Source organism: Aedes aegypti, chromosome 2 (genome assembly GCF_002204515.2).
Source record: "Aedes aegypti strain LVP_AGWG chromosome 2, AaegL5.0 Primary Assembly, whole genome shotgun sequence".
Lineage (NCBI taxonomy): Eukaryota > Metazoa > Arthropoda > Insecta > Diptera > Culicidae > Aedes > Aedes aegypti.
In genome coordinates this window covers 59403746-59508408 of record NC_035108.1, presented here as the reverse complement: position 1 = coordinate 59508408, position 104663 = coordinate 59403746, and the positions used below count along the sequence as shown (strand labels likewise).

The 104663-nt window shown below is 38.6% G+C and overlaps 3 protein-coding genes and 1 long non-coding RNA gene across 7 annotated transcripts; 2 read left to right on the top strand and 2 right to left on the bottom strand.

The window, feature by feature from the left end:
* Window positions 1-1904: 1904 nt before the first annotated feature.
* Window positions 1905-94370, bottom strand: LOC5568118. 4 transcript variants are annotated; one of them, XM_021840959.1, is made up of 5 exons: window positions 93411-94370; window positions 51886-52249; window positions 51727-51816; window positions 3973-4386; window positions 1905-3470 (listed from the first exon to the last, which is right to left on the bottom strand). In XM_021840959.1, the coding sequence occupies exons 2-5, from the start codon at window positions 52004-52006 to the stop codon at window positions 3214-3216; spliced, it is 882 nt and encodes a 293-aa protein (XP_021696651.1). In that variant the 5' UTR covers window positions 52007-52249; window positions 93411-94370; the 3' UTR covers window positions 1905-3213. The 4 variants fall into 4 exon arrangements, with proteins under 4 accessions (XP_021696651.1, XP_021696652.1, XP_021696653.1 ...); XM_021840960.1 differs by having other exon boundaries at window positions 51886-52235; XM_021840961.1 differs by having other exon boundaries at window positions 93954-94370.
* Window positions 17098-18624, top strand: LOC5568117 (vitellogenic carboxypeptidase). Its single transcript, XM_001652006.2, has one exon. It carries the CDS (start codon window positions 17157-17159, stop codon window positions 18570-18572), a length of 1416 nt encoding a protein of 471 aa, XP_001652056.2. The 5' UTR covers window positions 17098-17156; the 3' UTR covers window positions 18573-18624.
* Window positions 27590-29289, bottom strand: LOC5568116 (vitellogenic carboxypeptidase-like). The gene has a single exon (XM_001652005.2). It carries the CDS (start codon window positions 29064-29066, stop codon window positions 27612-27614), a length of 1455 nt encoding a protein of 484 aa, XP_001652055.1. The 5' UTR covers window positions 29067-29289; the 3' UTR covers window positions 27590-27611.
* LOC110675584 lies at window positions 31975-33029 on the top strand. The gene is made up of 2 exons (XR_002499628.1): window positions 31975-32667; window positions 32731-33029. It is a non-coding gene; the product is annotated as an uncharacterized LOC110675584 (long non-coding RNA).
* Window positions 94371-104663: the final 10293 nt, after the last annotated feature.

The following is a 104663-nucleotide window of genomic DNA, read 5'->3' as shown; positions in this document are numbered from 1 at the left end:
TTCCAGGAATATTTTTTGGAAGGTTATCTGAAGACACTGGTGAAAAAAATCATGAAGGAATACCAAGATTAATCACTGATACCAAGATGAAAGGAGTCCGAAAACATATGTAAAAGTCCCGGAAAATCCCAGAAAATCGGATGTAACCCGAAATCCTTCAAACCCCTTAAGAAAAACATTGAATAATTGAAGAAACGCTCTAAAAATATTTTACGGGCAATCATGAAGAAATTACTGGTGGATCCGATAAAAAATATATTAGAGAAATTTTTGAAGAAAATTTCTTGGAAAAAGTTCCTGGATATAATTTATTATTATTATTATTATTATTATTATTATTATTGTTATTATTATTATTATTATTATTATTATTATTATTTTCTTTATTAAGAAGACTTATATTCAGTGACTTTTTCCGAGAAATTTTCTTCAAGAATTTCTCCAATATATTTTCTATAGGAGGTATTCTTTCAGGAATCCCTGCTGTATCTTCTGTGGAAAGTTTTAGAAAAATACTTGAACAATTTCTAGGACTAAAGCTGTGAAAAAAATAATACGGATGGAGTACCCTGAATCATTCATGAATAAATTTACAGTCATAGAAGAATTTCGAAAAAAAAACTGCAGGAGTTATCATCAGAAGTATCTCTGAAATAATTCTCGATGGAATCCGTAGTAAAATTCCGGGTTGAATCACTGGAAAAGTTCCCGGGGGAACTTTTTGGATACATCCCAACTAACATTTTTACTGAATAAGAGTTGAACAAAACACTCTAAAGCTTATTTCAGTTTAATAAACTATTTTTCAGTTAGTAATGTTACTTGGGATTCCTTGACGCATTTATGCATGGTTTTCTGTAAGAATTCCTAAAGCCTTAAGGCCGCACGGGACGTGATTACAATCACCCGGCTTTACCCCATTTGACATAATGCCATTTGGCATAATGCCGTTTGGCATAACGCCATTTAGCATATTGACCATTTGGCATAACGGTCATTTGGCATAATTTGAAAAATACATTTCCACAAAAAAATCTCAAATTTGGACTCGATTTAAAATCTCGCCTATTTTTTAACAGTACATGTATTCGTAATGACGTGTTCCACAATTAGCGAGCCTTTAGGCATTCAACAATTGGCGACTGTTCTTTTTAGTCTGCAGCGTAACGAATCATAGGATAGGCACGCCAAGATCGAAGTTTATTGTATCGGATTGCCTTGGTATCGTGTAGATTCGAATTGCCCGGACGCTTCGAATCTTGGACACCGGCCTTAATTCACACGAAAAAACATTATGGAGTTTAGGTGAAAAAACACTTCTTCTGGACTCTACATATCGAACCCATCAGCAAATGGGCTTTTGGAACCAAGGACTTTTCTTCCCTTCCGAAAGAAGACGCAATCAGGGAGTTCATGTCTCAGAAAATCCCCACGGCTTCGATGAGAATTGATACCTCACGGACTGTGGCGAGCAGCAATCACGCTTACCACTACACCATCGACACCGCTACGAAAAAGTCAGAACTAGGTTCAAAAAACACCGAGAAACAATGTGACTTTACATTGCTGATTTTTTTGTCATCAGCCTCAAATGCACATTTTGTGACAACGAGTATTTTTTAATGTGTTTCCTTGTACTTCACATTACTACTTCAAACTAAAAATCATGGTCAATATTTTCTCCTTCTTCCAGAAAACTTTACTTGTCTTAGACAAATATTTCAAGCACCAAAATAAACGTTTTAAAATGAAAGAGAAAAATAATAGTTCGTTCAATTATGCCAAATGGGGCTTAGCTTGATCATCTGAGCATGAATCTATACCGAGTAAATTGGCGACCATACTATAAAAATTACTAACAAAACAGGTACTTTCGGATATCTAGAAGAATGAAAAAAAGAATATACTGTTAGTAACAACCGTTTATTGTTCCATTCATTTGTCTCATTCCGATACACAATTCATTTAAAATGAATCACAGTACACATTATAACTCTAGCCAATAAATTTTCCTGTAAAATCAATAAACTCAAATTATAAACACAATTTGATTCGTAACGCTCGCTTCTTATATGGACGGATTGTTTCACATTATTTGTGACACCTTGCTCAATGGTTTCAAGCAATTCGATGCCATATTTAAAAGTACTGCTGATGTTCTGTATAACTTATCATGTACCTGATGACGCTACTTTAAAATAGAAAAAATACTTGGACTTAGGGGTCTATTTTGTAATTCGAGCGAAACCATGTGACTCGTCTGAAGTCATTATCGATCAAAGTAAGCATGCATATTTCAGATGTCACCCGTCGACTCCCATAGTAATCCAGTCACATAGAGTGACAACTGTCGATAAACTCGAGTGACAGAGCCAAGTCGAGCGAAATTGTTGGTCGACAGTGACTCCAGTCGAGTCGTTTTTGATCGACTCGACTTATAAAATAGGGCCCTTAATCTGACTTAAGTGGAAGACTATTGGAGCTTAAACAATTAAAATCTAACAGGTAATGGTTAAGAATGCTGATGGTGGTTGTGTGTGATATGCATGCAAATCCTGCCAACTTGCAACAAGTTCATGCGCGTAGAAGTTAATTCCTTATTGAATTTGAAATAAGACTGCTAAGGGAAATCACTTTTCAGTTCAACCACAAACGTAACATATCGTTGAAGCAAACTTCTGTTTTCCTGTGATTAAACGATTTAATCTGGTACTGCACTCATTGATTGGTCCTGCTCACATACTTACATATGATATAATTCATATAATAGAGATTTCTTTATTGCTGGTACGCGCTAAGGCAACGTTGAAGTGCACTTAAGTTTTCCTTTTGATCTGGCCTGCAATTTTGCTGCATCTTCTTTTTGACACTCATAAATAATAAATTGGCAAATTTTTCTTTCACTAGATTGGCTAATTTATATATTTTTTGCGCGTTGCTTATTCTTTTAGGTGATTCGATACGATTTGTTGATTCTAGTACGTCTTTTTTGTTTTCAATAGTTGTGCTATTTACAATCAGTACTTTTTAAGTGACAGCTTCAACAAAAAATATTCATATATAGTCTAAGACTAAATAACACTTAATTCAGATCTAATGATTTGCTTGCATATAGCTTAAGTAAATAAAGATCGTCTTGTCGAGATTTGTTTCTACTCATTCTTATTGTTTTTATGATGGACGGACACGTGCGCAGGTACTGAACGACCCTTTTTAAACATCAGTACTGCCAGTTTGGATTCGCACCTTCTTGACGGTACCATTCTCGGAATATCCTGGATTTCGGATACCCAACCCGTCGGCATTCTGTGGTCGGGGTTTCTTCAGGCTGGACCGTAATGGCGTTCGTGTGACCGAACCGGAACCAATCGTTGACCCATTGGACATCGTTGTCATGGTGGTGGTAACGGACTGGACGCTTCCGTTGATGCTGGAGTATGGCCGTCCACTTGCGTTGGTTACGGCGATGCCTGTGGACGAAAGATGAAAAAATCAATCAAATCTGGCGCTAAGAGCAAGTACGTGGTAGCAGATGGAGACAGAGGTAGGGCAGTGTTCAATGAAACGATCTACGTCTCACGTAACAAATGAGTAGTAAAATTTATTCTATTCTTAGCATCTAAAACACTCATACAAACAGTTGAAAACTGTACAAAACTCTTATTTAATTTTTTTTTTTTTTTTAAATCTTTATTAGAGTGTATTTTAACGCACGAGGGCTAGTTAACTCTTATTTAAGGCACCTATATTTTATTTGACCTACTCAATAAATGGGACACCTGCGATTGGACTATTTCTTTAACAAACTTTAAGCTCGTAGAGCATTGTGATCGTTTTTTTTTTCGATTGGCAAAGTATAGAAATTTGAAAATTATATTGAACAATATGTTTGGAATATCGTTTTCCTAGGTCCCACTTGCCCCGGGTACCTTAGATCACATTATGGTCAATAACGGTTTTAGTTCTACTCACCATTCGTCTCCCGGAAGCCCGGATTGTTGTACGTCGTCGCATTGCCGTTGGCGTTGCCCATCATCGTGGGATCACCGTCCGGTCGCTTCGTCAGTATTTTGTCGTATACCGACAGGACCATCAGGGCCAACGACAGGGCCACCGTTACGATCTGCAGGTAGAACGAGATCCCCCGTGTGATGTGATACCCCGTTCGGTCGTCATCGGTCTGCAGGGCAAACAGGCCAGCCGCAGCCAGCGATAGGAATGTGGCCAGCACCACCAGCACCAGCTTCAGTGTGATGAGAACGCTGTACTTCATGCAGATTCGATCCCGCGACGAGATCATCGCTATCTGCATGATGCTGAGTATGCAGTACAGACCGAACAAAGCACATCCCGCCACCGCCATCAGGCCACTGGTGAAAACGACTCCTGAAATGAGGACATTGAAAAGCAACGTTAATATCATCAAAGGCGTAGGAACAGAGGAGCGGAAGGGGGGCAACTCCCCTGAATGTTTTCATGATGTTTAACATGAAACGAACAAAAACCCTTTAATGCTGTTCAGTATTCACTATCAAAGAGATCTATCAACATTTATTGTACAAAAAAAATGTTTCAAATTTTTGAACTTTGTATGAAAACCTATTTTAAAAAATGTTATTCCGCTTAATAAAATCTTTTGAAACTTTGCAGAAATCAACTAAAAATTCTTCCGGAAATTTCTTTTTTTTATAAAGTTTTAGCATTTTTCCAAAAATGGTTCCCAAATTCAACCAACAAACTTAACGGGGACACTGGTTTGGCTTGATCCCCAGGGAGACGTGATTCCATTTTATTTCCCTAAAATCGAAAACAGTTTTGTTCCAAGTAATTTTGTGCAATGAAGACAATGTTAGCGCTGAAAATTATTCAGATAGTATAAAGAATAAATTTGGTCACTCCTTTCTAATCACGATGGCGCCTCTAGTTGTCATAGTGAGACAATTTATTACAGCCTTTCGGTTTGGAAGTACTGTTTGTTTAATTTCATTGAGATTCATAAATATTTGCAAAAGTTAGCAAATATGGAACACGAAAACATGTGAGAATTCTGCACTATTACGTTGGAAGTTCAACATAGTCAGAAGAGGGGATCGCAAAAATTCTTAAATTTTCAAATTTCAAACCAATAATTTTACCACGTAAAACATACGGTGGATGCACCGGGTATGTTCAAAAAGGTTTATGCAGATAATAACATTTAGGGTAACCAATATATTTTGGACCCCTATATATTTTGGACCCCCTTGGCCATTTTCCTGCAAATTTCCCAGTTCAAATCGAAAGACCAACTCAATTTGCATGTCATTTGGAAAGATAGGACTATTCCGCACTTGCATCAATCGTTTGTACAAAGAAAATGTGTTTATTTTATATGAAATTTGTGGGCAGATTGGTGGTCGCTGATTTCTCCTACACTCCTCCTCAGCGAGCACAGAATCCGCTCACACCGAAAGTCCACTCATCTCGACAAGCTGTCGGAACTTAGTTGCACCCAAGGGTTTTGTGAGTGCGTCCGCTACCATCCGCTCCGTTGGACAGTAGACCAGAATCACTTCGCCACGCTCCGTCATGTCTTGTCATGTCTTTCACGAAATGTCGTCTGGTGTCTATGTGTTTAGACCTTTTGCTTGTACGCTCCGCTTTGATGAACGACAGGCAACTCTGGTTGTCTTCGAATATCGTTGTCGCCTTCGAAACATCCTCGCCCAAGTCTGCCATCAACCGTCGAAGCCAGAGTAGTTCTTGACACGTTTCGCTTAATGCGATGTACTCTGCTTCCATCGAAGATAAACTGACACACGTTTGTCGACGGCTCGCCCAAGCGATGGGGCCGACTTCAAAAAAGAAAATGAAGCCCGTGGTAGACCTCCTGCTTGCTTGATCCCCGGCCCAGTCGGCGTCGGAGAGGCCGATCAACGCCCAATCCTGTCCTGGTTCGAATCTCAGTCGCAGCTCCATCGTCCTCTTCAAATACTTGACAATACGTTTTGCCGCTTTCCAGTCCATCTCGCTCGGCGCACTGACCTTACGGCCAAGGATTGATACACTTGAGGCGATATCCGGCCTTGCATTCACCGCCACGTACAAAAGTGCTCCGATAAGGCTACGGTACAGGAACGTATCAGAAAACGGTTGACTTGAATCGTTGATTCCCACGTATCCAGGATCCATTGGGGTACCCGACGGTTTGCACTCCTCAAGGCCAAAACGTTTGATCAGCGTCCGAATGTAGCTTGACAATTGCAGGTTGTAGAAACCGTTCGAACGCTGGACTTCGAATCCTAAAAACTGCTTCACAGCACCGAGGTTCGTGATATCAAACTCCTTCCGCAACGACTCAAACACATCCGCTATCAGTTGCTCCTCCGTACTGCCGACCAAAATATCGTCCACATAAATCAGCAAGAATACGACACCACGCTTGTCAGCCCGAACGTACAAACAGGAGTCTGAAGAACATTGCTTGAATCCGAGGTTGATCAACGCACCGTGTAGCGCCCGGTTCCAGCAGCGCGCTGATTGCTTAAGACCGTATATGCTTTTTCTGAGCTTGCAGACGAGTTTCTCTTTCCCGGTAGCCGCAAATCCCGGTGGCTGGCGCATGTATATCTCCTCCTCAATCGTGCCATGCAAATACGCGGTCTTGACGTCGAAATGGTTGAGCGTCATTCCACGTCTACCAGCTACGGCTAGCAGCGCACGAAAAGTTTCCAGCCTCGTTACCGGTGCGAAAACGTCCAAGTAATCCTCACCATAGCGCTGGCGGTAGCCCTGTGCCACAAGCCTCGCTTTGTGCTTCACGACAGAGCCCGATTCATCCCGCTTCAGCTTGAATACCCAGCGCGAACCGACGGCCTTTTTCCCCGGCGGCAGCTCCACAAGGTCCCAAGTCTCATTTGCTGCGTGGGAATGTAACTCCTGTTTCTTCGCTTCTTTCCATTCAGGATACAACAACGCTTCCTTATGATCAACCGGCTCTTCGGCTTCACCTCTGGCTATTCCAACAACAAAATCGTTGAAACGCGCCGGCAGGACGCCCCTATTTCGCCGATTGCGTCGCAATACTTCCTCCTCCTGAACTTCTTCAGCCTCAGAACTATCGGACATGGTTTCTGCCCGACCGTCCAAATCCGACAACAAAGAACCGTCGTTATCGTCGAACTCACCAACTTCTTCAACGGGAACAGCTTCTCCAGACAACGGAATGTCTATCTCCGGAGGCGCTGAAATATCGGCCGATTCCGTTTCAATCGGCTGCCTGGCTTGGTTGGACCCATTCCCGAGTTCTATGAACTTGGCATCCCGGCTGACAGTAATCTTATTGGTCAAACGATCTACGAAACGATAGCCCTTACGATCTTCCGCATAGCCTACGAAAGTAAGCTTCACCGATTTGAAATCCAGTTTCGAACGCTTCTGCTCCGGTACCTGAACGTACGCGTCACAGCCAAACACACGAAGATCAGCTAAATCCGGTTTCTCGCCCGTCCATAATTCATAAGGAGTCTTGCTTACCACCCTTGACGGCAATCGATTTTGAAGAAATGCCGCCGTCATCACGGCCTCGCCCCAGTACAATTTTGACATTCCCGCATCTGCTAACATGGATAGAGCCATCTCCTGCAATGACCGATTTTTGCGCTCGGCCATGCCGTTTTGCTGGGGGGAATAGGGTATCGTATATTGCGCTTTGATCCCTTCCGATTCGTAGAATTCCCGGAGATTGTTACCAGTATATTCACCCCCACCATCCGAGCGAAACACGAGGGGCTTCCTCACAAACACATTCTGTACCCAACGGACGTACTGCTTGATCTTACCTGCAGCTTCGTCCTTGCTTTTTAGCAGATGGACCACAGCATAACGGCTGTAGTCGTCAATTAAAGTCATAATATATCGATTACCTGAGGGTGTGGTGGTCTCCATGGGGCCACACAAATCCGTGTGGATCAGCTCCAGGGGCCTCGAAGTCTTCCTTTCGGCCAAAGCTGAGAACGGCGCCCTGGCCAGCTTACCTTGCAAGCAGCTTTCGCAAGTGATACGAACACCGCAGTCTACCATTTCAAAACCGCTCACCAGATCCTCCGATTTCAATCGTCGCAGAACATCGGGGTCCCGGTGGCCGACTCGACGATGCCACGTATGTTGGCACTGCTCGTGATGATCACCTGCCACTTTGCGGGAGCACTCCTGGATTCGCAGCTTATACAAACTGCCCTTCTTGTCTCCGATCACTACCACTTCATCGTTCGCATTTCGAATTTCACAGCCCGACGCGCCAAATTTCTCGGAAAATCCGTTCGCGGCCAACGCACCGACGGAAATCAAACCGCCGTCTAATTCCGGAACGAACAGTAAATTCTTCAGAGTAACTTCGACTCTTTCACCGCGCGCGTTCTCACTGTACACAATTCCTTTACCGATTCCCGACGCATTCGTTTTCTTTCCGTCGGCCAGAGTCACTGTTGCACCGACGGTATCGTGCAACTCCGCGAAGAACGATCTGTCACACGTCATGTGGCACGTAGCACCGCTGTCAATCACCCAACAGTCGCGAATCATTGCACCGGCCACAAAGCAAACCGCACCACCGTCAGCTTGTTTAGCCTTCGGGTATTTATCTTTGTCATCACTTTTCGGCTTCTTCTCGAAATCAGCCTTCTTCTGCGCACGCCACTTTTTACAGTGCTTCCGGACGTGACCCGGCTGCTGACAAAAATAACACAAACGCTCCTTTTTGCCACTTACTGCGTCTAACTTCATCGCTTTCACATCCTGCGCCAGTGATTCACCGCGATTCTGACGTTGCCGGTACTCTTCCAACAATCGATTCTTCACCATCAACACAGTCCTATCCGCGTTAATCTGACTTTGCAGCCCTTGTACCAGATTTAGGTAGGAAGACGGCACACTACGAAACACCATCGCGATACGCAACGACTCTTCGAGATTCTGGCCGGCCGCGGCAAGCTTGTCGAACAATTCATCCATGTTCTCAAGGTGGGCCGCCATGCAGCCACCCTCCGACAAACTAGCACTGCACAAAAGATTCAAGTAGTGAACAATCGTCGACATAGACACTTTTTCGTGGTGCGTTTTTAACGCCTCCCACATTCCTTTCGCACTGTCACAATCTTTCACCACTTTAAACTGGCTTTCGTCCAGGAAAAGCCCGATGTTGGCCCGCGCTTTGCGATCTTGCGCTCTCCACTCATCCGTCACGGGTTCTGGTTTCGCACCAACAATTACTTCCCAAAGATCTTCTCTCTCCAGCAGCCACTCCATACGCTGCTTCCAGGAGCCCCAGTTTGACTGGGTAAGCTTTGGGAAGGACACTTTTGCACTATCGGCCATTGTTCACAACACAATTCCGCCGCGTGGAATTTGCTCGAAAAGCAAAATGGAGTCCCACTCGCGCACACGACCGATCCGATTTTTCTTCTAATGTTCGGCACTTTTCCGCACTTTTCGCGATCTGGAGCCCATAACCTGTGGGCAGAACCACGCAGGAATGAAGCGAACCGAATAGACCACGGAAAAAGGAACTCTTTCGACGAGAAAACTCCGAGAAACTTAATTTGATTTCACACGGTCGTTTATTACACTATTCTCGACGGAATACACGTTTGGAATGAGTAAAAAGAAAAGTTAACGGTACACTTGCCGCTGCTCGTGCTGCCGGTATATTTGAGCTGTCAATGTTGGCAGCAGTAGCAGTCATGGTTCATCCATAGATTGGTGGTCGCTGATTTCTCCTACAAAATTAATTTAATTTAATCGGTTCATCAATGCAACCGTTACAACACGTTACACACAGAAATTGAAGCCGTCAGATTTTTTTCAAATGTAAACAAAAACTTTTTTCAAATTTCTGGACAAAAAGCGTAGAATTTGTTCGGTTTTCCATTGTTGATCGATTAGACTATGGGCAAGCATATTATACATACAGTTTCATGGACTTTGTCGCCAAACGATAAAAAAATGTCGGGGGTCCAAAATATATACTTTGAGGGTCCAAAATGTATTGGTGTGTCCAAAATAATGAAAAACAGTGCTTCACAATTCAATTATTTTCGACGTTTTTTGGATCCTACATCCCGCATAGAAAAATACAATTTGCCGCACATTCCGAACAGTAAGTATCTTATAACTGATAAGGTAAATGTTTCACAAACAGTTGCTATTGTGTTGAACAATATAAAGCACAAAGTGAGTAACTATAAAATGTTGTTTAAGTAATTCATACCAAACAGTAAAAATATAACTTAGTGTGCTGATATTGTTCAACTATATTGGAACGAAATTTCTTTCGATATTGTTGAAATGTTTTATTCCCTTTTGTCGAATGGTTTTACTGCATTTACTATATATAACTTATTTCCAACAGTTTGGCAAACAGTTGCCCGCTTTGGTATTTGTGAGTGATTTTCATTATGCACGCTTGAAAAATTATTAGTAGCGGTATGCTAATAAAAATAAATGTTAATATTTTTATTGAAAAAATAAGCACATGTTTTTACAAAATTGTTGTAACATATTCCTCAAAAAAACTCAAACTGTATTTGATTTATAGACAAAATTTAAAAAAATAGAAAAGTAAAATTTTATTTTGATCTAAGTATGAAGGATATATAAGATATGACCGTTTGGGCATTTTTATCTCGTAGAGGAAGTTTTTCTCTACATTTTGACATGTTCTTTGACTTGGTTACGCTGTGCAATTCATTAATTGGGACACAACACAAAAATCACTTCCTTAGGGGGTCCAAAATACGACCGTTACCCTACTTGCAAGTTTATCATTTGGCAAACCATCTCCGGTTACGGAAGAAGCATAGCATTGGTGTTTATCACAGGAGACAAAAAAACAAAACAAAACAAAGGAGACAACAAAACAAAACAAACGGAACGTAATAGGAGCCTGCAGATAAGAGTTTGATTTTTCATAGGGTTTTAGGACCCTATTCTTGAAGAGCCTGTTAAACCCATTATAGTCTCTGAAGATTTCTTTGAAGTCTGTACAATAGGGTCCTAAAACCCTGTCTCAATTTTATTACCAAACGCTTAAGTTTAGAGCAGAAACACTTGTTTACTCAATTTTTAAATGATTTTCATTGGTTTAAGTACAAAAAACATTTTTTTTATGATTTTTGAGATTTTGTCACACCCCTTGGTTTAAACTCGAATTTTGGGTATATTTTGTTTTCCGTGTCCCTTTCGAAATGTCAGATAGGAACAACCCCAGTGTTAAAACTATATGCCCTGTGGCATTTTTGTCGAAAAAGTGAATGTCAAACAAGATCACAAGTGTCAAGTTTGATATTTGGAACCATTTTTAAAATTGAAGTTAAAAAATGATATAGCCGTTATTTGAGCGAGAAAACTTGCTAAAGTAGTTGCAAGAACATGCTCTTTCGTATTATTGAATAAAAACGAGAATTCATTGAACATTTTAGGACCCAATTTTGCCGTTTTGGATTCAATGCAAGCAGAATGGACCGATGCACGAGTTTACTATCTGACGTTTGAGCGGTGCCGTGTTATTTACGTGACCATGGCAACAAGTGAATTCGGCACCGCTTAAACGTCAAATTCGTGAACTCGTGCACAGGTCCATAAGAAAAAAACGACTGTTCGGACTTATATCAGCGTCATCGAAGTAGGCAACACGCGCAGTTGACCATTCAACAAAGCCAGCCGCGCTTCCCATTGTGTACGTTTCCCGCTCGACGATCGCATCACTACAACAGCCTACTGTGACGATGGAAACGCGCCAAAGCGCAATAAGGCAATCTGACGTTTAATCGCCTTTCTCTTTCCAGCATACGCACGCTTATGGATTGTTTTCATACGGAAACCGTTGCTTTATTCAAACACCATCATCTGCGTACTGCTTGCGCCTATTAAAGGCGATCTGTATCGTATGTATTTTTAGTGTACATTTCGTATCCCTCACCGAGCAGGAGCACTGCCTCTCGGTGGGGAGCAATAAATTAGTTAACAGTGGTTCGTTTCCTTCTTGTCGCCCTGAGTCCAGTCGGTTTAAATATAAAAGTCACAACGAAGGGCCGTCGCATCCTGGCCGACACAACGACTTAGGACCGTTTTAGTTAAAATGATATTTTTTTACCTTCCATTAAAAATAGAGACTTTTCAGAGACTTGCATTAAAATAGAGACCAAGACTCTAAAAAGAAACCTACTACAAGTCCTGTCTTAAAGATCATTCATTGGATTATTTTTTGTATCAATGAATATCTTTCATATTTATACATTTATACCAATTTTATTAAACAAATTTTACAAAAACCGACTAAACTGCTTGACTTTACAACCAATGTGGTAGTTCTAATTTTCTCATCTATTTCTAGTTAACAAATGGATAAACAGTGAAAATTATGTGAATTTGTGTAGTTTTTATTCTTGGCACCGAATCGCAAAAACTTTCTGGAGAAACTGAGCTTGCTTGAAAACTGTTTCATCGTTCAGAAACTGAGAGTTTTTTAACAAATCGTCATAACCTGCTCTAAATATTTTTATGACCATGGCCACAATATGTCAGTAGTAATTTGATTAAATAATGTTTCAGGAATCAACTAAGAACTACTTCCAGAAATTACTTCACCCAAAGGTAATTCAATAATCTTCTGATGATTTTCTTTCGATGTTAAAAAAAGAATCATTGAGTAATTGCTAAAGAGATCAACAAAGTTTTGAAGTTATCCGTGTATTGCTCGATAAATTTATGGATGGCTTAAGGGAAAAATGAATTCCTTATGGATTTCCAGAAGAAATTTAAGGAATTTCACGAATCAATTATGATTTTCTTGGAATGCTTACTTTCAGGTGAAATCCTTGTTTCAGATAGCTATTCTAAAAAAAACATTAGAATATAATTTTGATTTGATCGTTGAGCAAAAACCCAAAGCAAAATTTTATTGGAGGAAGATACGAAGGAATGTTTAGATGAATGGTTTGAAATATTTCTCAATGAGTTGTTTTCAAAATTCGTGGGAAAAGCAATGGAGAAATCGTTGAAGAAATGTATGGATATTTTTTTCAATATAATTTTGGAATGGTATTTTATGGAATTTTCAAAAAAAAACTTTCTGGAAAAGAATTTTGGAAAAATATCTTTGAATTGTGAAATATGTCATAGTACCAGTATTCAACACCTCCGATTAAGTACCGTTTCAAGACACAAATACACATAAATCGTTTGCTTTTTTTAAATCGCTTCGAAAAACCTTCAAATTTTCTAAAAAAAATAATATAAAAACAGTTCTTACATCTTATTTTAACATGATGTTTCTGAATTCGCCACCTCCCAATCCTGGTGCAGGTGATCCAGTATTTGCCACCCCAATTTTTAATACAAAAACAAAGTTTGTGACCAGTTCTCTTATTTTTCCTTCTAAAAAGGATTGAAAGCTTTCGTTTAACGTCTTGACAGTATTCAGAAGTCTATTAATAAAAATTCATAATTATAAAACATATTTCTCCTTAGGGTGGCAAATACTAATACGTCTGGCCTATGTTCAAGATAACAAAATGCCAGATTCCATAGTTAAAACCCGAAATCAAGAAGAATCTTTTGTATAATTCATGAAGAAGTCTATTGAAGAGTTCTTGTTGAAATCCATGAAAAGTTTTTTCGATGATTGTCTGTAAATAATATTTAAGAAATACCTGAAACATTTGTTGAAGGAAGTCATTAATACTCAATTCTGGAGACATCGTAGGAAAACATTCTGGAGGAACCTCCGAGGAAAAACTGAAAAATTTGCTGTTTTATATGATTATGATTTTATTTTTTTATCTCGTTTCTGGCGTTAAGTTCCAACTGATGCAGAGCCTACTTTTCAGTTTTTTGCATCTTTTTTGCATGTGTATATCGTATGGCAGGTACGATGATACTATATGCCTTGGGTAGATTGCAAATTCCTCCACGAAAGGATCGTAGACCTGCGGGAATCGAATTCACGATTCTCAGCTAGGTCTAACTGGATAACTGTGCGTTAACTGCTACGGCTATCTAGGCCCCCATATAACTATATTATTTAGACTATAATCAAAGATGGTTCGAATGAAAAAGATAACCGACTCTCGTGTTTTCTAGGCGACATGAATAGTGCCGCTCTGGTGAGTCAAAAGCCAACTAATATGCAATGTTCTCCTAGTGACCACCAGATGTTGAGGTGTTCGTTAATGACATTCACGCTTGAAAAAAGGTACACAGCTCAAATGAGGATGTGCGACATTGCCAATCATCTCTAAATGGCATAAAATGTGAGAAAAAGAAGAAAAAAACAGCACATGAACAGTTTTTAGTATATATAAAAATTACTCAAATTATGTGTTGTTCCAGAAAGGGATGGTACACAAATTATGTCACGCTAAATTTCGGCTTTTTCGACCCCCTCCCCCCCCCCCTTTGTCACGTTTTTTGTATGAGTCCACTGAAAATTTTGTAAGGCTTGTCACGCTTGGCTTGACCCCCTCCCCCCCTTGGAGCGTGACGTAATTTGTGCATGACCCCAAACGCCTGATGTTATGTGAGTCGAACTCACTTCTGTGTAACAATTTTTAAGCGTGGTTGTTTTGATTTCTTCCACTTTTCGTTTTTTGATTGCACAATGATTTTAATTTAGCTGAATATAATGCTTACGCGCTTTTGACTCAACAGATGGCAGTAGTGTTACTTGAATAACGTGTCGTCGACAATATATATGGCAAAATAAAGAGTCGATCATCTTTTTCCTTTTAACCATCTTTGCTATAATCTTTGGATAAATACTGAGAAGAGTCCCTGTAAAATGGCTGCTGTATTTCGGAAGAAATCTGCTTAGCAATTCCCCAATTCTGAAAGAATGACTTATTGAACGTCTGAAAATGTTATTACTATTTCTGGGCTTGTATTGTGTTCCTAGAAGAATCCCAGATGTTTATGATCTTATTCTTGAAGAAATGCACTTAGGACTTTAACCCCTCACCGACAGCTATAGGGGCCGTCCATAAATGACGTAGCATTTTTCCACTGCTTTTTTACACCCCCCTCCCCCCTCGTAGCATTTCGTCACAAATGCTGGTACTCCCCCTGGAAAATACGTAGCATATCAAGCACCCCCCCCCCCCCCCTAATTTTTTTAATTTGTTTTCCTGGGTGACTGGGTTGAAACAAAAAATTGGAATTGAGAAGTTCAATACAAAGTTTGATATTAATTACTGACTGAAATGTAAGGATAATCTAATATAACAGTTTGATATACAGCAGCGCTCAAAAGTAATTTGGAAAAGTTTAAAATAAACATTTTCCTTGGTTTTGGTTTCCAGTTTCATATAGGCTGAATTATATTACTTTTGTTGTTCTTACCATAAAAAAACAAGTTTACTGTAAAAATGTGAAAAAACATTTTTGATTGGATTGATGAAGCTCTTTACTGTCGAGTTAGGGTCCAATATATTTTATAATATATTGAACAAAAATTTCCTTATATTAGAGGATTGTTTTTTTTTAATTATTCGTTAATAGGAAATGGATTTCAATGAAGATGATCAAGAAAATTTATTAATTTGAAATAAATTATCGTTAATATTATCCAAATTCAAATCCTTTTAGCAAACAGTGGTCAGATACATAAAAGATTACACTTGAAATATTTGGAATGTTTAGAAAATTTTAGCGAATTATACAAATACAATAATCTCTATTAATATTTCAGTTGAACTTCATTATCGCTACCATACTGAAATAAGAATTCTTCAAATTACCGAGTTATTTAAATTGAATGATAGGGCAATTTTGATAACACTCGAATCTATTATCCTCATTAATATTCAGGCTATTCCATCAAGAGCAAGAGATCTCCTGCAACATTGAAGGCATAATTCACGGAATAAATATCTTGTTTTAAATGTAATATTTGCCAAGAAGAGCATATTTTATTTTCTTGAAGAAATAAAGCCCCAACAGAAAATATGGATAAAACTAAAACGGCTGACTTTATGTCATGTTAACAAATGGCAAAAAAATGTACTCTAAGTAGTTAGAGCATTGATTTTTAATCAATTTATGAAACTTTTATTTTGTTTATTTATAAATTTAATAATTTAGACACGAATATATTATAATATTCACATAATTATTTAAAGCTTCGAAACATCTGTTTGATTGCATTTATCAAGAAAATCTAAAGTTTCATAGATATTTTTTCATTTTATTGTCATATGAATGTTTTGAAGCTTAATCATAATTCAATAACCCAAGTTTATAAGCAAAAAAATAAGAAGTAAAATAAAAAAAAATGTATGCAGTTTTTTTCAGCACCTTTCTTTTTACGGACTTGATTCAAAATGCTACGTCCACTAGCTAGGACCCCTCCCTCCCCCTCGTCACACTTCGTCACAAATTCGTGAAGACCCCCCTCCCCCCTAAAAAGCTACGTCATTTGTGGACGACCCCATACATAAATATACATAAAACACGATAAATTATTTGATTTTCAACAATTTTTTTATCATTGTTCCGCAAGTTCCCAAATACTTTTCTGTTTCCAGAACGGTTCTATTCCATTAGGCCGAATGCCGTTAGGCTGAATGTCGTTAGGCCGAAAGCCATTAGGCCGAAAGAGTCGTTAGACCGAAAAAAGCAGAAAGAACAGCCTTAATATGCCATTTGACCTAACGACCCTTTCTGCCTAACGACGTTCTGCCTAACGACCTGCACCCAATAGAAGAGTTTTTTGAGAACGTTTAAAAATGTTGCAAAAATATTGTCAAACAAAAATGTTATAGCGACCACATTATATTTTGTGGTAAATACAAATAAGCTGCCGGTAGCAAATTTATTGTGCGATGTAAGACAAAACGTTAGATCTGAGATGATCACAAAAAAGTACAGTAACTAAAAATTACATATCCCCTACACCAAAACACGCTCCATCTCCTATAAAAAATCCTAGCTACACCAATGATTGTCATTTGCATCATGTTTTTCTACACTGTTCATTGACTTCGATCGTTGTGAGGAGCGATCATTATCGCATCAAGATCAGCAAGATTTCTTCAATCGGCTTATCTATTTAAACGGAACCTTATGAGTATTACGATGCCAGTTGTCTTTTGTGGCCCTTCGTTGTTAAGTGTAATCGAACAAGCATGGTGAAATTCCATTTACTAGTGCTGATTGCGTTCACCTGCTATACATGCAGCGACGCAACCTTATGGAATCCGTACAAGAAGCTAATGCGAGGATCGGCGTCTCCTCGTCGTCCAGGTGAAAGTGGTGAACCTTTGTTCCTGACTCCACTGTTGCAGGATGGCAAAATTGAAGAGGCTCGCAACAAAGCCCGCGTCAACCATCCCATGTTGAGCTCAGTGGAAAGCTACTCCGGTTTTATGACCGTTGATGCCAAGCACAACTCCAATTTGTTCTTCTGGTATGTTCCAGCGAAGAACAACCGCGAACAAGCGCCCATTCTTGTTTGGCTGCAAGGAGGTCCAGGTGCGTCATCGCTGTTTGGAATGTTCGAAGAGAATGGACCGTTCCATATTCACAGGAACAACTCAGTGAAGCAACGTGAATATTCCTGGCATCAGAACCATCACATGATCTACATCGATAATCCAGTTGGAACGGGATTCAGTTTCACCGATAGCGATGAAGGTTACTCCACCAACGAAGAACACGTGGGTGAAAATCTGATGAAATTCATTCAACAATTCTTCGTGCTGTTCCCCAATCTGTTGAAGCATCCATTCTACATCTCCGGTGAATCTTATGGTGGAAAGTTTGTTCCTGCCTTCGGTTATGCCATCCACAACTCCCAAAGCCAACCTAAAATCAATCTGCAAGGATTGGCCATTGGTGATGGCTACACTGATCCGCTGAACCAACTTAACTACGGAGAATACCTGTATGAGCTGGGCCTGATCGATTTGAACGGAAGAAAGAAGTTCGACGAGGATACGGCTGCTGCCATCGCCTGTGCCGAACGTAAGGACATGAAGTGCGCCAACCGCCTTATCCAAGGTCTGTTCGATGGACTCGATGGACAGGAATCGTACTTCAAGAAGGTCACCGGATTCTCGTCCTACTACAACTTCATCAAGGGAGACGAGGAGAGCAAACAGGATAGTGTCCTGATGGAATTCCTCAGCAACCCGGAGGTACGTAAGGGCATCCACGTTGGTGAGCTGCCATTCCACGATTCCGACGGTCACAACAAGGTCGCGGAAATGCTGTCTGAAGACACTCTGGACACCGTGGCTCCATGGGTCAGCAAGCTGCTTTCGCACTACCGCGTGCTGTTCTACAACGGTCAGTTGGACATCATCTGCGCCTACCCGATGACGGTCAACTTCCTGATGAAGATGCCTTTCGATGGCGATAGCGAGTACAAGCGGGCCAATCGTGAGATCTACCGCGTGGATGGCGAAATCGCCGGGTACAAGAAGCGGGCTGGTCGTCTGCAGGAGGTGCTGATCAGAAACGCCGGACACATGGTTCCGCGGGACCAGCCGAAGTGGGCTTTCGACATGATCACCTCGTTCACTCACAAAAACTACTTGTGAGGGAAATGGTAATGATTTGGATGAATAAAGCTTTAAGCTGTAATTAAAGAAAGCGTGCCTATTCTTTATTAGTAGAATATCAGTTTTACCGACTCCTTTCATTCTTCTGACATTGTATCCCAATTGAGGCAAAGACTACAATCCACACTGGTCCAGGAAGCTAATTTAGGAGGACATGAGGTTTTCGTCTAGATTTATTGATTTTAGAGCCATAGTTTCTTCTGAGAATATGTTTAGAATTTTCAGTACTACAAAATGTACGGATCAACTTTTTTTTATGATGATCGCAAGAGTGACGTATACGCCAACTTTTTTATTTTAACGAATCGTAAGTTGGTATGTTCAGCAAAGTTGTAGCAAATGATCATAGAAACAACTTTGCCGAACAAACTTTTTCTCGGTTTTGCTTAGGAGCCGAGATAATTAAGTATTTTTAATAAAAAAATGTTTTTTGCTCTTAAGTGCTTTACTTATTAGTTTTATTGGCCTACTATGTTCTACAAAGTTTTTATACTTACCATTTGCTACAACTTGTAAAAGTTGTATTTCTTATGGTTTTCATGTTATTTGAGATTTTCATCATAATAAAAGCTATTTTGTATTCCTTGTATCTCAACTATGAGCACCTCAAAAAAATATATCTTGCCACCAAATGATTTTGCAGCCTTTCAAGTACCTGTGAGCAAAATTTGGAGAAGATGATATTTTTCTAACTCGTTTAAAATCAATTTTACTAATAGACGATATGAGATAAATCCATATTTATTGAATATTCATACATGTTCAACTCACAAAAGTCATGGCTACCTAAGCACATCAAACCAAAGGTAACACGTGTATTTATGTAGAAAGATAAAGTACATCGATTTTCAGTTGTTTTCGACTAACTTGGAAGCTTCTGAAAGAAATTCATCGTCTTCTCTTCTTCCAGTATTTAATCTATTCCTAAAAAAGACCACCCGGTTGGAAGTCAACATAAGCCATATAAAATACATGTACAAAATTTACAGTGCGATTGAATTCTGTGGCATGATATTCCCAGAATCTTCTGATGGATTTATTCAGCATATCTTATGCTTCTTCGGCTGCATGCCGGACAACATCACTCCATGCGAAAGTAGTTTTTGTACCGTTGGAGAGAGTACCTACCAATCGTAGAACTGGGTATAAATATTCAATAAATATGGATTTATCTTTGAAAAGCTGCAAAATCATTTGGTGGAAAGATATATTTTTTTGAGGTGGTCATAGTTGAGATACAAGGCATACAAAATAGCTAATTTTATGATGAAAATCTCAAATAACATGAAAACCAGAAGAAAAACAATTTTGGTATGTTCAGCAAAGTTGTAGCAAATGGTAAGTATAAAAACTTTGTAGAACATAGTAGGCCAATAAAACTAATAAGTAAAGCACTTAAGAGCAAAAAACGATTTTTTATTAAAAATACTTAATTATTTCGGGTCCTAACCAAACCGAAAAAAAGTTTGTTCGGCAAAGTTGTTTCTATGATCATTTGCTACAACTTTGCTGAACATACCATCTTATGATTCGTTAAAATAAAAATGGTTGGCGTATACGTCACTCTTGCGATCATCGTAAAAAAAAAATTTTGATCCGTACATTTTGTAGTACTGAAAATTCTGAACATATTCTCAGAAGAAACTATGGCTCTAAAATCAATAAATCTTGACGAAAACCTCATGTACGCCTAAATCAGCTTCCTGGACCAGTGTGCAATCTATCAAAATATTATGCCTTTCGTGAGCACTTCCACTGTTAATACGTCAGATTTTTCTTTTTTGTTGGAGGCATCGTGATATCGCTGGATGGTTTTTGCTTCTGCTTTGTAAGCAGAAGGTCGTAGGTTCAACACAAGACCTCGTCCGCAGATAGATTATTGTGGTAGGTCACTATAACAAGAAGACTGGGAACTCTGCCGAAGATCCGATTACCACCTTAGAAAACTAGTGGCATTGTTATAAGTGGCGATTGACGGATGTATGGGAAATAGACAAAGCTCCGAGTCTCTTTTGATAGTGGCCTTCACTACTGTGTGGGTGTATTTGGAGAAACTTCAAGTCGTTGAACACCAACTATATTTTTCAGCTTTAAAAACGTTTTACAAACATTTAGTTCAGCTGGTGTAAAAATAATTAAAAAAAAATAAAAACAAAAAATGATATTTTTCTAGGCATTTTAAATGTAGTGTACAAAATTATTATGATAAAACCACATTTAAAAATCGGCTGGGTCTGGGTACTGGATTCGAACTCGAAACCTTTCAATCGTCAGCGGTATACCTTGCCATCTGCGTCACCCTAGAATTAATGAACATACCGTCCAGTGCAAAATAAAATCCTCTCATAGCTGAATAATGATAATGTTTTAACTTCTATTCAACAATCTAATCAACACATACCTAACACGCTTATCAACAACTGAAGAAGCATAATATTCAGCTGCTATTTAATGTTGATACTAAGTAGCTGAGTTCAATTGGCTATTTTTAGCGCATCGTGAGAATATTTATGACAATGATGGTCAAAATAAAGTTTATTCACACAAAGTAAAATCAGTCTGAAATGATTAATCTAATTTCCTGATAACTTTTAGTTGATCAAAACTTGTATTTGAATGATTCATTGAATGAAATTTTAATTTTGAATGATTCATTAATGAATTTTGATTCATTTATTTTAGAAATTATATTTTTTATAGGTTCATTTGTTTATTTTTCAATAAACCTTCAATAGTCCACTGTATGGAAATATTTAAATCATTTTAAGGGTTCTGAGGATTATACACTTGAAAACATAAGTAATCAAATATCTTGTTCCTGGGATTTCAGATTTCGGCGGAGAATGAACCACGAGCTCGCTAGGCTCTACAGCGAACCCAGTATCCAAAAGGTAGCGAAAGCCGGAAGGGTGCGTTGGGCAGGGCATGTTGCAAGACTATCGGACAACAACCCTGCAAAGATGGTGTTCGCGTCGTATCCGGTTGGCACAAGAAGGCGGGGAGCACAGCGAGCGAGGTGGCTTGATCAGGTACAACAAGATCTGGAGAGCGTGGGCCAATATCGAAGTTGAAGGGATACAGCCATGGAACGAGAAAATTGGCGTAACCAAGGTATCTAGAAGGGAGGTACTCCAATGTGTCAGAGTGTTAAATTCGCCATTTTGAAATACCAGGTGACAGCTGGCAAGTTTGTTTTGGTTTGAAGGTGCTAACTCAAGACGTACCTCTAAACATTTTTCACAGTTACACTCCATCTCGTTTCGTTCGGCTTTTAATTTCACTAGTCATAGAAGAATAATGTAGCATCTTAGTAGCTTTTCCTCGCTTTAAACAATAAAACACTTGCATTTTACATCCTCTAAAACACACGAAGAAGGTAAACGTTACTCAGAAATGCGGGAGAAAATTTTCACTTACCGGTAGGATTTGTTTTCTGTGATAAACAATCCCTAACATTCCCATAGAAACGATACACGAAAACATACTCGCCAGCTAGCCAGCTCGCCGGCTGTCACTTTCACCTCCCCTGTAGCTGACCTCACTTCGCACCCACTGACTGCTTAGATCACTGAACCTCCCTTCAATCAATCTTGGGCGTAACATCGTTAACGAGGTTTCCATTGGCGTAGCTAGGATTTTTTTCTGGAGGGGGCCATGGGCCTATCTGTTCTGATGTCACAAATGTAATATACGTCGCAATAATCATAGTTTTCACAAATGTCGTATTTTTAGTAATTGTACTTTTTTATGATCCGAATGGATGTAAAAGTATTCCAATTCACTGAGCACATTTAGCGGTTTGATAGATTTCAATTATGATTATGGACAACGTTACTTTTTAATTAGTTTAATGTTCTTGGTTTTTTCAAATAACATTTTTCGGAGAATTCTTCCAACAGTTCCTTTATCTCTGATTATTTGTCTTTTGACAATTCCGCTAGGTACTCCTTTAATGTATCTTTCCCATTTTGTTTTGTTTGATTCATAACGTCTTCTAAGATATTCTTTAGGAATTCTCTCATGTATTTCTGGAATACCTTTAAGCATTTAGCAAACTAGAAATGTTCAGAAATTTAATCAGTCGTTCTTCAAAAATTATCTTCTAAAAAACCTCTTCAGGTCTGATTTCGGTTATTTCAAAAGTTAACGAGTTGCACGGTTTTCCAGAACCAGCTCGTAGAAATCTGTCCTTCAATAAGTGTTGCTGATATTTATTAAGAAATTTCTATAGGTAATCTTGCAGAATTTTGTTCTAGGAATCCTCCAAGAGAATTTAATTATTTGCTTCAAATGTTTCTACAGATTCTCCTGATAATTTAACATATATTACTCCTTTATTTCCTTGAGTTAATTGAGTGAATTATACAGAAGTAGATTTCAAGATTGCTTCTACCATGAACATTTGATAAAAATTCTGCATTTTTCAAGTTGTTCTTCCGAACTATGGAAATTTGCACAAAGTAATAATTTATTCTTGAGATCCTCTATCAATGTCTTCTAGGAATTCATCAGGAATACTACCCTTTTCAAATTCATAAATTAATTCGGCTGTTACTTCAAACACTACAGAAGTTCTATGATTTTTTTTCTGGAATTTATCTAGGAGTTATTCTATAAATATTTCCCGATATTTCTACAGAGCTCTTTTCTGGATTTTTTTCATGGAATAATTTCAGATATTATAATCAGAAATAATACAATATTTTTGTGATTTCTACAGGAATAATGATTAAAAGTGGAGTCAGATGTGAAAACATGTTGTGAGAAGATTAGTAATTTGCCACAGAATTTTTGGGGTTTTTTTATATTTTACATGAAGGACTTAAAGGCGCGATCAAGATTTATTGAAGGCAAGCAGTCAGTGGGTGCGAAGTGATCAGCTGAAGGGGATATGGTAGTGACAGCTGGTGAGCTGGATAGGTGGCTGGTTTGTGTACTTTGTTCTTCAATCTATCGCTTCTATGGAATTGTTAAAAGTTGTTTCCTGCTAGTAATAGCAGTTGAGTGAAAATCTCCTCGCGCGTTGCAATTTCAACCAAAACAAAGTCGCCAGCTGTCACTTGTTGTTTCAAAATGTCGGATTGAAGAATCTGGCAGAATGGATTACCTCCCTTCTAGATACCTTTGCCCGATGTTATTCCTGGCATAACCCAACTAACCAGTAAGCACGATAACGCGGCACGGTAAAAGCATTATATGCGCATATAGGGTAACCATTTGATGCATGTCAGATTTATATACGCATATAATGCTATTATAATGCCAGAAAAGGCGAAATAGCGTGCCATTATAGTGCAAAGATATAATCGTGCTTCTCTGCATCACTAATGCTGATATAAGACCACGTGAGAAACGTTGTTTTCGCCAGGTTTTTAAGGCGAATATTTTGTGCTTTCGCGTACGCAGCCAGAGAGCTTTCGCGTATGCGACCAAGCAACTGGTAGACGAGGTAAATAATAGAATGAATATGAAAACGGAAACCTCTAATAGTATGCAAAAAGTGTAATAAAATGATACAGATAGTACTTCTCCGTATCAGAATTATTCATTTTGGTGGTTTTCATCCTTTTGAGGACTTGCAATTGTCACATGTTGATCCTCGTTTTATGATGATGAAATTCCTCATTTTGCGTCTCGAACCTGCGCACCCCTATTGTTGAGTTGTTGAAGTCCTGCTCCTTTGCTCCTACGGTCACATAAGATGAATAGTATTGGAAAGAAAAATGACCAATTTAAACCATCACTTTTCCCCGTCATAAAACCTGCAATTGTAGTAGTGAGAAGATTTATGTTTGACTCCCTCTTACCACTGCAAACACAAAGCACGTGGTATATCTGTCAAAACACTCGATGGCAGTTAAACATGCCCTGTATGCTTATTTAATGCCTGTATACATCAGGCTTAGAAGCATAAATGATGCTGTAATAGGGTTTCTATGCAGCGAAAGTGCTGTTATAAGGTGTGTAAGCATTTGTAGTGCTATCATAATGCATGTACGCATCTATGATGCTGATTAAGGGCTTATTAGTAGTGCTTACGGTTACTTGGGAATGCCTGAAGAAATGTTTTGCATGATTCCCAGATTATTATCAATGTAAATTTTAAATGAAACTCATTAAATAAATGCTTGGATTAATATTATTTTTGTCTTTGAGCAATAGCTGGTCGATTAATCAATTCGAGATTTTTTTTTCACATTTTACCGATACATCTGGGAGAATTCTCGATGAAAGGCCAGCTGATTTGTCTTGCTGACATTATTTTCGACACAATTACTGGCGGTATGGAATGGGAATTTAAGAAGTTTGTTTTGGTCAATTTTTTTTTATCATAACTGTATTCTGATTCTTATTATATTTGTATTCCGAATCTTGGTAGAGTTTGTAATTAAGCCTAAAGGAAAAAAAATCACGATTTTTTGTGAACTCATTTCTAATATTTTGATATTATATGGGTATTTTTCGGCAAGAGCATATAAATTAATCTAGTGAAATTGAACAAATTTATTGGGGAATGGTCTCAGAAGCTTCTTAATTGTTTATCAGGCGATCTTTTTCTCAGTATTTTGACGGAATTTCCATAGGATATTTGTATTTATTCATTGTGGGAAAATCTATATGAGAACAAAATTCTGCCAATTTTTATACAGAAATCTCGTATAAATTTCTTGTTGAAATTTTTAAAATTCTAGATGGAATAACTAAATAGTAATTCCTAAAAACTTCATATAAAATGAAATTATATGAGAAATCTAATTTTATTTTCTTGTTTTAGCTTAAAGTATTCCATTTAGGATTATTCTAGAGTTTTCATAAGAAGTGGCTTCCTCCGAAGATTTCTTCAATAATTGCATTTTGAATTACTGCACACTCAAGATAATGTATCCATTTGATTCATGTGCAAACCTACATGGATTTTTGCAATGGGGATTTGCATATGCAAAATATGTGCGAAATCAATGAGTTATCGCCAATCTTTATCCTCATTGAAAGAATGATGTCTGCACATATAATCCATAGACCAGGCACATACTTTTCAGGGGATGCATCAATGGAATATATTGATCTACCTTATTAAGATGTTTACAATGTTACTTAATGCATAAAACCGTGGTACACACTTTTGTTTTGTGAATCAGATATATTTCGAACATTGCTGCGCAGAAACTATAAGCACAGAGTGATGCACAGACAATAAGCATGTTTGTTTTACAGTTGTACGTCGCCTCGTTTAATTTGCTCTCTCCAAAGCCTCGTCCTTTTCTGCTAGCTGTTTCCAAAACTCGCCAGAGCATCTTCCAGTTTCCACACCTGTATAGACGTTATGTGTTGATAAATTATCATTTCGAACGATTTTTTTAAATAATTTATATTCAAAAATACCTTCAAGTTATCAATAGAAAACGATGTAATTCTTCTTCGGCGGCCATCCTCGTTTATACCATGTGGTATGAGATACACATGAGTAAATCCTGCACATACCTTTAATGTGACCCAGATAGAAAGTATTCAATGAGAATATGGTGAGTATGTAGGGCAGAATTTCTTCATTGAACTTTTGGGTTCTACACAAATTTCACTTTTGGGTTCTTCACAAAGTTCACAAATTTCTCTCCGAATGCCTTCATAAGTATATCTGTGAATTCTAGAAGAAACTCAATTTTCTTTAATTATTTTGCCAAACGTTCCTATAAGAAGATTCCATTTTCGTCATTTAAGTAATTTAATCAAATTTTCAATAAGGATTCTTAGATACATTGTTTTTTAAATGTTACTTTATTCTTTCGATGTAAAAGAAAATATTGTTGTAGAGTAAATTTTTACATATTTGATAAATTTTGTTTTTCATGAACATATTATAAATTATTTTTCATGGTTTTTGTCATAATTCATTAAGAAATTTTTTACATTCCGGAAAAAAATCTGGAATAATAATGTTTGGATTATAAATTTTAATTTCCAGCATGTATTATTCTTACAAAAGTTTTCGAAAGTTATAACGTTGTGCCTGGGAAAATCATAAAGTTATATCTAGCGGATTTTTTGCTGATATAAAAAGAGAAAAAAACTCTTAAGTTTGTAGTAAAGTTTCTGGAACAATTTTCAGAAGAAAATCTTTAGAGCTTTTGATGAAAATCTCCAAAATCAAATATTGGTGGGATTTAGGAACTTCCGGTGGATTTCCTTGAATGATTATAGTAGAAACTTAGGAATACACTACACTTATTCACTTTCTGGTGGACGTTCTGATAATATTTGTGAAAGAATTCTTAGTGGAATTTGGAGAAATATTCAAAGGAATACAAAGAAAAGTTTTTTTTTCGTGAAATATATCCGGTAGAATAATTTAAGCAGTACATTATGGAATTTCTAGAGGTAAGATGTGATATAATTCATGATAGAATATCCATCAGAAATTTCTTAGCATACTATTGGAGGGATTCAAGAGAACAATTTTCGAAAAATTCCGGTACAAAATTATGAAAAATTAAAGTAAAAAGGATTATTGTTCTCCTGCAGGCACTCCAAATAATATGATCTCCTTAAAAATTTCTGGGGGGGGCCTGGAGGATTCTGGAGGGGGCCAGGCCCCCCTGCCCCCCTGTTCCTACGCCAATGGAGGTTTCATCAAACCAATTGATGTAATACCAAGTAAATAAAAATTAATAATAACTCGTTGCAGAATGATGACTTTTACCGCACGGGTCGTACATTTATCCAACAAGGCTTGCCAAGTTGTTCCGTAAACTGTCAATGTGTATGTTTTGAGCGAGTATCCGATGTTGCCAAAGTGCCAAAGTGCCAAAGTGATCCATAACTGAACATGTTCAAGCCAATTGAATCGTCTTACTTTTTCCTATCCATACAGAACATAAGTTTCATTTTTTAAATACAATAATGTTCCTCTTTGATACATACGTTTCGAGGACAGCCAAGAGGTCAAGATCTATTTTATAAGCAAAACAATGTATCGGACCAGACGAAAAGAAATAAGCTCTCTTTTATACAACTTTTATTTTAATCATCTGGTACAAAGCTTGATCTTGTCGTAAACGTGTTGATCATAACGTACGCCCACTTGGGTTGATCCCGTGGAACCATATGGCCTGCATCCCGAATCAACACCTCTAACAAGTTGTTCACCAATTTGTAGTACCCGGCGATTTCGTCGTCCACGTAAAATATGTTACGTTGAGCATTCCGATACTGATCCGCACCATCAAAAGGCAAGTTTTTCAAATAGTTCACCATCATCGGGTAGGCGCAGATGATATCCAGCTGACCGTTGTAGATCATCATTCGGTAGTTCGACAGAAGCTCTACGATCCACGGAGCAACCGAGTCCAGAATGTCATGCTTCAAGTATTTGAAAACCTTATTTTCACCGTCCAGATCGTGGAACGGAAGGTCGCCCACATGAATTGCTTTTCTAGTTTCCGATAGCTTTAAAAATCCTATGAGATAGAACTCGTCCTTTGGATCCTCCGCTGTGTGCAGATAATTATAGTAGGTGTTGAACCCGGAGATGTTCTTAAAGAAGGATGCTCCTTCATCGTCGCCATTCAACAACTCATCCATGAAATGGAAAGCACACTGATAATCGTTTTTCTTGACACATTCTGCCGCAGCAGCTTCATCGTGATCAAATCTTTGCTTAGCATTGACATCAATCAGGCCCAGCTGATACAGGTAATTTCCGTAGTCGAGTTGATTCACGGGGTCACTGTACCCGTTACCAATTGCCATGCCCTGCAAATTGATCTTGATCTTTGCTGTTGGATTCTTCTTATGGATAGTATAACCAATGGCTGGTACATATTTTCCAGCATAAGACTCCCCACTCGCATAAAATGGATTCTTCTGCAGCTCGGGGAACAGCTGGAAGAATTGAATCAATGCCTCGTACAAATTCTCTCCTACTTGGGTTTGATTCCGTGCATATCCGTCTTCGTTATCAGTGAAGCTGAACCCAGTACCAACGGGGTTATCAATGTAGATCAGGTTGTGATCGATGTGCCAGGAGTATTGTCGTGGAACGGCTTTCAGATTTTTGGAGATGAAGAACGGTCCGTTTTCTTCAAATAGCCCAAAGAGAGAAGAGGCCCCTGGTCCACCTTGAAGCCAGAGTAATACCGGTGCATTGGCGGAATTGTTCTTCGCAGGGAAGTACCAGAAGAACAGATTTGAGTTGTATCGTTTGTCAACGGTGAAGAATCCAGTGTAGCTTTCAAAGCCTACGATACGACTATGGCTAACTCGAGCTGCGGTTTGGGCTTCCTTAATCTTTCCAGCTTCCAAGTACGGTGTGATGAACAAAGGTTCCCCGTTGTTCCCCTTGATGCGAGGCTCTGAAGAATACACTCCACGTTTCATGAACTGTGCATAGGGGTTGATGAACGAGGCACTGACTACGGAGAACAAAGCAAAGGTCAAGAGCAGTGCATAGCACCGGTTGGACGACATCTTTTCCATTATGGATTTCTTCTGCGTTGCTTCTATAGACACATCACCACCGGTGGACGTACGGCAAATTCAATTATCAATTAGTGGAAATACAGTGACAATAAGCGAGAAACGTTGCAGTTGATGGCTGAACACGAACTGACGATTCAGTCCAACAGTCATATGATAAAGTGTACTGGAAACTTATGGTAACCCATAGCAGAGACGCTGTTTTGGCAGCTACTCTCAATTGACTGTGTCTATAGAGAGATAACAAATTGTTTATAAATAAATGGAAGTTGAATAGCTGCAAAACGGAAACATAAACGATTGAATGAAAACTTTTTGTGTTTGTTTGATTATTATGAGGAATGGAACCAGTAGACAGTTTACTGCTACATGCTATGCCGGGTGCAAGTAATACTAGGTAGGTACTATGCAAAGGTATGGAAAAACATACGTATAGTTTTAGTTTCCTATGGCCACAACTACATTTCGTAATCTTACAAGGTTTTATTCACAAGTTTTAAGAGTACAGTAATCCTACAGCATTTATCAGTTTTATTGTATATTTCCTTAGAGAGTGCAAATGTTGCAGGTTATATTTTTTAAAACTAGTTCCGACACCCAACGTTCCTGACTATATGCTGTATTTTGTTCGTTTCAAGTATGTTTAAAAAATGTTCCATGCGGTTTTTTAAGTTAGCTGATATTTGGTAACATTGAACACCCATATAAACAATGATCGGTAATATTCAAAATGTTTTTTTTTGTTTAAAATTATGGCTCTTGATGCCAAATATGACGGTTAAATATTAACAAGTAATTTACTGTTTGAGTTTTTGAACCCTCTCTCTTCCAGATCTAAGTCTTTACGAAAAAAATGTTTTTATAAAATGTGCTGGAACAAACAATGTTACAAATGGTCTAAAGTTTTCGTTCATCAGTTCACGTTGACGTTTTGATTAATCTAATGAGTGTGTAATCATCTTCTTCTTCTTTTTCTTGGCATTAACGTCCCCACTGGGCAGAGAATGGCATGAAACTCGGAGCGGTGCAAAATATGTATGTGCTGCACCCGACTTTTGCGTGCGTCTCCTGTTTTTGTTGAGTGACACAAAAGAAGGTGCGAGTATTGCCGCAACTGTGTGAGAGACAAAAGATAGCTCCAGCTCTACTCTTTAAAACTCATGGAGTAAAGCACAATGTGCTTCGTTTGGTGCTTTTCTTTGAAAACAGAATCGAGAACGAAAGTGACTGACGACGCTGTCGAATCATTTTTTTTCTTGTTCTACACTTCAAAATTATTTTCGGGTTTATTCACAAATTTCATAACGACGAAAACGGTTCTTTTTTGACATCCACCCACCCCTCGTATGACTATTCTTCTAATTTTGTATGAGTTGTAACATCTTAAGTACACCCATTACCTTCAGCGTTATGAAATTTGTGAATGGGTCCTTACGTAGAAAGCACGTGAATTTGAAACTAGGACGTAGGACATTTCTTACAATGTAATATTATTTTGTATTTAGAGGCCGTTCAATAATTAGGTCAGGATTTATGTGTAGGGTGAGTCATGTGGAGGGAGAGGAAGTTGTTTGTTACATGCAAGACAAATTATGTTTAATTTCATACAAAAAAACTTCCCTCGGGAGAGGGGGGTGTAAAAAAACCGACAAAACTCACACTGCCGTGGAAAAGCTTACCGCGTTTGATCTTCCCGCATTTGATATTTGCGTTTCAAACGCACACATCAATAACATACGTCGAATTCGTTTTTGAACCTAGGTTGAAACTGGTGCAACCCGTTCTGAATCACAGTTTCAACCCCAACCCGATTCAGGTTCAACCGAACTACAATTTGCTTGAAGTTGGTTTATTTATGTGTTGATCATCGACCCAGTTCCTAAAAACAAAAACGACAATAAACACAATGATCACGCGAAAATTTTGTCAGATATATTGAATCTAATCAAAGCAATCGTTTGTCAAAACTCCTGCTCAACACGATAAGGGATCGTTCAAATATTACGTAACGCAACAGAGGGGGGGAGGGTGTCTTCCGTAGTGTCACGGTCCATACACAAAATATAAATTTTTCATAGAAGATCTGTTACGTGGGGGAGGGAAGGGGTCTAAAATTGGCAAGTTTTGTGTTACGTAATATTTAAATCATCCCTAAGTATACCGAAGTCGTCGAGATTATCGAAGTATGTGTGAGGCGAAATCATGTATGATTTATGAAGTAAACAAACGTTTGTGTGATTCGTTTGAGAGTGGCGTCCATCCGTACTCCGTCATCAAAACAAAGTGATGTTATTCGAGAGAGCCTAGCCTACTGCTCAGAGAAATTCTCAGCCACAGCACATGGGAGTTTTAGCACACAAAAAAGAACGAGTGCAACACAATTCATATTGCACTAGCACGTCTCTTCCAAATTGAACGTGCTGTCTCCCGGCAGCGCGTGCTGCACTGAAAGAGTTTTGAGTCGCTCCCTATCCCTGGTCCCCACTGGGACAGAGCCGGCTACTCAGCGTAGTGTTCAAAGAGCACTTATCTAAATTGCCATTTTCTCATTCGTATATCGTGTGGCAGGTACGATTATATTTTATGCCCAGGGAAGACAAGGAAATTTCCATTACGAAAAGATCCTGGACCGATCGGGAATCGAACCCAGACACCTTAAGTATGGCTTTGCTTTGTAGCCGCGGACTCTAACCACTCGGCTAAGGAAGGCCCCAGTGGTGTAAGAGTGTGTAATCATATTCTAGTAATTATTACATAGTATTAAACTGAATAAGCTTGTCTTAAGTTCGTCGAAAATCAGTTGAGCCCTGGAGCTACCATGGGAAAGAGAGACTTAACATTAAAAAAAAACTTTAACCGCGGAATACCTACGCCGAAAGGTATGCAATTTCCTAAGAAAACCCTGCATCCTACTTATTTTTCCTGCATTTTTGACTAATTAAAAATACTTATGAAAAGTTCGTCAACGGAATCGTTTTTGGTGATGTCATTTTTAGTCAAAACAGCAATTACCTAGATTGTATCATTTGTAGAGCACATGTGAGACATGAATGTTTGATAGTGTTATCCATGATCATGGAAATCGTTTCGTTAAGTTGAAAAATTTAGCGTTAGCGTTAGCGTAGTTACGGCATACTTCGTAGATTGGATACTAGCAATATTCATGTATCATTTTATAATCTCATCCAGACTGCTTTCAGGAATAAAGCTGGGGAGTAAACCTTGGCCCAATCTTGAAATAACCAAAAGCATGAGTACTGCTATTCATGCCCACGCCCATCTTTACCGTAACTTGAGATAGTGGAAGGAAATGTTGATGCAGCACTTACTCAATGAGAGCCCACCGACTCAGCGACGCCCTCATAAGCAGGCATTACATTTGATCTCATCTTTCGATCTTCTGAGCGAGATATGGATCGAATAACAAGATATTATCTTAGAGCTCTTTGATCGATTTTTAACCTGGATCTTTGGCTCATTTGATCATAGATCAAATCTTTGTACCTCAGCAAACTGTGCGGAAAAAATGCTCAATCAGTGACACTGTTTGTCATGGGAATCATAACCACGACTTCCAAGGAACATCATTCGTAAATTACCGGTAGAGTGTGAATAAATGATACGTATTTAAAAATATACAGACATAACTTTCGTTCATTTGTAGGTAAAGCAGCCTTCTACTTCATTGAAGGCTCCTACCCAAGAAGTCCTTCTCCCATCCGCAAGGAATATAGAAAAACCTCAAATGGCATGTTTTTGGATTAAATTGATTCAGAAAAGATTCCTTGGCAGTATAATCTGACAGTAGACAACAGTCTTGCCGCCCAGTGGAGTAAAAGAAGAAGGAGGTTCATCAAAGGACACTACTAGGAACCTTTCGTCTCAAAATCTGAATTTCATGCACTATGTACTCTTGTAATATATATGTCATCAGTAGGGTCAACATGACATTAAATTAAATAAGTTTACCGTGCTTAAATTCCGTAATAAATGGGGTTTTGAGTATTTTTTTTAAATTTCAACTGCTTCATGTTTTGTCTATAATTGGGTTTTATTTTAAAAGTAACTAATTTAGTTAAAAAGTAAAACTAATGTGGCCTTATCACATTTCCAGTAAAGGTAAAAATATGACTAGCTCATAACATATTTATTACACGCATCCATTACGTGGATTTCTTCCGATAATATTGTTTTCAAAATATTTAGAATGTTGATCATGCTTAGAATGCCTCTAAATAAGAATGACATCATGTCCAAAAAGGGGAGATTATTAGCCGTTCAACAATAGTAAAATTACTCTACGTACAGCGACACCACTATGCTAGTTCAATTTTGAGGCCACGGATCCACCGCCAGTCCCTAAAAACAACAACATTTTCATCTAATCTAAACAAAACTTGACTGCAGACGAACATCTATACTTGATATGCTTCGAATATGAAGAAGTTACTGACGGATTTTCAAGAACAATCCAGCTCATCATTTAGTGGACGAAATTTTTTTTCCAAAAGTATTCAATTACCTAATATGATGTTCCGCTTACAGTCTTGCAAAGGTAGGTACGTTTATCAACTGTCAAGATGATCATTTTATGCTCAAGATGAAAAGATTAACTCATTCCAATGTGCTCTTGGATTAAAGATATTATCTTCCGAACATGCAAAGATGATCATTGCGATCAGATGAGATTGCAATGCCTGCTCATAAGTGCTAAGGAGTTGGGGGTTGGAAGGGGTATAAGGTCACGTAAGGATTCGCCTGAAAAGCTGGCGATGGACCCAGAGCATTTGTGTTTAGGTGGTAATTCTTTAGTCTTTTGAATGCCGGCATTCAAAAGAGGGAACAAATGTTTTATTTACAGTTTTGTTGATTCCATTTAGAACGGTTGTGGTTTTCTAATCAGAAAATAATAAAAGCAGAATTGATCCCTCTTGGCACGAACAAAAAAAAAAGAAGTTCCGATATTGAATGCAAGACACTGCCACGTGAGTAACAATGGCAAAAGACCCGCATAATGAAAAAAAAAAATGCATAAATTGAACAATACACCGTATTTCGAATAAACGAGAAAAAAAATCGAACTGCAACGCAAATCCAGCTTCGTACCGACGGTTATTCAAGCATACACGAGATACGATAACACTTAACATTTGAGTGAAATGAAAACTCTTCGTCTTAGAATCCGTTCTTAACAACGTATGTAATCCCGTTCATAAAAGAACAAACTCAACGAATACACCTGCAAGCCTGGAACCTACGCCATGTCGGTCGAAAAGTCTTGACTTGAGCGTCGGCCAAAAACTCTCCAGAAATGATGGAAGAAACATTAACTGTAACTGCACAATCCGCTTTACAATAACAGTCCCTCCAAAGTGCAACGCGAACCGGACACAAATTGATCCGGATTCCGTCACTCGCCCACAAAGGGGCTGTTCATTAATTATGTAAGGGTTTATGGGGGGAGGGGGGGTTTGCGATTTCCTAATTTTAATTTTCATACAAAAAATCTTACCATGGGGGGAGGGGGGTTGAAAAACCCCGAAAATTGTCTTACATAATTAATGGATCGCCCCAAAGGAGTAAGCAACAGAGTCAACGGATCAAACACTTCTCCCTCACCTAACACTTGTTTTATTGAACAAAAACGCGTCAAACGAATATTGCCACTTCACTAAATGTTTTCTTCAAATCATTAGCCGGGTGGCATAGCGCCATCAGCCGTTTCAATGTCTCTCCGGCCGAATCGAGAAAAAAAAAGAATCACGGAACCGAGGTAAAAGCGACAGAAATTTTGAAACACAGCTTCTCGCGCGCACGGATTGCTGCGATCTCCTCGTTTCGAAAAGTTGAAAAATTTCAGCATGAATAAAACTTAATTTTCACCACAACTATTTGCTCATTAGTATAAGAAAGAGAAGTGCCATTTATGTATTGAAAATGTTCCAACGATAAATGTAGAATCGAACATCTTAATAGAGGGGACATTGCGATCAATGTTACCTCGCTGATCAATGTTACCCCGTTTTACGATAAACTTAATTTTTGGTTGTGGTTCCATGAAGGGTTTATAACAAAAGTTTCGAAAACATGGACAAATTTATTCCGCTGGATAACCGCGTCAGCTGATGTTAAATCTCATTAACCATCTACGTTCAAATAAAAACCATCACCCAATTAACTTTTCATACCATTCTAACCAATAACCTTACTAGATCATTGTTATATTTCGATTTTGATTTGTTGTTGTTTTTTTTGTAATCAAATAACTGTTGATAAAAATATATCTTATTTACGTCTTTTTTTTCAAAAAATATTTTATGTCTTATGTTAAAAATAAAGGATTTTTCGAGGGATCTTTTCCATTAATTGAGTAGACTTCTAATGTTTTCATGGATTTAACGGTCACAATTTTCAACATAAAACTCTAGTGCTTGAAAGGATTAATGCAATGTTGGTCAATATTATTTGAGCTTCATACGATTTGTTAAGCATAAACTCCACATGGACTTTTGATTATTGCTATAAACTGTCTTGTTTTAAAGCCTAGCGTTTAAAACGAAGCCAACATTTTTTTTTTTTTTTGAGAAGAATGAATAAATTACTCACAAAAAAGAGGAATAATCATACGAATTTAGGTTATAAAACATATATACATAAAATACGACTAATTGAAAAATCCTTCAAATTTGTTTTATTGTCACGTTTTTAGAATTTCCCGGGATTTCCCGGGAAATGACAACTTTATTTCCCGTTTCCTGGGAACTCAAATCCCGGGAAAAATGGAAACGCTACGAATAAGACAGCCTAAAATCAGTAGACATACAATTCAGATATCCTAAATTTCTCCCATTAATTTTAAAATTGAGGGTTCAAAGCTTTCATGATTCTAAGGTGCAATATTATCCGTCTGAATCGAGAGGATGGATACGGAGAGTTTAATGGACAATTTCTTTAACCTTCCTTTTGCATTAAGAAAAAATTACACCTTATGCATTAAGGGTCGAAAATGACCCACGACTGTGAAACGCTCTCAAAAATCTATTTTTGAACCAATATTCATTCTTTTAGCTTTCTATCAAAGATATGAAGCCGGAGAATAGAATATTTTTTTATAAGTATAGTCACTCTGGACACAATGGCACAGGAACCTGTTTCACAAGGAACTGATACATATCATATCCAGAAGTTCATACGCATATGCATACGGAAACGGTTATGGGTTTTCGGATATAATAATTATTATATACGAAAACCCATAACCCATATATTAATTATTATATCCCAAAACCCGTAACCGTTTCCATTAGGCCAAATTAGAAAAATAAAAGATAATATAACAAATCGGCATCATTTCACAAGTCAATATTCATGTATGGAAGTAAAATGACGTTTTATCGATGAATTAGAACTTTTGGCCGCAAAGGCAATTTTGAGACCAGTTCAAATATAGCTTCAGAAAATCCCCCAGAAGTTCCTTCAGAAAAATCTCCAATGATTCTTTCAAATATCTCTCCCGACATATCTCCAGAAATTTCTCTGGAGACTCCTCCTGAGATTGCTCCAGGAAGATTTCTCATGGTATTCTACTAGAAATTCCTCCAAGATAATCTACAGTAATCTCTACAGCGATTTCTCTGGGGATTCTACTAGGGATATCACCAGGGATTCCTTCGGGAAGAACTTTTGATCACTATGATTTTTGAGACCAACTCTAATAGCAGGATTTTTCAGGATTTTTCTAGAAATTTCGCAAGGAGTTCCCCCTGGAATGCCTCCTTCATCGATTCCTCAAGTAAAATTATTACTGGGATTCATTCGAGAATTCTTCGAGCGATCTATGTTGATATTTTTACAGAGATTCCTCCAGAGACACCTTCAAGGATTCATCCAGAAAAACTCTATAGGGATTCTTACAGAGATGTCTCCAAGTACTTCTCCAGGGGTCACACTAGAACAATCTCTTCAAGGATTACTCTATATACTTCATCAGCATACTCTCACGGATATCTTCAAGAATACATGCAAGGATATCCCAGAGGTTGTCCTCTTCAGGGCCAGAAATTCCTCCTACAAGAAAATAATTCACGAGTTTTTAAGGGATTCCTCCAGGCATTCCTTCAGAAATATCTCCTAGAAAATCGCTAGTTGAATCAATCCAACTGATCTTCCAGGAATTTCTTCAGAGATTCTTTCTGGTCTTCTAAAAATTCCCCAACGGATTCCTTTAAGAATGGAATCATAATCCAGGAATTTTATCAGAAAATACTCTAAGAAATTCTCCAGGGATTACATTAGGAAAATCTCTACCTAAATTTCTCTATGAAAATTTCTTCATGATATTCTCCGAATATTTCTCTAGAAATTTATCTATGGATGTCTCCCACAGAATTTTCACAGTGATTTCTCCAGTGATTCCTCATGAGATGCCTCCAGGAATTCCTTCATCAATTTACTCAGATGCTTCAAAGATCTCAATCAACCCAGGGAATCTTTCTTTTATTCATTTCTACAGGAATTTCTTCAGAGATTCCTCCTGGAATATCTTTACAGGGATTCCTCCCGAAATTTTCCCAGCAATGTCTTCAATTTCAACAATTACTCCAGAAAAATTTCTACATGGGTTCCTCTAAAAATTGTTCCACAGATTTCTTTAGGAATTGCTCTAGAGATTTCTTCGGCGATTCATCCAGAGACTCCTGCAAGAACGTTGTCAAAGGGTTTTCCCAGGAATCTTCCAGGTGTTAGGCAAGGATTCCTCAAAGGATTCTCCCAGAGATTCTTCTAGAGATTACTCTAAGGATTCTTCCATGTAATACTACAAAGAGTTCTCCATACTTTTTCCTAGAAGGGATCATCCAGGGATCTTTAGGGACTACTCTAATCCAAACATGGTTTTCGCGACCTCCCATCGTCTCGTCAGCTCGCTTTATGAAAACGAGGCTCTAAGGATTTCTTCATTCCTTGTTGAGCTACCGTGCGAGACAGTCGACAGTTCTCGTGTGTCTGGGTTCACCCCCGTTTTTTCCAAATCTTTGGTTTAACGAAGCTTAGTGCAAAGTGTTTTTTATTGCAGTGAGAAGCCTTAGTTCGGCTTGGAAGCGAAACACTTTCGGAAAAGCTATTGTGTTGCCGTTTAATCGAGTTTTGCGCAAAAGTATTGAACATTTTCGCCATTGCGTGGTTCTTTTCCGATCACATCGTCCCGTGTGGTACCTGAGTGATCATCGTTTGTGGTGTGCGTATAGCGTGCACAGCGGTGCGCTCTCCACGCCGACAGTGGTCACCATCGTTATCGACGCCTGTGTTGGTTGGTGGCAGGCAGGTGAGAGACCAACCACACATACACCGTACCAGCGAACCAGGAACCAGTTCGTCCTTTTTGATCACGTGTATCATCGAAGGCAGCTCGCACCCCGTCCCGTGTGCTACCTGTGTGCAGTGTCGAGTTCATCAGTGTGATCATCGTTTGTGGTGTGCATATAGCATGGACAGCGGAGATCAACCACACATCCACACGTCCCAGCGAATGGTCGTTCGCTACTTGCTACCTCTCCCCAAGCGTAGACGCCCATGGGTTACAGCATCATCGACGGCGCCAGCGTGGATAGAGTAAAAGATAAGTACCTCTCGTTGTTCTTCTCCTCTTCACGTCTTTTTTGATCAGTTTTTACTGCGTGTGAAAGTTTTCCCTCTTCCATTTCCCCTTTGTATGTGTGTTTTTTTTCAGTTTGATTCAATTGCCATTTCTGTGAATAGAGGTCCCCAAGCAAACTGCCACGAACACCAACGCACAATCAATCTTACACAAGTCGATTTCCTCAGAATGAAAACGTTTCGATGTTTGTTTGACGTCATTGAGCTTTCGGTCAACGGCAGGCCAACAAGGAAGTGATTGTTTTGCAGCAATTCTGTTTATATTTGGATTCTCACAGCAAACAAGAGCAATGTTGTGACAGTTCTCACAGCAAACAAAGAAAATTTTGTCAACATTGCACTACTACGCAGGCAACTGGATTGGTCTATAGTGTTAGTTTAAGTTATTCTTGCGCCCTTTGCGGTGTTAAGGGGACACGGGAGACCGTGTTATTTTCCCTATCTTTTGTCTCACTCTAACAATTATCATCAAAACTTTGCCGAAGCAAATCTCGAGTTTTAGTGAACCGATGAAGCTGAAAATTTAATCGGTTGTGCACCACATATATAGAATATAGTGATAAATTTTTCACATCCATATATGGAGTGGTACTTGAGATCTGCTTCTTCAAATGGATAGGATGATTATGATGACGTCCCGTGCGGCCTTAAGCTACCGCAATGGGTGTAGATGATGATGGCGGGGGAACGTCGTATCCCCTCACTGAGTCTATGCGGTTGGCTTCGAATGTGTTGAACCAACAAAACACAGACACCTCTATGCCCAATCCATGTGTGTCCCCTCAGTCTGATGTGTCTCAAATGGACACCAATAATCTATCATCTCCAACGTCCCCCCGCCTCAAGGCCTACCCGCCCGACTCTGCTGGGCCTTTTGTTGTTTTCTTTCGATCCAAAGGCAAACGGTTGAACACTATGCAGATCAGTAAGGATCTGACTAAGCGATTCTCTTCCGTTGTCGCCATTGACACGGTGGGTTCTAGTAAGCTGCGCGTCACCGTCTGTGACCGTAAACAGGCCAATGAGATTGTGGCCTGTGAGCTCTTTACTCGTGAGTATCAAACTTATCTGCCAAGCCATCGGGTTGAGATTGCGGGAGTGGTCACCGAATGCAGTATGACCTGCGAAGAATTGATGCAGGGTTGTGGTCGCTTCAAAAACCCTTCTCTCCCATCTGTCCCCATACTGGAATGCAAGCAATTGCATTCCGTATCCCTGGTGGGAGAAAAGAAGATCTATTCACATTCAGACTCCTTCTGTGTGACCTTTTCCGGATCTGCTTTGCCGAACTTTCTAGTAATCGGCAAACTTCGTTTACCTGTGCGGCTGTACGTACCGAAGGTAATGAATTGCACCAATTGCAAGCAGCTGGGCCATACTGCCCAGTATTGCTGCAATAAACCTCGCTGTGCTTCTTGCGGGGAGAGACATGTGGATGGTGCATGTAGTATACCGCCAAAATGCGTTTATTGCAACGAAAGTCCACCACATGCTCTCGAAAACTGCCCGACGTACGTACGCCGACAGCAACATCAGCGACGCTCTTTAGTGCAGCGCTCTCGGCAGAGTTTTGCCGAGATGTTGAAAAAGGTTGCTCCGTCCGCTGAATCACAAAATATCTACTCTTCTCTGTCTCTTGATGATCAGGGCTCCGACTCTGAGGTTGGTGGAGGAATTTCCTTCGTTTTCAAGGGTTCAACGAGGAAGCGTGTGAGACTCCAGAGACCCACAAAAAAGCCTCGGAATCTGCCTAGCAGTGATGACCCACCAACCATGAAAAATACTAAGCCTATCGCGAAAGTCTCAAAGCTTTCACCTCCTGGATTCAAACTCCAAGAGGAAAGAGACTTTCCGCCGCTATCGGGAAAATCTAAAATCCCAAATATCCCAAAATTTCAGACTGCTCAGCCAAAAGAAAGCTCACATTCGGAGCCCCTAGGACAACCTCAGGGCGTTCCTATGTTTACGCTTTCTGGCATCATGGATATCATCCTTAACTTCTTCAATGCTTCCGACCCACTGAAGAACATTGTCAAAGGATTGCTTCCATGTGTGACTCCACTTTTGAAACAGCTGGCTTCTAGAATGCCCCTCCTTGCAACGATCATATCTTTTGATGGATAAATTATCCACAGAGGTCGGTGATATAATTCTGTTCTACACTGGAACTGTCGTAGTATTATGCCTAAATTAGATAGTTTTAAATTTTTAATTAGTCATTTACAGTGCGATGTTTTTGCGTTATCAGAAACATGTCTAACACCTGATGTGACCCTTCCTTTCCATGATTTTAATATTATTCGCTTGGATCGATCCGACTCATATGGAGGAGTGCTTTTGGGGATCAGAAAGCATCACTCGTTCTACAGAGTCGATCTGCCGCCGATGTAAGGCATTGAAGTCGTTGCATGTCAGGTGACTATCCGAGGCAAAAGCCTCAGTGTCGCCTCCATATATCTTCCTCCGAGATCGGCGATATCTCGCAGAGATCTCAATCACATCTGCTCAGTTATGCCTGAACCACGGTTATTCATTGGGGATTTCAACTCCCACGGAACAGGCTGGGGGGAACTGTATGACGACCACCGATCAACGTTGATATATGACCTCTGCGACGACTTCAATATGACAATCCTCAACACTGGGGAAGTTACACGAGTGGCACCTCCAGCTCAAGATGGAAGTCCTAGGGATAGCCGTTTAGACCTCTCAATATGTTCAAGCTTGTTATCGCTGGATTGTTCATGGAGGGTAATCCAGGATCCCCATGGTAGCGATCACTTGCCGATCGTAGTTTCAATTTCCAATGGAACACAACAGTCTCCATCCATCGATCTCGCCTACGACCTCACGAAACACATTGACTGGGGAAAATACGCAGAAACGATCATTGATGGAGAACAAGCGGTAGAAGTACTTCCTCCGTTGGAAGAGTATCGATTTTTATCCGAGTTGATTCTTAACAGCGCGATTCAAGCACAACGCCGTCCGGTGCCAGGTCCGTCGGTTCGTAAAAAGCCTCCCAATCCGTGGTGGGATGACGAGTGTAAGGAACTCTATCGCGAGAAATCCGCCGCGTTTAAAGTCTTTCGGAAACGTGGTTCAATTGACAACTATGAGCGCTATTCTTCCCTTGAACGCAAGTTTAAAAACTTGGTTAAAGCGAAGAAAAGCGGTTATTGGCGTCATTTTGTGGAAGGATTATCGCGTGAGACCTCGTTAAGAACGCTTTGGACCATCGGAAGAAGAATGCGTAATACATCGTCAGTTAATGAGGATCGAGAGAGCTCTCCTCGGTGGATTATCGATTTCGCTAAGAAAGTTTGTCCGGATTCCGTTCCTGTTGATCGCGTGCGTCGAAATATTCCGGTGGATAGGGACGCCATGGATAGACCGTTTTCGATGGTTGAATTCTCACTTGCTCTCCTTTCATGTAACAATTCCGCTCCAGGAATGGATCGAATCAAGTTCAATTTGCTTAAGGGCCTCCCTGACGTCGCAAAGAGGCGCCTATTGAACTTGTTTAATCACTTTCTGGAGTGTAACATTGTTCCGAATGACTGGAGGCAGGTGAGAGTAATAGCCGTCCAAAAACCCGGGAAACCCGCGTCGAACTATAATTCGTACCGTCCAATTGCGATGTTGTCGTGTATTCGCAAGTTGTTAGAGAAGATGATTCTCTTTCGACTGGATAAATGGGTTGAATCGAATGACATGCTGTCAGATACGCAGTTTGGTTTTCGCAGAGCCAAAGGAACGAACGAGTGTCTTGCGCTGCTTTCTTCTGAAATTCAAATTGCCTTTGCCAAAAAGGAGCAGATGGGTACAGTGTTTTTGGATATTAAGGGTGCTTTTGACTCAGTTTGTGTTGATGTCCTTTCCGACAAACTCCGCGTAAGTGGCCTTTCATCAATTTTGAACAATTTTTTGTACAATTTGTTGTCCGAGAAGCATATGAGTTTTACTCATAGCAACTTGTCAGTTTCACGAATTAGCTACATGGGTCTTCCCCAGGGATCATGTCTGAGTCCCCTTCTTTATAATGTTTATGTGAGAGACATTGATGACTGTCTCATGGAAAATTGCTCGTTAATACAGCTTGCAGACGATTGTGTTGTTTCTGTCACAGGATCAACAGCAGCTGAACTACAAGGACCCTTACAAGATACTCTGGACAATTTGTCTACTTGGGCCTTAAAGCTGGGTATCGAATTCTCTGCAGAGAAAACTGAGATGGTTGTCTTTTCAAAGAAACACAAACCTGCCAAGTTTCCGCTTACACTCATGAGTAAGACAATCACTCATAGCATGTCTTCTAAATACCTCGGGGTCTGGTTCGACGCCAAATGTACCGGGGGGAAACACATTGCGTATCTGACACAGAAATGCCAAAAACGAATCAACTTCATGCGAACTATAACCGGAACATGGTGGGGAGCCCATCCGGAAGATCTGATCAAGCTGTACCAAACAACCATCTTGTCGGTCTTAGAGTATGGTAGCTTTTGTTTTCAATCCGCGGCGAAAACACACATGCTGAAGATACAGCGGATTCAGTACCGTTGTCTTCGCATCGCGCTAGGCTGCATGAACTCGACTCACACAATGAGTTTAGAGGTACTTGCAGGAGTACAGCCCCCGACAGATCGTTTCGTGGAGTTAACACTCAGGTTCCTTATCCGTTGTGAGATTCTCAATCCATTGGTTATTGAAAACTTCGAAAAGCTGCTTGAACATAACCCTCAAACTCGTTTCATGAGTGTGTACTACCGGTACATGACGCTGGAGGTCAGCCCATCTTCGGTTAACACCAATCGTGACAACTTCCTAGACTTCGACTGTTCCACTGTAGTATTTGATTTGTCCATGAAGCAAGATATCCATGGTACACCAGATCACTTTCGTTCAAAGTTTATCCCTCCCATGTTTGCAAGTAAATTCGGGCATGTCAGCGAGAACCGACAGTTCTTCACTGATGGATCAAAAATGGATGATATCACTGGTTTCGGTGTTTACAACGTTTTTCATAGCGCCTCCTTTATGCTGCAAAAGCCATGTTCTGTATATGTTGCTGAGCTAGCAGCTATACATTACACCTTAGAGTACATCAGTTCTCTCCCACCCGAGCACTTCTTCATTTTTTCCGACAGTCTAAGCTCTCTGGAGGCTGTTCGATCAATGAAGCCGGTGAAGCACTCAGCGTACTTCCTGAATAGAATACGCCAAGCATTGAGTGCTTTGTCAAATCGCTCTTACACTATTACCCTAGCTTGGGTCCCTTCCCATTGCTCCATTCCGGGCAATGAGAAAGCGGACTCTTTGGCTAAGGTAGGCGCTAAAGAAGGCGATGTTTACGAGCGTCAAATCACCTACGATGATTTTTTTGCATTGGCCCGTCGGGAGATCTTGATCATCTGGCAACAGAAATGGAGAGACGGAGAAATGGGTAGATGGCTGCATTCCATATTTCCACAGGTGTCGAAAAAACCATGGTTTAAGGGGTTGGGCATGAGCCGTGATTTCATTCGTGTCATGTGTCGGCTTATGTCCAATCACTATTCGTTAAGCGCGCATACCCACCGTATTGGGCTCTCAGAAAGCAATCTCTGTGTTTGCGGCGTGGCTTACCAGGATATCGAACATGTCGTATGGGGATGCGGTGAGCATCGTAGCATCAGATTTGATCTGACTGAAACTCTCCGGATCCGTGGAAGACAGCAGATACCTGTTAGGGAAGTGTTGGCGGGCCTTGATTTGGAATATATGAATTTTATTTACCTGTTTTTGAAGCGTATCAATATCCGAGTTTGATTGTCGTTCGTTCCCTGTCTTTCGTTTTCCCCTTCAGTTTGTCCTCTTCTCGTTGTGTCTCCCACAAACCGTTTCTGTTTAGTTTCGTTACAGATCTGGATATTCTGTCCCATCAACATAGAAATCTAAATAGCTTAAGAAATCCTGAAAAATCCTTTCCTTTCCTGTTGTATAAATGTATTCACTGATTCTACCCCATTACCCCGAATGCCATTTCCCCGAATCCCATCACCCCGAATTCCATTACCCCGAATGCACCATAACCCCGAATTCCATAACTCCGAATGCTATTTCCGCGATTCACATGATGATATTGATGATATTTCCCAATGATTTTGAAATTCGGGGTAATGTCATTCGGGGTGATGGGTCGTTCGGGGTTTTGGAATTCGGGGTAATGGCGTTCGGGTTAATGGCATTCGGGGTAATGGGATTCGGGGTAATGGGGTAGAATCGTATTCACTAGCCTTAAAACTTCCCCATACTAACATAGTTATTGAAATACAGTCAAACCTCCATGAGTCGATATTGAAGGGACCATCGACTCATGGAAATATCGAGTCATGGAACAGCTATTCTTTGGAAAGCTGTATGAAGGGACCATCATAGTAACCATGATTTTATGTTTTTAGTATGGTTCCATGAGTCGATATCGAGTAATGGAACATCGACTCATGGAGGGATGACTGTAAATAAAATGTAAACAATGTAAAAAAAAAGAAAAGATTTCGGCTCTGTTATGCCCTACGGCACCTGAGCCTTTCAAATAAACGAATTAAGTAAAAAAAAGGATTTCTTGATGAAATATTTCTAGAGGTTCCTTCAGGGATGGCTCAAAGAATTTCTTCAGCTATTTCTCCAGGAATTTAACCGTTTTTTTTTTCCATAAACTCCTTCAGTAAAGGAATTCCTCGTGCAATTGCAGGAAAAATTCTTGGAGGAATCCTTGAAGGCACTTCTAGAGTAATTTCTGATTAAATCCTTGGAGGAATTCATGAGGAAACCCCTAGAAGAATTTGTGCAGATATTTTCTAAGGCCATTAACAAATTCCTGGAAAAAAATCGGGATATTTTGGAGGACTATTTAGAAAATTCGTTGGATTGATTCATGTAGGGGAAGGGGTGGTAAAATGAACACTTTAAGGAAATCATCTTGTTTCTGATAGAAAAACGAGAAATTTGTATAGTTCTATCGCACAACATCAAAAATAAGGATGTAATCTATAGCAGCGACATGGATTCAGACTAAAGCAGCTTAATTTTCACATATTTTCATCGCAATCGAAAAGCGATGCAAATGTTCATTTTACTTGCACTATGTTGGTAAAATGAACATCGGTTGGTGGTAAAATGAACACCACGCAAAAAACGTGAGCAAAATAAATATTTCTGAAAATTTTCATTGCCCCACCGCAAAAACATCCATTAATGATTGTAACCCATTCAAAAAGAATTCTAAAGGTATCAGATTTAACATCATATCATAACGATATTCACCTCACTGAAAAACCTCAAGTCTTCCGAGCTTAAAATTACGTCAGTTCTAATTTTCAAACGTGGTTTTCTAAAATCTTAGTTTTCTTTGATATTTTCACTTCAATTGACCTCCGTATCAACTCGAACACTCAGATTTATGCTCTAAATCGTCCGTGTGTGATAAAAAATCATCGAAATTTGTTTTTTCTCGGTGAAAGGAACGGTGTTCATTTTACCACCCCTGTTCATTTTACCACCACTTCCCCTAACAATTTCCTTGGAGATATCCCTGGAAGAATTCTTGAAGGCAACTCTTGAAGTATACATTTTTAGAATTCCTGGAGAAATTCCTTGTGGAATCTCTGATGAAATTCCTTGTGGAATTCATGGAGAAATCCCTGAAGAAATCACCGGATTGTTTCCTGAAGGAATATCGAGAGGTTTAGCTAGGGAAATTTCTGCAGAAATTACAGGAGTAATTCTTTAAGATTCCTGGAGGAATTCTTGTTTAAAACCAATATTTTTTTATAGATTTTCCGGGTGGAATCCTTGGAGTAGTCTCTCGAAAGATTTCTGGAGGATGCTCTATAACAATATCAGGAGAAAAAGTTTAAAGAATCTTTGAAGAAATCTCTGGGGCAATCCCTGGAATAATTGCTTGAAAAGTTCTCGAAAAAGTCCTTGGAGAAATTCCTGGGGGAATCCTAATAAAGATCATACTGAAGGAACCTATGGAGGTATTACTCTTAGCAAAATCTCTAGAAGAATCCTTGTAGAGATTTTTCTGCAGAAATCCCTGAAATAATCTGTGGAGGATCCCTAGTGTGACACCTCATAGAATTCGTGGAGAAATTTCTGAAGGTATTCCTGGAGCCCTATCGGAACCGGTAAAAAAAAATTAGTAACGATCAAAAGTTCTTCCTGTAGGAATCTCTGTAGGGTACAATCCCTGGAAAGCTTCGAATGAATTACAGGAGAAATCTCTGGACAAGTGTCTGGAGAAGGGGCAGGTGGAAACATTGGAGATATTTCGGGAGGAACTCTTAATGGAATCTCTGGAGGTTTTTTGAAGGAATTTCTGAAGCTTATTCGTTAGCGATAAAACGTCAGTTTACTTAGAACAGTGATTCCCAAACTTGTTTGACTTTCGCCCCTTTGAAGCCAACATATTTAAGAATCGCTCCCCTAAATGAATATATGTATAAAAAGTTTGTCAAACTATCAGGTTTACTAGTGTAGTAATTTGGCCATGAATCGCAAATCAGTCCGATGCATTTTCGTCAAAATTGAGTTGATATTATTTTTCAAAATATTGTTAATTGATCTCTCAGCTGCACTAACAATTTCACAATATTTCTTCAGTAAGATTAGGAAATCCACTAAATTAAATTATCCCGTAACGAAACGTATCCGCATATCAATCACATTACAGATTTCTGCAACATGTTAAAATAAGGAATAAGGTAATTCAACGAGCTTTTATTTTTGATTCTATGAAAGAAAGTCATGGAAGAATAGTGTTTTTATTTGCACCATTCTCAATCGTCGATTTACCGAGCTTGGTAACTTGAAAACATCAAAAATCTTATGGGAGTCAAAAATATAATGACTTTTTACTTCTCCCTTTCATAAATTTCGTCTTCTTGAAAGAGTTGGATAGTGCTTGACTTTATAGAAAATGAATATTTGTATCAGCCATATTTGAAACTTTCCGTATTTAGCAAATAGTGATTTTATCCATTGTACCCGATTTTTGACCGTCAGATTTCACAAAAGTTTCAAAATAGGTGGTACAGTCGCCTCTCCACATCTCGATATCGAAGGGACCATCGAGATAGGGAGAGATCGAGACAAAGAAACAATTTTTGATGAATACTAGATTGAAAGTAATACACAAACAAACGTCATGTGGCGCTCCTAATTTGTTTTGAATTTAAAAACTTTGGTCTAGTAACCTCAGATAATGGTCATATCGACATACGGAGAGAAAATTGAGAACGAAAAATCAACAGAAACACGTCGAGATATGGAGATATCGAGATAAGGAGGATATCGAGATATGGAGGGTAAAAATGTATGCAGACTGAAGGGACTTATGAAACCATCGACATAGGGAGAGATATCGAGATGTAGAACATCGAGATGTGGAGAGTCGACTGTATTATGAAACCAAAATTCCAAAATAAATGCCGATTTTTGTTTTTCACATTAGCTGCCTAATCTTAAGTACCCCAACAAAAAGTACTGAATATATGCTCTGATTTTGAAATAAGTTCCAAGAAAATCCAACAGCTCCAACAAATGTCTCGGTTCAGAAATACTTCCAATGCATCTGTGATTAAAAACTATTAAAATCTACGTTAAATTTTGATAAAATCTTAGTATCTGATCCATGTTTGAAAAATATAACCATGTTGTTTTTGACATTCATAAAGAATTTTATTTTAGGATTCAAACATAAGTATGCTTAAACGTACAACCAAATAGAGGTAACATAGTTAAATCTCCTATACTGTAATTGTAATTGTAATTGCTCAATCCACACCCTGGCAGACAATTATCCGCCCATCTAGACACGGGCTGGGTGAGGACCTACCAAGCCTCCCCCGTTAACATGTCCTATACCGTTTAGCACACCGGGATCTTCCACAAGCAGGCGCCGGAATTAAAGCGGTCCCACAAGCTTCAGATACATTAAATAGATATAGTCCCTCTGGCACTAAACCGAATAGCGGCCTTCATATCATCACTAGCATTGCCTATCCCGCACGCCAAACAGAATGCCGGAAGTAGCGTGCCGTGTAGAACATCCGATGTTCTACACAGCACATCACCTCCGACACCATGCTCAACGTACAGCAAAGACATCGCTAATAAAAAGCGGAATGCGTCATTCGATTCAGTGCCAGAGGGACTATAAATGTAACGAAGAGGAAATGAAAAGATAGTAGAGATGGTTTGATTGTTGGATTGCTGAAACGAGAAGAAATAAAGTCATTACGTTAAAACGTGGTTTTTATAGTTGAATAAATGTATCGATAGTTTCTCATCTGTTTCTTTTCCGTGTCGTAGTTGCGTCGATTCTATCCACCTCGAGTTTTGTCGTCTCCGCTCGAGCAATGAGGACCGCGATGAAATGAAAATAATAAAATATGATCATTAGTGTTTATCTATTATTTAATGTGGTTCTCATTTGCTTTTAAATACCTAAGTAACATGTGAACTCTGCCTCTATCAGAAAATTCTAATGAATTATATTTTATTCTCCTGCACTTTCCCTAACACAAAGTATTCCTATTTAGTAAGACATTTACAAGTGCAAAAGCGCAAATAAAAGTGTGGGACCTCATCGAATCATGTTGATGCCCTCAGAGCACTCATTCTTCGATTTGCGAAAAATGAGTCCGCTGAAAACACCGACCCGACTCGACGCAATCGCGCACCTCTACCAACGCCTCCGCACATGTAAAAACTTCTGCGATAAACCTGTGGTGTGAAAGAAATGCGCAATATTATTTTGATTTCAATCCTAACTGCATGACCCGTAGGCTCTATGCGTATGATTGTTCATTATTTTAGCTAAATATACCAGTTATTCCTGTACATCAGAAGAAAAGAAAAACGATTAAGAATATCTTGCAGCGTAAAGTTTAAGTGATCAAATATTAATCCTTTCTTCGAACCTAATTTCATTATACATTGGGTTATGCTATGCTTCGCGTGTGATACGAACAATTAGATTTATCAATATAATGCATTAGCATCCAAACAAATACCCTAGAAAATTTTCTTATTGTCCGACAAACATTTCAAAACAATTACGAACTGCAAAAATTCAACGGTAACTTTACTCAACAAAGCTTTCATTCGATCACCCTTAAAATACACAGTCATCAGTAGACCATGCACTATAATATCATCCTAATATAACGCAGAGCTAAAAATCCTCTCTTGCGTTACCCAATCTGAACAAGAAAACATTTTCAAATACTTCCCATAATTTGTGCACGGCAAAACAGATTCCACTTTCTACGTAATGTAACCTAGTATGAACAGCTGCCCAACTCTCCAGACCTGCGCCCTCCAAGATCCAAGGTGCTGCTGCCTTACGTTCAAAACTTCTTTCCTCAAAGTCTGTCTATCAATTTCGAACTCTATTGCATACTACCATACCAATCAGACCCTATTCCTGACAAGACACAGAGTCATAACCCCAATGTGATGGATTTACCCAGTAAATCCACAACCTTGTCCTAACCCCTCTTACGTTTCGCTATCCTCGAAAGTCACCCATATTGATGCTTGGCAAAAAATATCAGTATTCAATCCACAAATCCCAAATTACACCACATTACGTTGGTCCGTTTGGCGTCGCCGGTGGATACCTGTTCTGACATTCGTTTCTTTTAAACTCCATTTCAACCATGTCCCTCCACTTTATCAATACGAATGTTGACGAATCACGATAATCTGAAGATCGTGACCAGAACGGAGGTAGGATATATCACTAGGGACCAACTACCACCAACATAGTTAAATCTCCTATACTGCCCATAAAAGCATAACTGTCCCATATAGATATTCGAACCAACACTTTTTTTCGTCACAACATCCATGTTTTAATTTATGCTTTAATATTCATATGAAAATTAACACACTTTGTTTGAAAATGTTGTGGAAAAATATGAAGTTGGTGCAGTCCCATATTGAAAAATAAAGGCATAACAGTCTCTATATCAACTTTTGACTCAAATAGCAATTGCAAAACGTGAATTGTGTTCAAGTTTATATTTTTTGCTAATTATTATAAGCAAAATGAGTTATCTGTGCTATTATGTTAAATGAAAAAAAATGTAGAAATGTACTACAAAATTATGAATATTTGTATGAGAAGAAAAAACTCAAACTTTGAGTGCTATTTTCTCAATGCCTACTAATTCAATATGGGACAGTTATGCCTTTATGGGCAGTATAATTTGTATGATTCTTTAATTTCATTACTAGTACTTTCGCCCCCTTTCTATGCGTTTTCGCCCCCAAATTCAGTTTTACAAATTTTCGCCCCCTGAACCTGAAAATCGCCCCCAGGGGGGCGAATTCGCCCACTTTGGGAATCACTGACTTAGAAGTTCAAAACATGAATATTGACTTGTCGAATGATACCGATTTGTTATATTATCATTTTTTTCTAATTTGGCCTAACGGAAACGGTTATGAGTATCCGGATATAATAATGTTATGTTTGTGAGGCCAAGATAGCCGTAGTGGTAAACACTCAGATTTTCAGCAAGACCAAGCTGAAAGACATGGGTTCGAATACCATCGGTCGAGGATCTTTTCGAGTTGGGAATTTTATCGACTTCCCAGAACATAAAGTATTTTTGTGCCTGCCACACGATATACACATGTACAAATGTACAATCGGCAAAGATAGCTCTCAGAAAATAACCGTAAAATTTCTCATAGGAACACTAAACTGAGAAGCAGGCTCTGTTGCCGTTGCGACGTAACGCCAGAAGCAAGAAGAAGAAGTTTTTGTTTGGTATTTATCATTGAGTCTATTTTGATCGGGATGAAAAATCATGAATTTTGAGCTATCGCATGATGGGTATATGATGGTCTGACCATGTCCACATCACACTCTACCGGAACCGGTTCTGAAATTTTTCGACCAAATCCGGTCAAAACTAGTTGGTGGTACACTTAATGAATAACTCACCTGATGGCTGAAACCGGCCCACGTCTCCACATCGTTCCCGGTAACTAATCTTCTGACACTTTTGCCACGGTCCGAAGTACCCCCGATCCTCTAAAATAAAACATAAAACAGATTAGTCTCATTTGGCACGCGCCACTATCCCATGTGTTAAACACTTACCTCCCCCTCGACTCTCGTAGTACGCCCATATCGGCACCCCGACGGCAGTGGCACTGATCACCAGGCAGAAGAATCCCAAACAGGTCACCAGTATTGCGTAGATGTTCGAACTTAAGGCCATCGTTGGTGCATCGCTCGGGCCGTGCTGTGGCTGCTAGGTGGCAGGTACTTCCTTTAGGATTCCCCTCCCTTAAAATGGGAACAGAGGCGGACGTGTGCTTGATCAACCGGCTGCAGGTGTTCCACCAAATTCCACTGGAATGTGTCGTAAGCTGTTACCGCCTGTCGATCGTATAAAATCGTTCGTTACGCTTCTTGTGTTGCGATGGTTGGCGCGCGGGTCGTTGGATCTCTCAGCTGAATACTGAAAACGGGTTGGACAATTGGGGATCGATTAGATTATACCTATGGTTACGAGCGGATGTGCAGTGAATACGAATTGGAAATCGATTTGTACTGACTAAATTGACGAATCTGTTTGTTGGTTTCCCGGTTAGGATCTTGACCAAAAAGTGCAATGAACACCTGCAATTAGTTGGGGCTGAGAATAAGTGAGGATTGAAAGATTTGCGGTTTTGATCGACAAAATTGTCAAAGACACTCGGGGATTCACGCTTTCCGCCATCACATAGACATGCCCAGAATAATGCACATTCGAAGCGATGAATAGCTTGAAGGGATTTTCCATACAAGCGATGCACTCATTAAAGCTGATGACTTTGTTGAATAATCAAATAGATATGATCATAAGATATTCGTGTTCGGCTTAGTGCGTAGTTTTGAAATCTCTGTCAGGCGTGTTTGATGGCACAGAAAAATACAAATCGTTGTTTGTTGATTTTCGATTGCTGGTCACAAATATTGGTAACAGGTTGGACAAGTTATTTACGCTGCATTCCTTCATTTGTTGACAAGACTACCGGTTTCGTCAAACATACATATTTGACTTGGACAATGACCACTTCATACATTCAAAGTTGTATGCTACGTTTTTACTGATTTTTCTTTCATCTCACCGTCCACCTTACGTAGATGAGTTTATTTTCAATCATAACTTTTAATATTTTGTCATCCAATGAGTTGTTTTATGCCAGTCAAACTTAACCAGTTCATACTAAATTTATAACAAAAATTAAATTACAGTCGACTCTCCACATCTCGATATCGAAGGGACCATCGAGATAGGGAGAGATCGAGACATAGCACAAATTTTTAATGAATACTAGATTAAAAATCACTCCGTTACCACGAAAATCCAAAACAAACAGACGTCGGTCTTTAAAAATTGTTTTTGATCACTAAAATTTAGTCCATATGAGCATATCGACATGGAGAGAAAATCGGGAATGAAAATCGCATTGAGATAGGGAGATATCGAGATAAGGAGAATATCGAGATATGGAGAGTGAAAATGCATGCAGAATGAAGGGACCGAAGAAATCATCGAGATAGGGAGAGATATCACTGACCACACCAGAAATTTGGAATTTTAGTTTCTGTTCATATTTCTTATATTCAGGTTTATAATTTCCGTAAGAATAGATGATAGTCTGATCATTTATCGTATCGGCAATGATAAATATCGAGATGTGGAGAGTCGACTGTATCATCAACTTATATATGAAAATTAGATAAATAGATGAGATCCCCTCATCTACGCCTATACCTTCCACTATTCTCCAAGGAGTTTTCTCAGTTGTATTAAATCCCAATGAATCCAATTTTCCAGTTAGAGGCTATACGGTACTTGTTGTTCTGCTGAGATACAGCAGTGGGAGGCGAGTGGGTGGACCGTCCTACATGGAGGGGTAGCTGAATTTTTAGGACTAAGAGTGCTTTGTTGGAAATGAAAGAAACAGTCGACTTCAGTATTACCTTTTTAGATTTTTTTTTAAACTACATATATTAAAACCAAATATTTAAAGTTTCAGTGGTTTGAGAAAAATAACAAGCTCATTCTTCGAGTTGAATGAGATGAAGTGTGTCAATTTCAGCTTAGGATCCTTGAGACAACAATTTTTTACTGACTCCTACAATTTCATCTGACTTACATATCCAACATAGTTTAGTTGTCAATCAATCATATAAATGTTCCATAATCCACAATCTCTCCACAATTACAGTCAACTCTCCCTAACTCGATATTGAAGAGTCCATCGAGTTAAGGAGGTACCTATTGATTTATAGAATATAAAATGCGAACTAATGGAACATCGAGGTAGCCATGAAAACAAAAAACGGTTTTCTAACTCGATACACGGTGCTCCCCAGAGCGTTATTACACTCCAACCTCTTTTTACGACCGTTTTTTTACCGACGTTTCTTTTTCCGACCACTTTTTTACGACTGAAATTCAGATTAACGACTGTTTTTATAAATGATCATTATCTTAAAAAGTATTCAAAATAGAGGATCATGATGTTCAGCAAAATTGTTCAGTAGTTCAAGGGCTAACCACCATGGTCATTCAATTGCGGAATTCTGCCACTAGGCGACGCTAGTGAGCATACAACTTTTGTTTTGCGGATAGCTAAGGATCCTGACCACTTAGAAAGATGGCGTCTTCGACTAAGTTGTTCAGTAGCTCAAGGACTATCATTATAAACGTTATTTAGTTCAAAATTTTGCCACCAGGCGGCGCTAGTGAGCATGAAACTTTTGTTTGCGGATATCTCAGGATCCTGGCCACTTAGAAAGATGGCGTCTTCGGCAGAGTTATTCAGTAGCTCAAAGACTATCATTATAAAAGCTATGAGATTCAAAATTTTGCCACCAGGCGGCGCTAGTGAACATGAAACTTTTGTTTTGCGGTTATCTAAGGATCCTAGCCACTTTTAAAGATGGCGCCTTCGGCAAAGTTGTTCAGTAGCTCAAACGCTATCATTATAAAAGTTATGAGATTCGAGATTTTGCCACCAGGCGGCGCTAGTGAGCATAGAATTTTTGTTTTCTGGATAGCTCAGGATCCTGACCACTTAGAGAGATGGCGTCTTCGGCAAAGTTGTTCAGTAGCTCAAGGGCTATAAAAGCTATGAGATTTAAAATTTTTCCACCAGACGGCGCTAGTGAGCATGAAGCTTTTGTTTTGCGGATATCTAAGGATCCTGGCCACTTAGAAAGATGTCGCCTTCGGCAGAGTTATTCAGTAGCTCAAAGACTATCATTATAAAAGCTATGAGATTCAAAATTTTGCCACCAGGCGGCGCAAGTGAACATGAAACTTTTGTTTTGCGATTATCTAAGGATCCTAGCCACTTAGAAAGATGGCGTCTTCGGAAAAGTTGTTCAGTAGCTCAAGCGCTATCATTATAAAAGTTATGAGATTCGAAATTTTGCCACCAGGTGGTGCTAGTGAGCACATAATTTTTGTTTATTCTAGCCAAGAGATTCGAGATTTTGCCACCAGCCGGCGCTAGTGAGCATAGAATTTTTGTTTTCCGGATAGCTCAGGATCCTGACCACTTAGAGAGATAGCGTCTTCGGCAAAGTTGTTCAGTAGCTCAAAGACTATCATTATAAAAGCTATGAGATTCAAAATTTTGCCACCAGGGGGCGCTAGTGAGCATAATATTTTTGTTTTGCGGATAGCTCAGGATCGTAGCCACTTAGAAAGATGGCGTCTTCGGCAAAGTTGTTCAGTATCTCAAGGACTATCATTATTCTAGCCAAGAGATTCAAAATTTTGCCACCAGACGGCGCTAGTGAGCATTGAATGTTTGTTTTGCGGATATCTCAGGATCCTGGCCACTTAGAAAGATGGCGTCTTCGGCAAAATTGTTCAGTATCTCAAGGACTATCATTATTCTAGCCAAGAGATTCAAAATTTTGCCACCAGGCGGCGCTAGTGAGCATAGAATTTTTGTTTTGCGGATAACTTAGGATCCTGGCCACTTAGAAAGATTGCGTCTTCGGCAAAGTTGTTCAGTAGCTCGAGCGCTATCGTTATAAAAGTTATGAGATTCGAAATTTTGCCACCAGGCGGCGCTAGTGAGCATGAAACTTTTGTTTTGCGGATATCTCAGGATCCTGGCCACTTAGAAAGATGGCGCCTTCGGCAAAGTTGTTCAGCAGCTCAAGGACTATCATTATAAAAGTTATGAGATTCAAAATTTTGAACCAGGTGGCGCTAGTGAGCATGAAACTTTTGTTTTGCGGATAGCTCAGGATCCTGGTCACTTAGAAAGATGGCGTCTTGGGCAAAGTTGTTCAGTAGCTCAAGCGCTATCATTATAAAAGTTATGAGATTCAAAATTTGCCACCAGATCCTGAGCTATCTGGCAAACAAATAATCGATGCTCACTAGCGCCGCCTGGTGGCAAAACTTTGAATTTAATAGCTTTTATAATGATAGTCCTTGAGCTACTGAACAACTTTGCCAAAGACGCCATCTTTCTAAGTGGCCAGGGTCCTGAGCTATCCGCAAAACAAAAATACTATGCTCACTAGCGCCACCTGGTGGCAAAATTTTGAATCTCATAGCTTTTATAATGATAGTCCTTGAGCTACTGAACAACTTTGCCGAAGACGCTATCTCTCTAAGTGGTCAGGATCCTGAGCTATCCGGAAAACAAAAATTCTATGCTCACTAGCGCCGCCTGGTGGCAAAATCTCGAATCTCTTGGCTAGAATAATGATAGTCCTTGAGCTACTGAACAACTTTGCCGAAGACGCCGTCTTTCTAAGTGGTCAGGATCCTGAGATATCCGCAAAACAATAGTTGCATGCACACTTGTACTGCCTGGTGACGCAATTTCACTTAAGCAGTGTTGCCAGCTACGAAAACAAATTTGAACCCTTCATGAAAAACTGGATTACAGTTGAAGAGTATTGCTATGCTGCTAAGCATTAAATTTTTCTGTTCCGCTCAAGTTTGATGGTTTTGATCTTCACTTTATTCTTCTTAAACAGTGTTGCCAGCCACATGAACATTTGTGATTCGGCCGACTGTATGGCACGCAACACTTCCTTCAACTTTGGTGAACATTCGGTATCGTTATCTCTAAATTTTTTGGTATTTGCATATCACACCCCCATAAAATTGGCTCTTTTGATAACAATCGAGCAGTGTTGCCATCTATTACCAAAATATGAAAACTTAAACGGCTATTTTCTAAAGTTCTCAACCCATGCTTCAACTTTGCTCAATATGTCGAATCAGTATTTCCGCATCTAGACGTTGCATTTTTCAAAAACATAATTATAACCCTTATTTATTTTACGACCGATTTTTTTTACGACCCCCCCGATAACGGTCGTAAAAAGAGTTTGGGGTGTATCAGAAAGTAATCTTCATTAAATATGAGCTCACCATTCGTTTTCTTTGGCTAACCTGCATTTCTGATCAAAATTTGAAAAACAAATCGTTTTGAAATTACGCCCATTCAAATTTGTAAGCCAGGAAAGGAAATCAGTGATATTCAAACGGTTCGTTTACCGTGATTCTTAGAAGAAGAAGACGATCAAAACTTGGTTCAAAGTTGGTTTACCTAGTGATTTCTATCCTCTGGGCGGAGTTTTGAATCACACGATCGACCAAATTTAGAGTTACGCCCTAGTTGACGCATAACTACCAGAAGTGCTAATTTTAAATAGATTAAAAATGTATGTTAATATCGTTAATCAGGTTTAAAAGTTGTTAATGACAAACTGAATAATTTGCAGAATTCGTAGAAGGTATCCACAATAATTCATTTTTCATTGGCTCAAGTGCTATACAACATTATGGAGCAAATTTTATATTATTATCAGGGATTGAATCCTGAGAAAATTGAGAGAATCTCTCACGTATCGCTCTCTGTAACTATCATAACATGCTGCACATTATGAGAGACTGTTTATCGTATATTGCTACAACTTTGATCAGATTGGGGGGATAGTAGTGTATGATAAAACCCCTCTAAACATGCTCCAAGCCTGGGGGACACTATTGCTATTGGAATTTCGTGGATTGTTTATCGTGCCAGTAAAGAAAAAACCCTATCCCCAACGGTAAACAAGCGAGAAAAATGGATTTTATCATCACTCTCTTTTTGGGGCTCTCGCTCGCTGCTTCCATTTATCAGACTTGTTACACCTTGCGATACAATGACGATCGTGGACCGCAACAGATGGGATGTTTTTCTTTGCTTGCTTTGATCGTGCTTCATACTCAAATGAGAGCGAATTCTGCAATGCCTGATTATTATGAATCGCGAAATAATGTTCATAGCAGGATAATCCAGCAAACACACTTTTACGTGCTGAAAAACACACTATAACTTGCTTAACCTTTTTGTTTTTTGATGTACTTTGCTGAAATTTTCAGAAGTTCCGGAAAACTCTTCTAGTTTAAGGTCTGAAAGTTTTGGAAATTGGTCCAGGTGGTTCTGGAGTTATTCCAGATTGTCTTGGGGACCAAAATTGGTCACATCATCCCTTGATCGAATAACTCAGGATCATGATGAGCTAGACGGTTGGTGTCTCCGGCAATGTTATTGAGTAGGACGAGGGCTACTAGCAGAGGAAAATCTGTTTGGGAATACATTCACTAGGTAGCGCTAGTAACATTTTTCTTAAATTTTGTTATAACTCAAAATCCTGATGAGCCAGAGAGTTAGTGTTATCGGCAATGTTTTTCTGCAATCGAGGCTATCTGACAGCGGAAAATCTGTTTTGGAATTCTTCCGCTAGGTGGCACTCATAACATATTTTCTTCAATTTTCTACGACATGAGATTCTGATGAGTTAGAAGGTTGGTGTTTTCGGTAAAGTTGTTGTCCAAATTATATATGCGTAACGCTCTGTCCAAAATACATAAAACACCCCAGTCCTCGTTCTGCTGAACAACTTTGACTAAAACACCAACTTTCTAGTTCATCAGGATCATGAGTTATATAAAATTGAAGAAAACATGTTATTAGCGTCACCTAGCGGACGAATTGCAAAACAGTTTTTTCGCTGCCAGCACGTCATATATATGGCTTATTTAGTTAATCAGTCTTGTTGAAGACAGCAGCTCTCATTACTAAACTGAGATATAAGCAAATAAAATGTGATTTTTTACCTAAAAAGTTTTTAGACGAATAGGTCTTATTCAGTTTATCATTTTAATATAGGTTTTAAGATAACTAAATCTCATTTAGTTGGCAATATATGTCAAAGACATCAATTTTGTATCTCAGCACTGGACTGAGATAAAAACGAATAAAATATATGCCTACGAGCACTATCTGGGGAGTAATTTCTCAACTAATAAAAGTTCAGGCGACTAGGTCTCATTTAGTTGAGCAACTTTGTTAAAGGTATCAATTTTATATCTCATCACTGGACTGAGGTACAAGCAAATAAAATGTTTGCCCACTAGCGCCACCTTGAAAGTGTTCTCCGAACTATTAAGTTTAAAACAAATATATTTCATTTAGTTGAACAAATTTATTGAAGACATCAATTTTGATTTATTGTTCAGCTCGCATAAGGCGTTTCAAGTTCAACATACATAGATTATAGATTACAAAAATTGAAAAGTCCGAGATTCAACAGCCACAATATGATGAAAACAAAGATGTTTATGAATTATGTGCAACTTTTAGTTTTGATTTCCGAAAAATCGAAAAATTGTTCTGTGGCACAGTGATTATTATGCTGGTTCACTGATTTGAATCAAACTAAAAAAAAATTGTAATGTTATTTCCATCAGTCACACAGTTTGTCCGTCAAGTTAAAAGAAAACAGCGTCAAGTTGGTCTCAGCGACAATTACTCATTGACAACATTTGAACATGATTAACGTTATTGGAACGCCTATTAAATCTATTTGAAATGATATTCTAATAGTTATGCCTAAAAACGGGAGAAACTCTAAATTTGATCAATTTTGAGATTCAAAATTCCCCCAAGAGGTTAGAAATCACTAGACAAATTAGTTTTGAACCCAAGTGCTGATGATATTCTTCTTCTGATAATGACGATAAACGAGAAACCGTTTGAATAGCACTGATTTCCTTTGAAACTGTGGACTTACAAATTCAAAAGGACTTAACTTCAAAACGGGCCCTACGATTTTGTTCCAATTTTGCATAGACTTGCAGGTTAAAAAATGGATGGGTGACAAAACGTCGAAAGACAAAATGACGAATTCTGAAACATTGAATGCCAAAACGTCGAAAGGACAAAGCGTCGAAGGGACAAAACGTCGAATAGAGAAAATTGTAAAAAACGAAAATTTCTTGGAAGAATTATTCATTTTCGATAGAATAAATTCACGCCCTAAAAGCCATTGATTTCCAAGTATGCAACTTGTTGTTACTGAGCAAACGAATGGTTTTACACGTTATTTAACAATTCTACGATTATTTCTCATTGACCACTATGTGAAAAAATAAATTTGGAAAACAATTTCAAATCGCTGTTGGAATTTTACTGCTTTCGACGTTTTGTCTCTAAACCTGAGAAAAACAACTGGCTTGCTCAGATTTGATGGAGATTTTTGTTACTGATAATGACGGTCTGGGCCAGATAGCCGTAGCGGTAAACGCGCAGCTATTCAGCATGACCAATGGTCATTGACCATGCTGAGGTTCGTGGGTTCGAATCCCACTGGTCGAGGATCTTTTCGTGATGGAAATTTTCTCGATTCCCAGGGCATAGAGTATCATCGTACCTGCCACACGATATACACATGCAAAAATGGTCAATCGGCAAAGAAAGCTCTCAGTTAATAACTGTGGAAGTGCTCATAAGAACACTAATCTGAGAAGCAAGCTTTGTCCCAGTTGGGACGTAGCGCCAGAAAGAAGAAGAATGACGGTCTGAGAAGCTCCGTGCGATATCGATATACCAAATATCGAATAAAGGAGAGGTGACTGTATTATTGGAATCAATGGCATCCATGTTTATAATCTTTTACTTTTACTGCTCTGGAGCAGGGTTAAACTTGAATATGAGAATAACTGAATTCTGAAATAACTACTCGACTGTAAAAGCTCAAATGGGTTAGCGTAGTTAGCGTTGGTCAAATTTGAACTAATAGTTAAACGAATTGGTGAAACGGTTCACAGCCTAAGAATTGAATATGGGGCTCTGCACTGTTTTGATTTTGTATGAGGTTTTGACGTTTACTGGCCTTGTTGTTTACTAAATTTATGAAGGAGTGAAAGAGTGAGACTGATTTCTGTGCAAAGCCCCATACGGAAATTTTGCCCAACTTTGTTGTAATTGTTATTCATTTACGTGTTAATCAACGCTGCCTTGCCAATAGGCTTTCATTGAATAACTTTTTTCACAAGTTTCGGATTGTTTCACGGTCTTCCGCAATATTCTTCATGGTAAAAATAGGGTCAATAAGCGGCTGCAAATCAAAGCTATGCTGAAGTAGTCGGCCCTGGATCTTTTCGAAATGAAAATTTCCTTGACTTCCCTGGGCATAGAATATCATTGTACCAGCCACACGATATACGAATGCGAAAATGGCAACTTTGGCAAAGAGAGCTCTCAGTTAATAACAGTGGAAGTGCTCATTGAACACTAAGCTGAGAAGCAGGTTCTGTCTCAGTGAGGACGTAATGTCGAGAAGAAGAAGAAGGCGACCTCTGATGATTTTTTTTTGCAAAAGTAAGTTTTCCCCTAGTAAATCCCATACAAACCTTGAAGGGTTGGCGCTAAAATATAGTTTCACCGATCGAACTTAAATTTTGCAAAGTTGTCAAGGGACCCAAATGCAATCCAAAAAGCGGACTGGATCGAGAATCTGGATTGTATACCACACTAATGCTCCTGTATCATATTTTCATTCTCAAAAACGGGTGCAATAATTGAATCATTTTTTTCACAAAAGCTTCTCATCAAAGTATTATTCAGAAAAGCAAATAATCTACCATGAAAAAAGGAAGCCTGGAATATTAACGTATATTATGACTAGCGCCCCCAAGGAATTTCTGAATAACGCCGGAACAAGATGATAAATAATTCAAATCGACACAGACGAAAATTAATGGAAAACAATAACTAAACCTTGGTGGCGTTGATTTTTTTTTTCCTATCCAAATGTTTGTTCAATTCATTATCGACATTTATATATTCAACATAGTAAATTAATCATCACCAAACCCCCTCTGCTTGTTTTAATCACCTAAATGACACACCACTCCAAAGGGTGGGATTCATTTGCCACCCGGCATATTATACCACGACATGCCACAGCATGGGATTCGGTGATTCACGTTCCACCGGCAAAACCTATCGCCTCTATTGTCCGACCGAAAAGAATGGTGCATTTATCAGCTGATGTAACACGATGATGCTCTCTAGCAGCTGAAAGCGCATTCGTTCGACGCCGATTGCGTTGATCTATAGAGACCGTAAAACGGGATAACTTTGATAGTTTTTTTTTTAAGAAAATCGGATTATTTCTTTATATTGTCTTAATGATTTATATTTCACATTGTTACATTTATGTTTTATTTGTTAACAATTCTTGATTCCAAGTGAAATCGTTGTAACGTAAATTATGTATTCATTAGAGGGGCTGTCTTGTTTGATGAATGAATAAAATTTTAATTTCAAAATTATATCAAATTTTGAAATTTGATTCAGATTCATAAAATCGTTATCAAAACCTGATAAAATTTTGAAATCTTATTCTGCTCGGGTACACTTTTCTGCTTAATTGATTCACAGAATTTTTGTTATCCCATTGATTAAATTATGGCACACGAACTATCAAAGATACCACGTTTAACGGTACAATGATGGTGTCGACGGTTTGGCGCCGCGACTGCCCAAGTTCCATCCAACAACGACCTGTATTCCTGTGGCCATCGGTGCCCTGAGGCATGGCATCAGATCGAATCAAACAAGAATAATACATTTCAGTTCACAAGCGCGTCTCTTTTGCTGAACTAGATCAAGTGATAAACCTTGACCCGTGGATAAAAGTGATGATGCCACCAAAGTGTGTCAGTTCCGATGCGGCTCGCGATGGGGCGGCGACCGTGTAATAGGTGGGTAGATAAATCAAACAAACCCCCACGCGGTAAGTCGTAATCATTTGGAGCTAATGGTTGCATCCTGAGGAGCCTGACGACGCGACGATCACGAAGGGCGGAAGTGTATTCACCTCCTCAAATGCATTTGATCCACCCGGCGAAGATGGCGATGTGACGTGACCTTTTGGTGCATCAGACCTCGAAATCTGCATTCGAAACCACACACACAGTATCAGTCAATGCAACAGAGGGGGAATCAAATGACTGTAGAGTATTGTTAAGGTTAAGAAAGGGAAGATTGTTTGTTAGCAGGTTTTACGTTTTTTGTGGTCGATAAGTTGTACATACGATGGTACGCATAGGGAAGAGTGTCTACAACAAGGAATTTCAGTGCTATTTACTTCTCGGCATTTTGATCTCGAATTTGTATGTTCTTTGAAACATATTTTTCAAATTAAAGAACTCAGTTCACAGAAAATCGGCGTTGAGTTTTCAGTTATATATTTGTTGGACAATTGCAACTTCAAATAAAGTTATCATTCTCATTAACATAAGTAAATCGAACAAATTTGCAAATAACACTTTCCTAGACGAGCGTTAATTGCCTTCCTTCCCATCTCTTATCCAAAGATAGAAATTTTGGGCTTATCTCAGGTTTTGAAAGAAGATGATGGATCAATCTCAATCAACACATGCCTAGGCCACATCTAACAATTTTGTCAAATATGTACCATCAAAATAGGTGTAACTATTTTAGAAGCACCGAATTACTCTGCAGTCTTCGACAAAAGTGTTGTGCATCAATTTGAACTTAAATAGCAAAATCCGGGATGATCCAATATTTACAATACCTTTTTGACAAATGCATAAAACCAAGCTATCCATGGCCTGTCGACATCATGAGCACTCCCCATTGAGCTGAAAAAGGAGTTGAATAGTGTTATTTCTAATTCCCAGTACCGTAATTCGGGTCGTAGTTGATCAGTGGGGAAAAGATGGTCATTCTCGTACCCACATACATAGTATGTCAATAAAGCTATAATTCAATTTCGCATTTGAGCGGTCCCACAGAAAATGACGACTTTTTTCCCAAATTTCATTTTCATATTTTTTGATTTGGATGAAATTTTGCACATGCTTTCTTTATGCCCAAAATAGTTATTTATACAACAAGTTGCAAAATGATGATTTTTTCAGCACGAGTCGTACATTATAAATACGACGAGTGCTGAAAAAATCGAGTTTTGCAACGAGTTGCATACAACATTTTTTGCAATAACGAAAAATATCGGTTAAGTTGGATTTTTGGGGATATTTCAAGAAAATCCACATGGCCATCCATGCGTTGTAGCAACTCAGTATTTCTCAATCAGGTAGGCTGTGGAATGACTGTCACAAATTTTCACACTTTCATTGCTGATTCTACTTCAGACAGACCAGGTAAGGACGTCCCGCTTAGAATTTTCAACCATATTGTATATGCTGAATTGCCACGATTACCAGTACCGGGCCATAACGCTCCCATCCTTTTTTAGTGAACCCATAAATCCTCTACTTCTGCAAGACTCATAATCCCCACGGTCAACCAGCTTCTGATTCTAGGATCCGAATCCGATTTAATTCGGTTCGTCAAATGGATGAAGAATCAACTTAAGTTCTGATTCTACATCCATTTGACGAACCGAATTGAATCGGATTCGGATCCTAGAATAAGAAACTGATTTGAGAAAATCACAGCATTTCAATAAATGACGTATGTAGGTGATCCGACGCCGATTCGGTAACCTCCAAAGCAGTACTGAAAAGTGCTACTTTTCGATACTGTTATTAGTGCTGAAAAGTAACACTTTTCAGCACTGTTTCTATTGGTAGGAAAAGTAGGCTGTTATGTAGCTCATTTTCTTGATAAAAAGTAAGCCGATATGTAATCGAATTGCAAAAATGCCTTTTTGCATCATCGGCTCGCCATTTTGACTCTAGCCTTACTTTTAAGAAGGGCCTAAGAAAAAATTTCTTAATAATTTTCAAAAAATTATAACTTAGAAACGGTTTGTCCGATCAGTTTGGTGTCTTCCGCAAAGTTTTAGGTTATTGTTGGGACTATCTGGAAAAAAAATATACACTGTAAAAAAAGTTGTACTTTTTTATATTTCGAAAATAAAGCTTAAAAATCAATTTTCTCAAAAATCGTATTTGTTATTTTTTTTTATATGTTAAAGTAGACAAAAAATGAAGTCTTTTGCACAGTGGGTCAAGATGGAGAAATAATGGATAAAAAAGTTATGATTTAAAAAAGGTGAATTTTTGAAAATGGTCATAATAAACTTTTTAAATGTTTTTCAACCCGATTTTATGGAAGTACGCAAAATTTACAACAAAAAAGGCATACGGGAAAATTAGGTTAACTTTAACTGTTTTAAATATACAGCGATTTTAATACAAAATTATGATAGAATTTTCAATTTTCGGTCATTTTCGAATGGTTTTCGAGGCTCATAAGCCTAGACATCTGTTCATTGTCTGAAAGAGCAGATAATTTTTGACTAAAATGTTTGAAAAAATATTGATTTGGTAATTTTTCATGGTATGAGGCGAAATAAAAAATGTGCCCTGTAAAAATGATTTCTTTATTTTTCTAACGAAACGCAACTTCAACATTCAACATTGTGATATTTTGATATGTAATTATCAAGAAAATATGGAACAAATTGTTAAAAGCTAAAAAATTACAAAATAACGAATTGATTGCATTATAATCAATACGTGAAATGCATTTATATCGATTTAAGATAATGAAATATTTCCATTTGAAAAGAAAAGCTTTATGAGTAGGGGAGTAACGTGTCCAGTTGTCTCACACAAATATACCTGATGTTTTCTTAAAGTACAGCACGTTGGTATATTTTTGTGATCGGACAGAAACGTATCTAATAGTTGATTCAAGTACCTATGTTGGTATAAAAAAGAGCTGATGCAGCAAAGACACAAGCAAGTGATAATCAAGTGAAAAGTAAAAGATAGCTTAGAACAATGAAGTATAAAATGAACACCATCAACAAAGGTTGTGTAAATGTGTTTTAAAAAAAGTGTTCAAAAAGATACCGAAATCTTACGGAAAATAATATTGCTAAATTACTTGAACTAGGATTTGCAGATGAAAATCAGCTTAATGAACAATTTAAAATTTGCGATTCGTGTCGTTTACAATTAGCCAAAAGAACAGCGTTATCAAGCAGTGATGACTTATCAAGTAGTGAAGAGGAAGATGTTTGCATGGAAGAGGAAACAATAGAAGCATCAGCAACTTCAATACAGTCAACGGATTCCAATATGAATATTCCTAGTCAGGAGTCATTGGTCGCAACGTCAGCAACTTCAATAGAATCAACGAACTCCAACTTGAATGTTTCTAGTAAGGAGACATTAGAAGCAACGTCAGCAACATCGATTGAGACAACGGATTCCAACGTCCCTGAATACATCCAAAAAGTTAATATCGATATTTTCAATGAGTCAATATCAAGTATACTCGTAGCGCCGATCGATAAGACAAAAGGCAAAGGCAAAGGGTTAAAGAACGGCTAGATAAAGAATGGGAACATCCCATCAAAAATGCCAAGGAATTGTTTGATTGGGCTCAAAAGCGAAAGGAGGAGCAACTAACACAAATTTTCTTTATTTATGCAACTACAACAGAGTATGATATGTTCAAGGAGCAGCTCAATGAACAATATACGAAAGCAATAACTATTCAGCGAACACAAAAATACCATTCATTTATTCCAGTTTCCGTAGATAAAATAGAAGTCAGGCAATTTTCAAACTGTAATGATAGTAAAAAAATTGTAAACATTATGAAAAAGTATGATATCTGTATCAAAATAGGACGCTCCATCATTGTATAGGAACATGAAATAAAATGCTTTCAGAAAAAATATTCTTTATTTTATCAACTCGAAAAACATCCGAAAACAACCAAAACTTGTGAATTTTCAGTAAATTTAATTTTAAAATCGCTGTATCTCGGAAACTGTAGCAATTAGCAAAATTTTCTCATATACCTTTTTTGTTGCAAATTTTGCGTACTTTCATAAAATCGGGTCGACAAGCATTCAAAAAGTTTATTTAGACCATATTGAAAAATCAACCTTTTTTTAAAAAATCATAACTGTTTTGTCCATGATTTCTCCATCTTGACCCACTGTGCAAAAGACTCCATTTTTTGTCTACTTTAAAATATAAAAAAAAATCAAAAAAATGATTTTTGAGAAATTAGAGTTTTAAGCTTTATTTTCGAAATAAAAAAAATATAACATTCTTTTTACAGTGTATATTTTTTCCAGATAGTTCCAACAAAAACCTAAAACTTTGCGGAAGACACCAAACCGATCAGACAAATAGTTTCTGAGTTTTAATTTTGTGGAAATTGTTAGGGCTTTTTTTCTTAGGCCCTTCTCAAAAGTAACGCTAGGGTAAAAATGGCGAACCGATGATGCAAATAGGCATTTTTGGGTATAAAGAAAGCATATGCCAAATTTCAGCCAAATCAAAATATACAAAAGTAAACCGACATTCGAATTCAAATGGAACCGCTCATTCCGATAGCTGCTCTTGGAGGGCTGAACTGTTGAAGGGCTCTTCTGCAAACAATCGGCTTAAGGTGATTATAGAACGAAGCCACACCTCAAATTTTCAAGAGCACAAGACTTGAGAACCAAACAGCGCTCCGCGTAGAAAATCTATCCCATTGGTCACCACCAGCAAGCAAGCAATTTGATTGGTTTTCAACGCGAACTGTTGTCAGATACTCTCGTCTTGTGCACTTGAAAATTCAAAGTTTGGCTTCGTTTTATAATCACCTTAAACAAAGGCTATATAAATACAACATTCAAATTACCAGTCTCATACTTATTTCAGATTTGTTTTCTGAACCCAGTTACGAATTTGCATCTAGGATAAAAATTCATTTCCGGAGAAATAAAAACATGTTCTTTTGTTGAACAAGTTGTCAATACCGAAGAAAATAACCTATATTTAGGCGTTTAATGTGGTTTATTCTGTTATTCATAAACTTCAATTCCAAAATTTACCGATTTATCAACAAGTTGTAAGATTTTGTGACTTGGTTCGGATTCAGTGATCCCATATTTAGTTAACCCCTCTACCGGCAGCTTCATGTTTTGCCACAAAAAAAATTCAAACAGCGATAACTTCTTTGTTTTTCGATATTTTTGCACCATTTTTTCACAAGCCTTCAAAAAACTCTTCTATTTTTAGAATCTGTATCAATATTGATCATTGGTCATATGGTTTTGAAGATATTCAGATGTTCTTCGGGGGACCGACATTCCCCATGTAAAATGTATTTGACCGCCATTTTGTTTTTAGTCAACACTCTTAAAAAATTAGAAATTTGCATGTGACGTAATTCAATTTACCCTTAAACATTTTATGACGATAACGAATTAACAACACAATTACACGTTTCTTTTGATTTAAAGACCATAACAGAGAAACGAAATTTGATTTCAAATATATTTGAGTATTACATTCAATAATCTATTTTTACAAAAAAACGTATAGCGTCAATTATTTATTGTCACAGGCTACGTTCCGTAAAATATAAACGTTAGACTCGATTTCTCATTTTTGTAGACGTGAATTTACATGATCTATGACTTTGGTATCGGCATCATGTAAATCATTGAGTTTGTTTTCAAACATGGCCGGTTCGGTACGTCGCGGTTTTTCTTCTCTGTGTCGATATGAGAAATAAATTAAAATTAAAGAATATTAATGCAGCCGAGTGTGTTGAAGAAGAAATTTAAAAACTTGTGCAAAATAATAATCGCTAAGTAGTGATGGTTCGCTGCTATGAAGTGCGGTTACGGAGCGCTGGACTCTGCCGGTATGTAAAACAAAAAAAATCTTTGGCTCGCGTCGGCTGATTGCAGCCTCATATTGAGAAGTGTATTTTTCGGAAAGTGATTAATTTAGTGCAATAAAATGATGGCAGGTTTTAGTATCCCGATTCATTGCCTCTTGTCACATACATCTCGAGGAGTCATTGCTCCATTCTAGTGTGCTTTTGGCTCTCGTGAAAAGTGAAAAAAAAACAAAATTATGTAAGGAACTGCTGCGGGCAATGTGTGCCAAATCACAATTATAATTGGCTCCTCCAAGTCGTATAATGATCGTCAGAAACAGCAAAAAGGTAAGGGTTTTTTGAGCTATTCTCTATCTTTTTACACAATTTAATCCATTAATGAATTCTTGAAAAACATGACGACAAGGTCCAAACGAAATTACACGTCGTGATGTAAAAGTCGGTCGTAGTGACTTTTACGTCCCGACGTGTAATTTTTTTTTTGGTTTTTTGTTGTCATGTAATTTTAAGAACAGATGTAATTTCGTGTCAAGAGGTTCGCTTCTTTTATGTGCATCTAAAAACACGTAAAATTAAGTGAACTTTTGTAAGAGTGAATTTATCAAAAAACTAAGATGTGGGCTATATAATGTGAGGTTATAAAGAGCTCCACTGAAAAAATCATATAAATCGGTTATGCTGTCTTCAAGAATGCTGAAAATTACAAAATGATGTTTATTGAAGTTTTCAAGATTTTTATGCAGCCAGATTGGTAGGGTCGATGTACCAATAGCCGCATAGCTAAGAACAAAAATTCGTATAAAATCTAAAAATAACGCTAGCGTCATTATTTTTACATCATCTGAAAGCTTTTTATCTTGGTTTTGTGGGATGAAAACTACGAAAACTCAAATGTTTGTATTTATTATCGCGTGTGCCACTATAGGAATACATGTGCCTATAGTAGCACTATTTCTAATTTCTGTTCCAATAGTAGCACTAGCAACACGGCGTTGGCAAAATACTTAGCAAAACCGTATTTTTACAAAACTTTTATATTTTTCCTACAAAATGTGGATCAAAAGCTTTCGTTTGATGTAAAAAAAAAGTTCTTAATTCATCAATTATTTCGTAAGATAAAAAATAGGTTCTCTCAGTAGTGCTACTATAGGAACAATAGGTTAACTATAGGCGCAAGTGAACTCAAATTTTAAGCAAAACTAATTATTTTGATCATTTATTGAACAAAATCAAGCTGTGTATCAATGGTACTTAGATAAATAGCTCATGACCTTCATGTCAAACAATATTTTTTGAATAGATTTTTAGCAAAACGGCCGTAAAAAACCACTAGTGCGACTATAGGGGACTGTCCACTAAGGGAACACCGACCCTACCAGAAACCAAACTTTTCATTACTTAAAACGGTTACACCAATTTGCTTCATTTTTTCACAACAGACTCTTATTGAAGTATTGTTTCGAACAGTGAATAACCGATCATGAGAAAAATTCTATGGACTGAGATATTTACGTGAATTATGGCAAAACGGAAAACTCCTGAAAGTCTCCGGAAACAGATGTCTAATAATCAATATCGGCACGGGTTCTTTAAATAGAAGAGTTTTTGAGGGCTTGTGAAAAAATGGTGCAAAAACAAAAAAGTTATTGCTTTTTGAATATTTCTTTGTGGTTAAAAAATGAAGCTGCCCGTAGAGGGGCTAATAGCAAGGCTTTTTATTTTTTGGAAACCAATCACAGTAATTGTTCAACTACACTCCGAAATTAAAAACTTCATCATTTGATTTCTAAAAATTACAGGGTGCTCAATTTATCCGAATACAACTTTCCATCGTTGTGTAGGTGCATGCTATTTGTATTCTTTGTATTGGTACTGGTGAGCTTAAGCCTCGTATGCGACTTGCTGTCATTTGTTGTTTGTTTGCCGAGAGTACCGCAACGTCGTAGTTATAGTTCAGTGTGTCTACTACCTGGTAAAACCTGGAATTATCAGAGAATTTTATTCAACCTGGAAAAAAGCCTGACTGAATGGGTCAAGAAATTTCCTACAGAGAGCTACATTTGAAATTACATTTCTTCTCATCTGTGCACTGCGATCAAAGAAACGTGATTTTCTTAATCATTTCTCGCGTTCGGTATCATAAGGGCGTAACTGCAATGATCGATTTCTCTTCATCGATTTTCTCGTTAGGCAATTACTTTGCTGGGAAATTGTTATCGACTGCTTTTTTCGATTCAGTAGAAAGAACTCATTGTTTTTCATCATGTTCCATCGTAAAAAGTAACCAAAATCGATTGAACTTCGTGTACGAATCAAAAGATAGAATCGACGAAGAGAAATCGATCACTGCAGATACGCCTGTATGATACTCAACGCGAGATTTCTTGGAAGAAATTTTCCACACATCGACATAGGCGATTCCAAAGTTTGTTTGAACTGCAAGATAACTCCAGCTTGCCAACAACAATCAAGGCAGGCTTGGGAAAAATCGCTAGTTTTCTTTTGTTGTGAACTTTCGATCTTTCCTGACAAACATGGAAAAAGGGCCACAGTTTTCTATGCACCAAATATTAATTTTCATTGGAAAAAGTAAAACCATGCGTTTTTCAATACTCTATGTTCAATCAGTTGAAAGGTGCTCACGTGACATTACTTGCATTATGTGCATGAATTGATTTTCATTCAATTTTTGTTACTTTTGATGAAATGCGAAAATGTGTTTTAATCAGTTACGCGCTTTTTCCATGTTAGTCCAATGTTTGAGAGCTGGGCTCACAGTGACAGTTCGTGACAGCGGAATCCCGGCTCACTTTGACGTACAGAAATTTTGTATTGGTTTCTCCCTCCCAGGCAATAACCAAAGGCTCCCAGAAAAGAAAAATGTTGTCTTTCTGACCACCGAAAACCTACTGTTAATTGCCTCAAGCGCAACATGCAATCATTTGGAGGTAACAGCGAGATCCACGATCTAGGAGTAGAAAATCGTCAAACGTTTGTACACTACTGAAGTCTGGTGAGATCGTTTTTAATACTTTTTAATACAAGGCTCTAGAGCCAGGACTTGAGGAAAAAATGTCCATGTCCCATCCCAGGAGAACAATGGAGACACATTCTTGGCAACGCCACTCCCAACGATTTTACCTTTAACCCTGAATTGAAACGGTTGGTACGGTTGTCCCCGTTTCGTCTTTCCTTAAATTGAAAATATTTTGTCTATCAGTTTATTCATGCGTGAAAAACCTAATCGACATGAGCTTTTCAATTGTATTCAATCCCAAAGTCTGCACAGTGGGCCTGGCCATTTTAATATTTGTATCATATCGCTGATATTTTGCAAATATTAATACTGACAAGAAAATACCTGAATAAATTTAGGTATTTCCAGGATACTCTTTTATATTGGCTGTGCAAGCGCTTAGATTAGATTAGATTAGATTAGATATCTGTTGAACATGTTATTATAAAATGCAAATGTTGCAAGATCCATGTTTTTAAAAAAACCAGTTCTAACATCCAATGCTCCAGACTTTACGCTGTATTTTGTTTTCTGAACGTTTCAAGCATGTTTAAACAAATATATTATGTGATTTTTTTTAATTAGCTCATATGGGGTAACATCAGTACCCAGATAGCCGTAGCGGTAAACGCGCAGCTATTCAGCATGACCAAGCTGAGGGTCGTGGGTTCGAATCCCACCGGTCGAGGATCTTTTCGGGTTGGAAATTTTCTCGACTTCCCAGGGCATAGAGTATCTTCGTACCTGCCACACGATATACACATGCAAAAATGGTCATCGGCATAGTAAGCTCTCAGTTAATAACTGTGGAAGTGCTCATAAGAACACTAAGCTGAGAAGCAGGCTCTGTCCCAGTGGGGACGTAAACGCCAGAAAGAAGAAGATGGGGTAACATTGATCACCCATGTTAAAATGGGTTGTGCTACTTTTTCCCGAATGTCGGTTCCCCGAATATCCCGTTTCCCCGAATAGTCCACTTCCTCGAAAATTTTTTGATACTCATATTTGTCATAACTTGGGGTGAACGTACTGGTCATCAGATATGCACCCTTCTTTATTTGATTGGCGGTTCTCACGAGTTTTATCATCCTCAGCATTTTTGACAACATGTGTATAGTCGAGAATGACTAAATACCTCCTTCTTTTGAATTCTTATCGTTCTCTCTAATTCACCATCCTGCCACTGAAAACTATTATAGCACCTATTTGAACTGCTACACTTTCCGGGGAAACGGGTTATTCGGGGAACTGGAGTTCGGGGAACCGACATTCGAGGAAACGACACTCGGGGAAAAGTAGCACAATCGTTAAAATGATCGATAATATTGAAAATGTCATTTATTCAAAAATCATGGCTCCTGATGCCAAATACGGAGGCCGAACTCTAACAAATTATTTGTTATTTTTTTTCAGATGTCTAAACTAAAAACGCCTTGGACCGCGGAATACGCCTAAGGGTATGCAATTACCTTAGAAAATCCTGCATTTTTCATAGTAACTCTTCAATTTTGATTGATTGAAAATACTTATGAAAATTTTGTCTACGCAATCGTTTTTGGCGATGCCATTTTTAGTAAAAACACATTTCCATTTGCATAACCCATGTGAAACATGAACCTTTGGTAGTGTCATCCATGATCATTGATTCGAAATGTTGCATATTTAAAGCAAAACTCAATTTTCACCAAAACTATATTTTTTAGCTTATATAAGGAAAAAAAGCACCATTCATGTATTGAAATTGTTCCAACGATAAATGTTGGATTGAACTTTTTCCAAGAAGAGACCTTCCGGTCGGTGTTACTCCGTGTAATGGTCTTCAACACTTATTTCAGTGTATATCAGATTTGGAAGGATGTACGCTTACGTTTTTGCTCGTTACAAAGTCTCATTATGAGAATCTAATTGAAGTCAATGAAGCGTGTAGCTCATGGTTTGAGTTTTTTCGAACCCTAAAGAGTAACAAGCAAGGCTCAAATAAGATTTATCAATTGAACTACTCGAACTCCACCAATTAAAACAAGAAAACTGCATATTATATTGCTACTTTGCTTCACATCTTGAAAGACTTGATACGTTTGATTCTGAGTGTAACATCGTTTGAACGATGTAATTGGGGAATTGGTGTAGCTTCAGTAGCGGATGGAGTGTGCAATCGTAAATGTTTATAAAATTTGATCGTAAAAGATACCAAAAATCCAAAAACTTTCAACAGAATTATTTAAAATTTTTGAATGAAAACAAAATCTCGTTCAGTTTGAGTTCATTACATAGTTACAGTGTGGCTACAGCCTAAATAGTCACAGCCTAAATCCTAGAACAAAAGGCAGAAAAGTCAGAAAGGCAATTTGTGTATAAAGGAAAGAGTTTCAAATTTTGAAATTAGATTTTTTTTTCGAGAACTTGTGAAAAAATGTTGCAAAGATGTAGAAAACAACAACGTAATTTATCGTGATTTAAATATGTATTGGGATAAAAAATGATACTGATGTTAAGGGTTATTACCGAACAAATTGACCCAATATCAAGAATAATATACCACACGCACACAGCTATGGTTGAAATACAGTCAACTCTCCCTAACTCGATATTGAAGGGACCATCGAGTTATGGAGGTATCGAGGTACAGAACATAGAACCACACAGATAGAAATATCCATGTAAATTTCAGCGTGAAATCATGCACATGAAGGGAATGCTAGATTTGTCGCAAATTTACACATCACGTCATGTAAGATTACAATAAGATCATGTAAGTTTCCGCTATACATCTTTTAATCTAGCATGTACTCTAACCGATTACGCTACAATTCGCATAAATTTACCACAGACAAACAGACGTAACACTTAGAACAAATCTTAATCAAAATCATAGTCACGAAGACATGTACGCCCAATGCTATAATCGGTGTGTTTGGCCGACGGGCCAACAGATGGCGGTAGTGTGTAAACGTCAAACATGAACGAAAACGATACGAGCGCTGCGGGTGGCGGATCGGCCACCTACCATATTTTTGAATCGACCGTTAAAAAGGTGGTCGATGGACAACGATGAGAGTGTGACGTCTGTTTATCTGTGAATTTACATTATCATGATGTAATTTTACACGATTTGTCATGTAAATTTGCGACAAAGCTGGCATTCCCTTTATGTGCATGATTTTACGCTGAAATTTACATGGATTTTTCTTTCTGTGCAGTGCAACTGTGCTCCAAGGGACCATCGGGTTAGCCATGCAAACCAATTTCTACCGTTTTGTCTCAAATTCCGAACAGACTCATATTCCAAACACTCGGTTTTTGTATGGCGATTTGGTTGAAATGTTTCGCTGAAATATGTCACCAAATAACAAGGAAATGGCAGTCAATTGCAATTCAATTTTAACCTTTCCAATATAATTTTTACCGCGGGAGTAGTGATGACTCTCGAGTTTGAGACCACTAGAACAAGCTCAGATAAAAGTATTTGCGAAATTATTCATTTGAATACGATTTATTCGTGCTGTTCGGAATTTGAATCAAGGTGTTCGGAATATGAGACAGAATAAGTACAGTGTTCGGCATTTGAATCAAAATGTTGTTCCATACGTAAAAACAATACTAAAACTAATTAAATCAACATTATTATTGGTACATCCAACAGCTAGCAGTTAGGCTTTGCGAAGAAATTAAAAATTACACACATATCAGCCAATTTATGCCAATCAGATGCATTTGAAGTCACTGTTGGCCTTAAGTGTTCGGAATATGAGTCAAAACGGTACTATAATTCTTGAACGGAATATCGAGTAACGGAAGTTAACTGATTGTGAAACATTTTCTCTACAAAATTACGAATCGGGAACAACTATTGGCTAACCTCCCCTACGCAAAATACGACAGGCACTGACCAAGGCACATTGTTATTGCTGCCGATGTTGTTCTTTAATTGCAATTTCATTGAGAGACCCCGTGATGCAGTTCGTACATAAAAACCGGAACGGGGTAAGACGCTGCAATTTGCACCGGGCGATGGATGGGCTGCGGTGGTGCTGATGAGTAAGCGGTCAATCCGGCTATTCAAGGGTTTGTTCGTCGCATTCCCTGATCCTCCACCCCTTGAACACCATAACTGCAAACAGAGGCAGTATTTAATGCGTACCACAACAAGTGCGGAGTGGAGTAAGTTGGGCGTCTTGGATGTGCTGTTGAAAGTAATAGTAGGAAATTCAGTCAATTGACCGGGTTGTGGGGAAATTGCCTTCCTAGGTGAAAAGTAGAAAATTAGGCTGAGGCAATATAAGGTTTTGGAGTAATTTTAAATTGGTATTTGATACGTTCAACATTTTTGGAGATGATTCACAAATTTTTTTTTATCCCTTTTTTGATGAAGACTTTTAGTAATGTCCAGGGGCCTCCCCTGGATGGATGGATTTCAAGTTTATTCACGATTTCACGCAAATATGATACCATTTTGTCTCAAGCTTCTAAAAGACTGATATTCAAAACAGTTCAGTTTTGTATGACGATTTTTTTTAAACATTCCTTTAAAATATGTTAATCAATTTCTTGGACCACACGGTCATTTACATCCCAAGTTTGATGCCATTAACGGTAATAGGGTCCTAAAGCCCTGTCCCAATTTTAGTGTTAAACGCTTAAGTTTGAGCCAAAAACACATGTTTACTCAATTTTTTAATTTTTTGCTTTTGTTTGAGTCAAAAAATAACATGTTTTTTGTTTTTGAGTTTGTCACACCCCTTAGCTTAATCTCAATCTTTAGGTGTATTTTGTCTTCCGTGTCCCTTCCGAAATGTCAGATAGGAACTACCCCGGTGTTAAAATTTAAACTCCTGTGGTTAAAATTTTAACACTGGGGTAGTTAAAGGCGAACGTCAAACAGGATCAAAAGTGTCAAGGTTCATTTATGGACCCAATTTTTAAATTAAAGTTCAAATAATATGTAGCCGTTATTTGAGCGGGAAAAAATGCTAATTTAGTTGCAGTAACGTGCTCTTTCATGTTATCAAATAAAAACATGATTTCATTAAACCCTATTATTGAGTTAAAAATTTGTTGTAAGAGTTATACAGTTCGAGGGATTCTATCCCATTACCCCGAATGTACTTTGAATGTCAATGCCCCGTGATATTGAAATTTGAATAATGTCGTTAGGGATTATGGGTTGCTCAGGGATGTGGAATCGAGGTGATGGGATTCGTGGTACGAATTGCGATACTATCCTTAACCAAATCAAAATGGATCTTGAAGTGCTATTAGAGTATTTTGGGGAGAACGTGCTGTCTCTTAATCTCAATAAAACCAAATACATGCTGATTCACACTCCACGAAGAAAAATTCCTGCACACGGCCCGATTTCTATCGGTGGTCATAATCTGGATAAGGTGTATGAGCACGAGTTTTTGGGCCTCACTATTGATTCTGTAATGAGCTGGGCAGCACACATCAACAAATTGAAATCAAAAGTTAGCTCTCTCTGTGGAATACTACGGAAGATATCCAGCTTTATGCCTCAAACCTGTCTCAAGCAGATTTACTTTGCTTTGGTTCACTCACGACTGCCTTACGTAACAGCTGTATGGGGTTCTGCCAGCAAATCTCATCTACGCGAACTTCAAGTTTTACAAAACCGCTGTCTTAAAATAGTGCTACGCAAACCTTTGCTGTATCCCACCGTCAATCTATATTCGAATAGAAATGACTCACTGTTACCAATAAAAGCCTTATACGAATATCAAGTATTGGTACAGATGCAAAAAATCGTCAAGGGAACTTCGACGCACCACAATACGGTCCTCCATATGAGTCAATAAAGTCGCTCATCACGGCAGGCCAACCATATTTTTTTATTTCGACCCAATTCGGAATTTGGGAAGAAAAAAATCACCTATTTTGGTAGTAAACTCTACAATGCCCTACCAGAAAACTGTAAGAGCTTCCAGAATATGTTTCACTTCAAACGTTTTGTACGCAATGCACTAAAGCAGAAAGTCGAGCAATTTGTATTGTAATATGCATTTTTTCTAATGCCACTTCCGTATCTGTTCTTTGTCATTCCACGCCACCACCACCCTTCGCCACCATCCACCGCCAGCCACCAATCACCACCACCCACTGCTAGCCACCCGCCGCCAGCCACCCGCCGCCATCGCCACCATTCATCACTTCACCCATCGCTTGCCACCAACTTCAGTAAAGATCAATGCTCATAAATATTTATAATGTGAATTGAAAGTTTGTGAAAATTCTAAACTATAGCGCTTCCTTCAAAGAGCTACGCTCATTGGAAGTGCAGTTATCGCTCAATCGTTGAATTATACTTATTTTTTTTGAAAAGATGAGAAGGTTTTATGCCTATGGGAGAAGTGGCTTAAAGTAGCTACACTCTCACGGGCTTTTCCCTTCTCCAAGAGAAAAAAAAGCAGTAAATAAATAAAAAAAATAAAAAAAATGAGAACAATGTTCGGCATTTGAAGTGAAATGTTCATACCTTAGGGTGACATTATTTTATTAGCACACTCAATAGTTTACAGTTCTACTTTGCAAATAGGTAAACATATTCGAAGTTTTGGTTTACTCATGCCTACTATCAACATTTAAAGTTACTGTAAGCCTCCAGTGTTCGGAATAGGAATCAGAACGGTACATAAGGACTGTTCATTTTATAAAGTGGACACCTTGTGCATGCTGTAGAAAGATACATCATTAATCAATGAAATTTCAATCGGTTTTTTGCACATCGTTCGACTAGTATTGTACAATGTTGTGATAATAAAAATTCTCCAAAATAATTAAATTTCACACGAATATGGAACAACGATTAGATCGGTCGATTTTTTTGAGGTTATCAAAATCAATGATTGTAAGAATTTGGCTGGAAAATTCGATAATTTATATTTTCTATTTTCAAAAAAGGCTTGTTCTTCGAAAGCATCATCAATCAGAAGCCTGATGGAAAAAATCAAGTTATTTTTTGAGCAACAATTTTACAGATATAATAAAATCAATTTTCCCGTATATTTTTAAAGAAATTTTTTTTAAATTTGATGGGGATTGATATGAGTAGAATTTTTTGTGTAAAAGTACGTTCTGACGGAAGTCCTAATATAGTATTAATATGAAAAATAACTTACGCCTTCATAGAGTTACTTAGTAAATCCCCACGTCACATTTAAAGCACAACAGAAACACAATTGTTTTATTCTTAGAAGATCTATCAAAGTACATTGACAATCATCAAAATTGGCAACACTGCTGTAATAAAATCGATTTTATTTTCCACATATTATTTTCATAATATGTTATTCTGAGATTACCAATTGAAAAATTCGGAGAAAACTGTTTACAATTTGCTGTAGATCGATAAATATGCGTACATGATTTTAAAAGTATGAGACTTTTTAGTAAAACTACCATAAACATTAAAATTTATACTTAAGACTGTTGTTTAATCTCACGATTTAGCTTTCGTTTATACTAATATAGTTTCTTTAGTAATCCAAACTAGTTTTGAACACGCTTTTTACTTTTCTCTTTTGCTGGGAGTGAAAGGATGGTGTATCAGCAAATTTGGCCATAAATGGGTAAATCACTAAAGTTACCTAATGTCATAGAATGGTGGAATATAATTGATATTTTCAAAGCTTTACCTTTAGTAGAATAGTAAAGGATACAAACATACAATTTGTTCATAAAAATAGGGATTTTTGTTTTGCGAAAAATAATGTTAAACTTTGACGGACAGCTTTTTTTAAGAGTTTTTGGAAAAAACTATTTAGCTCTTCAACCAAAAGCATTTTCAAAGATTTTATATCTTCATAGCATTTTAGAATAATAGGTCAACGATACACAGAAAACCGATTACGATTTTATCAATAAATAAAAAAGATATAGCATAAACAAAGTGTCCACTTTATAAAATGAACAGTCCTTAGAATGAAATTGATTGACTTAAAGATACAGATGGACATTTCTTATAAAAACAACTCAATATTAATACCATATTCACACATCTATTCACGCCCAGACCACACCATGGTCATCCAAACGGCAAAAAGCCGGAGACAGACAACAAAGAAGAATAAGCAGAAAAATGCTGCCCAGCAAAAAAAAAAACTGCAATAAGCCGGTTCATCCAAGAGTGCGCCGGTTTCGATTTCGTTACAACGCAACAACGCAGGGAAAGTCAATTTACATTTCTCAGTCTTTGGCTTTTGGTGGGTAGGGTTGTGCGGATAGGAAACGCACCAAGCGCAGCACACTTCGATGGGTGCCGGCGAATTCTCTCAGGCTTTTTGGGGTTTCTTTGCCCACACTTCCAATTGGAATCGGAATTGGAAACGTCCAACACCGGATCATTTGCCTTCCGAAACGAAGTGAGAGGAGAGGGTGTGGTGGGTCGATTTGGAAGCGATCGATCGGAATGCATGATCATCATCATCATCATGATCACATTCACATCATCCAGTGCAAGATGTGAAACCCTTTCGATCGGATTTTTATTTAAGTTGGCAGTGGCGTCAAATGCTGTAGCATAGGTTCCCAATTTTTCAGAGGTACGACCCACCTAACCGTCAGACGTATCTTCCACGATCCAGCATAGTAAAAGGGTGAGAAATAAGTTATCGTGTAATTAAGGGGTCATGCACAAATTACGTCACGCTCCGAGAGGGGAGGGGGTCAAGTCAAGCGTGACAAACCTTATAAATGTTTCGGAGGACTCATACAAAAAAGTGACAAAGGGGGGGAGGGGGTCAAAAAAGTTGAAATTTAGCGTGACATAATTTGTGTACCATCCCTAATAAGTAATGCGACGAACTTAAAAAAAAATCAAACATAGATAACTTTAAAACCAATTCATCTATACTCTTCCATTTAATAAGTAATAGTCTAAAAATTATCTCAAGCGTGTAAATTTTGACGTAAAATCATTAAGAGCATTAACATTTTATTTCTCCAAATGGACACACAGGGCCCTATTTTATAAGTCGAGTCGACCAAAAACGACTCGACTGGAGTCACTGTCGACCAAAAATTTCGCTCGACTTAACTCTGTCACTCGAGTTCATCGACAGTTGTCACTTTATGTGACTGGATTACTATGGTAGTCGACGGGTGACATCTGAAATATGCATGCTTACTTTAATCGACAATGACTACTGACGAGTCACGTGAATTAGCTCGAATTACAAAATAGACCCCTTATTATTTTTGTAAACTCTTCGTGGTACTGACCGGGGTACGATCGGGTAACCAACCCCGATTAGAACTTTAGTCGTAGAGTAGAAGCACCGGTTTTGGCCATACGCCAGTAGTAGCCATAGTGGATTATACACCGTTTTACATAGCCAATCAGCATGCAACCTTTTGTGTTCAGTAGGTTATATTCATATGATAGAGCTACATTCATTTACTCGTCCAAATTGATTCAAAACATAAGAAAATTTTCACAGCTGAATTAACAGCTTTATATTTTACATGCCGTTTGATAAAAGATTATACACCTAATATATTTGTGGTGTGTTCAGATAGCCTGAGCTGTATTCAAGCTTTAAATTTCATTAGCTTTAACATCAAACCCATATTAATATTGTGACGTGGTAGTTTTTGAAAAGTACCCATATTCCCTTGCTTCTGAGAAAAGGAAGCATTGTGAAAATTTAGCAGCTCCATCACAATTTGTTTGAAATAGTAGTGTAGCAGTGTCAGTACTAATACTGTCTAGTCGAAATGGTTTTGAATAATTTGTCATTCAAGTGCTATTCTGATTACTCCTGTCTTTTACGTAAGATTAGAGTCTTAAATGGCAATTGTCGTCAAGTCTTAACAAAATTAGGCTGTTTAGTAGTAGTTCTAGTTAATTTCATTTTTTGTTGTTAAAAGTATTTATTGGTCATTACGTTCATATATCCTTAAAGAAAAAAGTCGCTTTCCTTGTCTGTTCAACAATTTTTCGAAACTAGCAAGTGTACCCTAATGATCGATCTCAGCGTCTTACTTTCCATAGTCATTTTTATAGTAAATATTGAAGAGTAAAGTTACCTTAAGCTTCTATTACAGTCTCCTACAAGATTCACTTTTCGGTGGCAAATGCAATGCTTCACAACGCCTACTTTCTACTTGTAAATTTTGCGAAAATGAAGCTTGAGTTAGATTATTTATACCGCTGTTACAAAAGAGGTATTTCTTATTATGGCAATGTAAAAACCATATCAAAATAAGATTGTCGCCACTTATTTCTACTCAGTGAATCTACTAGTCATTTTCCTTAGAGTTCCTAAGTATTCTCTACGTCGTATATGATAACGATGTATCTAGCTAGCTAATAGTAAGAGTGGCTACGGATCATTCTGGTTAGCAAAAGGCAAACTGAACGTCACCAATAGTATTAATGTCCACTTCGAATAGATTAATTATTTGAAATGGGCATCAATTCTATCAATGACGCAGAATGTCCGTTGGATCACATCCGAGATATTATTGCGTCTATGCCATATGAATTATGACGCGGCTTTAAGCAAAAAATGCCAAAATGTGATACCACCACTACAGGTTACGCCTTTGGTTTCCATCATATGGGCTAATGGATTATGCCCTCCCATCGCGGCAAGGTCGCATAACCAAGGGGAGGGAACATCAAAACCCATCATATAGTTTTATCAATAAAAGGGTTATTATATGATTTATACTCTAGAGGATTTGTTATTAAATTTGTTTGGATTCCAGCTCATTGCAATATTTATGGTAATGAACAGGCTGATTTATTGGCAAAACTGGGTGTTTTTCGTGGACCAATATATAAACGCGGTATTAACTATTCGGAATATTTTACTAATTTGAAAAAACATTCAATAAATGATTGGCAAATTTCTTGGAATACAAGTGACCAAGGTCGATATTGTTATTCCATTAATCCGAAAGTTAAAGTATTTCCCTGGTTCCGACATCTTCCTGTTGGACGTAATTTTATTTGTTCTTTTTCCAGATTAATGTCTAATCATTATATTTGTAGTAGTCATTTGTACCGCATGAATATCACAGATTCAAATATTTGTGAATGTAACAAGTCATATGAAGACATCCCAAGTAACAATTTTAGTTTTACAAATTCCTTCCAGAATGCTATAAATAAACACCCATAAAACCACGGTCAAAGCACTGTTGCCTTCATCACATACCCTAAAACCTCTTGTAGATTAGAACGTGACTAGTTGGCCCACTCTAAAAGACGCTATGAAGTGTATATTAATGTCACACAAATAAAGCAAAATAGCATTTATGGTAGCTATTTTGAAGCCGCCTGTTCTAGATGAATGTCGCTTCATCTCGAAAATGATTTTATCATAACATCGATCTTGCCGAAATTATTCCAACGTAAACAAAACAAAATAAGATTGAAAACACGTCTGTGATATATTTCGTAGTGCATTTTATTTGCAGTGATTTATTTGAACATAGTGCTCAAATTTTTTGTGCCGAGTGAGATTCACTGTGAAATGTGTTGGGAAAGAAGTAAATTTGCCTGTGCCCCCTGTGAAAGTGACATACATTCGCTTATTTAGCATTTGCTAAAATAAACCGCCAGGTGTAGAATTCGACATTTCTTGGTTTTATTGGGCTGTAATTGTGCTTTAAATTATATTCAGTCAGTTTAATCATCACACTATCACACTATATCATCTTATGAGCGAATTCATGGAGATGATATGATTTGAAAAAAAAGAAATTATGACAACCGGAGTGAAATTAATATGGCGGGACCATAATTGATTGACTGTCATCGACAAATGCTGTTTTGTCATCATAAATACACAAATAAGGGCACACTGTTATGCATAGGGATTTGTGAATGTAAAATTGCCTTAATAAATGCTGATTAAAGATGATTCAGCTTTTTTTCGCTTTTTATGGTACCGTAAAACGGGGTAACTTTGATAATGCGGGTAACTTTGATAATGCGAGACTCTCAACATACTAAGCGAAATAACAAAGTTCCTGTTAATCTGTTAAGCAAAACGAATGCAAAAGTAAAGAGTATTAGTATGACACTTCATGTTAAAGCTATTTCCGTTGGAATCAAGTACATTTGAGGATTTATATGCAAATATGGAAAATTTATGAGATTTTAGCAATTTTGAAATGCTCTCAAACAATCTGTTCTACGATCACTATTTGATGAAGTCATAATGAATTCGTCACTTATACTTGATAGCCTAGTTATAGTAGAACTCGAATTCGGTCTCAAAACTCTTAGCGAATACTATTTTTACAAACTGGGACCATTTTTGTAATCTAAGTCAGAAATTTCCATATAGCGTTAAACGCCTAAAGATATGCAACGCCCTACAAATGTTCCGTAATTCATTCAATTTTGTTCGAGTGATGCTCCATTATCAAAGTTACCCCAAAACAGAAAACCGACTTTCGATTCTATGAAAAATTATAAATCCATTAAGAATAAATCTATTGGAAATCTATCAACTGGAATCGATAGTTAGGATACCAGTACTTGTTTTAAAAATATGAATTGAAATTCTTTGAAACAGCATGCATAAATATTCAAGTTTTCTTCGAAAAAACTATCAAAGTTACCCCGTTTTACGGTAACTAAACAGCATTCAACAAAGTTTGCAGTTTGGGTATGCTATGATGAAGAATATTCGCAAAAACAATGAGAACGGACATAAGTTTGTCGTCTTTCCGTCAGGGATAAAAAGTGTTCGTAATGCATCGCAATGCATTTACAATGCATCTGAAGAGCCCAAATACTGATTTAAGAAGTATATAAGGTAAGTTATCAAGATTCAAGTACTAATCAATCGGTTTAAAAGCAGCTTTTATGACAACAAGGTGTATTATATCAATCTTTTATTATAGCCGTCACAAATAAGTTTCATTCAGCCACCATATGCAGTTTAAATGAGGTATTATATGCTGCAATAAAGCTGGTTTTGTAGCCACAAAATTTTAACTTTATAGTTTGTCTCTAAAAGGTTTTGAAAACAACTAAGAGCTGACTTACAAAATATCATCTTCTAGCAACGTTAAATGTCGCCTCTAGCTATCATAGCATTTACGTAACTGTCATAAAACATTAATAAATCCACACGAATGCCAAATTGCTGTGGAATTGTTACTTGGGATAGATCATATTGTTTTTGAATGTTGTCGTTTTGATGTGAACATTCATACTTATTGAACATGGAAGACTTCGGCTCCGCTATGGATCGATTCCGGGAGAGCCTTTATTTAATATATATTATATTATAACGTTATTCGAAAAGATAAAGAGGTTTTGTGCCTTTTTGAGAAAGATTTCACTTGAATATCACTCAAAGAGGCTTTTCCCTCTTTCAAAATTCATGAGTTAAAATAAATAAATAAATAAATAAATAAGAAAAACAATTCATTTTTCTTATAATTTTAACTTCCATACACCTAATTTGGCCAGCGCACTCCTGATTTGGCCAATCTCATGAGAAATCAATCCAATTGGCCAATTTAGGAGCTGAAGTAAAATCTCTGTCCGAAACTGTAGTTAAATCTCTGGCCTATATTGACCAACGGGATTTTCAGAGCGAATGGTCTTAGCTTTATCTACACACATAATATGGATTGAAAGCTTGCATTTGACATACTTGTAGTATAAATACAGCTTCCCATTTATTTTTTATTTACATTTTCTCTTGGGCTGGCCAAAACTGGTGCTTTTACCCTATGCTGACATGGAAGGGGGGTTTGCTTCTGCAAACCTGGAGCGTCTGTTCCCCATGTCAGGGGCTGCTGATCATCGTCAGAGTGCCAGAGAAGGATTGTAAGCTAAACTGTGCACTATGGCCCTAATAACATTTAAGGGGAATGGTCCTCCGGAAATCTAGGGGGTTGGTGTCAGGCACTGCAAGTCAACCGAAAAAATACATCAGCACAGGAACGCAAACGAGAGAACCAGAACATTCGGCAAAGTCCACAGTGACGGAAATGGATTAGCCAGTGGAGACTCGGTACGTGGAACTGCAAATCTCTCAACTTCATCGGAAGTACACACATACTCTCCGATGTACTGAAGGTCCACGGCTGTGGAATCGTAGCGCTGCAGGAGGTGTGCTGAATAGGAGCAATGGTGCGAACGTTTAGAGGTAACCATTCCATCTTCCAGAGCTGCGCCAACATACGTAAGCTGGGAATATATGACAAAAGGTCGAATGGACAAAAGGTCGAATGGACGAAAGGTCGAATGGCAAAATAGTCGAAAAGACAAAAATTTCGGAAGAACAAAAGACTATACTCTGTAGACAAAAAAGCAAGTTGTCATTAAACCAAGCACAAGAGATACTTTTAGCTGTAGACGTGACGAAAACGTGCGTATTTTTAGAAAGACCGTACTGAAAGAGGTTTAATTTCAGCTGGTCAACGAACTTTTTGGGGTGAAATTTTGTTAGACTTTTCAGGTCGTACTGCATCTAGAGTTACTGTGTACGTGCTGTAGCCTTGCTCTTGCAAAGCCACATTCCTTTCAGGCTCAAGCGTGCACTGTACATTTCGAGACCTATGTTGGTGCTCCTTGTTTTTTTTTTAGATATTTCTCGATGTGTCTCATGCACTTCGTCGCATGCGCTGTTCAAAAACAACGCAATAATTGAAGTGAAGACAAAATTTTAAAACGAGAATCGAAATTGTATCTCCCGGATCGCGCGTCTTCGACCGTATCATATAGACCATGTAAACACCTGCATAATGAGGTAAACATATCTGTAGAGACTCTTCGTTACTAAGCAGTTGTTTTGCAACTTGGATTCAGTTGTTTTACAACAGCATATTTATAAGAAGGCAACACTTCAATAAAAAAAATACAGGCAAGACGTAAATGTGAAATCTTTTAAGAACAGCCTGTGTTTAAAAAGAAGGCATAATCATCGATACAAGTGTCCACAACAGTATAAAATGATTATAATGTATAACTCCAAAAGTACAGCCAATGTTTAAAAGAAGGATAAATCTCTATTACCCCGTATAGGCCTGAGTGAAAGCAAAAATACTAAAACACTTGCCACTCAGTGTATACTTAACGGATTCAAATAATATTTTGTCAGTATACTGGCCCACATATCTAGTGTCTAGAAATGGCCGGAGGAACTCGGGAATACCCCTGTAGCCGGAGTTATTGCGGTGGGTCACTGGGTCAAGTCGGGTAGAAAAAGGCGATTTTTTGGGACTTGCCAGGTTATCTTTATTTATTTCCAATGGCATTCATTTTATTTTGCATAAATCATTAAGAGCTGATATTCCACATTATAAATGGAAAGTTTTGCACCGTTTAGAGTGTACCAGATGTGGTCACTCAGGCTTAATGTCCTGAACATCCGGCTCTATATTTGTTGGGTATTAAACCGTTTCAAATCTTTAAAAGTATAGATCGAACATAATAGTTCACTAAAATGCATTCCCATAAGCTTGACACAGATGTTAAGATATAAATTGTGAACTTAATCATAAATTTGAGGCATCTCGGGGACCCGAAAATGGTCATTTGTAGGATTAATCAAATGCAGTTGACATAGTTAACAGCTATCATTTAAAAGAAGGTAAAACTTCAGATGAGAAGTACGATAATATTTTCAACAGTACAATTTGGACCTTTCGACCATTCGACCTTTTGTCCATTCGACCTTTTGTTCATTCGATCTTTTTTCCATTCGACCTTTTGTCCATTCAACCTTTTTTTCATCCGACCTTTTGTCCCTTCGACCTTTTGTCCTTTCGACATTTTGTCCTTCGACCTTTTGTCATTTGACCTTCTGCCCTTCGACCTTTTGCTTAAGCTGGGAACAGATTTTATGGTGATGGGCGATATGCAGAGGAGCGTGATCGGATGGTGACCGATCAACAAAATGCAAGTTGAGAATTGAAGGCCGATTCTTCAACTTTAGCATAATCAATGTGTATAGCCCACACTCCGGAAGCACTGATGGTGACAAGGACGCATTTTACGCGCAGCTCGTACGACCGCTACCCAAGCCATGACGTTAAGACCATCATAGGATATTTGAATGCTCAGGTTGGCCATGAGGAGGAATTCAAACCGACGATTGGAAAGTTTTGATCGATGGACGGCATTTCTCCGTTATAAGCGACTTCAGAACCTACCGTGGGGCTAACATTGACTTCGACCACTATCTGGTGATGGTGAAACTGCGCCCAAAACTATCCGTCATCAACGGTGTATGGTACCGACGCCCGCCTCATTGTAACGAGGCGACTGAAACAACCGGATGTCGCCAATGCGTACGCGCCGCATCGTGAGGCAGCATTGCCGGATGAAGGCGAGCTCCATAGGGCCTCTCTTGAGGACTGCTGGAGGACAGTCAAAGCAGCGATTAACGACGCTACCGAAAGCATTGTCGGATATGTGGAACGGAGCTCAAGAAACGATTGGTTCAACGAGAAGTGCCAGAAGGCTTTGGATGGGAAGAATGCAGCATGGTATGCGGGAAAACGTGGAACGAGGCAGACTGAAGCGGAAACAGCAAACCCGCCTATTCCGGGATAAAAACCGCCTCCTGGAAGAGGCGGAATGACAAGAGATGGAGTTGCTGTACCGTTCTCAAGAATCTCGAAAGTTCTATCAGAAGGTTCAGCGATTCTTGAGCATCCCGCAAAGGTTTCGTGCCGCTGGGATATAGATGGCAACATTTTGACGGAAGAACGCGAGGTGGTCGAAAGGTGGAAGCAATACTACGATGAACACCTGAAAGGCGCAGAGAACTGTTGGGATTTGACCTTAAATGCACTGATCTGTATTATATCGCACAATACTATTCCATGACCTGTCTATTAGCGTTAGTTGTCATTGAAATCCAGTCAGGAAATGAGAGCAAATAAACTGTCACTAAGTTGTGAGCAAACGAACAAGTAAGAAGTGTTTTCTTTGCTCGGTATCTCGTCCGGAGTTTCTACTACGAATCCTCGTGCAAAGCTGTCGGTTATAGCAGTTTGGCGAACAGTGAAAACCAACCAGCTCCCACGATGGGGGAATTTAAGCTAAAAGAGTTTTGAATGGTGCAATCGACAAACAAAAAAGTTATCAAGATTTGAATATTTTTAGCTGCCGGTAGATGGGTTAAAGGCCTAAAACAAATGGAATCGTAGTTCAAAAGAAGTTGGAAAACATAAAAAAACCAGCTATTGTGCATGAAGACAAAAATTGTTGACGGGTCGCTGGCAAACTGACAATTTTGCATTTCTCCGATACAATTTTCTATTCTGCTGTTCTGTTCATCTGATCTCGCAACACTGTAACCAAGGTGCATTGAACTCTGTAGCCAGTGAACCCGCCTTGACTGTAACTAGCAAATCAAACAAAAACATTTTCGCGTTCCAATTTCCAAAAAATAATACTCGTAGAGCGTAGATAAACGGTATTTGATTTCTGACAAACAAAGTTTATTGATTACACTATATAGATATAGGAAAACCCAGGTTTTTACACAAGTAAGTTTGGAAATCTGGACTTCCGAACTTCAATTCAGTGCTGGTGACACAATATTCTTTCAATAACTGTTGCAATGAGGAGTACGTCATCTAAAACGCTAGACAATTTACTGTATCTACTCTTATTGCATCAATATGTTCAATTAAAAGCTACAAAGAGCGTCAGAAGATCTAAAAACCTCTTTGAAAGAGATTCGAGAGCTTGATCGTTAAAACAATCAATATCAACTTTCTAATCTCAGTAAAAGATACAATTCTGCACGATCAGTGGCCCGGGAGTTAACATATCAATTCCCTTGGGCAAATGGCCAACAGTTTTTCAAGCTGTAATTCGAGCTATTTTAGAATTGTCAAACATCTGCTTGCGGAGATACTACAGACTTTCAAATATTTGCCTAATATCTGATAGCAAAGCAGCTTTGAATGCTTTGAAATCAGCAATGTGCACTTCTAAACTAAACATGTTTGGGAGTGTATTAATAATCACTCCGAAAATTGGCCTGCCAAAATCAGGTAAAACTATTTTGGGTCGGGGTAAGTGTAATTTTACGGAATAATCTACCTTAACAACTTAAATTGTTCAGAAATTATAACAATTAGATAATCTTAAGGTAATTGAAAGGCAAAGCTGCGTCAAAAAGGTTTTTTTTTATTTTCACAGATATGCTCCAATGTTTTAGAAATGCTTCCGAAAGCCAGACAATTTATTGGTTGATTCAAATGAGTTCGCAAAATAAAACACTTGATGATAACAACAAAATTTGATGAACAAACATTCGTTAATTTAGCTGAACATTGTTGCTATTTTCCTTCAAACATTATTAAATCATTGTTAAATTCCACAAAAACCATACGTCCCGGTAATCACTGAAAAACAGCTGCCAAGTTTCTGAAACTAATTGAAAAAGTAGGCAAGAATTCAAAATTATTTTTGTATACGACCCCTTTGTCATCGGTTCACGATCCTCGTGGGGGTCGCGACCCACAGTTTGGGAAACTATGTGCTTTAGAGATGGTGGGAATCTTTCTCCCTTTGCGGCTTAGATTTAGTGAAGCGTGCACAGCGCGGTGTTGGGTTTATTAAATTTATACCGGGGCGGTTTCATGGTTGGGGCGCATCGCTACTACACAGCCCTAGTGTGGTGCCTATGGCAGAGAAAGGAAATACAGATGTAAAGAATAACAATTGCCAAAAATTGCATCATGTTTTTAGCGCTAATTTGCAGTGCTAGGTCGTCAACCTCTTGTACAACACATCGATGCTGGGGTTTTGTTCAAATCCAATAAATTTACAACTCAATTGCAGACACCTAGGTTGGTTTTATGGTGCTTTTGGTGAATGGCCATCATGTAGCTGTCCAACCAATGAAGATCTTACTGTGGAGATTGTATGGACCCCAGTTAACCGAAACAGATCATTTTTATAAATTTTTAATAAGTCTATCAATACATAAATACTGCTGACAGCCAAACTAATTTTAATTCATAGTTCGGCCAAATGACCCATTCGACTAAAACAGATGATGTTCATCCAAGCGGCTGGACACCTTTTTAATTCATAGGGATGATAACTTGTTGGACTTGTGTGCGAATGGTTTTATAGGCAAAGGGACTCGGTTTTTGCTTCGACAATTCGTACTATAATTGTTTGCAAGTACATCTTGATTTGTTCGTTAGAATAAATCAACACAAGCATTTCATGAGGTCATCAAAGACATTTGGAATTTACATATGGCCTTTGAATAAGATTGACTCTTTCTTCAATAATCAAGAGCTGATCACGTCCTTACCACAGCATGAAACAGCATGGTCAATGTTTAAGCCTTTTATTTTGGTACGGTCTTGGGATTGAATTGAACTCATGATCTCCTACTCACTAAGCAAAAGTGGTTGTCATTAGATCATCGCTGCTTATGGCGTTATTAGGAGCACCCTTTAATGTAATTTGAAGCTTAAAATTGGCTTCTACGTAGATGATTTTACCCACATATGTAGTGAAAATTGCAGTAATTATTCGTTTGCGTCTGATAAAGTTAAATATTCACACAAAATCTTACATACTAACTGAAGAGACTTTGCTTTATCATGCGCCTCATAAGTATAGAAATCCATCCCGTTGCATGTACACATGCATGACCATCACTTATTTTTAAGTGTAAATATTTATGACTCTTCTTATTCGAGAAAGACGCAAGTCCCTCCTCGGCAGAGAAACACACGTATAAACTCAGAGCCTACTACTCATAACAGAAACAACAACAATACGCAACAGTTAAACTTTTTTTGTGCTATCGACGCTGTGCAATCGAAGACGCCGTTGGCTTGGCACCTGTTTCCCATAACAGCAGCAGCAGCAGCAGCGCATTCGTCAGCCGAAAATGCGATTTTTCCCACGCCGAACGCCTGCCTAACTACGTGGTCTATTGTTGATCGAAATCAAAAGTGTTTTCCCCCTTGGGACGTGGGTAACAGCAAGTCTGTTCTATACTATGGGTTTAGTCAAGTTCTCCGCTTAATCACCTTCCCTTGTACATAAGAAGTACGCGATAGAATGAGCAAAAAGTATAAGACGACGCGTCGCTCGGGGAATGCACGTTTCTGTCACCAAAACTGACGAGAAATTAAAATGTTTCCCTAGTCGCCAACGGCGGCGATTGCCGCGATGACGTGCTCGATAAGAAAACAAGCTTCGAAAGAAATCGTCAAACTAATGAACACGTCCAGTTTATCCAGAAAATTTGCATATATATTTCCTTCTTTGAAGTTCTCTTGGTGGCTATCGCCAATCCCATAGGGTGCAGCGCCGACTTGGATCTGGTTTTTCTTCGTTATGCTATGTGATAGGTTCTGATTTCAGAATTATGAACTTCAATCCGAAGAAATGATTGGGATACAGTCACCCCACAGTAATGGATCAGAGTAAAGTTGAATGCAGAATTTCCATAAAAGAAATTTGCAATTGCATATCTTTTGGCGAATAAAAAAGATTTTCTAACTTTGTTTTCACAATTATCAAATTCAAAAGTTGTAAGAATAATGACGCTAGTTTTAAGGCGCAAGAAAAAATGGCACAAATGTCAGAATTGAAAAAGCAGTTTCCTCCTTTTAAAACAACAAATTGATAAAAATAAAAACACACAGCCTTTTTATTTGGCAATTCAAAGAGCTGTGTGTTTTTATTTTCTTCGATTTGTCTATATGAAAAGAGAAAACTGCTTTTTCAGTTTTGAATTTTGTGCCATTTTTTCTTGCGCCTTAAAATGTATGCTATTGCCACAAATAACAGACATTCGAAATCGAAACTGTGTAATGGTCGTTTAAAATGGTACCGCAAGTAGCAACATCGTGGTGGCGCTGGTATCGCTATTCCTTTGACAATGACATTGATGAATAATAAATTAATCTAAATATCTATATTTACCACAGATTGACGCAATATTTCTGGAAGGATATCTTTAGAAACATCTCAAAAATATTAATAATAATTTCCTTAAGGAACTGCTCTTGTGATTTCTTAATCAAACTTGGAAAAAATCCATTATAAGCTTATTTATAGACTTCTTTACAAATTTTCATAAGAACTCCTAATAATAATTTATTGAAGAACTTCTTAAGGATCCCTCCTTAAGACAACTTTAGGAAAAAAATCTCAGACAAAGCTCTAAGAAAAACCTCTGATCAAATCATCAAGAATTCCTGCAGGAACAACCAAATGAATTTAATAGATTAAATTCCTAGAAGAATCTAAAAAGGTACAACTGTAGTTATACTTCAAAATAAACAAAACAATTTTAAAAAATCTAACGATTTTTTGCAGAAAACACAGAAAAAAAATAGCTGAAATATGTAGTTCTTGGCAAATTGCGTGAAAAACGGGAATACTTGGAGTTTTCCAATAAAAAAGAAAAATTTTTACCGAGGAAAATCTTTAGAGGAGTTTTGAGTCAAAATATCTGTACTCTGCATTAGTAGGGTGGAAAATCGGTTATGTGTTATATCAACACGATTTTTTATCATGTTTTGTTCTAAAAATTGATCCTTAGTTGATTAATAACTGTGGGGTACCCATATAGCGAATATTCAAAAAGAAACGAACATTGTCCCCATTGAATCCAAATCAGCGAAGCACCCTATGCAAGTAGGTGGTAAGTTGTTGAGCATAATCTTTTTCTTACATTCTCCTCTGCCGGTGGATATGTGTGGCACAATACGAGTTTTGGTGGGTTGGCAATAACTTGGATTGATTCTTCTTCACCTTTCTTCTTGCTTTTTAGTTTTATTCTGGATCCAAGGCACTCCGGTTCGAGTCTTCTTCGTTCGTCGTGCCAATCTCCGCTACACGTAAAGCAGCAAATCCACAGCCCCACAGACCGCCTCACACATCATTTGGACACTTTGGGGGTATGGTTATTTGTTGGTTTTCGGTATGTGGCCGTTTTTGTTGATGATGATGATGATGAGGAAGGCTTGTTTTTCTTTCTCCTCTTCACCACTCTCTTTTTTTTTTTGTTGGCTAAAAATCTGCTTCACACTCACTCCCCCTTTCCCATAGTAGGCGCTGATCACACTGACTCACTTCGCCCCGCGGTTCTGTTGTTGGGGGGAACATCAACAGAATCAGACACATACACAGAGTGAGACCCCTAGCACACCCCTAGTATAAGAAAGCACGTCCACCACGCCCCAGCACTCCCCTTTGGTATTCGCAATCCACTCACTAGATAGACTACAGCGGCAGGCCACAACTGCAGCAGCGGCTACTATGATGACGATGATGGAACCACTTCGCCATTTTTCGACAATTCAAATTTCACGCCAATCGCAGTAGTCACCGCGCGCCTGCTTTGATTTACACGCAATATCTATGTGTCACATGCACTTTACATACGCGGATGCACTAACGAGCGACTCACGACGACCGAAAATAAGCAAGCAAAATTAGTTTAAACTGACCGATTGATGAACTGGACGGAACGGCTATTGGAAACAGGTAAGTGCTGCACACAAGTCGCTTCGAACACTGACTTAAGGTCTATTTGCGCAAATGGACTACAGACTGTGAAGGAATTTAAAACGACGTCGTAAAAGCTGATGCGAGCTTCTCTCCCGTGGCAGTGGCCAACACAAAATGACAGGTACACAGGTAGAGGTGTAGCGCTCAAGCTCGTGACCACGGCACGGGTTTTGTTCGGATGTGTTGAGGAGAGTATCCGTCGTCATTCAATCGCACATGGACGTACAAATCGCGGCTCGGAGAGCGAGCAGAGCGCGATACATTGCATTTCATATAAACTTTGCGTGACTGTATGCGACGGGAACGTAGCATGAACTGGTTTTACATATACCTATGCATAGATACATAACTATGCTGTGCTTTCAAACTTGTTTGCGGCCAGGGAACTCAGTGCTTCGGATGGATGAGGGATAGGATAGCGTATATTGCTTATTCGAACAAGAGTGCGACTGAAAGTGCTTTTTTTAAGTCAATAAAGCATAGAATGTTTGTACTAATAAATTCTTTGCATTTGTTACATTCGACGTGTTGAAATTTGTGCTTCAGGATTGATTTTCAAAAAATAAGAAATTAGGTGAAGTATCATTGGTCCCCATAATCCATACTTCCTAGAATTGCATACTTTTAGGCATATTCAAACACGTGGCTGCTTGAGAGTAGCAAGCGTGTACCGAACGGTTTCAAAAGAAGCCATGTGCGTGCATCTTAGCAGAGTTGACGCTAATCGGGCTCATCATCATGTCCGTCCACTCCCAGTGCTTCAACCAAAAAGGTATCAGAGGAGTCCGCAACGCCTGTAATGATAAGGACTGTAACGAACTGGATGTAGAAAATTCAAAGTCCCATATCTTTTCAGGTATGTAAGTGAATGTTATGAGTAATTACTATTCCATTTTTGACTGAATATCGTGTAAACCTCTGTCAAGAGGCAAACCTCTGTAAGAAAAAAGACCGTTGTCACAAAACTGAACTAATTTATTACCTGTTTTTTGTACTTTTTCATTGTTTGTTCAATGGCATGTTAAAAAGAATGATTCGTTATGATTTTTTTAAATTATTTTGATACTTTGGATCTCGGTAATCACGCTGTCAGCGCGTGGCAAACTAGATTGGAGAAACACGGGCAGTGACCTAAGTTTTTGTTAAAAAAGCACCTTCTCAGTTCTTTATGGACCAATGCACGAGTTCACTAATTTGACGTTTGAGCGGTGCCGAATTCACTCGTTGCCATGGTCACGTAAATAACACGGCACCGCTCGAAAGTCAAATAGTGAACTCGTGCACCGGTCCATAGAGCAAAATTTTTATTCGGCTGTCATTACCATTGTTGAACAATAATTAAACATGCATGCTTATTTGTGGCTCTGAATTGTTAGTTGGGTAGCGACATTAGCATTCTTAGGTTAATGCTTCTACTGACCAACATCTGGCAGGTGGTACTCAATGTGTCTGTTTTCATCAATTCAATCATAGTATGTAATGCGTTATCGCACTCACCATCGTACACATTGTGTTTGATTGAAAAATGATTTTCCGTGTGCCGTGAAGAATTGTAACTTCAAAGGCTAAGAAAAGCATCGTGAACACTAGGAGTCCCGGGATCAAAAACCAGTTGTATCGTAATCCGGGGTGACATTGATCAGTTTGAGGGAGTTTTCCTAAATTTTTCATTTGAAAACGCAAATGTCGTAAGTTTTGTATTTTTTGAACAAGTACTGGCACCCATCGCTCGTGATCATATACCATATTTTGGTTTTCCAAAGATTTAAGTATGTTGAAATAAATGTTATAGATATATTTTTGATTAAGCTAATATGGGGTAACATTGATCACTCATGTGAAAAACTATCAGTATTGAAAATGTCGTTGTTTAATTAAATCATGGCCCCTGAAGCCGAATATGAAGACCAAACTCTCACAAGTCATTTATTATTTGAGTTATTTCAAAAATAAAAATTGGAGTGGGTAGTGCCTGTTACCGCGGGGTTGACGTAGGACTACTATGGACACAACTGCGATCAATTCTGGGTCAGACTCTAACAATACTTAGTGCGGTAGCCTTTTGCAGATGGTATGATGTTTGATGATAGATGATAGGTGCTGTGATTGTGAGTATTCCATTACGTTATAGTTTTAAGAGAGATCTGGCATTTGGTTTGGAAGCTTCTTCAGGGTTTCGGATTTCAAAGTAAAATACTTTAATAAATCAGTGGGGGTTTTGTACAAGACAGAAGCGCATGACGCTAACATGGCGTAGTGATTAACTGCATTTGAATTTAAGTCAATTTTCATAATTGCAACCTTCCTTCAGTTATGATTCAGATTATAATGGTTTTTGAATTTAAGAACAGTGAGGAGCTCTCCGTTTGGATAAGTGCCCCAGTCATCGATATCGTCATCGCCACCGTAAATTTCAATTTGCCGTATTGTCAATTCTTTTTCTTCTTCTTCTTCTTCCTCTTCTTCTTCTTCTTGGCATAACGTTCAATGAGCACTTCCACAGTTATTAACTGAGAGTTTTCTTTGCCAAAGTTGCCTTTTTCGCAGTTACCCGTCTGGCAGGTACGATGAGACTACGGTGGCGCTATCTGTGCTTTTCATAAACGTTTTTATTATTTTAATAACCCATATTATCTTCAGGAACATCTCTATTCGAGAACGTTCTTTGAAGATTGTTCCAGAAACTCCCATAAACTTAACCCTTCAAAAGTCACGCGGTTTGCCACCGTCAGAGCCACCACGCTGTTGTTGTGTACGATAAGCGAGGTTTTTTCACCACTGTTGTACAAAATACAACAGCGCGACGACTGAAGTGTTAACGAGTTTTATAGAAATATTTCCATGAAGCTTTCCATTAACTCGGGTAGGAGCTCCCCCAGATTTTTCAAGCATTTTCGACTGCGCTTACTTAAAATGTCTCCTAATTTTCACCAGATTATTTTTTGCTTCAATAAATCTTTCACAAATATTCTCAGAAATTCTTGCATGTGTCCCAACATACTACAATGTAGTATTACTACATAGATCATTTGATAATTGCTGATTGAAATCAATCAAATTTTAAATTTAGTACACTATTTATTTCTATAAATTTGTGGTATGGTTAGATTCATCTTCACCTTAAAAGATTTCGTTAAAAAACTGCTCCAGAAATTTATGCTTCTTCGTCAATCATCTTCCAGGTATTTCTCCGGAGAATCATCCATCACACCATCACAGATAAAAATATTTAAATCCCAATGTAGTGTAAACTGATGCATAGAGTAAAAATAAACCAAATTTATCTATTGTTACGGCATTTCGTTTGGGCTGCAAAACGGTGAGTCGACAACTAGGAAGGAGCGTTCAACACAGCTCTGGTCCTCACAAGTTCCTACCTCACGCTTCCACGCTTCCATGACAAAAACCGCCAGCTAAGGGTTGCGTACTTAGCTGGTAGTGCAGCCTGGGCACTGTTGTCTTTCTGACATCAGCTAAATTGAGGAGGTACGTCTCGAGCGTCTGTTCACCAGGAGGTGCGGTTCAAACAGCGTCTGTTCTGGTATCCAGCTGGCTGAGCAAGAAATGCTGAATCGCGCAAAGCTAAATCCAAGGTGGTAGCCCCATCAGCGCGATCGTCCTAATGTTAGTTGGGACGTTAAACAGAGCTGGCACGATGCCGCTCCGGCGAGACAGGAGTGTTGGCGTAGGCCCAATAAGCCACCCGTAAAATAACCTTATTGCGAATAACATAGGAGATAATACGACCCGGAACAATCGGCAAAGACCCACGCGACGAAACAAGGATTACGATTGGAAACTTGGAACATGGAACTGCAAGTCACTTGGTTTCGCAGGTTGCGACAGGATAATCTATGACAAACTACATCCCCGTAACTTCAATATCGTAGCGCTGCAGGAACTTAGTTGGACTGGACAGAAGGTGTGGAAAAGCGGGCATCGAGCGGCTACCTTCTACCAAAGCTGTGGCACCACAAATGAGCTAGGAACTGGCTTCATAGTGTTGGGCAAGATGCGACAACGCGTTATCGGGTGGCAGCCGATCAATGCAAGGATGTGCAAGATGAGGATAAAAGGCCGTTTCTTCAACTACAGCATCATCAACGTGCACTGCCCACACGACGGGAGACCCGACGATGAGAAGGAGACGTTTTACGCGCAGCTGGAGCAGGTTTATGACGGATGCTCTCCGCGTGACGTGAAAATCGTTGTTGGCGACATGAACGCACAGGTAGGACGAAAGGAGATGTACAGACCGGTGATCGGGCGGAACAGTCTGCACGCCGTATCTAACGACAACGGCCAACGATGCGTCAACTTTGCAGCCTCTCGTGGTATGGTAGTCCGAAGCACCTTCTTCCCCCGCAAAGATATCCATAAGACCACCTGGAGATCACCCGATAACCTAACCGAGAACCAAATCGACCACGTTCTAATCGACGGAAAATTCTTCTCTGACATTACCAATGTTCGCACATACCGCAGTGCGAATATAGATTCGGATCACTACCTAGTTGCTGTATGTATGCGCTCAAAACTTTCGACGGTGACAAACTCGCGTCGAAGCCGAACGCCGCGGCTTAACATCGAGCGGCTACGGGACTCAGAAGTAGCCCAAGAATACGCGCAGCAGTTGGAAGTGGCCCTACCAACGGAAGAGCAGCTTGGCACCGCCACTCTTGAAGATGGCTGGAGGCACATAAGATCCGCCATAGGTACCACCGCAACAGCAGCACTAGGTCCAACGGCCCCGAATCACAGAAATGACTGGTACGACGGCGAATGCGAGCAGTTGAAGAATGAGAAGAATGCAGCATGGGCGAGAATGCTGCAACACCGCACGAGAGCAAACGAGGCACGGTATAAACAGGCGCGGAACAGACAAAACTCGATCTTCCGAAGAAAAAAGCGCCATCAAGACGAACGAGATCGCGAAGCGATGGAAGAGCTGTTCCGCGCTAAAGACACACGGATGTTCTACGAGAAGCTTAACCGTTCGCGCAAAGGCTATGTGCCACAAGCCGACATGTGCAGAGACTGTGACGGAAATCTTCTCACGAACGAACGTGAGGTGGTCGAAAGGTGGCGGCAGCACTACAACGAGCACCTTAATGGTGATGTGGCCAGTCGCGGATGTGGCACGGAAATAACTTTGGGAGCACGCACGGACGACGCAAGACTTCCGCCTCCAGATCTCCAAGAGGTAGCAACGGAGATTAGACGGTTGAAAAACAACAAAGCCGCTGGAGTGGACCAATTTCCGAGCGAGTTGCTAAAATACGGTGGTGATGCACTGGCAAGAGCGCTGCACTGGGTTATTTCCAAGATTTGGGAGGAGGAAGTATTGCCGGAGGAGTGGATGGAAGGTGTCGTGTGTCCCATCTACAAAAAGGGCGACAAGTTGGATTGCGCCAATTATCGTGCGATCACAATTTTGAGGAAGGTACTCTTCCAAATTCTATGCCGCCGTCTATCACCAATTGCTAGAGAATTCGTTGGACAATATCAGGCAGGATTTATGGGCGAACGAGCAACAACGGACCAGATATTCGCCATCCACCAGGTGTTGCAGAAATGCCGCGAATACAATGTACCCACACATCGATTTTAAATCGGCCTATGATACAATCGATCGAGAACAGCTATGGCAGATTATGCACGAATACGGTTTCCCGGACAAACTGATAAGATTGATCAAGGCGACGATGGAGCGAGTGATGTGCGTAGTCCGAGTATCAGGGACACTCTCGAGTCCCTTCGAATCTCGCAGAGGGTTACGGCAAGGTGATGGCCTTTCGTGTTTACTGTTCAACATTGCTTTAGAGGGTGTGATAAGAAGAGCGGGGATAGACACGAGTGGCACGATTTTCAGAAAGTCCGTTCAGTTACTTGGTTTCGCCGACGACATTGATATTGTTGCACGCAACTTTGAGACGATGGCGGACACGTACATCCGACTAAGGGCTGAAGCTAGGCGAATCGGACTGAACATCAATGTGTCAAAGACGAAGTACATGATAGCGAGGGGCTCAAGAGAAGACACGGCACGCCCCCCACCTCGAGTTCATATTAACGGTGATGAAATCGAGGTTGTCGAAGAATTCGTGTACTTGGGCTCACTGGTGACCGCCGACAACGACACCAACAGAGAAATCCAGAGACGCATCGTTGCTGGAAATCGTGCCTATTTTGGACTCCGCAGAACGCTCCGATCGAGCAAAGTTCGCCATCGCACGAAGTTGACCATCTACAAGACGCTGATTAGACCGGTGCTCCTCTATGGGCACGAAACATGGACCCTTCGTGCAGAGGATCAACGCGCCCTTGGTGTTTTCGAACGGAAGGTGTTGCGGACCATCTACGGCGGAGTGCAGATGGAAGACGGAACGTGGAGAAGGCGAATCAACCATGAATTGCACCAGCTGCTGGGAGAACCAACCATTGTCCACCTCGCAAAAATTGGGAGGCTGCGGTGGACCGGGCATGTCACCAGAATGTCGGATACCAACCCGGTGAAAATGGTTCTCGAAAACAATCCGACCGGCACAAGAACACGTGGTGCGCAGCGAGCAAGATGGGTCGATCAAGTTGAGGACGATCTGCGGACCCTTCGCAGAATGCGTGGCTGGCAACGGGCAGCCATAGACCGAGTCGAATGGAGACGTCTCCTACGTACAGCAGAGGCCGCCCAGGCCTTAGCCTGACTGGTAAGTAAGGCATTTCGTTTAGTTTTCAATTAAAGATGCTAGAATGTTACATGATCGTGTAAATTTAAAGTGCATTTGATTGAAAAATAAGCGATTTATCGTTCACATTTCAGTTTATTTTGATGCTCCAAATATGTGCATGAAAATAAACTTAAATTTACGACATATTTTTTTAATGTAATATAATTACCAAACTTGTTTGCTGGTACACAAGATAGCATTCGTATGGGACTGTTCATTAACCACGTGGTCATTTTTTGGGGTTTTCAGAAACCCCCTTCCCCTCGTAGTATTTTTTCCATACACATTTGTTTAAATTTGTATGGGCCGTGGTCTTTGGTTAGTAACAAAGCCCCCCCCCCACCTTTCTCTTAATTGACCATGTGGTTTATGGACGACCACTATGAGAAAAGTTCAAATGAAAAGAAGGAATGGATAATAACACAGCGGAATCATCCACAATTTATGATTAACTTGTTTTTTCTTACATTCCTTAAGTTACAGTTGGGTCTCCTATTAAACATGTTCATATAACGCGCACTTGTAGTAGACCCATTCGAGCGCTATAGGAGGAAGACCCAGGGCTTAGAGGATTTTATTAATTTGGAAGTGTTGTTAAATACCTCGTGTGCGTTAAGAGATAGCACCGTTCTGTATTCGGCAAAGTTTCAGTACTCAGTACGATCTACCTATAAGAGTTGAGGATTATCCTTTTAGTTCCGCACTTGGGCAATAGGGGCACTTTTTCGAAATTGATCTAGGGTAGGTGTACCAGTTATGGATATAGTGGTTCCCTATTTCGCCATACTGGACTACTTGAATGTTTTCACATTTTGAAAGATTTTGTGTGTTGTAGTAGTAAGCTTTAAGATATATCTTGGTGTTTAAACATTCAAAAAGATTTAAAATGTGAAAGTTATTGAAATTTAACGTATGGCCAACTAGGGAACCACTAAGACCATAACTGGTACACTTTCCCTATATAAAAGATAAGAATGTAACGTTTGTAACATACCGTTTTGTCTCAAATTCCGAACAGACTCATATTCCGAACACTCGATTTTTGTATGGCGAGGTGGTTGAAATGTTTCGCTGAAATATGCCATCGAATTACTAAGAAATGGCAGTAAATTACAATTAAATTTAATCATCTTCAAATCTACTTTATACCTCGGGAGTAGTGATGATTCTCTAGTTCGAGGCCAGTAAAACTAGCTTAGATAAATTCATTTGCGAAATTATTTATTCGAATGTGATTTATTCGTGCCTTTCGGAATTTGAATCAAGGTGTTCGGAATATGAGACAGAATGACCACAGTGTTCGGCATTTGAATGAAAATGATGTTCTATACTTTCACCTTAAATCAATACTAAACAATAGGCCTTCTCATTTGACAGGTCCGTCTATGCATTTGTTTACATCGGTGGAGGAACGGTGCTAACACGGGCCTGTCATTTCCATGGAAGAACTGTCAAAGTGCTTCGAGATCAGCTGATTTTAAACGTCAAATGGAAAGGCCTATTATAAATAAACATTTTTATTGGCTCATACAACACCTAACAGTTGGACTTTGTGAAGAAATTGAAATTTTCATTTATACAAGCAAATTTATGCGCACCAGATTTCTGGTCTGATGAAAATTGCCGGTGCGAGCGCTTAAGTTAACCCCCCAAAATAGTAGTTTTTACCGCACAATTTTTTTGCGTTTACGGTAGGTAATCTCACCAAAATTTCAGAATTCTTTTCGAAACCTAAAAGCTCCTATGCACGGAGAAAAAAGAATTGTCCAGTCAATCATATTTACTGATAGATCAATCATATTTTACATTGAATTTCAGTCAACCGTACATTAAAATTGATTCAACAATATCTATGCTAGGTTTAACTATTTGGTATGATTGGTTCAACTACACAAACTAATTGAATCAACCATAGATATGATTGGCTCAATATTAATATACAATCATGACAATTGTATTATTGTTGATGTTGTGTTGTCAAAACCGGTACGAATCTTCTTTATCGACAATGCGAAAATGCGACAAAATGTAAATAAATATGGGAGCAGGAATTCAAACCACTCTCTTGAGAGTGAGAGCGCATTAATTTATTATCTACTCCAACATCGCTTGTTGGTAATCAGTGTTTTTTTTTTTTTTTGCAGTACAGCTTATAACGTTTCAAGGTAATAATGTGCGGAAAGCTGATTCAACAATAATATAATTGAAATATTCATGTGATGGAAGACAGAAAACAAAAGCAAAAACGATTGGGCAAACCATACTGTCCGTTTAGAAGCACCGATAATATGCTTGTAACAATTGTATCCAGGCATGTTGAAGCAACTATCGGAAAAGTTATGTCAATCGTGCAAGAATTTTCTGCGTGTATTCCGAACAGCACGAATAAATCGTATTCAAATGAATAATTTCGCAAATAATTTAATCTCAGCTACTTTTATTGCTCTCGAGCTAGAGAATCATCAATACTCCCGAGGTATAAAATAAATTGGAAAACATTAAAATTGAATTGCAATTGACTGCCATTTCCTTGTAATTTGATGACATATTTCAGCGAAACATTTCAATCAAATCAAAAGCCGAGTGTTCGGAATATGAGTCTGTTCGGAACTTGAGACAAAACGGTACAAGATTTAAAAAAAGCTCAGCAATTTTGTTGAACTCACAATTTTTTCTAGAACTCGCCAGCAAAAATTTTTCTTTTCTCCGCAGAAAATACGCGCTGGAATTTTCCTTCTGTGGGTGAATTCGGCGAACAATTTCTTCGAAGAAAAGAAATTTTCTTCCATTACTCACCAGCAAGAAAATTTTGTTTTCTTTGAAGAAAATACGCGACGGGATTCGCCTACTGGTCTCAAAAATACTAAAACAACACACAAGGTTCCTAGTTTGCTTTTCGTAATTTTAAGATCTCTTCATAGGACACAGATTTCAAACTAAAATTTCAAAATTCATTAAACACTGGAGTTGTCCAAGACCGAAAACCAGCCAGAAAAATCTTAGATGTAAAATCATCCACAAAAAGAGAATACCAGATTTATCATAAAATTACAATAGAAATCTTGTCAAATTCGTTAGATTCCATGCTCGATTACACGAATAATAGCGGAAATGTACATGATAGTAATATAATCTGACATGCCGATAAATATGCGACAAATCTTCATGAGCGTGAGTTCACGCTGCATTTTACATGAATGTTTCAGTTGATAGCTCACTGCTTCCCGTATATAGTAAACGCTTATGTTCGAAAGTAGTACGTACTACATGTTCGAAAGCTTTTTTATTCATACCAAAAGTGTAGTAAACTCTGTGGATTTTGTTTTTGAGTAGATGCTACATATAGTAAAGTTAGGCTGTTTTTATTCATGCCACCCATTCTCTACTCCTATTCTTGTTGTAGCAATATTATTAGCAACAACTGGACTCATAACTTGAACAGAATATGAGTGAGCATGAATGAATATGAATACGAATTTGAGGAATTTTGACATGGAGTGTTGGTTCGATTTCCGCTTCAGTATATTTCCGCTTCATAGAAACTTTCTGTCAGGAATGTTTGTTGACTGTGCCATTGGAGTATGCTAGGCCCATTCAAAGTGTTGCCTCCAGGCAGCGTTAGTGAGCGTGGTTTTTTGTTTAGTTTATTTTTTTTAAGTTGATTTGAAATTTGGAAACCAGGTGGC

Coding starts and splice junctions, on each gene's coding strand:
- LOC5568117 (XM_001652006.2), top strand. CDS start 17,157: ATGGTGAAATTCCATTTACTAGTGCTGATTGCGTTCACCTGCTATACA.
- LOC5568116 (XM_001652005.2), bottom strand. CDS start 29,066: ATGGAAAAGATGTCGTCCAACCGGTGCTATGCACTGCTCTTGACCTTT.
- LOC5568118 (XM_021840959.1), bottom strand. CDS start 52,006: ATGGCCTTAAGTTCGAACATCTACGCAATACTGGTGACCTGTTTGGGA. Junction 51,817..51,885: donor CTACGAGAGTCGAGGGGGAG/GTAAGTGTTTAA, acceptor GTTTTATTTTAG/AGGATCGGGGGTACTTCGGA. Junction 3,471..3,972: donor GGGCTTCCGGGAGACGAATG/GTGAGTAGAACT, acceptor TTTCGTCCACAG/GCATCGCCGTAACCAACGCA.